This window comes from Gadus chalcogrammus, chromosome 13, assembly GCF_026213295.1.
Source record: "Gadus chalcogrammus isolate NIFS_2021 chromosome 13, NIFS_Gcha_1.0, whole genome shotgun sequence".
Classification (NCBI taxonomy): Eukaryota; Metazoa; Chordata; class Actinopteri; order Gadiformes; family Gadidae; genus Gadus; species Gadus chalcogrammus.
In genome coordinates, this window is record NC_079424.1 from 10,667,497 (window position 1) to 10,801,060 (window position 133,564).

Here is a 133,564-nt window from a genome sequence, read left to right on the forward strand (position 1 = left end):
CAGCCGTCCTCATTTTAGGCAGCTTACGTTCCCGTCTGCCTTTAGTATATCTATCATAATACTCATTTAATATTTTCTTCCCTCCTCGTTACATAATTTGCGGTCCAATCGTTGTGAAACATTTTTCCTGACACAATGTCCGATACATGCCACGCTATAGTCTGTATTGGCAAAATCGGCATTATTGACAGCAGTTTATCTGCAAAATCTGGCCTTGGTGGTTCGATATTAGCTGTTGCATCAGCCCCCCCTTAATGGTGACATCATGGTGCGCTTGCGAGATGATTGGCCAATTAGAAGACTGCTCATGTCCTGTTGGGGATGGTGAACAAGGTAAATTGATTGTTGATTGCTGACACACATGCACTCACATAAACACACATTCTGTGTTACGATCAATCAAAGGGGAAACACAGTGGGATTCAGCCGAAGGCCCATGAATTTATAGGCTTCAACTGAACTGGAAGGAACGCCTGCTGTGGCTTGGGCACTGTCCCACAGCATCTCTATTACACTGAACTATCTACCCTATTTGAATACCACACAAATTCCATGATTTCCTATTTTCCTGTAAACAAATGTGAATGCCACCCACTTGAGGACATGTGTGTGTGTGGTGTGTGTGTGTGTGTGTGTGTGTGTGTGTGTGTGTGTGTGTGTGTGTGTGTGTGTGTGTGTGTGTGTGTGTGTGTGTTTGTGAGTATGTTCACACACATATACACACTAAACTCACTCCCCAACAACTGGACAGGTGGAATACACAAGCACACACATACAATTTGCAACTTCATGGAACGACCCTGAAATAAGAGGTAAGGGATAACTGGCTGATTAAGTGATCCCACCTATGAATATCCACACAACACCACTTCACTCACACACACACACACACACACACTCACACACACACACGCATATACACATACAAACACACACGCCCTGAGGGACGGGGGACAGTAGTCCCCTATAAATAGCCAGGAGGAATGGCGTTGATATGCCTGTGAAGAGAAGTAGAGGGGGGAGTGGAAAAGGGATTAGAAAAGATACAGAGACATATTGCAAGTTGGTCTGTGTGACGTGTGCATGCGTCTAGTGTGCATGTGTGCATGTGTTTGTGTAGTGGCGTGGTTTCCTTGCTTCTGACCAAACTCTTTCTTTGCCACTCCCCTTTCAAGTCTTTGTTGACCAACTCTCTCTTTCTCTCTCTCTCTCGCTCTCTGATTATCTCTCACGCTCAACGTCTCTACATCTTGCCATAAAACAAAGCATGACCTTGAATGTCCTCATAGATATTATCCTGATGTCATTGGTTGCCAGGGGAGGGGCTGATGTTTCAATGCTGCGAACACGTCACAAACACAACACAACATATATAAACACAACACAACACATTCCAGCACACAAAGCACAAAGACATGGCGATCATCTACTCCACGACGGGGCTTGCATCACACCAGGCCCTGACGTGACATTGGACTTGAACATGGTCACCGAAATGTGCGTGTGTCATGGTCCTGATGTCATTCAGCAGCACCTGCTCAGTGACATCACCACAGCACAGGGGTGGAGGAAATGTGAGCAGAGCTGAAACCTATTAGCCAAGCACCAGAGCGCCGGTGAGCAGGGTACTTAGCTCCCCTCTCAAACTGTTTACATGTGTATTATGGGTTAAACAAAAGAAACTGTGTACACCACATCAATTATTATTTCTCCGAATACACGCACTACCATTCCGATGAAAATAAAATAATGTCTCACGATAGTTGGGACAAGGTACGAATCACAGGGCTGTCATTAAAAATATGAATACTGTAGTTCTTAAATAAGACGATAAATGTTTTACTGTAACATTATATTATATAATTATCCAACATGTCAAGAATGATGAAAGAAGCAGCCAAAACAAATTTGTTTAGCATGCCAAAACAAATCAGACAACAGTATTTAAGAGTTATTTAGTTTTAATAAGTAAACCAGTCACACACGTTATATAATATCTTCGTAGACAGGAAATAAGGTAATCTGCCTCCAAGTGTAAAGAGCCTGAACGTAACCAGTGTAATATGTGAGTTCCTATTTTGTTCCTGTTCCTGTTGTGTATCCTGTATCTGTGTGTGCTTTACATGTGTGTGTGCGTGTGTGTGTTTGTGTGAGTGTGTGAGTGTCCCTATGCGTATTTGTTGTGATATATTTGCGCTATATATTATTCCTGAGTACACCTCTTGAACTCTGATACCACCAGCAGACATAAATCGTTCTGTGTCATCAGCGTAAATACGTTGTGGTCTGTGCATATTCCCAGCAAGCCTTCTGGCTACTCTCACCAGCCATTCATACATCCAGTACCACTGCTTCCCTGTAGTGTGTGTGTGTGTGTGTGTGTGTGTGTTTGTGTGTGTGTGTGTGTGTGTGTGTGTGTGTGTGTGAGAGAGAGAGAGACAGAGGTTTATGTGTGTGTGGCACATGTATGATTAATAAATAAAAGTTAAGTCAACCTCAGCCAACGATTAAAGAGGTCTGTAAATCTCTCCCACAATCTCTTCCTTCCTCTCCCTTTCTCTCCTCCCTTTTGTCTCTCCCCGGGCCACACCTTCCCCTGGGGGATGGCGGGATTGTGATCGGAGAAGGGAGGTGGAGCCCCTGGCACAAGCACAGGTGTGCTTGTTTCCTCCCTCACTTCTCTCTCTCTCGCCCTTCTCTCTCTCCCTCACGCTCACATGTAATGATTTCTTTAGCCGGCCACCTGACATGTGGTTGAAAATGCCCACAGCCAATGGAATGCTTCAAACCGGGCCCTGGGTTATTGTTTTTTTGTGCGCTTGCTTCTGAAGAAAAAAACATCACTCTTTTCGAGTAGTTTTGCTTCATACCTATCTTCTTCTTCCGCAGACATCTCAATTTATTCTTTTTTTTCTCTCTCTTTTCTCTATGATCCATTGTCTGCATCCTGTGTGCTCAGCAGAGCGCAGCTGAAATAAGCCAGCGCTTCTTTACATACTGCATTGCATGCAAATGACGCTGTGTACCTTTAAAAGAGTGTAGCCATGGGGCTGAGAGCTGACACAGCCATATTTACTGGCTTTTAATCCACAACTTGCCTTTCACACTCTTTCTTATTCAAACCCCCCCCCCCCCCCCCCCCCCGTCCGTTAACTTGAATTGCCTTTCAAAGGGCCTGTGGTGATGGTCGAGAGGAGCAGGTCCCAGGCCCTGAAGGGGTCAAAGGTCGGTGACAATAGATAATAGATTTCCCACTCTTGGGTCAGCTTTGGTCAAGAAAACAAAAGGCACGGAAGACCTGGAGCGGACAAACTTATCCCACTGTTTGGAGCTGGAAGAGTGACAAGACAGAATGCTGGAGATACGGCAGGGAGACAGAGACAAAACCGTGCATTGTTAGCGTCATCCGTCTCTTTCTCGCTCTCGCTCACCTGCTCACGCACACACACTCCTCTAAACCAGCAAATAAGTTTGTTTCAAACATCTGCTTTTACCAACTGAGGAAAACGCCGAAGCGATTGCCTCAGCCCATCAAACCCTAGTTTTGAGCGAGGGTTTTCGCCTATGAAGCAGAAATCGGTAGTCAGCTGAACTTTCCCTTTTCCCTCTGTAGTTGTTGTCATCACATTAGAGACGCTTTAATTAATAGACCACTTTTAAAAGGGACTGTGTTCACTTGTCCTGACCAACCTCCGCTCGTTTCCTCTTCTCCCCCCATCCTCCCTTCTATCCCTCTACTCTGTTTAATGCGGCCTAACTTCAGCCCTCCCCCCACATGGCCCCCACACTCTCCCCCAATACCATTGATCATGCATGCAGAAAGCCAGCACGCCCCAGACCGGGGCCCTAGCCAGGATAGGCTAGCTGGGTGCAAGGGCCTGTCCTACATACTGTTCCCGTGCTTCGCACCACAGGGCCAGTCACTGCACTCCTGCCCCCTACCTAACCCCCACCCCACCCCACCCCACCCCCCCCACCCCCCCCCCCCCCCCCCCCCCCACCCCCCCCCCACCACCCACCCACCCCCCCCCCCCCACCACAATTAACTCTTTCTGCTTCTGGCTCTCTCTCTATCTCTCTCTCTCTCTCTCTCTCTCTCTCTCGCTCTCTCTCTTTCTCCACACTGGCATGCACCCGAACGCCCCGCGGACGCTTTCTCTCTCTCTCTCTCTCTCTCTCTCTCCCTCTCTCTCTCACAACATACACACCACAGACACACACACACACACACACACACACACACCCACACACACACACACACCACACACACACACAACCACACACAACACAAACCACACACACACTGACACACACACACACACACACACACACACACACACACACACACACACACACACACATACTTGGAGCATCACGTGACACTGGGAATAGAAAACAGAGAAGTGATTTTAACAAGAGTTTGCCGGCGGTGGAAGTGGATGTACAAGGTGTTGAGGCCATGGTGTCTCCTGTGCATACACACAACACACATAAAAAACACAACACACACACACACAGCTTAGAACAACATGTACAGCACACAGATGCTACTGGATGCATTCGATGCAACATCTGGGCACCTCGGTGCAAATCAAACATGTAACACGATAATATAGTGGTGCGGAGGATGTCTTTGTGGGAAGCCCTACTGAACACCATGTTATTATACATCTATACTGATGTCATTGGACACATTTGCTTGCATTGTGTGCTGTTTTTGTTGTTTATGCCCTTGAAGCCTCGATGCGTCATGTCCGATTTCGCTATTGTATTAAAAACTTTCATATTGATGTGGTTATTATTACTATATTTGTATTCTCTTTGACGCAGTTCAGGCCAACCTGACTCAGAACAGCATTGACCACCTTTTGGACCACTGTGACCTTCATACTCTGGTTTTTCTTCTCCATAAGGAACCAGTGAGTGAATATTGACTGTGTGTGAGTGTGTGTATGTGTGTGGGAGGGGGGAAGGGGGGGCTGAGGTGCTGAAAATGCTCAGCTGACCATATTTAGTATTTTTTTTTTGCACGTCTGGAGAAAGTAGCCGATTAAGAGGTAATGCTGCTAATCTTTGTGTCAGCTGGTTGGGATGGACAGTCACGTGGGGGTGGGGGGTGGGTTAGCCCTTCGACCACCTTGGTTCAAACACTGGCGAACCGAAGGTCATCCGTCCAATAGCAAAACGGAGTGGAGAGAGGAGAGGATCATTTGGATGAGTGTGGGTCCCCATGAAATCCTATCCATCCAAACTCGGATGTGTTATCATAAAAAAATGAATATATAAGATTTATATTCTACAATGAACAGGCAGGCTAAATATGGTAGAAGAGAGACGGATGGGGGGCATTAAGGTTTGGTTGAATGAGGTTGTTTGGATGAGGTCATCGGATGGATGATTGTTTAAGGGAATCAATCTGCGTTTGGTCTGCCACATTGTTTGGAATATAAAATAATAAATGCGGGGTTACATCCAGCGTTTGCACCAGAGGTCGTCTGAAGAGGAATACGGCATGCTGCGTCCTCAGTGGCAATATGACCTTGAATATCCCTGACATCTCCTCCTGATCCCTCGCAAAGTACGACTCCATCGCCCGAACTGCATCTCCCGTGTGGCGAACTGAGTGCTTTTAATGTCGGCGCTGTCCAAAAAATGTAAATAAATATGCATTCTGCACAGAGGCGCGCTGTCGTCGCTCGGAAAGACTCGGAAAGCTTTAATGGGCCATGATGTTGCGATCAAGCGATGACGTGCGCGGCGGGGAAACACGCTACATAGTGCGCCGATGGCATGAATAAAGGCAACGTGCTGGGGAAGATGGGAGGTCCGACGCTGGGTAGGCTACGGAAAAAAACGAGGTAGGAGGCGGAGTCCTTCTCTCGACCGTGTGTGTTTGTGTGTGTGTATGTGTGTGTGCGCGCGCGCGTCAGCGCTTGCGTATCTCTCGCTCTCTCCCAGTTCGTCCCTCCCCCTTTTTCGTCGAAACACCCCACCCCCACCCACCCGCCTCGGCCACCCGCCCCTGAGTCTGGAGCAGTGGAGCTCACTGCTTTCCCTCGCCTCTCAGTGCGGGAATACTAGTGAAGCAGAATGGATACGGAAGGGAGTCAAAGCAGCCTGTCCTCCACAGACAACTCCCCCCACGACCCCTGGTAAAGGAGACTCGCCGCCGCCGCTCTGCCTTGCCTATACCCCGGCCTTCTGCTACGAGGGACTTTACCTGCTTGGACTTTTAGTTTGATCCGGAGCTCAGCGGAGCAACGCCGAAACAAAAGACAAGCATGCTTCGGTCTGATGTGCGAGAGCCACTCAACCGTGATATAGCGCTGGCGCTCGCACACTGACGCACGGCAGTGGGTGCTAGTTTGTTTGTTTTGGCTTACGAAAGGCCATATCGCAACTTTTCATTCGTCCTATGGAAAAGCTCTCATTTCCCCCCCCACTAGGGATTATAACGGCCCGGTTGGCCTTGGTGACTTCGCAACATGGCCGATACTATTTACCCCTTACTTTATTGATGCTCTGTTCGCCTGTTATTATTTTAGTCCGTCCGAATCGGTTTTTTCCTCGCTTCTTGTCTGCATGTGCGATCCGTAATGTGCTTCGAAATATAACACCTGGCGTCTTTTTCTTTTATTCAGCAAAATGTTCATCGGGGGACTGAGTTGGCAGACGACACAAGGTGAGATGATGTCCCGCACGTTACTTTAACAAGTATATCTCTGTAGCAGCCCTGGTTCTATTCTATTAGGGCTGCCTATTGCTCGAAATGTTACAAATAATATCTCCTTAAGTTGTTTACGTGTATTAATGGTAATAACTATTGAAGTGCGCCTACACACACTCAAAATTCGATTATTCTAATAATCATATGGATCAACCGCCGACAGACAGTGAGATTCATACAATGTCCTGTCCTGCTTTTCTGTTATTCGATTATCATAGGCGATTCGCACTGTCAAAAGGCATCGGCCTGTACCGTGCGTTTATCCCCGTTGGGGAACTTGGTGTCATCTGGGGATGTTTTCGTGACATCGTTGCACTCAGGCTTCGCTCCATTTAATCCATTCATTTAGTATTCTGAAAACAACGTGATCGCAGTCCGCTGGATGCGTAGAGCCCGCAACCTTTGTTGTGCACGCCACGATTGGCTCCATACATGTTTGTATCGCTGCATGAAACGACGACAGCTTTCATGTGTTCTACAGCTTTGTTTGTGGTACGTTGGCCTTATAGCCTGTTTATGACTGAATACAGAGGGGGATACAAGTACAAACTCACCGCGGTCCGTCCGGCCCCCTCCGCTATGGTCGCCTCGGATATTATATGGTTCAGGATTATACGCTTTATGTTTTTGTTGTTTTTAAATTCTAAAGTATTTTTTTTATTATTATTCCTGCAGAGGGCTTGAAAGAGTACTTCTGTAAATTCGGAGAGGTGAAGGAGTGTATGGTGATGCGGGATCCCGCCACCAAGCGGTCGAGGTGAGAGAGGCGTGCGCCCCGTCGTCCTATCACTGGCGCCCTAGTGTTTATGCTATTTACGTAGCATAACACGATATGTTTCTCGCTTCTTTTTTGTTTTAATGGCTGCTTTTGCTTTGTTTTGTTCAACACAGGGGATTTGGGTTCGTGACGTATGCGGATCAAGCTGGCGTGGATAAAGTGTTGGCCCAGAACAGACACGAGCTCGACTCAAAAACAGTAGGTTTTGTTTCGCACATTACTCACCAAATTGTTTATCATACCTAATTAGCCTGGGTTACTTTTTGGTTTGCCCCCCGCTTCATTTAAAATTGTTGGTTTTTTTTCATTACTTGGCGCATTTCCTGACGTATGGCTTGTAAAAACGTTAGAGCAATCCCCAGGGACGCTGGAAGTGGGGGGGCTGGGGGGGCTGCAGCCCCCCCTGGTGGCGAGAGGCTGAATGTGAAATGCAAAAAACCCCGTGGAAATAAATAAATAAATACATAAATATATCAGACTATTATTATACTATTGTCATTTTACTTGTGACTATAAATGTCACAAGCATGATTTGATTCACAAAAGGCGCACACCTGCTCGTATAGACGGAATGAAACCATCACTGAAGTGATGGTTTCAAACCCCCCCCCCCCCCCCCCCCCCCCCCCCGTCATCGGAACGTTTCTCAGCCCCCCCAACTGTGAATTACTTCCAGCGTCCCTGGCAATCCCTCTCCCTGGCTCATTTCCCGCTCCAAATCCAGGGTCAGGGCGCCAACATGAAAGCGTTCTTTCTTGCTCTTCATTGCCATGGTTACCTGGGGACCTGAATGGGATAGAGGCTTCAGTAAAAAAAAGTCACAGTAGTACTCAGTACTTTCGCTCATGTAGGGTTAGGGTTAGGGGTAAGCTTTGTGGTTTTAGTGGCAGCCCTGTCACTTTACCCTAAAAGGAGGAAGTTTCTAATATATTGCTGCTGTGAAATTGGTAGTAGTTAGAGAATGTTTTTTCTGAACCCTGGCACCACGCCACACAATGCATTCAATGTATCCCAGTCACAGGCCAAAGATAGCCTACCTTTTCTGTAGACAGTTTAGTCAGCCAACAACACAAATGGCTGTTTGATTTGTTTTGAATCTCCTTGAATGGGAGACAGCCCTGCCTTGGTTATGTGGATAGTTCATCCTGTGGGATTGGCTGTGGTTTTAATAATGTTCCCTTCCCCCACCCCTGTTACACACGCACAGACCAGTACCATAGACCTAGCACACTTGTTTCACAGTGAAACGAGTGCTACAGTAAGGGAAGAGAGAGAGATGCAGGTGTGGAGAGGGCTGTCTGGCTGGCGAAGCGGGCCTGTTGCCGGGGGTGACAGCAGCGACTAGGGACAGTTTTGTGACTCCACTCCTCCTATGGGATTTGCGTCTCCATAACAACTTGCCAGCTTTTCTAAAACATAATCGTAACGGTCTCTGTGGCTTGATAGCCGGGCCCCTGATGCCTAACACAATGTTATGCCATGAAGATACTCTCAACTCAGCGGGCGCTGTCTCCCCTTAAGAAACACTAGCCGGTTTGAGTGTTCTGATAAATACAAGCTTCATGCTCCGTAAACCTGGAATTATATATTCTTAGAATTATCAGTATTGTTTTAAGATACATTTTTGGCTCATTTAAAGTGGCAGCAAGGACGTATGTTTTTCCCGTAGAATAAAAAATGCACCAAAACAAAATAGGCTAATTACACTTCTAAAATTAGCATGAGTTCTTCTCGTACTAATATCACAAATAATATTAACGCTGACTTGGTGTGTTTGTGTGTTTCCTTTGGAGCGTGGATGTGAGCTTGTATGAATACTGGCTAGTACGGGTGCAGGGTTTTGAGGGCTCATCTTGCTAGGCCAGCGGCGGGTCTAGGCGTTGCCCTACTATAACCAAATACAGAGAACAACCAAACAGTATTTACCCGAGCAGCACAGCTCTGTGTCTCAGGTCGACGCAACGGCTGTGAGTGTGCGAAAAATAAACGGGGCTTAAGCTCATTCCTTTATAACAATGGGATTGTTTTGGTTTTTGAATGTTCTATTTGTATTTATCGAATGGCAGGCCTTTAATGGGTTATCTCAGAATATTAGCCCACAAAACATAGATTCCAAGATCCTTATCAATCTTCTTTGGTGTTGTTCTCTTATGCATGGAAGTAGGTCGAGTGGAGCGAATTGATTATGTGTGAAACATTAGTATCGTCATTATTATAATTATTCCTATAATCAGTCAATTATTATGTGCCAGTCACCTCAAACTAATGTTCTAAGCTCAATTATGTCCTGATACTTTCAGTTGAAGTATCCTGGCTAGCAGTCAAAGCTAGTCATCCATTGTTGTGTGAGAGCAGGTGCCTTTGTTTGTCTGGCTGAGTCTTTAGTTTCGGATTTAGACCCTCAAGGCAGACACATGGCTAAAGGTTATATTTTACCCCGTTCACACTTTCTTTGGGTAGCAGTGTTATGTTAAAATAGGACAATTAAAGATAAACAGATGATTTCTGATTTCTTTAGCCCAAATTACAAAGCCTCAGCACACTTTCAAAAAGTTATCTCATGAAAAATGCGTCCAGCTTTTCGGCGATTCTGCATTATAAAGTTTAGGCTCCTTGAACAAAAATCCTTGCCTGCAACTCGAACTTCTTTAGTATTAAATCAGTTTTATTATTTTCTTGCTCCGCCTCGCTCTGTAAGACTTCCGGCGTCTGTCCACTTCAATGTCTTTCCTCGTTCTCAATTCTCACGTGTCCTCTTCCCCGATGAAATCTGTCTCCACCTCTCCACTGGTCTCCCTTCGGCCTGCCTCTCACCACAGTTGGAGTAGGATAGCCATTGTTTGATCAACAGGAGATGAGAGGAGGAGGAGGTGGAGGAGGAGAAGAAGGAGAACGAGAGGGACATTCCTGCTCGGAATTAGAGAGAATGTTCTCTGCTTTGAATGGTTTTTATACCCACCCCATGGAGGGTGAGAAAATAACTTAGTAAAAGGATGAGGTGGAGGGGGGGGGGGGGCTCGGTGTGCGAATGAGCACGATAGCAGCGAGGTACATGGTGTTAAAAAGAATAGGGCCAGCATGCATCGCACCATGTGGCAAAATAACTTGTGCCAACAAGCAGGGCTTTGGTAAAGTAGGACCAGTAAAAAAAAGGCTTGAAAATACTGAGGTGGGTTTCATTAATTGAGCTGGGGTAATTGCGGTGGTTAATTGCCGTTAACCCACAACAAATCTGAACACGATTGCAACTGCTTTAGAGTGTATAAAATGTCTGTCAATACGAGCAACACACTAAAGTGTGAGGAAGTCTTTTTGCTAGTTTTCTAGTGTGCTAGTTGTCGTTTTTTTTTGTAAGTGGAGCTCTATTGAAGTTTGGTTGGTAAGAGGTTAGATTTCCTGTCAGGCCAGAATTGATAGCCCCGGGCCAGAGGTGTACTGTTGTTTTGCTCTGGACACAGAAGAGCACAACTGGTATTTGTTTTCCTAGAGAAAAAAATAAAAGGGAAAAAAGGCTTCTCCGTGACCCGCTAAAGGCTAGCGAGGTGAATCTATCTGGTGCTATACGCAATGTGCTGCTACCTGTATTCATGGGGAGAGTGCAGGGCTAGTTCTTGGTGGGAACGGCCACATTACTGTGATGTTAGTGTGTTAGTGCAGTGACAGACTAATAATGGTTGTTGTTGGTGTAGGACACGCTCACTGGTTTGATAAGAAAGCATTCAAAATCTGGCCTAACTAGCGACTACCTTTAGGTTTTTCCCTTTGTATGACCTGTGTGCATTTCGCTTACTAACAAATATGTGTCCGAGGCTTGCGCGATGATGAGGTTCTAAAAAAATCTGTATTTAAAGGAAAAGAGATCCATTTAAAACATGCATCACACAAGTTGCACATGAGCCCATAAATGTGACCCTGTAAGAAGAAAGTGGTGATTCATGACACTTTCAGTAAAGTGAGAAGCAGTGGGCTTCGGTATGCACTCTCTGTTTTTCACACATAAATTAAAACGGCAAAACTGTTGCGTTCTTTCGTTGGTTTGGCTGATGTTTTTTCTGTTATTTTACATAAGTACAAATACAGTCGTATGCCAAACAGTAGTATGTTAGCCTGTTGTTACTGCTTCCTCTACAGTGTAGTCAACAGCATGGTGCTAATATAGCAGCTTATATCTACGGCTACACAGGGAGAGGACATATGTTTGGGGCAGACTCTATGGACCGGACTGGAGCCACGTCAGGCCGCCGGCTCCCAAGCCAAAACCCGTTCATCCGTGCTGGACGCCATTCGTGCTAATGCTAGCTGCTAGGGCTAGCTAGAACTGCCTGAAGATTATCTGTTAATGCTGACATGGGCCAGAAGAGAAAGTATGATGGACAGAGATGGGACTGAGAGACATAGAGTGAAACAGAGAGAGGGAGGGCAAGATCCTGTTCTTTAGCTCTAATTAGTATAGATCTCTAAAGCAACTAATCGGATTGAAGGAACAAACTGGATTGGGCTTTGGAGGTATGGCCACAGTAAGGCTAAGTAAGTCCTATAGGTGGAAGACCAAAAGGACAGACACACACACACACACACACACACACACACACACACACACACACACACACACACACACACACACACACACACACACACACACACACACACACACACACACACACACACACACACACACACACACAGGGTTGGGGGGTGCTCATTAGGGGGGTTGGTGAAATAATTACTGTGCTATTGTTCCGCTGGGCAGAGATTGAACCCATTGGCCCTAGTCCAAGCCAAGTCTACCTCTCTATCTCTCACTCGCTCCCTAATTTGACATTACAACCATTGTTAAAAAGTTTTCAGTTTAAATCGTGTGGTCGTTATATAGTCATAATGCACTGGCCCCAGACTGTTCTGTACGTCCCATTAACTTGTAGTTGGCCATTGTGAGATCCCATGTAGGCCGTATCTTGTGTCGCAGCACAATCTGTCGGAAATCCCATATTCCATGGATACTTATGGTAACTGTATCCTGTAACTTTGTCCCGGGCTGGGTACATACATAGAGGGTGTGTTCGTGTGTGTGTGTGACTATACACTGATGTCACCACTGGATGAGTTATGTACAGTGACTGGGCCTCAGAGATAACACACTGTCGGCTGTCGTGGGGTGTACGGTTGTTTCGTATAAATGTGTCAGGGTTTGTGTTATATGCAGTATTGTGTGTCCGCGTGTTTGTGTGTGCGCGCGTGCGTGTCTGTTTGTGTCCGTGTGTGTGTGTGTGTGTGTGTGTGTGTGGGTGTGAGTGTGTATATCGGGGGAAGGGGATGGGAGGGGGGTGGGCTGAGCGAGCCCCTGGTCCTCTACGGGCCCATCTGTTTTGTCCTCTTTGTCCTGTTAATTAATGAAATCAGAGGGGCTGCCTGCTGGGACAGCCCCACTGCCCCGCTACATGGGACAGGCCCACTTTCTCATACGCACTGCCACGCCGTTTGCACAATGAATAGCCCCACGCTCTCTCTTTTTCACCCATCTCTTCGTCGCTGTGTTTTTCTTTTCCCATTTCTCATTCTCTCTCTCCTGTTCCCTCCCTCTCTCTCTTTCTCTCTTTCTCTCTCTCTCTCTCTCTCTCTCTCTCTCTCTTTTCGCCTCTCTTTTCCCCCCTCACTCTGTCTCTATTTCAGAGGCCTGGTGTGCTTGTGCTTTCCTCCTGTCTCCTTTGCTCTCACTCTCTCTCACTCTCTACCTCTGACTTTCATTGTTCTTTCTCTCTATTTTTGTATTTTTTTAATCTCTATTTAGGACATCTTGTGTTTGTCCATATCTCCCTGTGAATATATATATATTATTTGCTCTTCTCTCTTTTCTCATATTCTGTCCATTCCACCCTCTGCTTTAGCAGAAATGACTTGCACACATATGGCCCGGGCTCACAATGGAAGTGTATTTTTTCTTCCTGCACTTTAAGGGTCGTTGCCTGAACTGAATAACAAGCAGGCCTCATGCCCCTGGCTCCGCTGTCTGAAGCATTTCTGTGTTTTTTTTTCCTGTTTATGTTTATTTTTTTCTGAGTAATTCTTTGACGTAAAGGATATTTTTTTTCTTCTTCTTCTGTCTCTGATTGTCATTTGTTTGTTTCAGTTTGTTGCACTTGTGGACGTGCGGGGCCCCGGGAGGTGACTATGTCGGTTGTAGAATAGTCTAGTGGTTGAATGACCAAACTACTAAAACCGTACCGTAGAATGCACTCAACACCTCTTCACCAACGTGCCGCTAGTTAGCCGGATGCCGTGAAGTCACATGGGTTTGCACTCACTCATAACTCTTTGCCAAATTTATTATTTTTATAAATTACAAAAATAAGCGACTGCTGTACTTCTTTAACTGCTCAGTCGGTTAGTCCGCCAGGAGTCCGATTTGGTTCGACACAGCGTGTCCCAGCATCAAATGTCAAGTGAAATGAAGAGCTATGTCTGAGTGTTGCAAACTGCAAGCTGGCGACGTTATTTCTATGTTTGCTCTGTGACCTCTTGGTTTTTCTCCTCTTCCTGGAGGCTAACCCACCAGTATAGCATGCAGACTCTCTGATAGTCGCCGCTGTAGCTTTAATCAGACGTAGAAACGACATATCGTAGATCTGATTTCCTGCACATATGGGGTGGATTTTTAACAACATTGCATGATCTGGCTGTCCTGCCTTGCCATAGATATCGCCTTCATAGACAGTGTACTACATGACATTTGGGTGTTTTGCAGATTGATAAAGAAGCAGCATTTGCCAAATTAAAGGTGACGTTGATTTTAAATTGTGTTTTGATTCCACATGATGTTGTTTATATCTGGACAAGATGGCGGACACACTTATTTTTCAAGCAAGGTGTTAATGTATCATTTAACTTGGTTCTTGACAAGGGACTCGATTACCCCCCCCCGTTGCGGCAGAATGTGACCATGCTTTGTCAGCTCATGGTCTTGGCCTCATAATCGCTTTACAGTAACTCTGGTCCTGTAGTCCTATTAAAACAGTTAAAACACTGCCGGTGTGCCCTCACCATTAGTCAAGAGCCTATTACTGTCTTAAGTTCCACATTGTCAGTCACTCAAATCGTAAGTCGAGAACTCTTTGCGACAAATTTAGCAACGATAATTAGAAATTCAACTTGAGTTGACTTTTTATGGATCTTTCTTATTATTTTTTTTGCACATCATTATTTGAACAATATGGTATAATAACAGGGTATCTGTGCAGAAGACAAAATTACAATACCCCCCTTTTTTCTGACGATCTAGCTTCCATAACTCACGGGCAATTTCATTGTATTCCTATTTTTTTTTACACTACACAGAAATTATGCCCTGCTAAAGTGATGGGACTTATTTCACCCCAATAGTGTCATGTTCTTTACAATTCAGCGTGCACAGAATGCTTTGTTAGCAGATCACCCTGCTTTGCATTAGTTGTGGGTTGGTGGCGGGGGGCTTTCTTGGGTCCTTGTCACCTTTGTCTGTGTTCAGACCAGCTGGGGGTGACATGGCTGTTCTCGTTGCTGCTCCACTCTGAGGTGCAAAGACCTTCCACAGCCGCCTCCAAGGGCATGGCGACCACTTACCGAGCTCCCTCGCGCACCGCCGCGCACCAACCGGAGAATAAAAAAAAACACAGCTTTATCCAAGGGTTGGATAAAATATTATTTATCACGTCATCATAAAAAAAACGTTTCTTTTTCAAGACATATTTCATTTCAAGTGCGACGGCAGGGGGGTGGGGTTGGGGGGTGTGTGTGGGGGGCTGGAGGGGGGAGGGGGGGGGGGGGCAGGTGGATATCAGTTGTATAGCGTCTGTTGTCATTAATATAGGTGGTAACAATTCTTAGTGCTCTCCATGTTTGAATGGTTCCCCGAGGATATTATGGTAATGTCGCTTTAATAGCCGCGAGTAACCCTTAGTGAGAAAAATGGGCTTTTATCTGACGCACATTAATCAAAGCAGAAACGCCGCGCGGTGCCTCTCCGTGACACACCGCAAGGTCTCGCGTCCTGACGCGAGGCGACCAGTGGGAGTGGGGAATCTCAAGAAATTCTTCACAGATTTCTAAATGCCATACCAGTCGCTGCATATTCACTCGTGTTAAAGGCCAGCTCATTTAAAGCTCATTTTTGCGTTCTAATTTTAACTGTAACCTCGACTTTGGACGACGCGTTCCCAAAAGGGAAAGTATCGACATGGTGAAAATGTGGTTGATCCAAAATGTCGTCAGGCTTTGTGAGCTTTATTATCTCTTTAAATTGCTTTCAGTATCTCGTATCTCTTCAAGACTGTAGGAATGCAAAAAGAGTATTCGAAACAATTTCCTGTATTCGTGGGGTTATATTGATTCAACCGATATCTCCAGAATAAATTAATGAAGTCTAGCTGTTTATCCTGGCGGTTTGAGGTGAGCGTAAACAAGGTGTAGCAGCATATTATTAAAGAAGGAAGAGCCTCTATTGTAGTAGATATATGAGGCCGATGAGGGAGCCTGGCCTAGAATCTTGCCCATCATTTCATTAATCTCCAATAGGTTAACCCCAGCACATTGTGGTTGGCAGAATGGATACCTAATTATATAAATGACGATGAATGATGTACCGTTGTGTAGGGAAGGCCGTTGCACACGGTGCACTAGATCTCTTCAGTAGGCTACATGTGCAAACATGTTCTCATTCAGCTAAAAAGGGTTCAGCGTTTTGCCCAAAGGCACCCGGGACAGGGCAGATGATGCAGATCCCACGCATCCCCATCAGAACGGCAGCCTTGAAACTCGCAACCTGACAGGTGTACCGATCCGTGTTTAAACAACACAAGTACAGACTTTGGGATGTGATACTCCTCATCATAAATCGTGTGTCAAGTCGAATCACACACCCGCCTTGGTCAGATCGAATCAACGACACCTCAGAAACAGGGGTTAAGGCCTTCATCCGTTTCAGCTCCACAAGAAACATCTGTATGCAACACATGAAGAGAAATACAAAGAAATCGAACAATGTGTTGTCCTGTGTTGGAATCGAATCCCCCCCCCCCCCCCCCCCCGCGAACGGTCTCACTGCACGTCTCTCTTTTCCTTTTCAGATCGACCCCAAGGTGGCGTTTCCCCGCCGGGCCCAGCCTAAGGTGAGCGACACAGCCCGGGGTTAACTGGGACAGCCGCCATGGGGGGGGGATTGTGGCCGATGATGTCATAGGTGTCACTCCCCATCACTCAGGGGCCGGTTGACTGGGATTAAACCAGGCACGGGACCAAGGCAGGGCAGCAATCCACTTGTCCACACCGACACTGTGACCCATGCCCTGACCCCACGCCTAAGACTGCCAGCAGCCAACCAAACACACATGCACACACACACACTCTCATATGAACGCAGAAACACACACACACACACTCACATGTGTCCGGAGAAACACACATACGCACACACACACACTTGCGTGTGTGTGCATAAACACAGCCACTCATGTGTCTACACACAGACACACATGCAATCACATATGTAGGCAAAGACATTCACAAACTTCCATTTGTACACACAAACACACACACACACACACATACACTCACGGTCGCCATATGTACGGTAGACATGGGTGCACGTGTGCCACACACACATGCTCACTACTCCATTTATACACTACAGAGAGCGGTGCTAGCATGAGTATTTATTGTTTATTCTGTTATGCACACATATGCACAAGCAGACCAATATATATATTTAGCTTTAAAGTTTTCAGACTCTCGGTATATTTATGTGTCTCCATATAAGACCGGCATGAGTAAACATTTTATTCATGGGCGTTTGTGTTTACACAAACCCGCTCTGCATGTTGCAGCTCCTAAATTGTAAGTACCGGGGTTGAATGCAGCACCTTTGTAGATTAGCTGAATGGCAACAAATACAAGACTCTTTATCGCTAGGATCTCCTGCTTGGCTAATGAGATTAGTGATAATGATGGCCTCTTCTTCTTCTCTGTTGTTAGCTGGTGACCAGGACAAAGAAGGTCTTTGTCGGAGGGCTGTCAGTCAATACCACCATCGAGGATGTGAAGCAATACTTTGACCAGTTCGGAAAGGTAAACCATTCGGAAGACAGTCCGCCCACAGCCTGGCAGTCTCTGCCCTTCTCTGTGACCCTATGCTCCCCACCCCCCCCACCCCCCCCCCCTGCTCTCCAGCCTCATGGCTTTCTGTTTTTAACTCCATTTACTCACATCACACTTAGAATGAGGGAATGTAAGGGGAGAAGGGGTAATGGAAGAACAGGATAGATTTAAAGAAAATCCCTCAGTGCCAGATATTATATTAGGTTGTAAGACTCTGTTTAACCGCTGTTGTTGTTCGATATCCACATTTGAGCATTCAGGATGGTTCTGTTACAGGCTCTTCCTGGTCCAGCTTGGCGGCCATTAAATGAAATTTGTTAAAAGGCAAATACATGCTGAGAAGACAGATTAGTGACTGGGGAACGGATAGGAGGAGGGAGGGAGAGAAAAAAACAGAAATTGAGTAGGGAAAGGAGATGGAGGGGTGTTGTAAGAGAAGAAGCGCCCCCCATAGAGAAGGAGGAGGGGGGCACTCACAGGGGTTGAAGACCAGAGAAAAGCAGGAATGTTAAGATGGAGAAAATAATTAGTACAGAAGTACACAAAAGGAAAGACAAAAAAACTGGCTTTCCAGTTGACCGGCTCGCTGCTGTATTTTACTTGGTGTACTTTGTAATACAAAGATGACATTTACTGGCAAATGATTTTATGTTAAGAAAATGTCACAAAAAATGTATTTGGTGAAAGGGGCTTTCAGTCCTGATGAGGGAAACTTTTCATTTTATAGTTTTAGTTTGGCAGTTGAGGCACTAAAGAGCGATGTTGGTATTGTTGCTCAAATACGAACTAATCTAATGCAACAGCTGCTCCTCAAATACCCCCCACCCCTCCCAAACCCCACCAACCTCAGACGCTCACTCCCTCCCCACACACACACACACAGACACACACACACACACACACACACAAAACCACACACACAAAAACACACACACACACACACACACACACACACACACACACACACACACACACACACACACACACACACACACACACACACACACACACACACACACACACACAGTGCTCTGGTCCCCTCTCAGCTTGTTGCTGTGGTGACCTGCTTTCCCCTATTGTCCTGCTGTAATGCGGTGGTGTTTTTTCTTTCTTTGAAATGGTGTGTGCACGACAAGTGTGTGTGTGTGTATTTGCATGGAAGGAAGCAGTGGCGCCTGGGTGTGTGTGTGTGTGTGTGTGTGCGTCTGTGCGTGCGTGTGATGCGCGCATGAAAAGCGCAACAGGGCCATCGCTGTGGAGGAAGGCTAACACAAACACACATTCATACATGCAAATGCTCTCTACCCCACACACACACTCACACACACACACACACACACACACACACACATGCGCACACACGTCCAGCTGTCTCGCATACTGTCTTGTGTCCTGTTCAACCGTCATGAAAACGAAAAGCACCCCTACTTTAGCTCTCAAATCCAACAGCGTCATCTTCACTATTTTTCCACTCTTCAACCCATTCCGCTCCTAACTTTGGGCCAGTCTCTCTCTCTCTCTCTCTCTCTGTACTAAACGTGTGATATACATATAAAGAGGCAGTCTTGGTCCTATGTGAACTCCATTCACATCACATGCACCCGGGCTGTACGTGTCACAGGCCGCGGCCGTCCCATAGTGCATTCCTGCTAGGCGGGAGGTGGTCCGTGTTTGTTATCGGAGCCGGGGGCCGGAACGTGCAGGTTGGGGATGGAACAGAGAACCAGAATGCCTGTTTGTTTTTCTGGCCGTGGAGCCGCCCAACTAGGGAAAACACTTGCGTTGTGTATCAAAGCGGTGGAAGACTTTGATACGGGACGCTAGAGCTTGGTGGACGTGTATCTCCGTGGACGGGGACGACAGAGCGGGAGAGGGGGGGGGTCGAAAAACAAATCTGGAACCTGTTGGTGTTTTTTATTTATTTTGCGCTTTTCAAGATGTCAGAGTCCCTTGGCCTCTGTGCTTTTCCACCATGCTCCCCCCCCCCCCCCCCCCCCCCTCCGGCTCTCAAAATAAAAACACGTCGAGACTTTCATACGCTTTCAAGAAGCTAACACGAGCTCCATTGAATGGTTAGCTTCCAAAGCAGTCTTTTGAGTATCCAAAAAGAGTACATTTGTGTTCACAAATATATTCCCCTTCTTGCATCTCTCTGGACGACCGAGTATGGTTGAGTTGGTGAACATTAAGGTTGAGAAGCCAGCAGCACAGAGGCCAGAACAGACGGGGGAAAAGTTTGGACTGAGCTCAGCCATGTGAGAGGGCGATTAGGAGGCTCCGATGAACACTTTGTCCGTCGTCCTGTTTATAAAGAAAGATGGACAGACAGAGAGAGGGAGAGAGGGAGAGATAGAGGCTAGGGAACGCCATGAGAGTATGGAAGGAGAGCGGGCGATAATACAGTTCAGGTTGGGGGGCGGGAAAGGGGAAGGGGGTGGACATAAATGCCACCCTTCATCTTAATGTTGCAAACATGTTTGCCTACGGTGGTTAATTACCGTGCTAGCGAGCCCACTCAGCTAGCCGGCCTCCATAATGCCGTGCTTCATCCAAACCCGGACACTAGAATGCTTGATCACGCACTGCAACGGATAGTGGTCCACTGTTATATAGCCACCTTTGAGTCGCCCATAATTTAGTGTTTCTCGGGGGTGACCTCATCGTTTCTTCGCTCTCCAGGTGTGTGCTGAGTCATTAAGACACAGAGCTGCTGATCAGCCAATCCCGGACCCCCATAGCTATCCAATCATATTGTCTTACTGCACGCCAGGCAGTGGACATTGGAGATTGTCCTTTTTTTATTCGCTTTGGCAAGGGCAAGACATGAGTCAAGCTCGGCATCACTGTATATTTTCTGTGCTAGTGAGGATCAAATGTAGCATTAGCACAGTAGGAAATCCAGAGCAGCCAGGACAGGAGTTCTAACACACGAGTAGGAAACGTCTAGAATAGATGTGGCTAATGCTACGGGAGGCTAGCAGAGCTGAAACACTATTCTTATGATAACATATTGCCTCGCAGCTGTCTACTGTTAATTTCCTCAGCTCTCTGCTGTGTCATTGAGTTTGGGGCACTGGAAAGATATATCATCTGTGTGTGTGTGTGTGTGTGTGTGTGTGTGCGTCGGAGGGCGGGGTTAAAAACTGAATGAAGGACAGTTGAAGGAGGAGCCTCCTTGTGTTTATGTGTCGGTGATCGCGCATTTGAATGTTTAAATTGAGAGCGGGTATAGTAAGAGACAGAAGAAGAGGAGGAATAATCTGGACACACACACGCCTGATCACAGAGGACGCGCACGCAGTAATTCAACGTTGACGTTGATGCCTCTTTTCACATGAACTTAAGGTCTGACGTCGGCCTGGCCTTGGCCCTCCAGAAACTCGCATAACAGCAGCTTGTGTTTCAATACGGTTGGCCATTGGAAATAGCCATGTTAGTCATACTCTGTAGAGTTTGATCCAAACTCTGGCCACACCGTCCCGGATAGCAGGTGTTTTTTAAATGTAACACTTTGCTCCCTTCAAACATGATCTGATTACCTTGCATTAATGCCAAGGGTATTTCCACAGCGGCGCAGAAGAGGCTAACTCACTGCTATTGAAGGACGAGGCAGGTTGAGAGAGAGAGAGAGAGAGAGAGAGAGAGAGAGAGAGAGAGAGAGAGAGAGAGAGAGAGAGAGAGAAAGAGACAGAAAGAGAGAAACGTTGCTGTTAGGCTCTTCTTCCGCTTAGAATCTCTGACTCGTTTTTTGTTGAAAGGGTCCAGCAACAGATTTGAGAGTTGGGAATTTTTCTCAGCTAAAATATATTCTTTCCTTCCATACTCTGTGCATGTGCCCAACACATCCCTCTTTGGGGAAAAATACAATTATATTCTTTATGCTTTTTTCCTTTTTGAATCCGATAAAAAAAATATTCACCTTACTTGTTGCGTCTCGTTTTCCCTTGCGGCCTCCCTCTCTTTTCTCAGCCCCCCCCCCCCCATCTATCTATCTGTCTTTCTCTCTTTATTCTCTCTCTCTCCTTTCTCTTTTTGCTCCGTCTCCCCCCTATCGCTGTCTCTTTCTCTTTATTCTCTCTCCGTTCTCTCTCTCTCCTTCTCTCTCCCTTTCTCCCCCCTCGTCCCTCCAACTTTCTCACTCACTCACTCTTGCTATCTTTCCCTTTGTTTATCTGTCATTCGGTTCATGAAAGGGGGGGTGGGGGCGGGGGTGGGGGGTTGGCGGAGGATGGCGGGGGTCCCCAATTGAAATTCTTTGCAGGGTCTCCATGGGAATAGTAAACTTTGTGGAGGGGGGAAAGAAAGACGGCGAGGTCGAACAAATGAAAGGAAGAAAGGGTGAAGCAGGACATGGCTTGTGAAAAGCCTGTGTGTGTATGTGTGTGTGTGTGTGTGTGTGTGTGTGTGTGTGTGTGTGTGTGTGTGTGTGTGTGTGTGTGTGTGTGCAGGATAGAGAGAGTGAGGTAGAGTGAGAGAGGAAGAAAGGAAAAGAGGACACTTTCTCCTCGCACTTATGATCAGGAACATTCGGTTATTCTAATTCACGCTGGTCGATTCTCTACAGCTGCGTTTTCAACCGACGCTTTTCATCGCGCTCTTTCTCTCCTTTCCGCTACGCAACTCTTATGCCTTCTTTATTTTTTTTCCCCTCCTTAGTCACCTGTCCCTCTCCCTCCTTCTTTTGCTCCCTCTCTCTATCCCTCTCTGTCTGTCCCCCTTTCTCTCTCTCTCTCTCTCTCTCTCTCTCTCTCTCTCTCTCTCTCTCTCTCTCTCTCTCTCTCTCTCTCTCTCTCTCTCTCTCTCACCCTCCATCTGTTTCCCCTTTTCCACTCCAAAGCTAAGTAGGGACAATTGAACTCCATGCTGTGTAATGATTGTGTGTGTGCGTGGGTGTGGGGAGGTGGGAGTGTGTGTGTGTGTGGGTGTGTTCTCTTGTGTGGAAGCTCATCTACTCTTTCCTTTGATTTCATAGGTCGATGATGCCATGCTCATGTTTGACAAAACGACCAACAGACACAGAGGTAAGACACACACACACACACACAAACACACACACACACACACACGCTACACAAACACGTTTTTTTTGAAGAATTCCTATTTTCTAAACTTTTGCGAAAGGAGATTTCATGAAGTATAATTTTAAAATCACAATTTTGTGATTTCACAAAACGGTAAAAAAAACAGTTAAAGTGACATGGTGACTGGTGGTTGGTGGTTGAGCAAATTGAGAGGAAGGCACCGCAAAGCTATCATAATTAGTTTCCATTTAGTTGAGCCACTTTTATCTCCCCATGTGGTAGAAGTAGACTAAACTCATACATTAAAAGTCTAAATGATGTGTTCCCCTTTAAGACGATACAAGACGTTGAGACAGGAAGTTAGAGCCCGGGGATTTAACTTTTGTTTGATCTCCTGTGGTTCTCTCATTCTCTCCTCATCTGTGTGTGTGTGTGTGTGCGTGTGTGTGCGTGTGTGTGTGGATATGTGTGAATGTGTGTGTGTGTCAGGAAGGGCTGTGGTTGAGGGGACAAGGGGATTATTAGGGCAGAATTGTAGTCCTCCCTACCAGTTGTTGATCCACTTAGCACCACCATACAGTCCTCAGCCAGCACCATACAGTCCTCTGATGGCACCATACCATCCCTCAGCAAGGTTAATTTGGGATTGAAAGCACACGCTGCACCTCCTACCACCTGTTATCACCTGCTGCTTCTGTTCCGGGACGGAGGAGTCAATAATAAGGCTAATTATAATGCCAGCAAATACTGTGCATGCAACCTTGGGGTTTGAAGACACTTTGGATAAAAGTATCAGACGAATGTCCTAGATAAATGGAAAGGCATGTGTGGGACTGCACCGTGGGGTTGGAGTCCGAGTGTTGGGTGTAACTCGGTTCTTCTTCTCGCTGTTTCCAGGCTTTGGCTTTGTCACTTTCGAGAACGAAGATGTGGTGGAGAAAGTGTGCGAGATCCACTTCCATGACATCAACAACAAAATGGTAAAGAAAAAATACAGCTAACATGCCATATACTCAGTTAATATCCACGGGGCACTATGGTTTTAATATATATTAAGTATTGAACAGTAAATAACTATTAAACCATATTCAAGAAGATACACGTTACAAGTTAAGGAACAACTGTCCGATGAGTCATGGATCTCGACATGAGCTGGCCTCTGTTCGTTGTCTCAGGATGTAGAACCACAATCTGCTTATCTGCCTGTGTCTGAGCCACTTTATGAATGAATGCATGACTCTTAACCATGGCACCGCACCTACCTCCCCAGGTTGAGTGTAAAAAGGCCCAGCCCAAGGAGGTGATGTCTCCGACGGGGTCTGCCAGGGGCCGATCACGGGTCATGCCCTACGGCATGGACGCCTTCATGCTGGGCATCGGCATGCTAGGTAAGAGCGGCGCCTGGGAGCGTTCAGCTAGGAGCAGCTAGGGGCAGCTAGGGGCAGCAGCTGGTTCTCCCTGGCTGAACCGGAGATTAAGCACTGACGCAACGTTAACGGGGGGTACAACGCTTGGTCAGTGGGAATGAGGCAATCCTTTCCCATGGAGGGCCTGAACCCTGCCTTACTTTTTTATGGAGATGGGATTTCTGTTTTGTATCTGTTGGTTGTTTTGGTAGCGGGTTCTTAGAATGGTGGATTGAATTAAAATGTATGCTGGCAATTACATTGCTGCAAAAGGCTGGTGTTTATGATCATGGTGCGCAAAGACACCGAGCATGGACATGTGTTGGGTTCATTGCAGCGTGCGTGGTTTCTTGAATTTGTTGTAACGTCTCAAACAAAACCATTAAAAGCTTAGCGAAGAGATAAAAGAGTTTTTCGATGTTGAAGATGTCAATTCTATTTGAAATCAACCAAATTGCCTTCTTTGGCTTAATTGCACGGTTGCATAACCTGAAAAATCATAACACATAAATCCTGACATCAGGAGAAAGTTAATACTTCATGTCACCAGTAACTAATCAAAAACCCACATTTCATGGTAGCGGAGGTAGTTTTGCTTCTCGGTTCATTGTGCTTTAGCGCCCTCTGGTGGCCGTATTCATTTAGAAAGCTCCTCTAACTCTGGGACGGAGAAGAGAGGGGGACTAAAAAGCTGGGGGTTTGTTCCACTTGACGGTCGGCAGGAAGAGATGTAGTTACATGTGTCTCCCCGTCCACAGGCTACCCAGGGTTCCAGGCTACCACCTACACTAGTCGCAGTTACTCTGGCATCCCGCCAGGTTACACTTATCAGTTCCCTGGTAAGTTCACACCCGGCACGCTTTAACATTCCCACCGCCCCTGAACTCTGCTCTCTACAGCATGCCTGGGGTGTGGCCCGAGTCAACGCGTGCGCTTTGAGCTCCCGTTCTTAAGCGGATATTTGAATATTGAAACATGTGCTGTGGTGGTACACAGAGGAACCATTGCGATCCTCCCTAAGTGGCATCTTTGACAGGCAAATACAGACTAGGCCACATGCAAAATAGTGTATACACACAGACACTCAGCTTACCTCTTACTAGCGGCGTTTATAGAAACATAAACATTCCATTTTTATATTTTTTAAGATTTTTCTGTTGCTCTTTTTGCTGTTTCAATGTCCCCGTGCACCCAACCCCCCCAACACCCCCTCTCCCCTCCCTACAGCCCCCAGTACTAGCTTGTGTCTGTGTACTCCTGTGAGGCCACTTGGTCAATAGACGGTACAGTACAGTGGATGTGTTTGGCTGTAGAATGACCGTGTTTTACAAATTCGCTTCTCTGTCTTTTTTAGAATTCCATTTAGAGAGGACCCCCCTCATGACATCATCCCACCCCCCTGAGCTGACAGGTCAGTACCCCCCCCCCCCCCCCCCCTCCTCCTCCTCCTCCTCCTCCTCCTCCTCCCCCTCCTCCTCCCCTCCTCGACCCCCCCAGGGTACACAGCGTCCCCCAGGACTCGGGTGGTCACCTCGGCGTCAGAGTGACCTTTGATCCGAAGGCTCGCCCTTTTCACTGCCTTGCCTCCGTCGCTTTGCATCTCATTTGAGTAGCTCAGACTATGGAAGGGCTTTTGTGTGAGACTTAGTGCTGGAAACGCAGAATGGATGTGGACTACTATGGTACTACTACTGCTCCTGGTCAAACCCAGTCCCTCTTTCGGTTGACAAAACAAAATGAATAAAGATGAGCTGTGCTTAAGGAAATATCATGATTTAAATGATTGAATTAGGAAATAGTTTGGGGTTAAAAAACTAAAACAATTTGAAAAAATGGTTGTTAGTTTGAATTTCGATGAGAGTATATGTGAGACAGCCACGCTGAAAATGCACTCTTTGAAAGTGCATTTCAAATGCACTTTCACAACAAAATGTAGCTAGGGCCGCTAGCCACACTGCCATCTGGTGGTGACGGCCCGCAACTGCAACCTTCTAGACGGATCTCTTCTAAATGAACATGCAATCATATGTAATAATTGAAGAGTGTGCATCCATACAGATCAACGCTCTTACGCAGTAATGGTCAGTCGAGGAGATGAAATCTAGCAGCAAGAAGGGAAATTGAACACTAGTGTCAGCCTTCTGAGGTTTTCCTCTGAGCAGGCTGTTAAATGGCCTGCAGAGTTTGTGCCGCCTGTCAGACCATAATCTGACAACAGATGTTTGGGCAGATGTGAAATATGAGAAACCCGTCCATCCCTAAAAGCCTGGTATGTGTTTGTATCTTATGTGTCTTTGTATGTAAAGCGATCTTTACTGGTGGACAATTAAACATGAGGTTAATACAATATGCTGATAGCGCGATTGGATTGGCCAGCTTCGTCCTAATGTCTGTCCGCCTGTCCTGTCCCCAATAATGTTGATGTCTGTCCGTCTGTCCTCTCCCCTATAATGTTAATGCTGGTCCATCTGTCCCTCAGCCATTCCTCTGACCGCGTATGGACCAATGGCAGCAGCCGCAGCAGCAGTAGTAAGAGGTATGTAGCTGTGTGTGTGTTCGTGTGTGTGTGTGTGTGTGTGTGACTGTGCTCAGACATAGGTTCACCAGTGCTTGCATTGGAAAGATAGGGTTAGATATATGCAATGGCCATAGTGGTCAAACGTCAAACCTATTTAATATAAGAATAGCAAGGTAATAATTGACGTAGCATACTATTTTAGCTAGTCTTAGTGTATGGTGTGTTTGTATGTTTTTAAGGCTCCACTCCCTCACGTGCAGCAGGCTTCCTAGGCACCAGCAGCCCTGGACCAATGGCTGACCTGTATGCAGCAGCCAATCAGGACTCAGGAGTCAGTAGCTACATGAGCGCTGCTAGCCCCGCCCCAAGCTCGGGGTTTGGCCATGGACTCGGGGTAGGTCATGCACACAAACACATGCGCACGCACACATACACACGCGAGCACACATACGCACGCAGGCAAACACAAGCGCACACGCACACATACACACACACACACACACACACACACACACACACACACACACACACACACACACACACACACACACACACACTCACAAAAACACACCTGCCAGTAAAGAGCCACATTCATACATAACTGAAACATGTACCGGTTACAACAAACAAGCTGGTGTACTTATATTTCTGTGGATGTTGTATCCCTAGGGTCCTATGATTGCTACTGCTTTCACTAATGGCTACCACTGAGAAGGCTCAGGTCACTGAACACAGGATGGGCCCTCCTGGGCTGACGATTGGATCAAACCTGCTGGGTGCCCATCGATGGCACAATTTGATTGCGGTTCACAGGCTCTACCAGAATGCTGGCTCCCTGCGGCCCCACCCACCAAGTGAAGATTTGTTTATTTTGTTTTATTTGTTAAATACTAAACTCTTGTTTAGTCGTACTAATCTCACTCCAACACTCACCACCCCCACCCCTGTCTCTCCTCTTCTTATCTCAACTGTCCTCCTATAGGCTGATTACTAGACAACTCCATTTCTGTTTCCTTTACAGCAGGTTGAAATATGAAAAACTGCGACAAAAAAAAGAATCAAACAAATCTCCGGTCAAAGTTCGTCATTGATTTCATGACGAGTATGGAGAAGATATTTTTTTTTGCTTACTTTATGACATTTTTTAATTATGTTATTTTATTTTCATGTACGGTGTTTTTTTCTCTTTATGAAATATGTTGAATCTGTTACTGACGTGAGAGAAAAAAAGAAAAAAAAAAAGAAATGCTGTTAAATAGGGTTTCATTCGTTTCCAAAAGGAATCAGACCAGTTTCAACTATACCAACGGTCTGGTGCCTCAGGCAAATTCCTTTAAAAAAACACACAAAAAAAGTACTCAAAAAAATAACTAAACTCAAGTGTCACGGGAAACATAAAATAATACTAAAATGTATATTTTGGTAGTCTTTAAAAATCAAACCTTTGTAATATTGTTATTAATATTGACAGTAATAATGATAATCTGTAAGGTATTTTATTCTGTAATTGGTTTCAAAGCAATGTTTTTATGTCTTCCTGTAAGATATTGTAAATATACGCTGGGAGGGAGGGAGGGGGGGGGGGGTACTCTACTGGTTAACACACCATTGACTGGTTGATGGAAGAAGAAAAAAGGTACTAGTAGTAATTTAACTGGACATCATCAACTACTTAGTATGGTCATCTCACTGTTTTATTCAGTATGCATACAGGATGTATACCAGCGTCAAGATGTGCGTTCAGAGGGCCACCGATCGTTGTCTAGAAACACGATGCGATGGACACTTCGAAGGCCGATTTCAAAGAACACACCTAGCATATCCATTATGGAAAATGGAAACATTTTCTTCTTGTTACCATTTTGGAAAATTTACAGACTTTTTGGATGAAGGAAGAAAAAATAACGAAACAGGAAGCAACTATTCATTTTGTAATTAATGCAACACAACGATCGGGTGCAGATCGATTTATGATTATACACTTACTGGAGTGAAAAAAATATTCGACTTTTGAAAAATGCATGGCTATCTCCTTTTAAAAATTCTGTTTGGAAGATGATTGGTCCGAGGACGGAGGAAGACGGCGAAGGCCTAGACGTGCACGATGGGGAGCGAGGGTATGGTCGGGGCGGGGGCGGGATTACGGGGTCTATGGGGTTGACTGGCGCTATTTGGAATGGATTATATATATATACTTATATATATTTTTTTTGCTCAGTTTCCTTCGTAACTTTTTGATTTTGTTTTTTTGTTGCCATTCTCTTATGTGGTGTTATCAACGGTGAAAAACAAATGAAGGACTTTCCTGAAGTGAGTCTAAAAAAAGATACACTGAGGCCATGTTTTTTGTCCTTTTTACTGCGCGATGGAAGGTGCATGAGCTCGTGTCTGCGTGTGTGAGAGACCGAATGTCTGCGCACATTTATTAATGTGTAACATGGAACTACTTTTGGCTGACGAAGGAAACCATTTAGATTTCGCCAGTTTCGGTACTGAAAATATAAGTCCCCCGTTCCATTCTGGTCTTTAAATTCCCCTTTTTCCCATTACACATTTCAAATCAGCATTTCACCGGTGGGGGAGAGACCGTGTTTTAACACACAGGCTTCGATGCTCTCTGCAACCCCACACGTTTTATTGTTTTGTACACACCCAGTGACTAAATGTAACAATGACCAGAGGGATTCTGGAGGAGAAGCCAGACATGGAACAGGGCCTTCCCAGACAGTCCTGCAGAGAGGACTTCTGTCGAGACCACAGCGTCTAGCAGCAAACGACTAGCTGCTGTAACTACAATAATAACATTTATTTTCTTTATTTCCCCCTATGGGATCCATGGGATGAATCTCACGATAGATATCTTCAGCACAATTTCATCGATCACTGCAGATTTGATTAGAAAATTCTAGACAAAGGTCAGACAAAGTACCTCTCTTAAGGCTATCTGGGACAAGACATGAAACTACTACTGCTGGACACCAACACTGTAACTTTTTATCTTACAACAAAGCAATAAGTTATTTTTTACCTTACAAATGATAATAAAACTATTATTGGTGATATGCGATGATGTTGACAATTCTGCGGCATTAAGACTTATTTTCAAAAAAAAAGTAACTATATTTTTCTGTTTTCAAGTCTTGTTCCCCGTGTACAGTAATTTTGAAGCTGTTCTTGTTTGTGTTGACGTCAGGAAAATGGCCTATGTTTTGAGTAGAGCTGAAAACTCTGGCTATGAGCCCTTGAACAACAGTTGACTTAAACTATCATTTGGGGCTGTTTTATACCAAGCTTTATCACAATGTTGTTTTTTTTTCCTCTTTGGAAATTTCGATTTTAAAATTCCTAATAAATTATTCTAAAGCATTGTCTGGTTTGTGTCGTTTTTTGAAAATTATGTTTTTTTCCCCTACACAGATAAAACCATCTTCCAAAACCATAAGCCCAAAAATAACGGACTAAAAATAAAGTGAAAATTATGACCTTAAAGCTGTGCTTTAAAGAGCACATAAGTGTTTTATGTAGAACATTTCATTTTATGCCCTTGACTACCAGCGACCCACAAAAGCTTCTTGTGACACTTTCAGCACTTACATTTTATGGATGTGTCAACATTGATTTAATGCTTTTGATTGTCCTCAGCCTCACCTGAAAGTAAATTTGACCAAAGATATCTGGTATATGAATAATTATGAATGTCTTAACTACTTATCTGCAATGTTTTCTTCTTGTATGACTGAAGTCAGGAGCGTTTGAGGGGATATTCCGATTTTCGTAAGGCGCAAGTGAAGAAACCTGGCAGAGAGGCTGATACTTCACACCTCTCCTGGGAGCGATAGCTTGGACAGGGTCCAACGGGGTCTGGGATCTCTTCCCTTTCCCTGACCACTTGGCTCTGGTTCCTTACCCCCCTGTGGCAGACTATCTTCACACACTGGTCAGGTTATGGAAGAGAGAGCGCCACCAGCACCACAACAGAACGGCTCTCTATGCAACAGAGAGTCAAGAGCGAAGCCTTGCTCGCTTTGGTCCCCCTCACAGGACTCACCCACGGGCCCTTCCCATTTGGAATCGTCTTTCTCTCCTTGTTGAGGATTTTGCTGATTTCTGGTGGCTTGCGGTTCTTTTCCTGCTCTCCTTTCGGGAGTCTTTTTTTTCAGCCCCTAACTCCGATCTTGAACTGTGCTTCCATTGTTGGCCACGATGCCTGGCGGAGTCCTTGGTTCGGATGTGAAGCGCTCCATCAACCTCTTGGACGGTGTTTCAGTGGGAGAGCAGCAGCCCCCGCCTCCGCTCAAAAGCTACCTTTGTTTGACAATTTTCGCCTGCTTCTGTCCAGCATACCCAATCAACCTCTTAGCCCTGGTCTACTCAATCATGGTAAGCACGAACAACGCCATCGCCACGGACCTAGACCTGCATTTGCAGGGCGTGTCATCGGAATATTGGAATAATGTAGAATAATAGACAGTCGAATAATGTCACAATGATTAAATTCTCTGAGAATAAGGCCACCATAATAACAACTGTTGATATCCTGTGGTGTCCCTCAGGACATGGAATGTTGTGTACTACTGAAGGGAGGAACTAAAGCTCTGTCCTCACCACACTGTGCACGCTGTGTGTTTGACATACATAAGGGACTCATGTCTCCTCAGTCAATAGTGTGATGACTAGAGATGGACAGATCGCTTGATCGATTAAAGATGAATCCAGATTTATAGATCTATTGGTAGTCCGACAAATATCAGGTATCGAATAACATATGCCTGTGCTATGGCTCAATTGATTGGCTAGTTGGATACAGACAGACAGTCAGACCTGGTATTGAACAGCGTATCCCTTTGCTGTTGGCACCAGTCCAGGTACAGTTACTATAACGGAGACTATGACGGGTCCCAGCGCCTGGGAAGGAACGCTTTCTTTGTGGCCATCGCCTCCCTCATCATCGGCCTTGTCATCATCGTCGCCATCTGCGGGGTTCATTTCACCAACGTAAGCCATTGCCTCCAGTGGTTTGACATTGAGATACATTTGAATATTATGCAGTGTGCCATTCGCTATATTTCTGTTGGTGAATGTTCACCTGGTACGGGTTGAGATGTGTTTTCCATCTGTTACAGCTTGACTACTAGGGGACAAGGTTTTAAAGAGTGGATGAGAGGAAAGGAGATTCTGCATACAAAGAGAACCTCCGGATGAACTGGTGGCGTGTCAGGGGAGTTCTGCTGAAGGAGGGACATGTGTCAGATACGGAAGTTGTACACCTCACATAAAGAACCAACGGGACAGTAATTGGTTAATAAAGGAAGCGTCGTACAAAGCCGTGAGGAACAATTCTGTGGCACTGTTTTGATGAATTTCATTTCATTACTAATCAGGAATACACAATCCATTTTCTTATTCTTTCACAGTTCATTTTTCCATTTTGCCAAATAATTGTCACATACTTTCACAATTCATTTACAAATTCGAACACAAGAATTGTTCATAATTTTGCTTTTTGCATTGTCGTTTTATGTCTACCCGCCCAACCCATATTGGACTTGTCCAGTATGGTGGTCCCTGGAATGGAGAATCCCTCAGATGTTCCCTTCTCAAAGCCTCTTCCTCCTCCCCCCGGTTGATGTCTTGGGGAAAGAGGACTAAATGTAATATTAGCACTTGAGACTGTAAATCTGATAAACAAACAGCATAAATGAAAACTAGGCTCCCAGAACAGGATTTTTCATCCTACTAATATATAATATAAATCATGTGTCATTTCTAGTCTAGGCAAAATGATGAGGAATGTACTAATCATTGATTGTGTCAATCTCGTCTCTAACTAACCATGGTGCTCCGGCATAATAAAAGTTTTCTATATATTCTGATTAAATTATCGTGTGAGCTGGATAATGGAAATTACATCCATTCAGTGGCAAGAACTGTTTTAACTTTTATATATTCTGAGTGTCTGTAAATGTGACACACATTCATAATAAATGGGCCTGGTCACCGTCTACGACTCCTCCATCGACCTCCAAACAGTGGGATGATGAAATCATGTGTCATAGGGTCCATCAGTGGTTATGCAACAAATCCATATTTTACATTTGTTTTAACTATTCCATATTAACCCAGATGTAATGATATATATGCAACACTTTTAAAGTTTATATTACATTAGCATTTAGGAGCGCTTTTATCCAAAGCAACTTAAAGGGAGACTGCGCAAAGGATAGAATCGAAATTCTTAGCAGTGTCAAAATAATAAAAACTTAGTGTTGCATGAGTTTCTAACAACAACAACCACAACTTTTCTGGACAGAGTTCAGAAAAGCTATTGGAATCATATGTTTTGGTGTGTGCATAATGCACCCGGATACAGAGATGATATATCTGAAGATAGTGTGTCCTCAATGCAGCTGAAGAACTTAGATAGTTGAGATGTTCAATGCAGGGCCATGGTTGGAGTTTTCACGGCCATGGGCTATAGCCCGAGAGGTGCAGGAGTGCGTTCTCCCTAAGGACCTTCCCCATTTTGAGAAGTAATATGTTGCTGCAACACTGGAAGGTGCAGTTCCAGCACCGCACTACAAGGACTGCAAAACTAGGACCCTAGTTTACTGTGACACCTCATAATATGTCTCAACGTCTACCTGTGAGACACATGTTTGTTTTTCCTTGGATACAGATGAGTAACTGAAGTATAATTTATGAAGACGTGATGAAAGACAACAGCATCTTTAACCTAATACCTAAACTTAACCATCTAACCAGATAAATACACCTTTACTAATGTAGACATTTGCATAAACGGCATACTAGGAGTAATGCACTGGCCTTTCTCAACTTCATTAAGGCAAACATCAGGGCCCTAGAACCACAGAGTGCTAGGAGTGCGGTCAAAGGAGAAAAGCAGATTCCTAGAAGTGCGGCCCTGAAACTGCAGCCTCTGGTATTACAGGGATATTCTACTGAGTTTGAGAACAGCCATCTGCTAGGTAGGGAGATGTGGTAGTTTGATATGTCATAGAATAGCCCCTTCTAAATATAGCAGATGGACCCTCGAACAAGACCAAAGACATGTCTTATCAACACTAGGGACATAGATAGGGGCAGGTTTACACACGATATGTGCAGTTGCAAGTAAACAAGAATTTCTTCCAATAAATTCAAACCTCATTATTGAAATGAAGCAATAAACGAATACTAGCGATAATAAAGTAATACATCTGCTGGATGCTTTGTAGGAGGAAACTGTGGTTGTTAGTTTGGCAATGTCATTCTTGCTATTACATATTTATGAGACTTTATCCTACATCCTTCATCATTATCGACTTCATTCCCTTCCTCATCCAACTTTTTCCTTCTTTATCAATGTTTGAAATATTGAAATCTCATCCAGATAGTGGCGCTGTAAGCCACTGGAAGTACATTTTTGCCAAATAAAGAATCAATCATCCTAATTTCTCATTTCATGGCCATCTAAACTAATCCATGCAAAGCCATCCATCATGTAGATTGGTGAATATCCCTGCTAATTTCAATTTCATGGACACATGAAACATGTTGCTATTAAATGAAGGTATCACCGTGACCATGCTGCAGAAATGCTCTATAGTGCCACCACCAGGCCACGTGGGACACAACAATCCCATAATCGATCTTTTGGATATGTGTATTTACAATCATTTATGTCATTCACACTGTATGACATCAATTATTGAAAACACATATTCACAATCTCGATATTGTAGTACTGATGATTGAGATGAACCAGCCATAAACAATTTTTTGGGGTTTAAATGTTAATTAATTGAGGAGATACCAGTTAAACCACATAGGCCTACAGATACTGTGGTCTCTTTACAAATAACATGTCATTGACTTGGCCTGAGAATCTCTTCTTCAGTAGGCCTATAATATTGCAACAACAATACAGTGCAAGTGCTATTCTTTCACTGCTCCGTGTTTAATACCTTTTTGGAATTATCACGGAGGTTTTATTGATTGTTCTCATTTGAACAAAGATCCATTCAATGGATTGGAAATCAACGGATATGGAGCTCACACTAAAAATTGATTTTTGGATTTCGTACCCATGGACCTCCGTGGGGTTTGTGGAGCGGTGCAGCTGCAGAACTGGATTGATTGGACTCGAACTCATGGTCACTATACTAGCCTCGGTGAGGACATCTTGCATTATTCACAAAGATTACTGCGGTAGAGTTGCTCAACACGGAAGCTAAACAAAAAAACACCTTTAAGTTAGATCATCAGATTTTCCTGGGTTCACTCAAATACCCCCTACAGGCCCTTCAGAAATAATCTTGGATAAGCTTTGTGTGGCCTATTTACACAAAAAAGAGTTGGTGGAGTAAGGAATAATAAATAGGACCTTCTGCTCACCCCTAAAGCACGGATGACTACTCCCTCAGTGGGACCACCATGGGAGTGATGGAGTAGCAGCAATGCATCATCAGCAGCAAATACACCTTACTAGTCAGTAGCAGACCGAGCATATCTACTGCAACTGAATATTCGCTTGAATTAACGCTGTGGGAGCCCCATTTCAGCCATTTCGTCTTACTTCTATTTCCAGATGTCCCGGAAAAACTAGGCCTACAAAGTGTGTGTGTGTGTGTGTGTGTGTGTGTGTGTGTGTGTGTGTGTGTGTGGGGGGGGGGGGGCAATCTCAATTAGTCCTTCATTATTCCCTGCTTCCTCATCTCCCCCCTCGTGTTGAACCTCAGAAATAATGAGTTTGACTGCTTCCACTTCACACACTGTCTGGGACACAAGCTGGAAGTAGTAGTAGGCAATTGTCTTGTCTGACAGGTCGTTTTGTTTTGTTCCCTGCAGAAACAACCCCCCCCCCCCCTCCCAGTTCAGCCCAGCTAAGCTCAGCAACTCATCGGCTGCAGCGGTTCTTCCCGTGTAATTACGTTCACGCTGTTGTTCCCTTTCCTCTTCAGTTCGCTTGATATCACCGGTGACATCCTCTAGCACCGCCCCTCTGCTCGTCGTCGCCCCGCTATAGTGGAACTCCCTCATGAACGGCGCGCAGTAACATCTCGTCTTCATCCTCAGCCCCGTGTGTGCGTGTGAATGAGTGTTTGTGTGTTTCTTCTGTTTCTTCTGTACGGTGAGAGGAGAGGAGAGGAGAGGAGAAAGAGAGAGAGAGAGAGAGAGAGAGAGAGAGAGAGAGAGAGAGAGAGAGAGAGAGAGAGAGAGAGAGAGAGAGAGAGAGAGAGAGAGCGAGCTTTGAGCCAGAGGGGGGAAAGTAAGCTATAAAACAACCACTGTTTGGAAAATGAATTGAATACCCAGTGTTATTGTAGATGAAAGTCGAAGGGTTGGATTTTGTTCTTTGGTTCTTGAGCCGCAACTGTGGGCAGAGTCTGTGAGGTAAGTGGGGAACTTTTATTTTGGTATTTGTGTAGTCCTACGCTTGCACGGGAAAAAGCTTCAGTGTAAAAGTATCGGTGGTTGTATTAAGTTTAAACTATTATCGTTATACGCCGTCTGTTTCCACAATGTATGCGTTGACGTGTTGCTGTTGCAGAGCAAAGCTAGGAGTTTGGCATCCAATCTTTGAGCCGTTCCTCGGTGTTGTGCAGCCCGAGTCATCAGAGACGCTGTTATGAGTTTGAGATCTTGATCCTCGGAGGGGGAGACGCCTCGTAATAAATATCCGTGAATATTGTTCCTCATTTGTTCCCTCTGAGGCAAAGACCAATGTTTTTTTTATCGGTCGCACAGTCGCACTACCCGAAAGGTTGAGCTTTATTTCATAGTCACCTCAGATATTCGCTGACCTTATTATTTTTTATGTGCACCTTATTAGTTTTTACCTTTTGTCATCACAGTTAAGTCTGCAGTGTAGCCTGCTCCCTGATACGAATACGTCCATGAAAATAGCACTGCCCAATTGAAATGAGATTCCTTGGAATGTCAGTGTATGTGTTTGAATGTGCACACGCTTGCATCCTTGCACGGCCCTATGTTTGTGCTGCTTATTACTTGTGTTGCAAAGCAATATATTAAATTGTGTTATCCAGCAAGCTGCAAGGGCAGCGGTGTTTGTGTTTACACTTGGGGGCCACGGCTGGGGCCGGTGGTTCTGTTATGACCTTATTGCTCCTGGCAGGAATTAAGAGGAAAAACACGTTTAATACCATGCATCATTGTAGGCAATTATTTATGCATTTTTTTCAGTATTTACATCATAGGTAATCTTCTGCAGTCTTTTTGTAATTTCAGAATCCACAAAAACATCCACAAGCACATCAGGATTCCAGGCCTTCACATTCCTGGATTCAATACACACTACACCTAGATGGCTAAATATTTTACCAAGTTGATCACTCACAGACGTTTCATACTGCCAGGTTTTTTCTGCCGAGTGGATAATCTTTTAATCCCCTCCCAGGTTACCAATAGCTCTACTCAAAAACCTGCAAGGAGACAGCATTTTTTAATGAGTTCCTCCCCTTCATCTACTCCCTTGATAATGATATGTTCACATTTGCTCAAGTTAATGAGTCCAAATCTTAGATCAGGCTGAAAAATGATTTTAAAAACATAACGTTTCATGGTCAGGTTTGATATAAACATTGATTGCACGGTTATACTATTCACATGCAATCAGAACAGGATGTGAACAACATAACTATTCCCTGATTGAGGCTAAAACAGCTTGTATCGGCTCACAGAATTACTAATGTGACAATCATGCTTTGCTGAAGTACGTGCTGCTTTGGTTGAGCAAATCGTCAGCTCAATATGTCGACAAACAAACATAGATATGTTTGTGTTGCAGACAAACCAATATATTCACAAATGCATGCAAAGGCATACAAATATCCATATGCAAAGACAGTGGAATAAAATCTGATTTTGTTTTCCCAAGGCTGTGTGATGTGGGTTGGTCTCCCAGCTGTCATGCATGTTATGATGTCACATGTGTCTGTGGTGATGGCCTCTTGTTCCTCTTTTATGGATGCATTTCTCTTCTAGGATTTCTGTTTCCTTAAGCTCACCACCCATTCACTCGTAATTGAACCTTTCTGCCCTGCAAAGTAGAAGCACACTCATAAATTCATAACTTCATAACAAGTGATAGGCTAGGATGTGGTGAGAGGTGTAACCTCATCTCAATCCCATCTAATGCAGATGGGATATGTGTGAGCAACAAAGCAGCAGAACTACAAGGTTGAAAAGGATTAACGATCACCCGAATCGAAGCCAAACCAAAAAAACAGCCATGGTGACAGCATGTTTCCCACTCATCCCGGTCCCCCCTCCCCTTCCAGCGACACTCAGTGAAGTGACAAATCGATTTGTTGTCGAACTTGAATCAGCATTATCCACCCAACCGAATCAGACTGTTTAATATGTCAGCTTACTTTGGTGTTTCAATTTGGTCAGACTGTGGCAATACAAGTCAGTGGACCGTCCCGTTAGCCCAAAGTAATTATGTATACTGAAATAAGAATTACTCAATAAGGGGTCCGGGCACGTGGGGGGGGGGGGGGGCACAGGGGGGTGGGGTGTTACAGGGTCATTTGCCCCCCCGAGACGTTATGTGAAGGTGTGTATATATATTTATACACATTGCACATACCATTCAACTGAGTTCCCATCTAATCTAGAATAACATTACACTTAAAGAAGCACTTTCACCCAAAATACCTGCAATAAAAGGACCATATACCCGAGATTGTGCCTTGTTTTGTTCTCCTGTCCCATCATTGCACTAAATATTTTATGGAACACACAGAATCGAATTAACTCCCTTGTCAATGTTATTGTTGTTGTTGCAGTCAAGCGTACTCCAAGCTGGATGCTCACAACTGTACCCCCGGCATGGAGTCAGCTGACACCGCCCCAGCGGGACTCTCCGTGGCTGCCCAGGTGGCCATAGCCTGCAACGCGTTTGTGGGCCTCCTGCTGCTGCTCCTCTTCCTTGTCCTCTACCAAGCCTGCAAAGTGCCATCCAACCCAGAGAGGCTGCCCGTGCTGGCTCTGCCTAGCCTGGACAGAGAAGCCCAGCCAGGGCACGAGCACAAATACCTACTGACCTCCTGACTGGAGCGCGATGCCGGCTTCACACCCGCAGGTGTGTCGGCCTTAAGGCGGCCTACATGGTGGAGGAGGGAAGGACAGAGCCAGGAAGGGAAGGGAGCTACTAGGTTGACTGTGTGGAGCCTGGACCGGCAATAATTCTGTTTAAGCTTAGGGTTAGACAATGTCCTTGTCTGACCCAGTCGGCTGTAGACAACAGGAGAGAACCCATGATGTCAGATGAGCTTCTATCCTGTAGCTATTGATCCCTAGTACTAATTTCCTGCATGATGACAACATAAAGGCAGACAAAATGCCGCCTGCTACTTACTACTCAATGCACACAAGCTTCAGAGAGGTGGACATGGATCTGCCGGAGAAAGAAAACCGAGAGGACAAATTGCTCAGTATGCAAATCCTGGCAGTTGGAGTGTTCTATATTTAACCTCTTATTTCATACTTCTGCAAGAAAAGAAAAAGGCCCAGTATAATCCTTCTTCCATGGGTAGGAGCAGTGACTTGGGGCAGCATGACGCGTGCCTGTGTGCGTGTCTACGTGTGTGTCACAGCCACTCATACACAGGGGGTCTGTGGAGCGTAGCGGGTGGGCTGAGGGTGTTACATAAGTACTGAAGAGGCCCGACGGCGAAGCTGTGCGTCCTCTTCAAGCCGACCCGGGTGCTGGCGTCTCATTCTAGCACGGGCTATAATGGACCACTCACACTTCAAGAGTGAAGTGAGCGTGAGGACACGCCCACGTCAGCTGCCGACGTGATGGACGTCACACCGCCCCGACGTTGGTGATGGAAGCTAAGGAGGGTTGGAGGGTATTTTGCAGAAGATGATTGGAACATTTGTTCCATGTTGTGCATTGATTATGTTCAGCTCCTGAATCTCCGCACCGCGCCGCTCACGTATTGGACGCTTAGGAGGTTGTGAAACCAAACAATAATGGCTGTTGTTTATGAGTTGCATCATTAATGATTTTGTCAATTATATGTGTTAAGTACTTAATTGTATGCCAATGATTTGATATGTTTGAGGTACTTAACGGATGCTTGTGATGGCCCTGTCACCCGCTAGGGTTGTTGTCATAATGCTTTAATTATAATTAATGATTCGATCAAAGCACTACTTGATAGATCTGCTCCACCCACACTTGCAGCAATGCAAACTTGATGTTAACAAACTACAATTGTGTAACCTAAGATAACCTCATCGTATCCAATCACACACAGAGTCCAACCAAACAAAGGAAAACCACCCAACATACATTAGCCCCACTCTGTGCCATCTATACTTTTCTTATTATAATTGAAAATGCTCGGATACCCGGTTCTCCCCCGGTTCCCGCTAATGCCTCACGGCCACAGTCATTAGTTCTACCTCCCCCCCCCCCCACCCCGTCTGGGGGAGAACATTTGATTAGCCCTTCCCGCTTCAACTTAAGTTGGGCAGATGAAGTAATGATTCAGAGTTAAGGCGCCCCGACCGCATGAGGGGAACCATCAGAGGAGGTTGAGGACCGAACAGGGCGGACGGCTGATGGAGATGGAGTTACAGCCGCAGATGGAACACAGGGGATCCAGTCGCGCTGAAGGATGACAGGCCATGAAGGGTGGGATGAGCGAGCAGAAGAATAATAGATGGGCAGCTGCGAGTCAAAAGACACTCTATTGTCGGCATATGGACATTTTTCCTTTCCTCAATACTGGGTTTCTTCCCATGACTTATGCGGCCACTGATTTGTTATCGGTCCATTAATGAGAAATGAATTGCTTCAATTTGAGTCCTATGTTTTGTGTTTGCTGTGATGCTCTGCCCACCCAACTCACAATATAGAACTGAACCGATCTAAGCATCAGACATATAAGTGGGATTGTCTGCAGCATGACACTATAATAACTACTGGATTCCACTGCATGGATTTTTCAGTAATATGCATATGAGGCAAATCAGAGAGGGATACGGGAGAGATGATAAATGAACAATACCATTTTTTAATAAATATATTCTTTGCTCCCTTTTCCAAATCTTGTCTTTCTTTCTCTTTTCTTTGGAACACTTTGTTATTGATCCCTTCTTGGGCAACGAGTGGCCTCTCCCATGGGACTCTAGACTGTAATCCTGGTGGTCCTGGGTGGTGCCGGGTGGTCCTGGTTCTAAGCTGAGTTGTAATCTGGCTCCCGCAGCAGACTCAGCAGCTTCTCCATCTTGGCCTCCTCCACTTCTGGACCCTTGGGCACCTCTTGACCCTTCTTCTCCTGCAGACACACACACACACACACACACACACACACACACACACACACACACACACACACACACACACACACACACACACACACACACACACACACACACACACAGACAGACAGACACCAAAACACACACACACACACACACACACACACACACACACACACACACACACACACACACACACACACACACACACACACACACACACACACACACACACACACACAAAAAGACATGTTGAAAACATCGTTATCCTTGGATCATAGTGACGGAAAAAGCAAGATTGTGTGAAGAATGGAGTGTGTTGGTTTTCTCACCAAAGTAGGTCACGTTGTTGAAGGAAGACGTTTTTTTTACCAATTAAAATAATATTAAGATATTAAACAATATGGGCTTTAATAATCTGTGAGTTAAACACGGAACAGTTACACTTTAAAATAGTTGAATAATTAGTAGTATAATTAGTAGTACTTACAATGCAGTCTTTTTTACTTCATCGTTGTCCTGAATGAAGGATAAGTAGAAGAAGTACTTTTCGCTCATTCAGGAAAACTATGAAGCAAAAAGTATTGCATTTGTCTACACCAACACAAATTAAAGCAATAGAGACTGGAAAGCCTTTCTGTGAGTTATGATTCAGCTGTTCACTTGCTTTTTTCGACTGACCTTCGACCCTGGTTGCCCACAGTGACTACGCTACCCACCGTATTAACCACCACCATCATCAGTGGCAACGGAACACATGTTGATGACTCATCAACAACACGACAAAAGCTAAACGTGTCATTTTTTTCGTCATCGCCTCGCTTCGAATTTTATACAAGCCACTCGTGTTAGTCACAACGTGGCTGCGGACTCTCCACCCTGAATCAAACTTTAAATATCATGATAGTCTGGGAAGTTTGGAAACTGCCTTGACATCTTCCATGTTGAGAATGTGTGTTGACTCATTCAGTGCTTATGTTATTTAATGAAATGGCCATACATGGTCTATTCGCAGTCTGTTGGAGCAATTTTGTTTTTTTACTTTTCTTGAGAAAAGTGATTTAGCAATAAAAAGCCCACGTAATAGTAATCCCACATAAACCATGACCAACTACTGTTTCCACAGAAAAATGTCTCTTTCCAAGGTGTCATTGTCCCAAATACACAGATTGGCATTGTTTCCTTCGCGTTTAAAACATGTCTTCCTGTGTCTGAATTGCACATTATTGCCTGTGTATTCACCATAAGCATCCTTAACGCTGTCCCTGTAAGAGGACAGTATAAATCACAGTGTTACCTTGGGTTTCTTGCGGAGGTTTGGCGAGAGCTTGAAGCAGGTGACGTAGCCCCGGTCGTCTCCCACTACGATGATTGGATGGATGGGGTTGAACTCGATGTGTGTGAGCTTGGTCTTCTTCTTGGCCACCACGGGCTGCTGGCAGATGGCTTCGTACTTGTTAATGCTCAGGTCGAAGACATGAACCTGAACCAAACAAGAACCCGCCCGCCATTAAAGATGGATAACAGGAGTGTGTTCGCTGGATGCAATGTTGGCAGGTTTGAGTCAACAGGTTTCTAATAATAATGTCTGCATTTAGGATTGATGTCACACTTCCTAAAATAAAGGAAACCAATTAACAATAAAAGTAAAAAAAAATACCATTGAACACCTGCAGAAAGACTATAAATGATTTAGAGCATTTAAGACTTTTAAAGTGAAACCACTTTTTAATAGTGCTAGCTACCCCATGTTATCTTTCATTGCCTCACCTACCCTCTGTGACTGCTAGAGTATCCTGTCTCTCTTTTGGTTTTACCCTCTGTGAGTGAGATATCTCTCTGTCTCTCCCTCCCTCTGTGCAAGATGAGACTGTCTTGTCTCTCTCTCTGTCTCCCTCCCTCTGTGACAGAGAGACTGTCCTGTCTCTCTCTCTCTGTCTCCCTCTCTGTCTCCCTCCCTCTTTGACAGAGACTGTCCTGTCTCTCTCTCTGTCTCCCTCCCTCTGTGACAGAGACTGTCCTGTCTCTCTCTCTCTGTCTCCCTCTCTGTCTCCCTCCCTCTTTGACAGAGACTGTCCTGTCTCTCTCTCTGTCTCCCTCCCTCTGTGACAGAGACTGTCCTGTCCCTCTCTCTGTCTCCCTCCCTCTGTGACAGAGAGACTGTCCTGTCTCTCTCTCTGTCTCCCTCCCTCTGTGACAGAGAGAGAGACTGTCCTGTCTCTCTCTCTCTGTCTCCCTCCCTCTGTGACAGAGAGACTGTCCTGTCTCTCTCTCTGTCTCCCTCCCTCTGTGACAGAGACTGTCCTGTCTCTCTCTCTGTCTCTCTCTCCCACTGTGAAAGAGAGAGTATCCTGTTCAGCATTAAAGAGAGAGGCAGAGAAGAAAAGAGCACTGGCCTCGGCAGGGATGCGATGCTGACCATCTGGTGCAGAACGCGTGGTTCCACAGTGTGTGCGCGTATGTGTGTGCGTACGTGTCTCTGAATGCGTGTGCGTGTGTGATTTGGCAGTGCAAACAGGGAAGCTTCGCTGTTTCTTCCAGAAGGAACTGGATAAGAGGCATTCTGCTTTCAGTCTACGTATATTCAAGCAATCTGTCTTCAACAAACAAAACCCATATTTAGGTTCTACTTTGACTATCACGTAGGAAGCTGAGCAAAGTGCTCATTCACTTCATCATCAGAGTTCCTGCTAAGTTGTAAACATCGTGGACCAGTCTGCGTATGTTTGGGTATTTGTGTGTGTTAATGTGTTAATGGTACTCTATAGGCAGTACAGTGAGGTCACTGCAGTACTACATTCATTGATGATGGTCATTTAACTATCAGAGATGTGTCAAGGGACAGGGGGTCACTGAGGGTAGTGTGTGTGCATACACTGCTCTGATCCCCTTTTTCAGTTTCATCCCCAGAACATCAGCCATCCAAGTTGAAGCTATCACCCAATCCTCATCTCGATGTGCATGGGCAATTTGACAAACTATTTCAATCATCTCTCATCACACAAAGACACACACTCACTCTCTCACGCAGTGGTGTGTGTGTGTGTGTGTGTGTGTGTGTGTGTGTGTGTGTGTGTGTGTGTGTGTGTGTGTGTGTGTGTGTGTGTGTGTGTGTGTGTGTGTGTGTGTGTGTGTGTGTGTGTGTGTGTGTGCGTGCGTGCGTGCGTGCGTGCGTGCGTGCGTGCGTGCGTGCGTGTGTGTGTGTGTGAAACCACGCAGTGAGGCAGCTGTGCAGACTGGGGCCAATAAAGATCATGAGGAACCTGATGCATGCTGAGTCACCATCATCACCACCAACACAGTGCTGAACCCCACACAGCTACAACAGCAACTTCACTGCAAAAAATGCAGTATTAGGGGGTTCGTCATTGTAGCGTTATGTGTCATATGCCTCTTCATATTTGCATATGCAATAAGGTATGTTAATATTTGCCCTTTTTTCGTGACTGGCTGCACACCTTCAATAATTGAGTGCATACTTAGAATGAGCGTTTACAATGCTTCCACTAGAATTCATGCACAAAGAGGTTGGGGCTAGGGAGAAAGCCTTGTAAGCATTTGTGGTTTTAGTTGAAGGATTTTTATCTCAACCCCTGAGACGTCTTTCAGGAGAAAAGAGACTTGGTGGTTTCATCTCTGAAGACTGTTTGTAATCCGGCTTCAGAAACATCGGAAGACATGAAGATAGGGAGGGAGGGGGGATAGAGATGGATAGAAACAGCGATAGATGGAGGGAGATGGGGAGAGAGAGAGAGAGAGAGAGAGAGAGAGAGAGAGAGAGAGACAGAGAGAGAGAGAGAGAGAGAGAGAGAGAGAGAGAGAGAGAGAGAGAGAGAGAGAAGGGGAGTGGAACAAGCAGTAAGGAATGAACAAGTACCCACACGGATCTCTCAAATCACTGCCATAGGCTTCATTTCCTTCCTGTCATTTTCAATTGGCACACAGGCCAAGGCGAAAAGTCCCTGGACTTTGATGGCGACTGACCGGCGGTGATTACGTCCGTAAAACAGATGGGGACAGCTGGCAGTCGTTCTGACAGAAATACACAAGGACAAACAAGCCAGCGCCCCCTCCAGCACACACACCACTCTTGTTTGGAATCAACATTGTCAGACATGGCTTGCTTACAAAGTGCACCGCTTCCTGAACCCACTCATCTAACCCAAGGCTGTTCTGAAAGATTCGTATTGTACAGCTGAGACAGGTTTACCACGGCTGAGTCAAGCATACTCCTCCATGGGTCTGATGAAAGGAGTCCTGCTCCTTCTGCTACCGCAGTGCTTCCGTCAAAAACGATTCGTTATAGCACAACGAGTTACTTACTAGCACAATGACTTCTAGCACTTCCGCTTCTACTACAGCTGTAACTACTGCCTCAGATACTAGTCTATTTTTAGATACTGGCACAGACTGGGTGGTTTGTAGGTCAAGGTGAAGTTGAGGCATTAGCTGAGTTCTAAAGTTAGAATGAATAATTATTAATATCTTAAGTCTGATGGCAGACGAGTTTAAATGTTGGAGAAGGGGGCGGTTCATTGTTTCCCTTAAAATTTGTTTCGTCCAATCATTTGGTTGGAGGCGGATATCTGTTAGCGCGTAATTGGCTAAAAGCGCAAAACACGGCATGCACTAGTAAACCCTTGCCAGTTGGAAGACAATCTATAACATTTCTATACGACACCACTGTTCAGTTCACCATTGTACCATCTCTGTCTAGACTGGCCACTCTAGAAATACTCTAGAGTGGTATCGCCGTAATGATAAAGGAAACAAATCGTAACTTTCAGGTTTTGGTTTCCGTCCCAGGCTCTTTGTGGTCTCCTCCCAGAAGATCTGATAGAAAATAGTAAGGCCGCTGGATGCCAGATCAGGGAGATATTATAAATGATTGGTGAAGTATGGGAAATATATTGGAGGATGGTTGGAGCTTGAGACTTTTGCAGTAGAAAGGTTTGGGTCAGGGATGTTGAGAATCGATTTCCTTATGGATGGATCTTACCTTGCCATCAGTGGTCACAGCTGCAAAGACCGTTGAGGAGTAAGGAGACCAGGCAACATCTCCAACTGCTGAGTTGAGGTCAAAGGTGAACATGGGAGTCCTGGAGATTAAAAACACACAAGGAGCACATCGTTAGCCTCATAGCATAATTGCCGAAGTCATATTTTAAATCTCATCTTGTATTTAGCAAAAAAAAATCCTAAATCAAATAACTGTCTTAAACAGATAGTGATTATTGAATGTAAAAAGCACCCTGATTAGCTGATGATATAGCCAATGTGGCGAAGTGTATCAGCAGCATCAAGAGAGAAGAGTTAGGTTAGATATCACAATTGGCCAAAATATGACTAAGGCAATTGTGCTATGAGGCGTAAGGACATGGAAGTCTCCTTAAAGCATCAGAACCAAAGCTGAATGAACTGAAGATAAAACGTTCCTGTTCACTGTTTCCCCATGTATCCATATCTCTACACACTGCCATAAACTGCTTGTCTATTGTTCGAAAAGACACAAGAGAAAAACTAACATTGCGTATCAGCCTTTCAGCCTTTCCAATATGGTGCTTTGCAAAGCCCTTCAGTGAGGGAAAATCCGCACCACCAATGGCGAAAGCACTCAGATCAACTTTCCAAGAGATGATCATTTTCTGCTTGGGCGCGCATGCATCTTTTGAAAGCCCATATAAGAGAGAGTGACATATGTGAGAGTAGCTGTATCCAGCTTGCCAGTCTGTTTGGCTGTAAATGGAAGAAATGAAAATCAATCTGCTCAGTCCAGCGAGACTTTAAAACGTGTGGGCGAACATCCCCTGAATCACTGCCTTTTCTGTACTCCACTAAGGGGATTTTCACTCTCTCTTCATTTTGTTCTTTGCCTCCCTTAATCTTTCCTGTATGTGTGGCACACCTTTTGCCTTGGGAATGTGGTCCATCCCCACCATACAAGCTGCGCTATTCAGCCACAGACATCAGAGCCGCCGTGTGGCCAGGCAGACAATACGCAAGCAAGGAAATCTGCACGCTGCAAACTGGTCCTTTGTGCTCGGACCGCCCTGCGATACAAGCCCTGCGAGGAAGATGAATGAGCGGATTTCCTTAAGCGCCTTTGAACCCTGTACTTACAGAGGTTCTTAAAATACTATTCACAGTCGGTGTGTGTGTCTTTGTGCCTTACAGTGAGGTAGAGAAAGGGAACGATAGGGAGAGATATACAAAAAACAAAACAAAAAAAAACTAGAATTCATTACCTCGGGGAAGGATTTAAATCCAAGAATGGAGAAAGTTAGAAATGTCGCCTGTTTATAGAGCTGGCTATCATTATAAAATGTATTATGTTGTTTCTTAATCAATTCCGCCTACCAGTTAAAAGAAATGCAGACTGTTTGGGGATGTTGGGTTTTACTTACAATTTAAAGTGAATTAGTTGGTTAACAAGGTTAAGTTGACATTATACAGTGTGATAGAAGTGCACTGGGAGCCTGACATATACAACAAATTATACATTTGGAAAAACATTTTCTGTGCCTGTACGTCTCCACCCTTGATTGGCTGTTCATCCAATCGGATCAAAGTTATGGAATGTGGAAGTGGATTAGCGTAAACCAAACAATGATGGCATGCATGGGGGTCAACCATGCGATATGATATGATGATCAGACTATAACAGTCCTTCAGTAAATATGCTTTCTGACGAGGGAACAGCACTGGAACAACTTCTCTACAGAACTGGTTATGGGAAGACTATTGACAAATGGTTTAATATTTCATCCTTGTCTGGCCGTGAGGCATGTGCTGTCAAGCGCTGTGAGTGGCCTAAAAGGCTCAATGAAAGCAGTGCACTCCATTAAGCATTTCATACTATTTTACACTCTGATCCATTCAACATCCAACTTTTAGAAAGAAGTGGTGTGCAGGGAATAGCGATTCAATAAATTATATTTACCGACACTATAAATAGAAGCGATCCAACAGTACACATGGCAAGAAATGGCAGCATTTCTTTAGTATCCTGCATATTTTACATAGCTGAGGCACCTCCAAAAACTCTGATGAAAATATATTATGGAGTTATGGTGTTCATGCCTGTGATCCAACTTTTGCACTTCCAAATAGTCTATTATCCAATAGTGGTCCTCACCTGATGGTATGGTCCCAGATCTTGACGGTCCAGTCGGAGCTGCAGGACAAGAACACCTTGGGGTGGAACTGGTTCCACTTGACGGCGTCCACCGCCATGTTGTGGGCCTGGTAGGTCTCCAGGAACTGGCTGGAGTAGGCCTTGGAGCACTGGAGGACACAGAGGTCAGAGCAGCTCAACTAGCAGAAACATCAACTTCATAGGAATAGGAACACAGGGTGTTTGTGTGGGTATGCATGTGTATGCCTGGGTTTGCGTGCGTCTTTGTGTGTGTATGTTGAAAGGGTACTAAAGGTACTGCTCACAAGCTCTTGAATCAAAAGTACTGTATCTGAAAAAAGTGGTTTTGGATATAAGCTGTCTGCCCAATGACCAAATAGTCTAAGCCAGAACACTCATTCATGTGGAAGGGAGAGCTTCCTGTTCACTGCCAGGAAAATGTGTGACCGTGTTGACAAATCTATAAAAAAATATGGTCCCAGATCTAGAAAAGATTTATGTTAAATTATAAAAAATAAATAATACATCACAAGCAGGAAAGAACCAAAGACGAACAACCAGCCTCAGTATAAGCCCTCAGTAGGACATACTGATTTTGCTTCGCCGTTGTCGTGATCTGCCTGTGTTTGGTGCGGAGGCCACGGTGCGACAGGGACAGCAGGTGTTCATTACCGGAGACCCAGACAACAAATCCAGATTTGGCTGGCATTTTTTGAGATTTCTAGTCCGGCCACGGCAGCGGTGGCGGCGCGGCGGTGACGGCTACAGATTTAGATTGAGGAGATAAATCTGCTGAGCTGTCCACAAGCAAATAGCTTTTCAGCCTGCGGGGACAGGTGTTGCTCTCCCAAGCCGCTGACGGACCGGGGATATTAGCCCTGGGGCACTTTGACACTTTCCTTGCGGCGTCTCCTAGCCACCACCAGCTGCTATGGTCCCCAAAGATAACGCCACAAAGCAGCTGGGCGGCCTGACGTACGCACAGAGGCATTGATCTCTCACTGTGTGTATGTCTCTCTCGGTCTGTGTGTGTGTGTGTGTGTGTGTGTGTGTGTGTGTGTGTGTGTGTGTGTGTGTGTGTGTGTGTGTGTGTGTGTGTGTGTGTGTGTGTGTGTCTATGTTTGTATACCTCGACAATTAAGACATGGCTTCCCTTATCTCTTGTAGATGATGTCCAATCATTTAGATATGGCCCTGGGCCATCCAAAGAGCTCTTATCCAGTTAGGTTGAGGTGAGTAATAAACTTATTTTCATGGCTAAAAGCACACAAGGATAAATGTACACCTGCCCCCAGGCAATGGCAGATACATTTTAACATTTGGCCGGTAAAAAGGTCAGGGTTACATATTCATGGTGCATGCTCGTGTACTGGAATATATACAATATATCTTTTTTTATTCTATTATGTAGCTATTTTATGTATAATAACGTTAAGCCCATACCAATAAGGCACTGGCGACTTTCTAAAGTGACTTTAACGATCCACAGTAAAATATGAATTTGTCTCTATTGAGAATATAAAGAGCAGAGTGTGATCGAAGAGAGAGAGAGAGAGAGTGGGATCGAATAGAGTGAGAAAGTGAGAGAGAGAGAGAGAGAGAGAGAGAGAGAGAGAGAGAGAGAGAGAGAGAGAGAGAGAGAGAGAGAGAGAGACACACACACACACACACAATCACAAAACACACACACTCATATGGGTGGCATTGTGTGCCCCCCTGTGTGCAAGCCCAGCAAAGCTTCTTCTGCACTTCACTGCACACAAAATGAGCTTCCATTTTTCAAAAGCACACTGCGGGAAGACAGCAGAAAGTTTTTGCGATGATCCCGATCTCCTTTAGGGGTAGTGCGCGAGGGACAACTTAATTTGAGGCTAACCCTCTGATGGCTGAGGCAGCAACATTGTGAAAAATAGTTTAGACAAACTGTGGACTCGACAAAACCTAATGCCATTACTATGGTGCTTCAGCATACTTTGAGACTAGGAGCTATGGAATATGAGAAATAAACAAGGATAGCTACCTCATCCTAAAAGGCCATGGCAGAATAGCAAGAAGGGATTTAAGATAGTTGGCAGTATTGTGCTTTTGGTGCCCTTGCCTAGCATCACAGCACATTGTTACTAATCCTCTCCTAGGGATGAGAGAAGCCTGGCGGCCACTCACCTTGTGGATTTTCCCTTCCTCAGTACCGACCAAGAAAAGAAAGTCAATCTTCGGATGGAAGTCAAAGGAGGTACCGCACGCTGTGAAACACATGTTAAACACATTGTTGACTTACATACAGATTGGAATTGATTGCCAGTAGGGCAATATCTGTCTTGTACAGAGTGTGGTGTGAAGCTGGCACATGTTGGTTCCACTAACACCCAAGGCGATACTCAGCTGTTGTTTGCCACATGGGTGGGTAACATATGGCACACAGCATAATGTCTAATCAATAACAGTAAGCCACATGCCACTCAAATGTGGATATTGTTTTTGGGACCATTGATTTTTGTATTCTTATGAGGTTTCCTTTCTTAACCACATCATTATGCGTGAGGAAAAGAATGTAAAACGAAAATGTGTGCTTACCAGCACTGAGGTAGATTACCTTCCTCTAACGGGACCGCCCGGAGCGGTTTATTCCACTTATACCACTGTTACCAAAAACAATATCTATTAGGCGCCTTCATCTATAATGTTATTGGTTTTTTATCGCCCTAATCAGCTGAAATTAAAATATACCTCCGCGGGGGAGTCATCATGTTTTTTTCATTTTGCGACATCTGGTCGATAGTTGTATTTCACAGTTTATTTATTTATTTGTATATGTATAAAGTCGTTTTATGAAAAGCTTCGGAAAAGAAAGAAGCTTAGGAAAAGCTTCTTTAGCCAATATAGTTATAAAAATAATAAAGGTCAAAGAAAAGAGGATACCCCTCTGTTGTTGGAACATTTCTAGCAGTATATTAAATACTTGAGTTCCCATTCCGTACCTATTTTCTACCAGCAAAGCTCTAGCATATAGAGTGCTTACACAACAGATTAGTGCCACTATCTGATGGAGCATCGGGCATGCTTACGCCACTAGCCTCTCCACCTCTGGCTGCTATCTAATTGCCATTGATGGATCGTGTTCCAGATATTAATGTGGTTTCAGTGTTGGCCTGGGATGCCTCCTTTACTTGGAATAATAACAATAATAGGAGACTCTTTCCTGGAATAAACTGAGTTGTATTAGTTTTCACTTCGTTCCCACTTCGTCCCATTTAAGACCTTTAACCATAGTAATCCATAAGTTGTAATGCGGGCCAAAACTAGGAAGCACTAAAGAAGTCTGCGCCGTTGGAGTCAATATGGAGGGCGTCCGAGGTGTGAATTTACCCACGCTCGGCTGCTCCACCACTTCAAGGCACTCGGGAAGGGCCCCCTCCAAGGAGAGCTTAATGACGTCGCTGAACACCAGCTCGTTCTGCAGGCACATGGACACATCTCAACCCGTGCTCAAACACACACACACACACACACGCCGGTAAGCAACACACCTTCTTGATGATCACTGATCAGAAGGTGCGACAGATGAAGTCGCATGAGACAAGTCAAAGCAGATGGACGTGTGCGCCTGGTTAACCTTGATCAGGGTCCAGGACACCACTCGTCCATCGGATGAAATGGAGTAGAAGTTGTGGTTGTTGTCCATGTCGTCGTTCTGCCAGCGTACCTGTTGGGAAACAACAACAGACAACAAACTATTTAAATCATGAAAGATGATCGCTTGGTGATCTGTCAATGAATATCTGATAGCTGTGAGTATTTTTTTCTAATTCTTTCTCTCTTTATATGTCAACTTTTATTCAATGTTGGCCATCGTCCTTTAAGTAGGTGCCAATGCTTTGTCTGTCTAATCATGCAGCACATCTGGTAAATCATTGACAATTTTTCGCATTTTGAATCGGTACAGCATAAAACCAAAATGTAACAGAAGAAAGCCCTTCAGTAAAATTAGGGACGTTTATAGATGATAGATGACATGTTCATAGATGGCTGTCAACAAGCAAAAAAAAACAACGCTTCAGATGTCTATATTTTATAAGGATGTTTACGCTGGCAGTTTTCAACAGCATACTGCATAAGATTGACTATGAATGAATCATTCCGGGCGGTGGGTGGTATGTAAATTGTGTGAGAAATGACAGTGATGTCAGCAAGCTTAAACAACACCATCAATCTCCTGCAATCTGGTTAACACACACACAAACAGACAGACAGAACCACACATACACGTGCCTACACACAAAAACACAGACACACACAGACACACACACACACACACACACACACACACACACACACACACACACACACACACACACACACACACACACACACACACACACACACGACATGCTCACACACACACCCACACATACACACACTATACAGAGGATCCTCCCTTCTCCTCACCTGCCAGACAGGGTCAATCATGCTCACACAAATATACACACACAGACACAGACACAGACACACACACACACACACACACACACACACACACACACACACACACACACACACACAGACACAGACACACACACACACACACACACACACACACACACACACACACACACACACACACACACACACATGACATGCTCACACACACACCCACACATACACACACTATACAGAGGATCCTCCCTTCTCCTCACCTGCCAGACAGGGTCAGTGTGTTTTCCCGCCTTGGCGGTGCTCTTGAACGCGGGCTGGGCTGCTCCTCCCTCCTCCGCCTTCAGGTCGAAGACGGCGACGCAGCCGTCGTAGAAGCCCACCGCCACCAGGTGAGACAGGCGGTCGTGGATGTGGAGGCACATGATGCCGCTGCTGGTGGGATAGACGAACTCGGGGCAGGTAGAGTTCTTCAGGGTGTAGAGCAGGAGCATGCCGTGCCCCTGCTTACTGAAGTCGTCTGGTGGGAGGGAGGATAGAGGAGAGAGGAAAGAGGAGAGAGGACAGAGGAGAGAGGAGAGAGGAGAGAGGAGAGGGGAGAGGGGAGAGGGGAGAGGGGACAGGGGAGAGAGGAGAGGAAAGAGGAGAGGAGAGAGGAGAGGGGAGAGAAGAGTGGAGAGGGTACAGAGGACAGAGGAGAGAGGAGAGGGGAGAGGAGAGAGGAGAGAGGACAGGGGCGAGAGGAGAGGAGAGAGGAGAGAGAAGAGAGGAGAGAGGAGAGAGGGGAGAGGAGAGAGGAGAGAGGAGAGGGGAGAAGGGAGAGAGGAGAGAGAAGAGCGGACACAGGCAAGAGGAAAGAGGAGTGAGGACAGAGGAGAGGAGAGAGGAGTGAGGAGAGAGAAGAGAGGAGGGAGAAGAAGTGTGACCAGGAAAATATAATATAATATACAGAGACAGGTGAGCAGATGATGATGATCATGATGATTATTATTATTATTAGTAGTAGTAGTAGTATTATAATTATGGTATTCCATGTGGGTCAAAACTGTGTTGCAGTTGCAAAGAATTAGAAACATTTGCCCCCAGAAACAAGATGTCTGACCCTGAATGTAACTCACATGATCCCATTCCTACTGCAAACAGGTCCTGGTAACTCTTGTTCCTATTGACCACAAGCCTCCCATTAATGACTGTGAATCAATTATCTGACTTGTTCAACTAGGTGCAGTTGTATAAATCATGAGAACTGACCAGCAGAGGGCAGTAACAGAGAGCCTTTTTGCTTTGTCATACTGGAACTTCCACAGAGGAAGAAGGGTTCCCTCCTGCTCTCTGAATTCATCAGAGGCATCCTCAAAATACTTGAAGTCTGAAACGGATAAGAAGGACAAAGATGAATTGAAAACAAATGAAAGAAAGACATGAGACAAAAAAAATTATAGAAAATATATGCATTCTGCTTGATGAATGACAGCAAAAGGATACCTTTTGCTAGGGCTGGGCGATTAATCGAATTTCGATCTCGATTTGGATTTTAGCGTCAAACGATCACAAAACTAATATAATCAAGTTTTTGATATCTTTATGTGTACATATATTTTATTAAATGTTTTTATAGAAACTGCAGAACAGCTGGATACATATCTGTTTTTCAAAGTCAAATATAATCGTTTGAATAATCGTGATTCGAAATTGACCAAAATAATCGTGATTATGATTTTTCCCATAATCGAGCAGTCCTACCTTGTGCAATGTCATCAAAAGTGTTTTGGTTGACCATCCGTTCAAAGATCTTGACCACTTTTACCACCTTCGTGACATCATCACTCTATGGAGAGTATGTTTTTTTAATAAAGGTTAAAAGAAAAATCTATTTTACATTATAAAATGCACAATATCAAACAAAAAATCCCTTTCCACAACAGTATGTTCTGCATTCCGAAGAAAATCCAGGTGGACCCACCATGAGACACAGCAGATGATTTACCTGAGTCTCAGTGACCATCTTATTCTTCTTCAGTTTGTCCTCCTCTTTTTTAGCTGAAAAGGTTTTCTGTTTGTCCTTGTTTTTCTCTTGCTTCTCCAACTCTTCCAGGTATGCATCGTATATCACCCACTACACACAGGTTAAAAGACACCCTTTAATGCCTCGTAATTAACTCATACAACCTTGTCCATAGAGGTACGGAATTTGGAAGAAAAACAGGCAAACTACTTCACATGAGTGGACGTTATGTTTTATAACCGTTACCTGATTGGCCGTAGCGGAGAAGTTACATCGCGGAGGTGGTTCCGTCTGGCAACTTCTTTCCTATTGGTGATTGATAAAAAGATTGGTGAATAGAACATCGGGTCATTTAAATGTTTATAGAGGAATATTAAAGCTTTGCATAATCCTATACATGTGACGACTTGTGATCACTTTAAGGAGCAAGACAGCCTACTAGGGACAGGAAAGTACTGTATGTGGTAATAGGGCGTGGGTTTGACTCCGAGCCTAAGGGTCTGGGGTCAAACCCCAATGCCCAACCGTTCACCTGAAGAGGCTGCTTTACGCGAACAGCTTATCATGACATGTATCTCAAATGAAGAGATTGTTTATCTATGACACAATTCTCATTTATAAATACATGCTGTCATGTAAGCTTTCTGTTGTGAGTGTGCCACTATTGGGGTTACACCGTTTCTTACCCTCAGAGGGTTGTTCAGGGTCTGGGACGCCCGCTCGCTGAAGTTGAACTGGTTAGTGACCTTCTGCTCCTTCTTGCCTATCTGGGCTTCTACGCTGTCAGGCCTCTCCTCCTCTCCCAACACCTCTGCTTCTTCTGCGTCCTCCGCAGCCGCGGCGTCTACCTGGGTTAACACACATGGAAGATCTCAGACAGTGGCACACAGACCGTTCCTTATCTTCCTTCCATTAAATGGTTAAATAATTATCTTTGAATCAAAGTGTCGATGTTTGATGCCGTCGGTTTGGAAACCCCAGTTAATATTCTGCTTGCATTGTATTCTAATTTGAATATACCCTCAAATTGTGGGTAACATTTAGGTGAGTTAATAAAGTTGGGGTTCAAAACTCACAATTTCCGAAGTCTCCTCGATTACGGGATTCTCTGGGATCTCCTCGTCCGGCTCTGCTTCAGCCTCGGCTGCAGGTTTCTCTGGAAACAATTTAAATGTCCTTTGTTTGAAAGTATTGAAGCAGTTTCGTTTATTTATTTGTATGATTGGTATGTTTTAGGACTGGATGTGTCTTTGCAAAAGGACAATAGTGTCACTCTGTGGCTAGAATCTTGTATTACACCAGAAAACCAAACAGTATTTGGTAAGCGCTGGTTTTAGTAAATGTTGGCAGAGCAGAAACTCCAACTGAATGCAACATGTTACAAAAATTAAATATAAATAAAATATGATTTTCAATTATAAATACATAAAAATTTAACAATTAAGATTTTCCTATTCCGTTTGTATAATTGTGTAGATAGCCTACTCAGTAAGCATAGGCGGACAGCAATGGCTCCTAGAGTATAAAACATGAATGAAACCAATCCCAGTGTTTACCGTCTGTCTGGTCCTGTCTGGCCCTCTGTCGTCGGGCCTCTTCAGAGTCAACATGTATTAGGTTGCCCTCCAGGACGAAGTGAACTGCCATCTGATCCACACTACTGATGGGCTTGTACGAGCGCTCCTACATTAACAAAACAAGCCACAAATGTAGGAATAGAGAACTAATAGAGATTCGTGGTCAAAAAAAAAAATATTATTAATTATAATTATTATAATGTTGAATTTCTTTAAGGTATAGTCAGAGTTACAGGATATATCAACAGTCATTTTTTATAAAAGCAAATGCTAGCCTTATATGAATTGTTTTCAAAGCCAAGGTGGAAAGAATTGTGTTCCTTACTGAGACAGTAAGGAAGAGTAAGAGGAATCAACGTGTAACTTAGCTTAAGCACTACTGTTGTAATACATATCTAATTTCATATCTTGCCTCATTATAAATGTTGAAGCCTATATGAAGCCTCAGAGGTCGTTACCTTGAAGCTGTATCGCGCGATGTTCTGAGGTGCATGAGGGTTATTTGCAGTCAAGATCTTAGTGAATTCCTCTTTCAGCTCCTATTCCAGCCATGTTGGAAAAACGTAGGACATTAAGAATGAAGAATAAGACAAAGTGAAAAGGATTGGGAAATAATTTAAAAGAAGTAGCCACAACACTTTCAGCACTTGTTTATAGAATGACTAACCGATTAACAAGTAACAATGTACATTTTAGTGTGAACAAGTGTCCTTGTAAATAAATATTGAATACAATTAAATTAATAAATGTTCAGTTGCAATCAATCCACCGGAAAAATATAACAAATATTTTAAAATAAATAAATTATACTTTGAATAAATTAAGAGGGTTGTTTGTTCATTTTTATGAAAAATCAGTCAACATCCCCTGGGAAACTTGTCCTCACCTCCTCAGTGAGCTCCAGCTGGTCTGGGGGCTTAATCAAAGCTTTTCCTTGGGCCCACTCGTCCCATCCATCCCCCTGATCCACCCCTTCCTCTTCATCCTGTCAAATGAAGAAGAGTTTCACCGATGAGTGTGGGAACATAGGTTTTCTCTGTAAGTCGGTGTCCTTGACCTTGCAGACATTTAGCAGTCTAGAAGTAGAGCTCGAAATATGATGGCTCAGTTACTTTGTTGTGACTCACCTTTTTCTTGCTGGCAGGTTTAGCAACCTTTAGGCCTGCACCTGGGGGCTTTTGCAATTGGACAAAATGATGTTACACGAATAGGGAATAGAACAATGTTTGTTTAAATATATATATATATCCATCATTTTTTTTCCACATCTTTTATTCAGTCCACAACGGTTAGCAACGTTTTTTATTTATTTATTGACCGTAACTTACCTTCTTGGACTTCACAGTTGTTGGCACGGGCATGGCGTTGAATTATAAAGAAACAATTATGCTTCGGCCTATCAATACTGCATACAAATACTGGGAAGAAAAAGTTTCGAGGGGATTCACTTCGAAAGTATCGGCGAGCTCTTCTCCAGCAGAGTGTGTACAACCGTAACCATGTCGACCAGCTTCATGGCGCGCTCCTCTGACCACGGGACGCCTGGAACGGGATCCTCTAAATTAGCGTTACTGGCGATAGAGAGGGCGGGATTTTCAGGTCCATAGGCTTAGGGCAGGGGTTCAGGACGAGATGCAAGAGAGGAAGAGTTCTGATCGAGGGATCCTCCTTTTCGTGCCATGTTTCGTATATTGCTCTATCAATTGCTCTTCAGAGCTCCATATTTATTTTACCTTGTCGTTGTTATTCTTGTCGCGTCCCCATCTTTCTCGCTCCGGGGCTGTTAACTGGCGTAAACAATTCATAGGAAGTTAAGTACCGGAAATTGCATTGTGATATACGGGAATAACGCTACAACACAGGATCCTCTCTCAGCCTAACTAAAACATGACGCAGTACCACTATGCAGTGGCACCTGAATTTAGTATTTCTTCCATACTGTAGTACTTCTAAATTTATGGATGAATGAATAAGTAATTTTTTTTCGTGTCGTTTTCATAGACCACTATTTAATACATGGCAATTATTCCCTAAAAACACGTAGTACAACAATTCCCGTGAATGTACACACAATAATTACAGACTCAAAGGAAATTTGTTATTCCACACTCAAGCCAAACGCATTTGCCTGAATTTATTAACATAATCATGCCCTTTGTTGTCCTCCCTCCGCTCCACCGCTGCTATTTCTCTAGAATATGATATCCTCTGTGATTGGACACATCTATATTCCTATAACCCGGAAGTTGGGCGGTGCTGCTGTTGAGCTGTCGAGTCACCTCTGCCAGATTGGAGGAAAACAAACTGCCTGGTATAATGCAAAATAACGGGAGATCCTGCATATCAAATCAAAACCAGGGCGTGTAGAAACCTTGTTTATAAAACCGGTCTAACTTTATCAGCAGTCCTTCGCGAAAATGATGGAAGAAATTGACCGGTTCCAAGTGCCTCCTGTCAACGGAGAGACGCAGCCTCTGGTGAGCAGACTAGACGTTTCCATCACATTATTTTCTCAGATTCTGTACGTGCAAAGTGTATCGTTAATGGGTTGTCTTGTGTACTCCTGGTGCTTTATAGGATATATGAGAGAACGTCGAAAGCATTATGCCCGTACTATACAATTAAATCAGCAATGTTAAACGGCTACGGGCTGATATATGTTGCTATAATAATGATGACGTTTGACTAAATGATTCACCTGCTCAAAGAAGTACGAGGAGTATAGCTGTACTATCAGATCTTCTATTTGTCCATCTGCAATTCTAGCGGCTTTTTCTCTAGTTGGTTTCTGTCCCAGCCGAGACTGCGGACTATTGCCTTCGCGGTTGACCAGAGCATAGGCCTAGTACTATTTGAGCATGGTCATGTTAAATACGCTACATTTATTTTCACCGAAACTTAAGATGTACGATACAAAATTGTCAATACATCCTTTGGTATTTAACCTCATCATCTAAGTGACTACGGGTCAGTTGTATGTATAGGCCTATCCGGCCAGGCCCAGTTATCCAGCCTTCGTCTCAAACAGCTGTCCCTCTCACAATGTTGGCCCAGTCGGAGGTGCTCATTGCTTATCATCATGTCCATGCCTGTTTAGTACACGCTAGAGAGGCTTGTTGAGGCAGGTGAAAGCAGGAAAAAACTTTCCTTTTATTATGCTGGAGCATCTGCTAATCTGATTAGTTTCCTCCACTGGGTTCTCTAATGTGATCTTTGGTAGAGATGAGTCAATCCTGAATTATTGAGGTTGACACTCAAAACATTGATTAACAGTATTGGTAGAATCCAACCATTACAAATCCTCTTTCCATATTATGATGTTAGCGTTCTTGAAATGTGGAACGCTTTTGTGTTTTCTTTCACTTCCAATTAAATATTATCACTCTGACTCTAGATTGGCCAGGTGTAATCTGACAAGCCCTCTGTACTGACATAAATCTGTCTGCAATTCTATTTGACTGAGGAAGTGGGCATGCATCAACGGTGGATAATCCTATTTAATGTCAAGGAAACAGATAATGGAACAAGTTTATGTTTGCATGTTAGTTCATGGAGATGTGTCATATTATGATGGCCTTACTGTATAATTTGGACCCCTTTCCCTATTGTGCATTAAATCAAAGTCATATACACAAGCACGGTGATGTACATGCAATGATAAAGGGCATGTCAAGCACGCTTTCAAGCATGTCCTGAGAAACAAGACACACTTATCTCTTTTTGCTAGTGCCTGAGTGTTCACGTGTCTGTCTCCACGCATTCATTCACGCATGTATGAGTATAGTGTTATTGGAACACGACCCAGTCGAGTGTAATATCCTTGTGAGGTCACCTTAAACTGATTGGCATTTACTGAGTTTGTGTGACATTGTTATAGCCTTTATATCGTAGCTCCCGTGCCATTGTCATTCCTATTCACAACACTTTGTTTTCTTATGGTCCCCTGATGATCACCTAATACTAATCTCCATTGGCCAAAAGGAAGCAGTGATGTGTAATCCAACCAATCGGCTGCTGTCCACCACTGCGTCAGCAGCATAGTGCCTCTTCATCATCGTAGGCCGTAAAACAGCCCACCACACCGGCTGATAAAAATGGACTTAGAAGGAGAGGCCACTTCCTCATTCATTGTGTTCGTGTAGTACACACACACACACACACACACACACACACACACACACACACACACACACACACACACACACACACACACACACACACACACACACACACACACACACACACACACACACACCTGTGTTATTACTATTTATTTCAATATGGCCAAGTGCTTAAGACTGAATATGTGCATGAATGTTTCTGAAGGTCAGAGCTGATTGTACACGCGCAATCAGTGTTTTTTGTATTAGATACTTAGCATCACCAGGCGCTCACCCAAGTATCCGGATCAAGGCCTCATGTGTGTACTTTTTAAACCAAAGGGTCAACATGTGTATATTATATATTGATCAACAACTTGGTACATTATTATTGTTATCAGGTTTAGCAAAACCAGCTGCAGCAGCGGATGAGTTATTGAAGACTGGGCAGTTCTCAAGGCCAGCTAAAATGCGTGCCCATCTTCCCATAACATTTCTTTATGTTTAAATTTGAAATATATATTGAGTAATATATTACTTAAATTTGAGCACAGGGCACCCTGTTTTCATGGGTCCCAATAGCCTATCACTTACCCACCAACAGTTCCAGGAATAGACTCTATTTCTTTTGATATTTCCCGTTAATGGAAGCCGGCGGATCCCTCGTTGATGACCTCATTGATGCTAAATCCCCTTTTCATCATTCACTGCGGACCCTGATAAAAGCCTCCAATGGGGGTTGTTTTCCAAACAGACCAAACCTCCATCCTCCTACAGTGAAAGCTGATGTGAAAACCCGGCAGGAAGGAGAGCGATTGCGCAGCAGCGTATCATAATGATCCAGGGGACGTGGCTGCTATCTGTCACCAGTGCCATGAAAGGCTTCATGTCTGCAGGGGAGACTCCTTCAACGAGGACCCCTGACTCCCGCACCATGCCTTCTCCAGCGCCTTCATTTGAGACCGATAGGGCTGCATTCTGTTTCCTCTGCAGCTCACATTTGTTTTTTCAGCCAGCGGATGGCCCGTGACCACCAGATGATTCTATTATTCACCTGATATGGCCACCCCGCGGATTACAGTAAACAACTTTACGGCTCGTTGAGTAGCAGCGGCTCCTATAGGGAAACAGGATCTTCAGTCAGCGCTGAAATATGGATTGAAATGATTGGCGGCTGATAACTCTGATTGTTACGTGATCATTATGTTCAATCTTCTCTCTTGGTGTCGGTCGTGATGCCACAGGCATGATGATAACACCTTTTTGCAGGAGGCGACCGTTGAAATGAATGTGTGAGAGGAAATTTGATTGAAAAATTCTCGTCCTATAGTCATTGCTTGATACGTTAATTTTAGTTAGGCCCCATGTGATTGGATTACTTATTTGGTATATCACATCATTCTGTCTGATGTTTGGAGCGAAACTGAATTAGGCCCATATTTCCCTATAGTTAATCCTTCTAACATTTAGCTTCTACAGATTAATGAGATTGCCATGAAAAAATAATCTGTTGATAACAAACAATGCATCTCTGTAGCTATCAGTCTAATTTGTGCAGTCTGGATGTTTTCTGTATAAATGAATGGCTCATGTTTGAGCTGGGACATCATGCCCGTGTCATGGAGTGTCTTTGTTGCTCCTTCTCTTTTGTGAGGCGGCGCCTGGCAGCCTTTTCCCCATGTGTCCCTGTGGAGTCCTCCCCGTATGCAACAAGAGCGGGCCTGTGGGCTAAACATAATGCCGGCCTCTGTTGGTGGAGCTAGCCAAGGCCCAGGCCAGTGAAGCCCCAGCCCCGGCTCTCTGTACGTCAGGAAACCTCCCCTCCAACAGTTACAGAACTCCCCTCTGTTCTCCCACGACCTCGCCTCTCTGTGTTGTCCCCGACGGTGAGAGGCTAGAGAACCCCCTCTGTAGGCTCTCTGGATCTGCCTACCCCTGGCATCCACGGTAGCACATTGGCTAGCTACAACCCCTTCTGGGGAGTGGGCTGTAGCAGGCCTCGGTAAATGCTGCCGAGGGATGCTCTATTCTGGGTTGAATATGGTTCAACCGTGCTTAGAGCACAGGTTGGAAAGGCCATTGCCATTATTACAACTAAGGAAGTAAATTAAAATTTATCCAATGAAATGTAATATCATCAATGAATTTATTATATCTACAAGTTATACTGTCGTATGGCTTGCGTTAAACAAAATCCTATTTTGTTAAAGCTGTTGAGAATTCCTGTAACAATATTATTTCTTTCAGGACCCTGCAGCATCTTCCACCTCCGAGGCCGACTCTGATACCAGGGAGGGAGAGACGGTGGCCATGAACTACAAGCCTTCGCCCCTGCAAGTTCAAATAGGTACTACAGCAACCACAAGGCAATCAAGGCATCAATAAATCATACCATCATGTCATAGCAAGGTTAGGGTCGGAGTTGGTCCCTTTTCAGAAAGTCACAGTCGGTAATGTGGTTTTAAAATCATATGTTGTACATTGTATTCCATCAAGTCATTTATTAAGAATAAGTGTTATGGTAAATGCCTTATATTTAATGCTGAATACATTACGTCACATCTGCTTTCTGGAAATCAGTAGGTCCATTTGACTATAAAAAGCAACAAACGCATATAACTAAAACAGATGTATTCAATTAATTTCGACCCGTGTGCTTGTGAAGTCTGCCATCTTGAGTGGCTTGATCAATAATGAGTTGTTTAGCTCAGTTTTAGCCAGTGCTCACTCTCTGCTAGCCTGCTAGATTAAAACACCCAGAGTGGCCAGGTTGGAGTTAAGTTATTGTTTAATAGACAGACTCAAAAGTTTTCCTCACCTCTCTTTAGTCCCCTTTATATCTTGGCCTGGACAGGATTAAGTCATGTCAGCAATAAGTGGCATTAATGTAAAGGATGGTGGCCTGCCACATTGGGTAGACATTACAGTAGAGAATACTGGGGTAAACTGATTTGCATTGATGGTCTTACAACATGGCTTTCATGCAGCGCAACACATACAGAATATATCGAGTTTTCAGGATACTGGGCAGGATAGTGTCATTGTAAGGATGTCTTGTTTTACAGCTGTAATGTACTGGGTGTGATCCCGTTGGACGCAGCCTACTAGTAGGCATCCTTGAGCAAGCTGCCTAACCTTACCTGATCTTTAATGACTAGCAACCCGCTCCAGCTAAAAGCATCTGCAAAATAAATAGAAAGCGAGACTAACTATTGTGAGACAAAAATAAGGAACGGGTAGAGTAGTGCTGGTGCTCTTAGCGTGCACTCACACTAGGCCATCTGGCCGTGGCCGTTGGCCGTTTTCACACTTAGATGACCATTTCAAACCGTGCTCAACTGGCCCCATTGTTCTCTGGCCTGCACTCACACTAGGCCACCTGGCCGTGGCCGTTGGCCGTCGCAATTGTGGCCTGGCCACGGTAGACTCTTGTACATACGTCATCACGTCGTAACACGTCATCACCAAGCGTCCGCTGCATGGACCATAATAAAGTCATTGATTCGCGGATTCTCCCAAATACATCGGAATTCTTGTGGGTCTTCTCCAACTGTGCCTGAATAGCATTGTCTGCCCAAATGGCTAACAGACACTCGACTTCTATTTGGGACCAACGTGAACCAACAGTTTAACCGCTTGACACCATGTTTACCGTTTAATGGGAAAGAAGGCCCGTCGCCTTTATTATGCACATGGTCGTCGCATGGACTATACGTCATCCAGCTCAGGTTGCGTAGCCGTGCGTTTGCGCGTGTCTGCTCATTAGCATCTTTACCGTGGAGGCCCGTACCGTAGCAGCACACCTCTCCCAAGTGGCCAAGTTGGCCTGGCCTGGCCACACTGGCCACACTCACACTGGCAGATTTGAGCACGGTTAGGTGTGAAAACGGCCACGGCCAGATGGCCTAGTGTGAGTGCACCCTTAGACGTCACGTGATATTAACCGGTGATGTCATATCCTGTGGTTGCTCAGAGAAACAGAGGGATCTGGCCAGGAAGGGATCCGTGAAGAATGGCACGGTGGGAAGTCCTGTGAACCAGCAGCCCAAGAAGAACGCCAGGACAAGGTAATAACCAAGCCTACTGTATAAACCACCTCAAGGCTAATGTACAGCAACTCCAGATAAAGTTTGAGGAAATTCAAATGCATAAGTGGTAGGACATCAGAGGCCCTCATTATTTTCTGCTAACGCACCTCGGAAGCTGTCTCCTTCCTGATGTAATAACCCCAAACACGCACCACGATTCTTCATAAGGCTCAGGATTTGTGAGAGTAAACAATAATCGCGATTCTATTGTGGGAGTCGGCTGTACTGTTGGCCTGCAGTCTCTCCTGGATTAGTGGGGATGCGAAGGGCGGCCGCAACCATTGGTCTCATAGAAAGGAAATGAGCTGCTCCCACAGCCCAGGGTTCAGCAGACTAATGCCAATTTCCTGTGTGAGTCACAGAAAAGTGTTTCCCTTTAGATAGTTATGGAGCCGGTCTGTGTTTATTTGCTTGACATTTAATTTCATCCACCATTGTGAAATGATTCCTCTAAATCAATGTGCATTCTGGCTGTCATTGTTCTCTTTTGGGTTTTCTTTTCTCTCCCTCGCCTTAGACTGGTGGTTCCAAACAAAGGCTACTCGTCCTTAGACCAGAGTCCAGACGAGAAACCCCTGGTGGCCCTGGACACTGACAGGTAAGTGCTTGTCCTGTTTGTCCTCCTCACAGAGTATGACTGTACTAAATATGGTCACTATCATGCCATAGCAGATTCTGATGTTTTAAAAAGGGAACATCAAGTCAAGCATATCCGTTGAAGCTCTGTAGTGTAACTTCAAACATAACGTCTTTTAACATGGCTAAGGGGCAGTGTTTGTGTGGAACAGGACAGGTACTCCTCTAGAAATGACAAGTCCTCTGATTAACACGGGAGATGATTGGATTTGGGACAGCTAATCATCTCTGAGACCTTTTTCCCCATGGGTTTGGTCCTGACCCACCGTGACTGTGCTTCTGGCACGTCTTAGCCCCGGAGTATCGCACTGATCAGGGCACCTCGCTGCCTCGCTCGTCTGGAATAAGCCCCTTGCTGAACCAGCAGGAGATTACATCACTTTGTATTGCATCACACACTGGCATGCGTGGTGATTCACGGTGGCACAATGGCGTTTTTTATACTCACTCGATTCAATTACGCTGTTCATACTGGCACATGATCAGTCGGGGTAGGTGATCCGGATTGACGCCATGCAATTTAGCGAGCCGTGTTTGCTTGGTGTTGTTGGTGTATTATGCAGGCGGTTGAGCTACAAATGGCTGTTGTGTTTAGTTTATGCGCGTGTCTTATTCAATCTCCTTGAATACTACCAGTCTCCTCTGTCAAAAATGCTGTTTAATGAAGCCATAAATGAATCATTGAAAAATTATTCATTCAAAATGCTTCGCTGATTAAATATTTAACAGGAAGCTATCAAAATAATGAATTTGGGGAATTCTATGTATTCATAATGTTGATATATAATTAACAACGCTATTCGTTCCTACTTCCTCAGTGACGACGACTTTGACATGTCCAGATACTCGTCATCGGGATACTCCTCAGCCGAGGTGAGATGTCTGAGGGACCAGGTATCTATAAACACACTATAGTCTATAATACCACCACCCTGCCCAACCACACCACCACCATCACCTCCATCACCTCGTCCCATACCCACGCCAGGTAACCCCCTCCTGGCCACGGTCAGGCCCGACACGCCCCTAAGCGGTCCATGTATGGAGCTAGTCCTGTGGTAGGCCTGCCAGCGTACCACCTTTTGCTTGCTTCCCTTTATTTGGTGTTCATTGTAGATCGTACGCATTGTTCTCCATTAAGCATCCTTTTTGTTGTAATGCATGCTTTTCTAAATTGTTTTTTTTTAAAGGGCAACTAAAGGGTAAGTGACAGTCGTAACTTTTATTTAGACTAAAACCGACTTCTTGTGTTCCATGAGAGAGAGTGTGAGGGGTCAAACGTTGTCAAAACAAATGTCATACTCGCTTAAGCTACGCTGCGCCGCTAATTGAAAACTTCCGCTCTGGGAAAGGGTTTTTACTTCCCCCGTTTATCAACATTATCGATTTAAGACAAGTGATGGGTGATGCCCAAACCGTCCATTTTCATTTTGAAGCGATTTCGGGGTGAACTTACCCTTTAACACAAACATGATTAAGAAACTGTCGAGCCCACTGAATAAAAGTGCAGCGCGAGCACGCGACGCAAACCTTCCCCTGACATTCTTTGTTTTGTCTTTGTTTGTGTTTGTTTGTTTGGTCCGGTGTTGCTGCGCGTGCAGCAGATCAACCAGGACCTGAACATCCAGCTGCTGAAGGACGGCTACCGGCTGGACGAGATCCCCGACGACGAGGACCTGGACCTCATCCCTCCCAAGGCCGTGAACCCCACCTGCTACTGCTGCCAGTCGGCCCCGTCCACGGCCTGTCAGATCCAGTAGCAAGCGCCACCCCCCCAGAACCCCCACCCTATACCCTACCCCCTACACTCTACACCCACCGCCCCCCCCCACCCAACCACCACCCACCACACACCCACCATGCTGAAGTCAGTTAACCACCCGGGTGGCGCCAATGGCCGGTTACTTTGGAGAAGAGGAAGAGCTGGCCTTTGGTGAGATAGTTAGTGAAGCTTCAAAAGAAAAAGAATATAGTCTCAAGAAAAAGGGGTTGAATTGTATATTAGCTCTGAGCTATCCGAACGCACGCTCCTCCTATGGTAGGATCTGTGCGTCTTGCTCTCCCGGGGTGTGTATTCAGAGAGGACTTTGAAACTGAAAAATTATCCTCTTTTTTTTTTTTTTTTTCTTCTCTTCGTTTTCCTCCTTTAATGAACTTTGGAAGGGCAAAGGGGCCAGACATTGTTGAAAATAGAATGAGAAGATGTGGAATCAGCCAGACCACTGTGGCATTGCACCAGACATTCACTCGGCGCCTAGTGATGATGACACGCGTCACGTGTGGTTTTAAATTGTCTCCGAAGGAAAGGCGGCGGCCATTGGTGTCGTTTTTTTCCCCCTCCTTTCTTGGTTCGCCCTTCCCATCACTTTGTGTTGTCTTCCTGTTTATGAATGATTATAGGTCATGCGTGTGTGTGTGTGTGTGTGAGAGATTGTACAGGAACTGTAAAAACAACAATGCTAATGCTTATAACTACACCTGTTAATGGAGTTGTTGAATCGCCAACAGTTGAGTAACGTAGCTAAAAACAGTCTGCTGTTATAGTGAGGTCATAACTACTTAAATAGGTCCAATTCTGAGTCGATTTTAACTTTAAGTATTTTACCAAGAACAAAAAAAAACAAGGAAGACGCATAAGACAGTTTTGCATGTTGCTCGTGGCGTTGTGTACAGCCCATGCAGATGTTTATCAGCCTCTAGCTACATGAACAGACTTTAGTGCCAAGTACTTATGATATTGGTCGCACTTTCATACATCCATATAGTATTACCTTCACTTTGCTGCAATATCCATAGATTGAAAAGAAAGAACTTGATGCTAATTAGAATTAATGGCAGAATACGCAAGTTCACTTAATTTATTCACTCGTCTTTTACTTGGAGGGCAAGGCTTTCATAATACTCTAATACCAAAATGGAGACAATTTTTCTTTGGGCAGAGTATTGGCAATTTCAAAATAAGCAAGGGGCTTAGCTATCTGCTGTTTGCCAGAATCCATGTGCGCAGAAGAAAATTAAATATAGCCCATTTTGTTTGCCTCGTAATGTTACGAGTTATGCTGGCTGTCCCCCGAACCCAGATAACAAAATGGTGTTATGTTAGGAGAAAAAATGGGGCATGCTATGTGACCCTCGCAGGAATGAACTCAGACATGCAGCTGTCAATGTAACCCTGATATCCTTCTGAATGAAACTGAAGGAAGGAGAGAGAGCAAGAGATTGTTGTATTGCTGGTGTCCTTACTGAGATAGCTACCAACACGGGGCACTTCCCTCTTCATTTATTACATAATATCAATAGTTTACTACTTTCCTTTTGTATTTTTTAGTATTTTTGTGTTGGTATGTTTCCACATTTGCACATCACCTTTTTGACCATGTGTTCCGGTCAACGGATTCATAAACACTGTCCATTATCTGTCAGTTATAATAATGGAAAAAAACTGTACGCGTATGTAGCACCCCAAACCCCAAGGTATGGTCAATGCTTAGTTTTCCAGTTGAACTCATGAATAACCATGTATGAAAGGGACATGGTTCAGTGTTTTAAAAGACTGGAGGGCATGCTCGATGGCAATGTTTACTGTAAACCGTCAGTTGTCCGCTATGATTTCCAATAGAAGCGTTTAATATATATATATTTTTTGTTGACTACACTGAGACTTTGACATGCTGGTTGTTTTTATTTTGTTGTATGTGCCATCGCATTTTTGTTTTGTTGCTGAGTACGCACTGTTGTTTGGAAGTCCCTAAGTATTCGATTCCTAATCAGGTGGTTTGAAACATCCAATAGCCGGGTTCTGCTCTCATTCTAGACATGGCGAAGTCCTGGCTGGTGGGCCACTGTGACTAGAAAAATCATATTCATGATGGAGTAAGTTCATTTCTTTTCAATTCGCTGCTCTTAAAATGTGTTGTGTATTTGTGTATATGGGACCATTGCTGATTTCTGTAACCTAGATCAGAGGACGTGCATTGGAATAGAGCGTTTCGATCCTGGTATTGATGTGGAATCAAACCATATTATGGACATTGTTTATTTTACCCTTAGTTTTCAAACTGCACTCATTTCATATGGCTATTAATTGAAATGTTACAAATGAGTATTTAGAACTTTGGATATTTGTCCCCCTCACCAAAATGAACAAGAATTCTCCCTCAAATTTGTTCCACATCTACACTGTTCCTCTTACAAAGTTTACAATCCTAATGTTTTGCCTGGAACATTGTGGATGCTTTGACCAGGCAAAACAGTAAAGTTGTTTTGCTTGATTATCAATGTGTTCTGAATTGGGCACATTTTACCAATGGCGTTCTCGTTGATCATCTCCGCTCAGCAAAGTTTGCCCATAGGCCCGTACCTACAGGACTCAACATAGCAGTTATTTAAAAAATCTGATGTTCACATCTAGGTGCTACCTATGCTTGTATGAATTAACCAACTGCAACTAAATCCCAATTTAATTCAATGGGAAAGACTACCGTACTATGACAGTACATCGCAAGGCAGCCTTTAGCTTGGGCAAGCACACTACCGTTCAGGAGCGACCATCTTGTGTTATTGTAATCGTCATGCCAACTCAAAGATACACTACTTTCAGCCATTGGTGTGCAAACTGTTGTGTGGTGTTGCTCACTGTTTACTTAAGTAGCTCCTGCCTTAAGTGATGCATTGTAACGGAGGGATATTTTATCAGCAGTCGTACATGTTTTATTTATTTTAAGTATGGGAAACGATTCATTTTAACATAGAGATGCTTTTAATTTGCCAGATGCTTATTGTTATGATTGTATAGACAAATGTGAACTGATTCCATTTGGTATTTAACAGTGTTAATGTTCGGTGTACTGTAACATATCGAAAAATAAATATCAAATATCTGGAGTCTTGGAATTCCCTCACTTTTATTTATAAGGTAGTATTCTGGACTTGTTTGCTGTGTATTGAATGAATAGTTATTAGAGTTACCACTCTCTTTCCGTCATAGTTTTCATATGTTAGTACTGCTAGATGGTAAGATGAGTTTGTCATACAATGTCATAAGAGTAGTTGCAACTTTATCCTCCCGAGTACTGAGCAATCTCTGAGGGTCGGGGGGAGGGGGGATTACCTGCAGAACAGAATGTGTGACATCACAAGAAAGGCCCAAGCTCTGTGTGTGTGTGTGTGTGTGTGTGTGTGTGTGTGTGTGTGTGTGTGTGTGTGTGTGTGTGTGTGTGTGTGTGTGTGTGTGTGTGTGTGTGTGTGTGTGTGTGTGTGTGTGTGTGTGTGTGTGTGTGTGTAATCTACATGTATATGGCTGAGACTGAGGAAGAGGGGGGGTGGGAGAGAGGTGTGATTAGCCTGGCCTGATCCCCTCAGAGCAGATGGTAGACTGTGGCTTACCTCGCTGTCCCAGGACTTTGGTGATGCGTCGCCCAAGGTAGTAATGTTGAGAAGGAACAAAGTTAAAATAAGAGACCCTGAGGAATCATATCTACCAGCAGGATGGGTGAGTCTCCATTTTATGCTGTTTGGTGTTGTGGCGATGATTTGAAGATGAAGGGCACAAAGATGGCTATACCCTGTAGAGGACATCCAGGCAGATGACATGAGGCCGTGTGATAGATGCTACACGCCTTCATAGCATTGTATTGACACGATCCAAGATACCGTGGTGGATTTTCGTAAGGTCTCTGGTCCTTTAACACTAATATTGAAATATAAAAAGTTAAATGTTAGGACAATACTCAATCCATGGGTTTTATGAAACAAAACTACATCCATATATATGTGTTTGATCTTCTGCATCCATCCGTGCATAACGACACACTAGGATCCAGGCAGGACTCTGGAGTCACGATGACCGGACGATGGAGGCTGTCCTTGGCTCTGCTGCTGCTCTGCGTGCAGTCGTCCCTACCCTCAGTCCTGACCGCCGCGTCGTCCTACCAGTTCACAGCCTACAGGATGCAGCAGTACCACCTGGGCCAGCAGAAGCATGGTAAGGCTCCTGCAGTGAAGAGCCAGGACGGTGGATGGTGTCAGCTCCATCAAACAAACAGAAAATAAAAAGGATATAGTATTGTTTGGACATATGTCCCTGTAATTGGTACCATCAGAGTCAGCGTTCAAATGTGCTAAAGGAAAGTGAAGCAATAAATGTTGGAGATTCACCAAATGGTTTTGTCATTGTTATCTTCAACTGTGATCTTCGTCCTCTCTGGCTTTGAAGGATAAATGATGATCAATGATCGTTTTAGCACCAAAGGGGTGGAGAGCTTTTTGCTATCCACCCTTTAAAGGCATAGAAACAAAGAGCATTATTATTGAATTGAAAAGAAACTAATTATTCTGCTTTCCTGTAAATTTGGATAAATGTCCTTTTATATTAATAAGTCTTCTCCTCACCTCTTCCACCTACCCGCTCTCAGGCTGTCGTGGGGCCATCGTGGTCGCAGAGGCCCGCTCGGCGGATGAACCGGTGCTGACCAGGCGCTGCGTCGTCATGAAGGTCTCGGACCTGACCACTGAGAAATACCTGGAGGCCCAGCGACAGAACGCTGCCGCCATCTTCATCCTGCTGCCCCAGAACACCTCCAACCTTCCGCTCGACACGGTGCAGGTGAGGACCCTGACTACATTAAAGGGCGCTCCACAACCTACTTCAGAGCACCTCTGCTACTGTTAACCCGCCATTCTAGTGGTTTCATCAAATTAATATTAAGGTAGAAATGTATAGCATCTGTTTATCCTAATTTGATTGTTCGATAGCATTGATATTTATTGCTCCGTGCATTCAATTTCAATATGTTAAGAAGCATAGAGTGAGGGAAGATGAAATACATATGTTTGTAGCCAACAGCTTGTTAATACCGTGCCCGGATCATTTGATCTGTTGTACTCCATCAGTCCTTCATGGTGAGTGAGAGCGAGGTGTTGCAGAGAGAGACCCTCATTCCTGTGTACGTGGTGCCTGAGGACGACCAGCTGCTCTGCATGTATGAAGAAGTCAAACAGGCCGCAGCCAGCCGAGCCTCCTCCATCTTCGTCCGAGGTGAGCGGGACCATTGGACGACTGATGATGGGTGACTGGTAGATGGATGGCTGGGGAATTGAATGAATTGATGGTAAATGGATCGATGGATGAATGGAGGTATGTACAAATGGAGGGATGGTTGATTCAAATGTTAATATGACAAGCTTGAATTGATTTCCTTAGGTTTAAATGGATCAACTGACAAAGTGTATTATCATTACAAAAGCACAATACCCTCCATATTTAAAAGACAGAGACAGATGAGATAAACACAAACACAAACCCTAATGAGATGGGTGCAGTCCGTGTGTGCCACTGACACGATGCTCTGTGTGGTCGCCAGTCCTACGCAGCATGGTCACCGCCATGGGCTTTCAGATCCTGGTGGGCTCCAACAGCCCCATCAAGCCCATCACCGACAACACCTTAGTCACGCTGGAGGTGAGCGAAGAGCCCATTACTCCCAACACAATGAGGGACGATCCAGGTGAAACGCCTTCCAAGCATCCGTTGCTTTGTTTTGTGGTTTCAGGGTGTTCTTCCCGGAGCTGGGCTGGATCTGCCCACCATCATCATCACCGCCCACTATGACTCCTACGGGCTTGCACCTGTGAGTCAATCAGCAGCCAAGCGGCACAAGTTTTTGTTATGAGCCGATTCGGCATTACATCATGTGCCGAAGAATCTGAATGTCACGTTCTCTACCACGTTGGAGGGCACAATATAAATCGATTGAGCAACAATTGATTTTATGATGAATGATTTAAGGAAAAACACATGTGTCGGCATTCATGTGGATCGAACAGCGATCCTTGTTTAGTTGCTTGTGTATGAATACATCGGTCTGTATGTGAATGCATACAGTGGCTGGCCCATGGAGCCGACTCAAATGGCAGTGGAGTGACCATTCTGTTGGAGCTGGCCCGGCTCTTCCAGAGGCTGTACAGCAACGCAAGCACCAGACCCCAGTAAGATACAAGGGAATTAGAAATGTGTTATGGTGCGATTATATTTTAATCCAACTCCACTGCATTCAGTGAAACACAATGGAAAACACAACACAACAGTTAAAAGATGATTTGGTTCATTTGTGAACATAATGTTTAATGGGGGAAAAACACATTTTCCTGTTAAGCTACTTTAATTGCATTGGCAATGGGTTTCATTAATGCAGTCATTTGTTGTATTTCTAGGTATAATTTGATGTTCTCCTTGACTGGAGGAGGCAAGTACAACTTTCTGGGAACCAAAAAGTGGATTGAGGAGAATCTGGACCATGCTGGTAAAACTTATCTATTTCCTTCATACAGAACTGACCAGAGATCCATAGATTATACTTCTTGTGTACTGTAGTTCTGCCCCTTATGCATTGTAGTGTGTCAGACATATGTAAGGTAAGCTACATTTACAATCAATCATTTGAATAAAGGCCTCCACACCTCCAGGCTCAAGCAGAAAGCGCCAGTGTCTAGCACATCCGCTTCCATCCGCTTGCCAATGTTAATCAATGCGCGTAGGCCTTAAGACCTAGTACACACAGATTGAAATCCAACACACTGATCACACTCATGACTTGACTGACGACATGTTTCCGTCCAATCAGAGTCCAGCCTACTGCATGACAACGTGGCCTTCGTGCTGTGTTTGGACACCCTGGCCAACAGCGATGCGCTCTACATGCACGTGTCCCGCACTCCTAGACCAGACTCTCCCATGCATTCTTTCATCCAACATCTGGAGGAGGTAACATCCCTACGGTCACGTAGTTTCACCAATGAGTGATCTCTCACTGCCCAACGGTCACCGGCATCTGTCTCTGTGTGTGTGTGTGTGTATAGGTGGTGTCTTCCAGGTTTCCCTGGGTAGGACTGGAGATGGTCCATAAGAAGATCAACCTGGTGGAGTCGACAGTAGCCTGGGAGCACGAGCGCTACTCCCTGCGCAGAATCCCAGGGTTCACTCTGTCTCACCTGGAAGACCCCAAGTCGGAGCTGCGAGGGTCCATACTAGATACCATGTGAGTGCCGATTGAACACACTGATTGTTCAGGCTTGTTTACCTTTGGAGAGGCCACACTAGATGAGCGTGACTCTGGTTGTGTTGGTGACGGATGAATTCTGACTGACAGGTCACAGGTGGACTTCAGGAAACTGAAACGCAACGGGGTTATTATTGCAGAATCCCTGGCCAGGTTCATGTTTAATCTCTCAGACAAGGTGAGATCTTACCAACATGCAGACATTCATGCAGACATGCACACAACCATAGAACTGCAAGCACACACACACTCACTCACACACACACACGCACACGCACACGCACACACACACTTTCACTCATACACTAAGTGCTACTTCTTGGAAATGTGCAGTGTTCTTGATTATATACAAGCTACAACTCTCACTGTCGTCATCTAGGGTACACCAAAAGAAGTGCAAGTGTTCAAGGGTCACATGGTGAGGACTCTTTTACTTCCCTCTAGTATTGCTTTACTGCTGTTAAATGTTGTTTGTGTACAATTATTGAAGGGGGTCTTTAGGTTACATTCTATGAATGAATTCCATTTTCGTTAGATGCCTTCACACTGTCTAAGCCATTTTTTAAATACCTACGTCCTGTGTACAAACAATATTGAATACAGAGTTACAAGGGCTTCATTCAAATATATGCTTTGAAAGACGTGTTCAAATTTATTGTTAGCGATTTATATTTTTAATCACTGGGTTATTTAATTTGGTAAACAAATTCATAAAAGTAGTGAAACAGACTATCCGCGAATACTTGAAGGTTAATTGTTGGGTCTGCATCCACCTGCAGGACTTCCAGGACAGCCGTCTGTCCAGCCTCATGTCCATCCTGACGTCTGTCCCGCGGGCCACCCAGCTGCTGGACAAGGAGCCCAGACAAATGCTGCTGGTCAACTCTCTGGAGCACGAGTTCAGGCGATACCTGCTGCAAGTCCACAGGCACACCTTCCGGCAGGACAAAAGGTTCTGTCTGTCTGTCTGTCCGTCCGTCCGTCCGTGTGTGTGTGGGTGTTTACGTGTACGTGGGTGTTTACTTGTACGTGTTTGTGTGTGTGTGTGTTTACGTGTACGTGGGTGTTTACGTGTACGTGTGTGTGTGTGTGTGTGTGTGTGTGTGTTTGGGCACTCAAACATACATGTGCACGCACATCAACACATTATTTTATATAGACCTATGCTATTTAATCAAAATTTAATAATATAGTAATACAATTACAATATTTAATGTTAACTAATGTCTTTCTTACAGGGATCCTGAAATGACCTTTTTCGACCAAATGAATCAGCCAGTGATGATGTACAGGTAAAATAACACACTGTCCGTACTCTAAAGGCTGAATCTACACGAATAAATACACAGTACACTGTCCTAGGGGTGAATATATACAAATGAATACATACCGTCCAAACTGTAATTGGTGAGCCTAAACATATGAATGCATACCGTCCTTACTGTAAGGCATGAACCTGAACAAATCCTCCCATTTTCTTCAACCAGAGTGAAACCAGCGGCCTTTGACCTCTTCCTGGGGGGATGCATTGCGGCCTACCTGGGGATAGTGTACTATGCCATCCAGGTGTGCCTACTTTTGCTTCTGTTGCTTAGATTGATTAAATCAAACCATATTGTCTGGTTAATTCTGTTTTTTGCTTGTGCAGATGCCAAAATCAACAAAATAGACACTTAAAGCAAACAGATCAAACCCCATTGTCTTGTTAATTGGCTAGCTCATTAATTAGTTAGCTGTTCAAGCATACGCATTTTCTAGTGGCATCTGCTGGTGCTGATGCCAAAATCACTAACAGATCATGTGCATGTGTGTTTGTGCATTTCTCCTACAGAATTTTGGCTACCTCTACACAAAACTCAAGTCTGTATTAAAAACCAAGCATGCTTGATGTTGGTTGGATGAGTGTTGGTCTTTGAGTTCTGGGACTGTGACCAGCGCTTTGAAGTCTGAGGAAACGGCCTGCTTCTGTCCCTGTTGGGCTCAGCTGGTCTACCTAATGAGGAGACCATGAAAGGGAACCCGAGTTAATATACATCCTATGTAATGCATACATCCTATGTAAATTACAATTTGAATGAGAAAAATAATTTGAATTTGAATCAAAGACTCCAGAATACGATCTTTGTACTTGTTTTACATTGTATGGTCTTTTACTATTTTACATTAAACAATGAATGCATCTTTAGAAACTGTTCAATTGATTGTCACGTGTATTAAGAAAAGGGAAATTAAAACCGGTAAGAATGAAAACTCAGAATAACATGTAAAATCAAAGCGACCAACGCAATAGGTCACAGCGATCTTATATCCTCCCTCACACCCCTTCTTATCATCTGACTTACGCTGTGCGGTTGCTATCGCCCGCCTTGGCCCGCCCTCCCTCCTACTGTACATCTGTTGCCTTGGACCTGACTGGAGTTTGGCTGTTAAACATGCCAGCGAGCCACTGTAGGGGGACAAACAGCCTGGTGCTGTCACAGAGACCCTGGGGGGGGGAAATGGACGCAAGAGACATGAAGCTTGGTGAATTATTGATGGACTGGAGCCACGTTCACCGTGAATATGTGAGATGGCCCTGGTTGTGTGTGTGTGTGTGTGTGTGTGTGTGTGTGTGTGTGTGTGTGTGTGTGTGCGGATGGAACGATTGCTTTGCTGTGATAAGATTGATTACGTATTAAGTGCTAGATGGCCAAGGGGACTGAGGAAGGGGTGCTGGTGTGTGTTTTAAAGGGGCCGTGCAGAAGGCTTGATAAGACCTGGATGGGAGAGCGCGCTGAGCGGCTCTGTAATGGATAGTGAACCTGCATCGGTCCCTGCAGGGGAGGCCCCCGGCTCAATCAACTGGACTGGGGGGAGGTTAGCATGTGGGCGCTCAGGTAGCAGGGAGGGATGTTCTGGTTCAACCGACTCCTCTCAGTGCCACCAAGACCACATACCGACCAGCTGCTGATTAAATCAAAAGATTTTTGGATAAAACCACATATTTGCGATAAAAAACCCGCTATTGGCAATGTGTAGATCAGTAGTTTTAATGATGAATTTATTATACACCAGTGATATTCTGCATGGGAAACAAAACACAATCCAGAAACTACTTTTAGTGGATACAAACAGAACCCATCACAACAACAGCATAGAGGCAGAGGTTGACAGGTGAGACTTGAAACAGGAGGGGCTAGCAGGTGACCAGAGAGGAGAGAGAGAGCGGGGAGTGAGCGGGGGGGGGTTGCCACTGACCTTCGAGTGTCAAAGTTAAAGCAGATCGTGGAGCAGACGTGGACGGTTGGTTCTCCAGGGAACGGTGAGAAAAGATGAGTCCTCAGCACCTCATCAGCACATACTCAGAGCAGTTTGTCCCCCCCGGCGGAGGGAAGCCGGCTGTACCTCGGCCGTCGTCCCCTAGCCGTAGGAACAACCCCCACCCAAGGCCGGTAAGAACACAGCCGAATGGCTTCTTAGGACTTATATAATACAAGGTCTGCAGTTGTTGTTTTCTTTACCATTTTTATTTTTTATTTTAAATATTTAACAATTTGACATACCGGAGACAATTACATTTTTATAAAAAGTGTATATATATTTTTAAATCATCGAAACAGTCATATATATCAATTACTTTTTATAGGAAAATGCATGTGTTTAAATAAAGGCAGTCAGTGAACTGACCCAATTAGGTCACCTTTTGTTATTGTTTCAGCCTATCACGTTGCTGTTGGTCTGTAAACAAGAGCCGATCCTCTCGTAGTAATTGGCCGGTGACCGCTAACTGGGTTGAGCTGTACAGGGTGAAAGCTGTGTTGCATCCATTATTCACTACTTCCTCTCTGACTATTTTCCTTCCTGCAATGGGTCAAACAGCCTGAACCACAACTAGTGTAAATACTAACAGAAAAGATAGCAGCTCACGGTCTTTGAAGAGGACCTCCAATATGCCATTTGTTATATATTTCAGTAAATAATATAGGCCTACGGAGAAATGTGAAACGTTGATGTTACAAAAGAAGGGACACATTCTGTTTAATGAATTTTAAACAGCCTACATTATTATTATTATTATTATTATTATTATTATTATTACTGCTAGTAGTAGTAGTAATGAATGGCGATTATTATTATACCACAATTGCTCTTTTAATTATCTTTGATGTTCTCTGTTATCCTTTTCCCTCTCGTTCATCAAGGACTTCCTGGTCCCTCTGCCACTGCTCTCCAGCTCGAGGTCACCAAGGGCATCAGTAAACGTTGTTCCTTTCGTGGGCCGACCCTTATTCCCTCCAGTCAGATACCTGTCCTTTCAAGGTACCTCCACTATAACTTCATTTTATTATCGCAATTGCTCCTATATCTGCATTAATTTTACGTCACCATTAATAACCACCTACCAAAAGTAGTAATTTTGGCAGATGTAAAGTAATATGCAATTATAGCATGTTCTAAATCAAAATGATCTAAAGTCACAAGTTAATATCCTTATAAATGGCTCTATAGAAATGTGGCTTCTGTATGACTTGTACGACTCTTGCTTCTGTCTCAGAGACCAAACCTGACATCGGTCAAACTCGCAAATTACCACGCATATCTTTCATCGGTTCATCAGCAACTCTGCCCTCTGCTGGTGGATTTCAGAAAATTCAGTCGACAGCTGCTGGAATAGACAAGCAAGCGTACACAAGCATCATAAGGTATAAATAAAGAATCTGCGGCATCATGTCTACCAGGTTTTATTTTGGGGTAGATTGCTGTGCTGTATGGTTGTGAATGCATTTAGAAAAGTATCTGTAAATATGTGCCAGAGATTATTTTTCATTATTTATCGAAGTCAGAAGGCCAGAAGTGCAAACATTTCAAGGGTCAAAGAGTTATGGATAGAATAGGATAGGGTATAGGTTAAAGGATAGATACATGCATCATTTTGAACCCTTATATTCGATTCACACTGATGTAACCTACATTGTTTGCATCATGTTATCTCACGAGGTATCCTAAAGTAAATCATTTACTCTCTTGGTAGAGGTAACCCTAACAATCATTGTTTCTGACAGGCAAATGTCAGCCTCCAACTCCCAGAGGAGGCTGCAATCTACCAACTCTCCTGCGGCACAACATAATCACAAACCACAACCATACTGGCGCTCCAACACGCTGGATTCATGGTAATAAAAATTACTAATAACTTTACAGTCATGACAAGTGACCATTTGTTGTATTCTTTTTTCAAATGTTTTTATTTTAACAGTGCTGGATACAGCTGCTTCAATGTAGTCAAGCCCTTCCAGGCCGGGCACTTCATCATTCACCCCGAGTTTGTATCGGAGAACCTACGCCCTGCGAACTTCAGGAATATCAAAAACAAATGTCATTAGATATTCTAGCTGTATAAAAGTATGGTTGTCTAATAAACCCTATGATTTTGTGCGTGGATATTTTAAATTTATATTTATCTATATAGAGATTAATCTGTCAGACCCTATGCTGCCACACCCTTTCCAACTTCCCTTGCAAAAGGCATAGATTCCTTTGTCTCAAAATAAAAGTCTGAAACAATACCAACTTTAAAAAAAGTACTTAATTTAACCCGATCGTGGTCGATTAATATTTAGAGTGTGGTCTCCTTCTGGAATATTTATGTTGTTCTCAAAACAGATGAGCTAATGAACTACATTTCCCATCGTCGTGCGTCTTAAATTGAAGTGGCTATTTTGTGAGTCGGTGGGCGTGCACGAGGCGCGCCAGCACAGCAGAGCATTCTTGGGGGCGGCCAGTTCTCGGAACTGTGCCAGAAGACTTCTGCGACTGCGAGAGAGGAGCTCACTGGGTAAGCATGGTCTTGAAAAGTACAATTAAATCTAAACTAGCTAATAACAGCTTATCAAATTAAAATAATATGTTTTTCCCCGAGCCTACGTGTAGCATGGACATTCACTTAATGCCATAAGTCAATGCATTTAGACGCCTTTTTTTGTGTATGGAGAAAGAACAGTGTTCAACACTTTGGGACTGTGCACACATGATTTAGCCCAACGATTTGTTAGCGCTTCAATGTTTATCGAGATGTGATTGTGAATACCCTGCTACTATTCTCCTATAGTATATACCATAAGCCATTCTCCAACACTTCGTTAATAGCAAAGCCATTACGATTTTAAAATACAAAAACATCCTCAGGATCTGGTTGTGTCATCAAGTTTTGTGTACCATGGAGCAATAACTCGTGCTTATATTTTACTACTGTACTATTTCTGTATCCTAGATTCACTGTTGCAACATGTAGGCCTGTATGGACCCTTATACACATGCCCGTACGTTTGGAGCTTCTGGTCATATTCCCATGTCTGTTTTATGTCATATCAGCAATTCTCTGTTTGTTTTGTGCGTCTCTGAATAGTTAAAGTATCAGCAGTAATGCCAATAATCTTTCCCTGAGATCTAGAAGGACTAAATATGCCCATATGGGTGCTTTTTCCCCTCATAAAGCTCAAAATCACATACAACGTATGGATTACATTAGATTGTATTTTAAGTTACATCCAGTCTTATATAGGCCTAGGCTTCCTAAAAAAGGGAAGTAATTCACATTTTAAAATGCAATGTAAATATAACCCTGCAATATAAGCCAGGCAGCGATGGAAAACAGACATTTTACTGATAAAGTTTACTTTATCACTCCTAACCTGTGATGCGCAAAGTCAATACAGAGGCTGGTTGAACACAGAATTAGTTCATTAGTTTGCTAATTAACAGTGAACATCCTTTAATATCGACCCCTGTGGCTTTGGAAAGATCAAGGGGGGGGGGGGGCAGATTTAAATTTATTCTCCTCCCCTGCATCGTTTCTTATCCACTTTGTTAACGGCAATAACCAAATGAACATCGGCCATGAAGTTTAGTTCTCTATCCTTACTAATAGGATGAGGTCTAGTTTCTTAGTACAGTATATGTCTTCAGTGACTTGACTACGTGCTGTAGAGGGTCTTTCTTGTATAGTAGTTTTTATTGTGTAGTATATTTGCTGTAGAACTCTTTTGGATATTTGTAGGAGTTTAAAGGCTTTCCCCATGTGTGGTACATGTCTGTTTGATGGAGTATGCAGGTTTGTGTGCTGTGTACACTCCGCTCCCTCTTCAACCTTGGGTCTAAGGTCTAGCACTTTCTCTGTTACCTCACTCCACTTCCCTACATACAAATGAGCCTTGCAGTTCAATACAACCACTATATTACAATGCCTGCAGTGAAGTATCCTTTCTTCCCTCAGCTAGACAACTGCTTTGCTTTGCTTTTAAATTTGTTGTTTTTTTAAAGCAAAAACAAATTTTGGATGTCTGTTTGCTAAAATGCTTCCAGGAGTGTTTAAAGATCATTAAAGCAAAGAAAAAATAGATGTTATTGTCAAGTGAAGCTTGGAATAGCATTGAGCAGCCAATTCTGTCTGTGCCCATAGACTGCTAATGTCTTGGGTATTCATAATGCTGTTTGAAGTGAATACTATTGTGTTCTTGAGTTGTTGCTTTGGTGTTCATATTAAAAACAAATGTGCTTTAAATGTTGGGTGAACATTAGGGCTTCCTTGAAGCAGCACGCCACCAATAACAATTTCATTAGACACCAATAATCCAAATCTTTATTCAGACAACTGATTGGAATAGGACAATTAGGCTGAGCACAACAGAGAAACATTAGCACTTAATTGCCATCATGTTTTGTTTTTTTATGCTTATCTTTTCTCTTCTCTCTCTCCCCCTGTCCCTGTCCCTCTCTCCCTTTCTCAAATACTATGGACAGGTAAGCAATTAAATAACGTTGATGTCAGCACCAAACAAAAGACAAACTACAAATCCCACACCGTCAAACCTCAAAGCCATGTCGGTGTCAAGCAAATCTGAGCTGTAGAACAACATCTTCTGGAAACCACTGAGGACCAGAAAACATGTATCAGGTGGTACCTGGAGGAGCCGGGGGCACCATCACCGATGTGATCCCTAAGCAGAAGCTCACCAAGGACTCTCGGCCTCTGGTGGGTGCCGGGATCATCGGCTTGGTGCTGGTGATATCAGCAGTGACTGCGTGGTGCTACTACATCGCTTCGCTCCGCAAAGCTGAGCTGCTTAAGACTCAGCTGCTGGACCTGAACAAAGATGGGTACATCATCCGAAACCAACAAGGGTCCATTGTCTTCAGAATGGATTTCAGGTTTGTGGGATTGATCAGTTGTGTGGTTATGATTGTTTAATGCCTATAACCCATAATATGGAGTTGATGCAGTTGATCCGTTTTATTGATTCCATATTAACACAGTATTATCACTGTATAGTCATTTAAGTTGTAATCCTTGATTGACAGACAAAATGTTCCAGGTGAAGTTTCTTCCTGCTTTGGCTCAAAGTGTCGCCCTAATGGCTTAATCTATCATTTGTGTCAGTATTTCTAATGATTCCTACGTGTCTTGCAGGTCAGGCACTCTGGATTTAGATTCTTGCTCTAAGGAGGGCGAGATGCTGAGCTGCGACCGCACCACCGACCGGAAGCTGAACTTCTTCATCGAGACCGTGCGTCCCAAGGATACGGTCCAGTGCTACCGCGTGCGCTGGGAGGAACTGGCCCCTGACATTCCCGTTGAACATGCCATGACCTACAAATTTGCACACTGGTACGGTGGTGCATTGTCTGCCATTCAACACTGGCCCATAGCCCTTTCTGGTCAACAGTCTCCCAAGCCATTTGTCACCAGTGATATCATCTCCCACCGGGATGAATTTGGTGGGATTTTAGAGAGTTACTGGTTGTCGTCCAACGCCACGGCCATCAAAATCAATAACTCTGTGCCCTTTCACCTGGGTTGGAACGATACAGAGAGGACCATGTACTTCCAGGCGCGGTACCACGACACTCCCTTCAAGCCGAACCCAGGTGAGGAACCCTGTGCTGAACTCAGCTACAGAGTGTGTGTGGGTCTGGACGTGACCTCCATGCATAAGTACATGGTGCGCCGGTATTTTAACAAACCAAACAAAGTGCCGGCCAAAGCCATGTTCCGCCATCCGCTCTGGTCCACCTGGGCGCTGCATAAGACTGACGTAGACCAAGAGAAGCTTTTGGCTTACGCTGCAAACATCCGCAAGTATGGCTTCAACTGCAGTCACCTGGAGCTGGACGACCGCTACACCAGTCGCTACGGGGAGTTCCAGTTCGACCCGGTCAAGTTTCCCAACGCCTCAGCCATGTTCCAAAAGCTGAAAACGGATAAGTTCCTGGTGTCCCTGTGGACTCACCCCTTTGTGAACTATGATTCTGCCACATTCCACACCTGTGTGGAGAGAGGGCTGTTAGTCATGGAGCCCACGGGCGGACTGCCGGCCTTGGTCCGCTGGTGGAATGGGATTGGAGGCATTTTAGACTTCACAAATCAAGAAGCCCGGGATTGGTTTGCCTCCCATTTGCGTGCATTGCGCTCAAAGTATGGGATCTCGTCTTTCAAATTTGACGCCGGTGAGACTAATTATCTCCCCTGGAAGTTCAGCACCAGAAATCACATTCGGGACCCCAGCACTTTCACCAGACGCTACACCGAGATGGCAATCCCCTACAACGACCGGGCCGAGCTGCGTAGCGGATACCAATCCCAGAACATATCATGCTTTTTCAGGCCCATCGACAGGGACTCAGTGTGGGGTTACGAAATGGGACTGAAATCTCTCATCCCCACGGTCCTCACTATCAGCATCCTCGGCTATCAGTTCATTCTGCCAGACATGATTGGCGGCAACGCCTACCGGAACCGCACCGATGGCAACGGCGTGCTGCCCGACCGAGAGCTCTACATCCGCTGGCTGGAGCTGTCGGCATTCATGCCCTCAATGCAGTTCTCCATTCCCCCCTGGGAGTACGACAACGAGGTGGTGGAGATCGCTCGTAAGTACACGGCCCTCCACGAGAGCCTGGTGGCGCCCCGGGTCCTTGAGCTGGCGGGGGAGGTGCTGGACACCGGGGACCCCATCATACGGCCCTTGTGGTGGATCGCCACGGGGGACGAGACAGCCTATAAGATTGACTCTCAGTTCCTGATTGGGGATGACCTCATGGTGGCTCCGGTGCTGGAGCAGGGGAAGCAGGAAAGGGATATCTACCTCCCCGCCGGCCGCTGGCGGAGCTACAAGGGAGAAAGGTTTGATATCAAGGAGCCGCTGCATCTCACCGACTATCCCGTGGACCTGGATGAAATTGCTTACTTTCTCTGGGTTTAGCTTATGGAGACTGGCAGGGTCTTGGGGGAATAAGATTAGCTAATGCTCTGTCTGGCTGTGGAGACAAGATTAATCTGCTTTTCTGTTACCCTGGGATATTGAATGTTCGATTAAGTCATTGAATATTTGTGGACAATTTTTAATTCTTAATTGATGCATGGACAGCCTTCTGTCACAGGTGACACCTTAATGGAATTTTTCTAACTTCCCTATTGACAATAACACATGTGGATATCTTAAGTGACCTCTCTGAATTACAACATTCTTTGAATGTCAATGTTTGTGAATTAATAAGGGAATTGTTTTTGTGTGTTCGGTGAAGATATCAACCTGTTGGCTTTTCTTTTGTTGTTATAGGGATTTGCTGTGGAAATTATTCTACCCTAAAGTAAGGGAGACTGAGAATTTTTCTAGGCAGTGTACCATTTAATATATGGTTCTGCAAAAAAGTGACCAATTAATACACAGCATTCTCAGAAGGTCTGACTAATAACTTTTGAACTAACATTTTCGACAGCTAACATTGAGTGGCCCAGCCACCTGTGTGGTGCGTGAACCCATGTGGTGCTTGTTTTAGGGATGCTTGGTATGTCCTTGTATGGTCCTTGTGTTGCTGCTGTGTGTTGGAGATGTCTAGGAATTGAGGTGTATAAACTAGGGATGAGTCGGTCGCGACCGATTCGTTCACAACAAACGAACCCGAAGGTGAACGACAAGAACTGGTTCCCCAAAACAAGAGAACTGGTTCTTTGATTATTTATTTTTTTAACATAAAACAAAAGACAACTGTGAGATTCCCTGTCAAATGACGTAATCTGACGTAACGAATGAATCGTTATAGTGAACTGAACTGAAAGAACTGATTCCCGGAAAAGAATCATTTTGCCCATCCCTAGTATAAACTGTAGAACAGAGGCAGACATTCAGCAGAATGGTGTCGCGAGACAAATGAAAAGCAAGCCGCAATGAATTGTATTGAATTAGATTGAATATGAGCAAACGTTAAATACATTTCTAAGAATATCGTTATTTATATAAACATACAAATTATTCTAACAGAATAAAGTCTGTTGTATGATTCAAAGTGCTGAATTGAATTCAAATGTATTTAACATATTCACCCAGTCTCAATAAAAAACAATTGTTATCCTCTTTTATTATAGCCCTAGTTTGAATATAGTTTGAATAGACACACAGTTGTGTTTTGTTGCATGAATACTTAAAGAAGGGAAAATGTAAACTGTGAAAGATGACATAAGACATTTTAATGTTTGTTTTTATTTTGACTTCATCTTTTGTAAATGTCATCCATTCAAATATTACTGAAATCAATGTCTTTAATGTCTAAGGCAGGTATAATTAAATGAGAACTGAATTTTTCTAGGTCCCTCCAGGTCGATTTTTGAGGACTACAAAACTTAAATCAGAAATTCTCAGTTTAACTGAATATCTTATTTCTCTTCCTAGTTCTCTGTTGTATCTTGTTGATGAAGCGTCAACACTTAACCGGTCAAGTCTTATATTTAAACTTCCATGCACTTATCTTGTTGGAGAATTGTTTGATAGTTATGAAGATTGTGCAAATATGTGCACAGATTTTGTTATGATGTTCTCAGGAAACTTCCATGGTACCCTCAGGCTTTGCAGTGTTTTCAGTGTGTCTACAGTCTAACTGTTATTCTTAATAATTATTAAGTTATATCATTAGTGTGATATCATCTTGAACTTAAAGGTAGTAAGAATGATTTCAAGTACAAATATATCGCAAAAATACTAATTGTCTCCCTTAAGATAATTCTCATCATGTATCCTTTACTTATATTTGACTGATTTAGAAACGAGTTTCAGTGTATTTGTATTCCAAGAAAAGTATTTCTCCAGCGGTTTAGATCTGTCTAACAGCTTGGTTAAGCATCAGCTTATCACGTCATCTGCAGTGCTCTTCTCTCTGTGCCTTTGTGGTTACCACTTATTTATAGCTGTTGTTTCTCAGTTACTCTAGGCTGTGGCAAATGTCCAAGACTATTAATGTCTCTAGCAGCCTTGCTTCATGACAGGATTCAGTGTCTGTATCATTGACTAAGTCTGTCTTAGCTCTGGCTTTTAACTTGCATGATGGGTTATTCTCCTTGTCTTAACTTTTTTTTTCTTTTCCTCTGACACTATTTGTCTATCACATTTTTCTCTATATTCAGGTATAGTGACTCTTGACATTTAATGTCAATCTTTGTTGCCTACACTAATAATAAAAAAAGAAAAAAAATTCAAGATGGGATTGTCCTTCATTTACTTAGTGATTGAACACGACTACTTATTCTAAAGCGTATCGTTTATCAGAATGAGCAGTCTTATATTTATTTTTATGATGGCCTTTAGTTTTAGTTCAATTAAAACCATTTGCTTTGACATTCAGAAATAACAATATAACATCTAGCCTATTTTTTAAAGCAGTGCATGCATCCAAGGGCATTTATATATTAAACAACAACGATAAGCAAGCTGGTAATCGTATCTTATGAGTCTGCAAGTGTGCGTTGATCGATTCACAAGAGAAATTAAATGACTTTTTTGGACTAGCGAAACTGTGATGGGGGCCCCTGCTCATTATGGCTGTAACGACGGGCGATGAGACCACCGCAGTGGAGTTACCTGCAGGCAGCACTCTCCACAGATCGATACATCATCTGGCCATTCATAAGGCCAGAAGGGACAGGGAGCATAAAAGCTCATTGGACGACGAGTATCGTTTGATTCTCGGTCCAGTAGTCCAATCATTTGGCCTACAACACTAACCTAGACTTTTATTTTGAATTCACATTTATTACAATTTAATGCACACACGTTTAGTTATTGTTTAAAATGCTAGGGTCACCACACGCGTTTGTGTGTAGTTTCGCACATGCGGGCCTGTGTGTGTGTGTGTGTGTGTGTGTGTGTGTGTGTGTGTGTGTGTGTGTGTGTGTGTGTGTTTGTGTTTGTGTTTGTTTGATTCTCGTTAAATCTGTCCACGGTTTTCCTCATCTGGAGGATACTTTGTAGAACTACTTTAGTTTGTCTGCAAATGTCTCATCCTTCTTCCAAATTGATCTGGAGTCATTGCTTGTGCGGGGGAGGCCTATATGTATTGATTAGCTGTCTCTGTGCTGCAAGAAATCAATGCTATTTGTTGGTTTGCGCTCTAAAATTACCCTGTTTGGTTCAGCTGCTGTTTTCATAGACAGGGGGAATTTATTTATACAGAAGTTAGAAGAGTTTGCCAGACAAGAAGGGAATTTACAAATTAAATTCCGAATAAAAGCAGCACATAGGCTTTTGCGAAGACAGCTGTAGGCCTTCGAAGAAAATTCCATCTGTATATATTATATAGAGTTACATAATTTGTATTGGATGTTATGTTATAATGTGTACAATGAAATAATCAACAACTTATTATTAAAGCCTATGGACAGAAGCAGCCTATTTTGTAAATGTCCAGAGTACCTATCCAGATTTATGATTGATTGAGTTAAACCATAGGAAAGTTATGACACTTAAGAGTCATATCACAGCTTCACTAGCCCTTTGGTAGACGATTAAAATGGGTCTAATAAAAGATAAATAGTCATAGCTGAACTAAGTGAAGCGTAACAAGTTGTGTAGTACCGCAGACTTCCAGAAGAGTGCAGTGTAGCTCCAGAAATGAATCACTCAACCTCCCGCAAAATCGAGATGAGAGGTGGACACACACACACACACACACACAGACACACACACAGACACAGACACAGACACAGACACACACACACACACACACACACACACACACACACACACACTAAACAAGAGTAAAACCTGGCAGATCACAGCCCTCCCCACCTGTACGCCCACCTGTGTCTCCATCTGCAGAGGAGATATAGCAGTTGTTCTGGTTGGAGGCCAACATGTCTCAAGTAGCCCCCCCCCACAGGCTGCATCTATAACCTGTCTGTCCGGCTGTCTAGCTATTTGTCTGTCTGGCTGTCTGTCTGTCTGTTTGTATTGCCACTCTTTCCTACAGTATATTATTTCATTATTTCCGAAGGGAAAGAACCGAAAGGGGGAGGTAAAATAATAGATTGTTTAATAATTTGAAATGGAAACATGCATTATAAAGGCCTTTGCTGCTTTCACAAAATAAAACTCATTCTCAAATGTACAATATTCTTAATTATCAAATTAATCATTCTCATTCATGCCTTCTAAATTCATAATCATTGTCTGAGATTCCAATAAAAGGTTCACCAGATGAAAAAAAAAAAGATCAGTATCATCTTCAACCTACTGCATGAATCAAAAAAGTATAAAGCGGAATAAGTGGAAAACCAGCGGGCCACAGGGCCCTGTTTGTGTCAGAGAAGCCTTCTCGACTCAGGCTGTGGAGACTTTAGAATGTCATTCAGTGTGCTGGACCACATGGGAAATAAGAGACCTGTGACTATCTCGTGTGAAGTGAGAATCTTTATCCTTAACCTGAGGTGTTTGCTGCGTCGTCTAGGATGACCTCGCATCTGCCGAGGCTGCGGCCCGTCTGGCGCGGGGGGGGGGGGGGGGGGGGGGGATGGGGGGAGAGAGGGTGTCCGTCCCCGCTAACGTTACAAATGAACCTGACACTTTCGGAGAGCGCTCCCACATCTGTTGTATTTTCACCCTCTCCCTCTGCTGCTGTAGACTGGCACTCATCTACCTAGCCTCTCAAATGATTCACAGACATAGCCCGGGGAGAGAGAGAGAGGGGGAGAGAGAGACATAGAGAGATGGACAGGCCGATGAGAGAGAAAGGGAGAGAGAGAGAGGCTTGACTGGCAAACCAGTTTTGTTTTCGGTTTGGCTTAACTTTTGAATATTTTCGTTTTTTTGTTTTGATTGTACTCGACTTGGTGTAGATTTTTGTGTGAAGAATTCTCTTCATGTGAAAAAGCAATGATTTGTATTAAGAGAGAGAGAGAGAGAGAGAGAGAGAGAGAGAGAGAGAGAGAGAGAGAGAGAGAGAGAGAGAGAGAGAGAGAGAGAGAGAGAGAGAGAGAGAGAGATTATTTTTATAGTCCCTTTTGACGGCATTACGAAATTCATGAATTGTGGTTGTGCCGCACATTAATAAATCCATACTTACATGGGACATGACCTCATAGTTCAAACCAAAGAGGGCATGGTATATGCACTGGAGTTTGGGCGCAGGTCCCTGCTCCTTTGGTTCAGTCCGCCGTCTACGAAGGTGGACCGAAAATCTCAGGGCTTGGAAGGAACGGCTGCATAATTGAAACATTGCGTTGCTGCAGCGGCGGCAAACAGCAGCAGCGGCTCACAAGGCCGGCGTGATTGATACCGTTTTGGAACACTCCTGTCCTACCAGTGCTCCAGGGGTTTTACCTGGGGATGCACCCATAGTGGGGAGGGGGAGACGGGGAGAGGGCAAGGTGCTTAGGTGGCTCATCTGGGTTTCGGGAGAAAATTGGTGCCATCCATCAAGCGACGCATTTAACCAACGCCAACGCCCGGGCCGGGGCCAAGGAAGGATTCGCATCTCAGACTGAACTGGCAAACGTGCGAGGTGAAGGCAGTTGTGAGAGTGGTGGAAAGGCTGGGGTCGGGGGTGGTGATGGTGGCGCGAGGGTGAGGTCTATCAATCAACCAGTCAGCTCCTTTATTTAACAAGCAAGGGGGTCCGCTCACCCCATGGGCCACACTCCATATTGTGGCTGGTTGGGCTCGCCGTTCCTTCTCGTGGAAGATGGAGGAGTCGAAGAAGAAGATGAGGAAGGGAGGGAGTGAGGGTGGGAGGGAAGAGAAGGATGAAGGGAGGAAGGTTCCAGGGACATGAAGGCATGATGGGGAAGGGAGGGAGGAGGGGAGACACTGTGTGTGTGTGTGTGTGTGTGTGTGTGTGTGTGTGTGTGTGTGTGTGTGTGTGTGTGTGTGTGTGTGTGTGTGTGTGTGTGTGTGTGTGTGTGTGTGGTTGTGTTGCGGGGAGGCGTGCCGTGAGAGTTTGGCCCGTGTCCCCTGGCGTGCCGGTGCTGCTTCATCTTCCCGGTGCAGAGGCCTGGAACTGCCTCTTGATGGGATTCTCAGCCCCGTGGCCCCCGTGCCCCCCCCCCCCCCCCCCCCCCCCCGCCGTCCATCTGGAGGGCTGCCGGGCGGCGCAGCAGAGAGCCAGCCACTCAACCTCGCCGCGGCCATAAAGACGAGCGCCCGTAGGCGGCCCGCTGCCACTGATCTGAGGCTGCGCTTCTGTTTGGGGGCCGGCAGGACCAGCAGTCAGCGGGCACACGGCGCTGTCAGGGGCTGGGAGGGGGGAGGTGGGGGGCTAGGTGGTTGGAAGGTGGGGGGAGGGTGAAGGGCTGGTGGTGGTGTGTGTGTGTGTGTGTGTGTGTGTGTGTGTGGGAGGGGAGCAGGGGGTGATCTCAGAGCCACTGTGTGTTGCTCCGTGGAAGACAGGACGCACTCTGTTTGTGTTTGCGTGTGTGTGTGTGTCTGTGTGTATTTGTGTGTGTTTGTGTGTGTGTGTTTGTGTGTGTGTGTCTGCTGCCGGGCTGCCCCCCTGTTCAACCGTTCACTCCTTTTAGACCTCACAGGACCGGAAAGACTTTTCACTTTGTGGCCGCATTCATGGGATGGAGAGAGCTTTGTGTGTGGGTGTGTGGGTGTGGGTGTTTGTGTACTTTAGGTGTGTTTCTATGTGGGCCTTTCAGATTTGTGAAAAGTTTGTCTCAAAAGGTTACGCTATGTCACAGCTGTAGGGTTGCCAACTATCAGAAATTAAAATAAGGGACGCTCACCACGGGCCCGACTCCTGTGGGGCGGGGCACCCGCAGCAGTGGTATGTTTTATTTTGTGCTGGTGTTTTTAGTAAAGGGTTGATCAAGAAAGGAATTAGTCATACTTAAAGCTTGAAATGCTTTATTATCACATAACATTCTCTTATAAAGTGGTCAATTAAATCTTGAATGAAATCTCTTTGTGTGGCTTGTGCAGCAATGAACTTTTAAAATATAAACTAAATAAACGGAGAACTTCATGTTACTTTTTAAGTGCATAACTATAGGGACTCTCTTTGAACATTTTTACAAAAAAAAAACAGTACAAATAAACAACAAAAACACTTACAAACTTATGTAAAAAAAGAAAGTGCAAAACATTACTCCTCCCCTCAAAACTGTTACTTCTTTTTCCAGGTGTACTTCTTGTTACTCCTTGCAGCACTGAGTAACTCTTTGTCTTTCAAAGCGCTGTTGTAAAACTCTGAACAGGACTGCTCAAAGTTGAGAGTGATCAGCAGCTCACTTCTCATGAGCTCTGTGGAGCACCTATTCCTGCAGTCACTCCATTTGTTGGCCATTCTGGAGAAGATCCTTTCCACACATCCAGTGGATGCTGGGATGCTCAGGATGTGTCTGGTGATAGACAGCATGTTTGGCAGGTCAGCTACTCGAAAGAGAGCCACCAACCTGGCAGCCACACCTTTGGACTTCCATTCATCTTCAGCATCTTCTTTGAGCTTCTTCAGAATGGGTTTTGCTGTGGAGCATTCATCATAAAGTTCATCCATGTTGACTTTATGGATGACGTTGAGCTTGGTGGTCACCCTCTCAATGTCAGTAAAGGTCATGGTGCCATGGTGCAGAGAGAGAGGTTGCAGTGAGAACAACCAGTAGTCTTCCGAAAAGTTGAACCATTTCTCAACATATGAGAGTGCTGTGTTGAGGAATACAGTAAAATCTGCCCTTGCCATGTCAGCATCAAGTGGACGGAGACGCTGCAGCTTCAATTTAGTTAAGTAGCCATAGAACTGTTAATCTCGTCTCTGTGTGAGCTTTTGCTTGAAGTTTTCCATGATGGAATATAACTCAACACAGGTGGTTTCATCACTCTCCAGCTTCTTTACAACTTCCTCAAAGAGAGAGAGGATATTATTGCAGAAAAGAAGGTAAACCTCCACAATGTCTCCATCTTCCTCAGTTGAGTCCTCACTGAAATTGAACAATGCTCGAAGTTGTTTGGGACACTCCTCCCCCCAGGCTGATGAAGTACGATTTCAGTGCAATCCAGGTTTGCATTAGCCGGGTGATGGCTGGATCAAGGGAGAGCCACCTGGTTGTGACATGTCGCAGAATTTCCTGGAACGCAACATCACAAAACCTACAAAACTCTTTGAGTGATTCTCTTCGTTTGGCAGATGTGGAAAAGAAGGCATAGACCTTCAGCACAACATTTTCCACATCTACAGTGAGCTGGTCAAGAGCATGCTTCACTGTGTTGTGCACAATATGGGCATGGCAGTTTCCTTGCAGCAGATCTTTTTATTACTTCTTCCAGTTGGTGAAGACAGAGTCTTGAATTCCATAATTCACATTTGTGTTGTCTGCAGTGCACTAAATGCTGTCACATGATCCAACGATAAGCCAAATTTGTCAAGCGACTGCTCAATGAGAGCTACAATCCCAGCAGCGGACTCATCTGCATTTTCAATGAAATCCAGCATTTTGTTGGTGACCCCGCATTCTGGACTGAAGTATTGAACAGCAAGGGGGAACATCTTCCTGTTGCCTTTATTTGATGCATCTGTCTGAATGGAAAATGGGAGGGGTTTATCTGATGTTAGGGCCTTGAGAACATCAGCCACTGCCTTTGGAGCAAGGACATCTTTAATCACTGCCTCTGCCTTTGTTCTCCCTATACATTTTTTTTACAATTTTTGAATCCAGGAGAACCTTTTGATTCAGTTTATGTGCACAGTCAACACTGTTGTAGCTGAGGTTGTGTCTGACTGTGTGGTACACCTGTGTCACCTCAGCTGCGGTAATATAGAGAGGAAGAGTGGGATGACATTGTTGATTAAATTGAACATTTGTCTGCTCCCTGTCTTATGACTTGAAAAGAAGTCAGGTCATCCAAACAGTTAAACCACACTAATAATATAATTGATGTAATGATCACTGAACACTGCATTCCTCAAAAATATAAAAATTGTGACACAGAATACACAGAAAGCTCTACAAACATTTTTAATCTAGGAAATGTATGTATATTAAAGAATAAAGGTTTTCTTTTAACAAATGTATTTTTTTATTTATTAACTGTTAATCCATTAGTATGATTTGTTCTTTAAATGGCCATATATAATATTTATATACTTCTGTATATTAAATAAATGGTCGTTCATTTGACTTTTAAAACTCAACATCCTAAACAATCAATCAAACCACAACAGTTTACTAAAATAGGCTCTGCCCATGCACTGCGATGTTCTGGCAAAAGCACAACCAGATAGGAAATCAATCACAACATAATGTCCCATACCGTATCAACCTCAGGAGATGATTGGGGTATGAAGAACTGTGACACTGACGCTTGGGTCTTCTGTGATCTTTCGTGTCTGCAGTGTTGCTCTCCTGTTGCATGCTGTCTGATGTCAGACAGCCCACCGTGCGCCACTGAAAACACTCGTCGACATATTTTACAACTTGCCTTGTAAACATCTCCATTGACGCTGTCCAGCCAAGGATGTGCGTCTTCCCACTCACGTCCGTACTTCTGCAAGCGTTTACGCTTTTGAGGACGTGGTGGAGTACCGGGTGTAGCGGGCATTTTTAAAAGGCGCGGGTTTTGTGAGCAGCGCCGGTGTGTGGTGTCTGTCGCTAGGCAACCGCGACCACCACACGCATGCGCAGACACACAGATGACCGGAGCGGGTCTTGCGTAGATCCCGCCGCGACAATTTTGCTGACCGTAGTATTCCCTGTGTTTTGTTTTGATCATTATTGTTAGATTTAGTATTTGTGTGTGTGACAGACATGTGTATTGGACATTTATGGAAATACGGAACAAATTGCGTCCCGTATTGGTTCAATACGGGACGCAACATTTAATTGCCAAATAAGGGACGATTCCGTATTTTACGGGACGGTTGGCAACCCTACACAGCTGGCCTGGTATGGAATAGTATGTAAGGCTGCTGTATATAAAATACAAGGGAGCCGTGTAAAGTAATGTAAACATCTTATATTCCTTTTACTACAGACATACTTTAATATTTATAACAACTCCACACATGAATTAGCCCTTCATGTTGTATGAGGTTTTGTTTATACTGCAATAACAAACGAAGGAAACCGATCATCTGGGATCATCTCAGTCCAATTTAAACCCACAAGGCGCTGAGTGTAGTGAGGACAATGATACGTGTTACAGCCTCTCCGAAATCAAGCTCACGCGAGCAAACAAAGTCATCATTAGCGGCCTGTTATGTTGACCATAATTTATTCCCAACAGAGCGAAACGCTTCAGTACAGGTGCACGTGGTGCCCGATGTGCAATGAAAGCCATGTGATTATACACTGACACGCGCGGACCAGCGCTCAACCCGAAACGCCTGATAAGACTTGCGTGGGGGAGGAGGGGGAGGGGGAGGGGGGGGGGGGGGGGAGAAGTTGCATGCGAAAGTTGAGATGAGGATTTTTTTTTTACATTTCAGATTTTTCTTCTTCGGTGGGGCTTACACCAGCGTCATTAGCATATCTCCCGTCTCCCGTTGACTGTAAATTGTGCGGATGTAGCCGTGCGTTGGGCAGAGGTGCTGGGCAGACGGGGCTGACTGTATAAATAAACAGAGCCTGTCTGAGGGCAACGCAGTGGCCCCCACCTGCCAGCCATCAATCAATATTACAGCGGCCAATGGCAGACCAATCGCCCTTTTATAGGCCTATGAAATGATCAAACATCTGCTCATAACGGTGCCTCATACTCATGTGCATTATACATATCATGTCTCATAACCCCGCGTGCAATCGCGCTACATGTGGAAAACAACAAAAAAAAAAGATTTTCTTTTGCATGTGACGTCTTTAATCGGAAAAGCACCGATCCAATCGCTGTTGTTTACTTGAGCGCTTGTTAGTAAACGCTTTTCCCGCCATGATCTCTTGGAAGGCAGGAACAGCCAGTAACACAAACAAGAGCACAGCAGGTGTCTCAGGGCTCAACAAACAATCTGGATCAATAGGGTTAAGAAAAAGGGAATTAATTTCTGATTAGACCCCGCTGTTCCTCTTGTTGCTTCGCCCATAACGGCGCACAAACAAACACACAGACACACACACACATGCACGCTCACGCACGCTCACAAGTGCAGACGCGCACACACACGTATTTAACAGAGTCGGCGAGGCCTCGGTGAGACAGCATGCTCATTGAAAACACTCTCTTTTTTCGCTTCGACTACATGGGCGTGCACACGCAAACATACCAGAACTTCAGGCCCTGATAACTCTCTGACAGTACGGGTGGACAAAAGCTTTAGAAAGCTTTGTCCGTGGGGAGCGGGAATGAATCCAAGTGTTCCAAGGTTAATGGTGGAGCGAAACAAAATGGATTCCATGCCAGCAGCACGTTGACAGGTGATTTGACATGAGCGAAGGTGGGCCATCAATCTATCGCTGACCCCCCCTCCCCCCTGATTCCCCAACCCCCCCTGCCCTGCCCTGCCCTGGCCTACCCAGCCCAGGCAGCTAGGGGTGCAAGGTGGCATGTCACCCCTGACCCAGACGGCTCTCTAGATGGCCCACCTGCTGTCTGCCATAAGCTCCCTTCATGCCGTAGAAGACTCCCAGGCCCCTCCATGCTTGGCTGGAATCATTGGCTCAAACTGTGATTGGAAAATAGTGAACTGTGGCAGGTGAGGGTGAGATAGCGAGGGTTTATTTTTTTGCCGATTTCATTACATTTATCGAATTATTTTCTTCTTCCGCAAAGCCATTTTTTTATTATCTTGAAATGGCTTCAACATTTATGGTGAAAATAGTTAGGGCGATGCATCATTTTGTGTTTGCATGCATACCATTTGAAGTGTGTGTTTATGTGTGTGTGTGTGTTTGTAGGCATGTTTGTACATCTTTATGGAATTAATTTTGAGGCTTTGCATGTGTGTGTGTGTGTGTGTGTATATATGCATACACATCCATGCATACATGCATGAGTGGTGGTTGCACGTAAGTGTGTTAATGTGTGTGCATACACTCTCCCTTTTTAACTGTGCCCTAGGGGATGGAGGGTGGTGATGGTTTGGGGGGGGGGGGGGGGGGGGGAGGGAGGCGCTCTGTGTTTCGTGGTTAAACCTGACAAATCGGACCTGATAAATTCTCTGTCACAAATCCCCTGGAGCGGCCACGCTTGTAGGCACAAAAGCAAACATTTCCTTTTCTGATCGCGGCGGCAAATCCCTTTCAACGTCCCCACCTACAGACCACCCTCCTCCCTGGTCCTCTCTGAACCCGGCTCCACCACCACCAGCCAGCCATTTGTCACAAAGTAATTATAGAATTATCGATTGGCAAGCAATTAACACCTTTTTCTCTTCCCCCAGCCCTTCCTCCCTGCTCCACCCCCACCCCCCCCCACCACACACAACCCCCACCCCCACCACCCGCTCCACCCACAACCCCCATCTTTTAATTTGAAGACAGAGTGAGAGAGAATAAGCAGGGGGAGGTGGTGCTGGTGGTGGTGATGGTGGTGGTGGTGGTGGTGGTGGTGTTGGTGGTGGTGTTCGGGGGGGGGGGGGGAGTGGGGTGGAGGAGATGAGGAAGGAAGGAAGGATGTGGTGCTGGTGCTTGGGAGGGTGTGGGGGGTGGAGGGGTGGAGGGGTGGAGGGGTAGGGGGGGTGGAAGTAACACATTTAATCCCGCTGGCATTTCCCAGCGCTACTCAAATTAATAGGGCGTCAGGGATAAAAAAAAAAAAAAAAAAGCGTTTCACTTTTTCCTCCCTTTTTCCTCCCCCCCTCGCTTCTTTCTTCTCTTGTCTCGCCTACTGATCTATCTTCTAACGACAGCAAGCTGCTTAGAGTATAAAGATGCACACTCCATTCTGCCAGGGACTGATGTCACAGTGTTGAGTGCTAAGCACACACACGCGCGCACGCACACACACACACACACACACACACACACACACACGCACAGACACACGCACAGACACACGGCGAGTTACTGTTTTACAGGTGAACCATTGTAATACCGATGTATGGCGCATCATGCTTTCGATTTACAATCCACCCCCCCTGCTCATCCAATACGGGTCGACGACATGTGATACGGCCATGTTGTTGTGATCGGGCTCCGGGAAAAAGATAACAACCCCTTAATGTCTGTGGGATAACAACACTCGGGTGGGTCGGGGTCCAAGTCGTAATTGCTCTGGCAGGCCTTAGCTCGACTTCTTCCTTCTCCGTGTCTCCGCTGAGCTTCCAGCTGCCACCCGGTGGTTGTGGTCCAGATGGACGTGCAGAGGTACGCTACGAGAACCTCCGGCTGGCAGCTGTCGGAGTCACCATGGATGTCATGGAACATCACTTTGGTAACATATGGACAAAGACAGGGACAGGGGACTGGATTCTCCTTCTGGCAATTTGGATAAGGTCTCTTCTCCTGCACCAGCTTTGTTCTCTCACCCTCTGGTTCTCTTGCTTCTCTCGGGTTATCTCTCTCTTTCTCTCTGGCTCTCTGTCTCTTTCTCCCTCTCTCATTAGGTGAGTGCTGCAAGCAGCTCTTATTTTTCCTGACTGTTTTCCCGCCTTCCTTGACTCTCTTTTTAAACCAGCTGAAACACGTTACCCTGATTAGAGTACAAGGCTACAAGGAGCTCATATCAACATTCCTACTAATGCCACATGGACACATTGCATCACTCAACCCAAACAGTCCAGACGACTTCATAATGGGAACATTGCCATCTCAGGTCTCGAGGATCTTTCATTTGGTGCTAAGATAAGTGAGTTTAATGTGGACTTTCAAACTGTACATCAGAACCTAAAGTGGGTCGCTAGTCTGCGTGCACTGTGTTCCCAGACAGTGAAAGTACCAATAAATATTAATGAGCCTGCACCCCGGATAAGAGACCAGATTTCTCATTTGGGTGCTGGGCTTGGAAATCCAGGCTACATCACTAAGGTGGAGGACTTAACTTTCCTCAGGTCTCTGAAGTCGAAAGCAGAGCAACTCTCTCTCTCTCTCTCTCTCTCTCTCTCTCTCTCTCTCTCTCTCTCTCTCTCTCTCTCTCTCTCTCTCTCTCTCTCTCTCTCTCTCTCTCTCTCTCTCTCTCTCTCTCTCTCTCTCTCTCTCTCTCTCTCTCTCTCTCTCTCTCTCTCTCTCTCTCTCTCTCTCTCTCTCTCTCTCTATATATATATATATATATAAACACTATAGGCCCTCTGCTCCGGGCCTTTCAAATCCATTTTAAGAAGGTCTTGCAGCCGTAGAGGAACTGTCCTCTTTTGCTGTGGTGTAGTGTTAATCAATAATCTCACTGGGGACGTTATTCAAACACATATGAAGCAGGGGTCCGTCCTGGAAGACACAGGGATATTGACCTGTTTATTTTTCCCTGCCCTGAGGCCCGTCTGATTTTCTCAAAGACAGGGGCACCCAGGAGGTAGGAGACATCCATGTTGTGGCCCCATAGTCTTGTTTGTTTGTCCAGATTCCATTTGCGGCTGAATGGAGCAGTCCTGCTTGGCTTTAGTAAGCATTTCGTTGCAGAATGCCTACTTTTGATTGCCATTGGTTTCCATCATGTGGATGACATTAAAACAATAGATCTACCAACAAAAATACCACCATTCAGTTTGTCCTCATGTGAACAAGGTGTAAAAAATACAACACTACAAACTTGTAGATAAGTACCATGATGGTGGCTTTTGTCACACGCATTCATCATACCATCTACCATGATGGTTGCAGTCCATTACCATCAGAAATGCACTTTTATACTAAATACCTTTCTGCATGTCACACCACTGATGTTCTTCTCCGTTATCTAGTCGACTCTTTTTTTATCCAAATTGACTTTCATGTCATTAAGGAAAGCAGAACCGTGAGACGGTTGCTACCCACCAATACCCTTGTAGTATCATTCTGTGGCGTGTGATTCATTACTGGCTCCAACAGGTACACGGGCCGACCCATCGACGTCCTTATTGTTTATTGGACAGTGACACAGCCCCGACCCAGGGGAAGCGCGCTCAACAGTGATTAGGCGAATCGTGTGCGAGAGATAAGCATCGACGTTGATGCCAGATTAGGCTGTCACTTTATACCGCGTTGCCCTCCCTTTTGAAACTACTCCGTGATTTATCAGCGGCAGTAAAAAAAAAGAAGGGAATTTCGGGTTCCATGTCTGGGGTCAAATATATCATTCTCTCGTTGGAATCGTCCTAATGAGGAACGGATTACTGTCTCGTATATAACCGAGGGGGCTGGGCGGGGGGGGGGGGGAATAGCAACAGTTTGGTCCTGGAGCAGGTTCATAATTGAGCTGTGGGGGCGGGTGGGTGGGTAATGGGTACCGGGGGTCTTGCTGGTGGACAGAAGGGAGGGCCTCAGCTGTGGTCTTGTTCCCAGTAGGGCGAGAACCTCGGAGCGAGAGGTGGACACCCCTCACCGGTCGGTGGTCCCGCCCCTACACTCCTCTTCCAGGGCCTTATTTTCCACATGATTAGCCCACCACCTGTTCCCCGGCTGGCCCTTGGCCCCTTGGCTCTTCGCGACACCCAGCCTCTTAGCACGGGGAGGTTTTAAAAAAGGAGGAAACCCCATTATTTGCGATGGTTGTACAATCAATATGTTCTTTATATATTTGTATTTGTTACATTTATGTTTTTATCATTTCAAAAATAGCCACTCTCAAAAGCTTGCATTTTGATTATTGACATTACCTTGTTTGTGGTAATTGGGAAAATCCTTTGCCTTACTCCATTGTGATTGAGGTTTGGCTCGTTACTTAGTGGCCACTGCATTTTATACAGTAGAATGCAGTATTTGTGTCCATACAACAAACAGATCATTTCACAAACAGTACTTGGGCTTCTCTCCATGGCATGAAGCAAAGCGTACTCGCTGTAGTTCTTTTAGGCATCAATGGAAGGCACTGTTTGCTACGGAATATGTTGCTTTGAGACTTTGGCTGCTTCTACTTCTGAGTTCAACTGATCCTGATTAAAGGGATTTACATTACATGGTTCGTTTTGTCTGAAAGTTATTAATTAACCTCATTAAACGTAGTTCTATGTAAAATAGTTAATCCTATACACGACCACTAGACCCTATAAAGATGTCCTTTGGAATGTCAGTATAGCACGGTAGCCTATATGATCACACCGTGGAGAAAAGAAAAGGCAAGAGGCATTAATAGAAATGTTCCCTCCATCTAAATGTGTCTAACGCCATCACCTTTACCCCCCACATCATTCCTTGCAGTTCACCTGCGACGGCTCGGAAAGCCGGAGCACATTAAAGAAGGGATTCACGCAGAAGTGCCCCCCCGTCCCTCCGATTATCCACCTGTTTGAACCTGTTGTAAGATCCAGGGTGACGTGCTGCGACACATGGCGCTCCCCTCTCCCCGCCTCCCCTCTCCCCTCTCCCCCCTCCCGCCGCCGCCTCTGCTGCTAATACATTTATACTGGGTTAGAGGGGAGGCGATTGGTCTTGACCCATACTGCCCCCCCCCCCCCCCCCCCCCTCCCAACAGCTCTGGCCATCTGTGTCGATGGAGTTCAGTGACAAAAGAGAGTAAGCGAGGAGCAGCGGAGGTCACACTAGCTCACAGGGGGGGGGGGGGGGGGGGGGAGAGAGAGCCGTGTTGTACTAAATAAATAAGTAAAGTTCTTCATCCCAGAGATGAGTGGTCATTGGGTGCGTTGTATCAGAGGCTGTGAAGGACAATGACCGACCCGTGTCTGTGTTTATATACAGTGGTCTGCGCAGGGTATTCCGACTCTCCAATTCCGACTCTTGATCAAAACACTGGCACTTCTGTAAGGTTCATTAAGTGGAAGGCAATCACTCGAGGTTTCTGCACTCATTTGCCATTAAAAACAGAACAAATTAGGCAGCAAAGTAGCTAGGCAAAGAAATAGTCAAGAATAACCCATGTAACCATTTCTGCAAGCGATTCGGCGACATAGCAATTAAAAGTGGAGATATATTTACAGTCTCCAAAAACCAAGCGGATATGATGGAGAACGGGTCATTTGCCAAGCTTCACTTGGCAGTTCGGCAAAAGCCACATAAACACATTCTATTAATTCTCATGTCCGAATTTAACCACAAATGGAGAAGTTGCACAGTAAAAATGTACAAGAAGAGAGAGCAAAGAGATTAAGCGAGAGAGAGATAGAGAGAGAGGGGGAGAGAGAAGAACGAGAGACTAGAGAGAATCTAGAGAGAGAGAGAGAGAGAGGGGAGCAAGGAGTGAAGTTTTCCAAGTCTTTGTCCCTCCTCAATTTGCATGCCTAATGAAGCTGAGCGGAGTTAATAGTGGGTGTAATGACATCTGACTGGCTGGGCTGCGGGCTGCCGAGGCGGGATGGGGCCCTGAATGGCCAGCCGCAGAGCGTGATGGCCCACCGTACATAGGGAGACGCTGGAGGGGGGTGTGTGGGTTCAGCCCGGTGGAGGCGGAGAACTGATGCTTGCTGTTAACTGGACTTTACTATAAACACTGTTGTGTTATGAGCTACATTCAAGCAGATGTATTCACATCCACTCGGAGATGAATGTAATGTTCGAGAAACAGGGACTATGTTGTAGCACAGGGAGGACAAAATGGGGCATTTCAAACACAAAAAACACCCTGGGAATTATATGAATAATAACAACAAGAGTGACATTCGTGCCACAAACTGAAATGACCCCAACGACCTTTAACTCCCACTTAATGAGTATTTTGAAAAATTACTTTCATTAAGTTTCGTCGTCTGTATATTCCTGCAACCTTTGGTGGGCAATTTCTCCCTCCACGTTGTAACTTCCCAGTGGTAGCCACACTGTTCTGTTTGTCAGACATCATCATACAGATACAGTGAATTGTAACTGAGAGATTGTGTTGTTCCTCCCAGGAAGGATGGCTGTGTTTTTAAATGTAAGGCAATTATGCAATAAATATTCCTTATGGTCAATTGTACCGTTGCACTCTAATTGGATTCCAGAAGTAAAGGTGGACCAATCTGACTCATTCTCTATTACGGCCAATAAGTTCCATTTCCTACATGATATTTTTGCTTTGAATTGCCCAAAGCAATTTAAACCGTACCTTAGTTTTGAGCGACTGCCAATGTGAAAACCTAATTTGAGAACAGGGGCTGAATCAATAGACTATAAGACTTGGTACAAACTACAAAAAGTACACAATACTACATAAAAATGTCGGTTAGGTTTAAAAGGTATATGATAGATGAAAAGACCTGGAAATAATGTGTGATTTGGCATATTAGACAAAAATCCACAGCTGCGCGCATCTCTTTTTTCATAGCATCTTCAAGTTGATGTTTTCTCCTGTGTTTTTGGCACATCTCAGATAAAACTCAAGTTGGCACCATCAGCTTCACTGGCGGCTGTGCCAATACTTCTGACGCACGCACGCACGCTCACACACACAAACAAGCACACACACAAGCACACATCCTGATGGCCACAGATGCATTGGTGACCAGCCCCTCTCTCTCCTCCAGGTGTTGCTTTATAGCGGTTTCACTTTGAGCCTGACTCCATCTGCCACACGCAGCACGGGAAAAAAGAAAGCCTGCTTCTGCTGTTGACACACACACACACACACACACACACACACACACACACACACGCACCCACGCACACATGTGTACATGCATGTGCACGCACACACACACACACACACACACACACACACACACACACACACACACACACACACACACACACACACACACACACACACACACACACACACACACACACACACACACACACACACACACACAGGAATACTGTACAAAGAAACATTTATAATGTCCTTGATCACTACAGTGCACCCAATATCTTCTTTCTTATTAAAATGATGTTCCTTAATAAATTGTTTTTCTTTATGGTTGATAGATTTACATCATCCACTAGTATATTCTCAGTAATTGCCTCTTTCTACCTCATATCATGTGATGCCTTTCTTAACTCATTTTGATTTCAATACTATAGAAAGTAAAGTACAACCAGCTACTTTTATGTTCATTTTTCATGCAGGATATTTTTCATGTCGCCTTTTCTTTCCATAAATCCTGATGCCTTACTACAATTATTCATACCGTTGGACTATAGGCCTTGCAGAGAGGGCACACCCAACCAATTCAATATTATCTAAGAATATTGGTCAATCCTGGTCTGCTAGTTTCATCCCTAAGAATCAGGGACATAACCTTCTAACTTTTACAGCGCTTCTTTTTGAAATATCTACATTATGTAGCATATTTATCTACACCTTTGGAAGTAGTATAAACCTCTTCTTCTGTTAAATCTCACAAGGTTGTTACTTTCCTGTTTCCGGGCTCGATGAGATGAAATATTACTTTTTCCAGGGATTAATCAAGGTCCCCATTAAAGTGTCAGGTGGGAGCTAGCATACAATGGCCCTGCCCGTAAGATTCCAGGGTATTTGCCTCTATAAAAGAGGCAGGGCTCAACAAGCCATTGTGAGCATTTCCAAGTACCATACATTCACGTGTAAAGCAGCAGGTGACCAGAGGTGAAAGGTCTGTTGCAAAAAGAAGAGGTATTCTGATAAATGAATGATTTGTGGATATTAATATGCTTTCTGTCCATAGTGTTATGTGACATGGCAACAAGGCCCATGGACCAATGTTAAATGGTAAAATGGGAACACTGGTGGGTTTTCAAGGTTGTTTTCCAATGACCATTGTAACTTTTTGTCATTCTTTGGATTTCAGATTCAAGCACAAATTATTGTCGTTGTTCATGGTTAATTAATGTACCCTTATTCCAAAGTGTTAGGATGGAACTGCATCCATTGACCGCTGAATTCCTTGAAAAGTGATTTCCTTTTCTGACAAAAACGTTTGAAACTAGATATCATTAATATCATTAATAATATATAAGTACTACGCTACCATGAGTATTTTTTGGAAATTTAGAGCATCCAGTCAACACCTGACAATCATGTTTTTTTTTGTATAAAATCAACAATTAATTATGGAAGCAAGTAGTGTACACAATTCTCACACTATTACAGCCTTCTGCCTTCCTGGAACGCATTGAAGCACTTGGTCGCTTCTCTCGAATCTAAAGCCATAAAACGCGCCAAACGCCTACTGTCTTCCAGTGAGCACTTCCAGTGATTGATATTCTGTGTAATCTGTCTCTATCACAATACACAGCACTCAAACTGTATTTGATGTGCATTCTGTCGATATGAAATCAACAAAAATGGCTTTACGGAAGTCCAATTTGAAAAAGCATTTGGCTTGAATATGTATTTAACTTCATCAGCTTTTGACATGAAGCATGTAGTAACCAGTTAATCAATGTTTCCCATCTATTGTCTTTTGCTGCCAGTGTTCAGCATGGTGTGGAGGACACAAAACAGTCGGTGCACTCTGAAGTGCTAATGATTTATCTGATTAGAAGGTTTGGTTCAAGCGGACAAAAAACGTTCAAGTTAGGTTTAGCTATTAGGTTTAGCTTAATAACCTAATACCTCAACTTCACCATCTCTAATTAATTAAAATTTGTTAATTTTATGATCTCATGGTGCTATGTGTTAAAGATATTTGTGATGGGTGTGAGGTGTCACATTTGAACTGCTTTACACAGAGTGGCGTTATACTATAAGTGTGTGAATCCAATTATTATATCAAAATGAATCACTGCCTCGACGGAGCTCCCCACACTCATACACTGTGGTGTCATACTATAGTATAGGTGTACGAGATGCTTAACCTTTTCTCGGACCCGGCCATCAACATCACCTGTTGCACCGACAGAGCTCGTATACTAAAAGGCACGTTGGCATCAGTGGAAAGTTATCAAACTGTTTGGCAGAGACTGGCAAAAACATAGGATGATACTCCTGTTTTCTCTAAATAGTGGTCTTATTTAGCCCCAAGGTTTTTTTTTCTTTCATAATAATAGTTGTGTCCTTGTTTTCAAAACGGCATAATGTTGCTGAATTTAATGTAAAAATCGGATCAAACTGAATTGCACTATTGTTCATTAACTTGATGTTGAATGTTTCCCTAAAATGAATCCACTTTTAACTTGAGCAGTCTTTTGAGAGTCTTCAGAGTTGTGTGTCTTTCTGAAGGAGAATCGGCTGAGATTCTGCACGTCCAGGGGATTGGTGGGGTTGATTCAAGTATTTGTCCCTATGGTGCCTGAGCAGATTAACTTCACCAACCTGTAACCAAGTTATTATTTACATGACAAATAATTACTATCAAGTATTGGGTAACCTATTGCAACAGGTTTTTGCCCATGATTCGTAAAGTGCCTTCTAGCGTGCAATTAAACACCCTGGTTAAATACGGCAAAGACCCCATCCCCAACTGCTGGAAAACATCTTACGGGGAAACACTAAGGCCTAAGTTTCTGCACACAAGTAAACCGGTATTGGCTTGTTTAATGATTATCATCTTAATCCTGATAAATCGGGGCCCGGCTGAACACGATAACTCAGTTTGCACGCATAGCTGTACCTGAGATCCCAGGCACAGGCCTCCGCTTAGAAAAGCATTGTTTATGCCCCCCGATCCTTCATCCCCCCTGCAGGTAATACAATAGTGTGAGATGCAGACACTGGCATTAGATTAGTGTCTAAGAGTGGAGGGTGGGGTTTTCCACAACCACAACACTTGAATTTTAAACCGGTTCTATTTATATAACATTACAATCTTCAGCAGGCCTAGATACGCACAGAGCCATGCAGTCAGAAGAGCAATGTGTGTCCTTGTTTGCTGCATGTTTGATAATCTAATGAGAGGTTAAAACGTATTTAATCAGTGCCTTTGCAAGAGTTTTTAATAAATAAAGTTTAATAAAAGTTTAACACATCTGGATGTTGGGACCCCTACAAAAGGCGCACATGATTAATGTCTTTCTTGTAATTAGATGTAAGATATTTGAAATAGAAACATTTGCATGAATCGCCGGCAGCTTAATATCTTATTCTAACATCTTATTACTTTTATAACCAGCTTTATATTATATATAAGCTGACAAGTTTATAGATTCATTCATTTCATGATTATCTGCATGTCCAGAAAAAAATACTTGTGGTTCCCTTCTCTCCTGGTGCTGCTATAGCTTAGTGTGGGGTTGGCAGGGCACAACTGATACTCAATTATATAATATAATATAATATAATATGATTATTTGTTTTTTTCTGTTAATATCGGATGACGGCTATTTCTTTCAGCTCCAACCTCAATATCAAGAAAATCGTCGCTAATTTATTCTGGCGTTTACAGTCATAACATTATTTCGACAGATATTATACACATCGGCAGACATTTGTGAAGAAGCACTTGTAAATTGAGGCAACAGAGGCTCTCAGACACATTTTCACATTTCCGCCATATAAAGGGAAATAGTCTAGACCCAACTTCAGCAAAAAATGTCTCAGTAAATGCTGACGAGTAGGCCAAATTATGTTTAAACAATAACATCAAACAATGTGATTGGACACATTGAAATATGAAGCCATTTAAATAACACAATAGGATAATTTGCATTGTAAAAGCCATAAATTGCTTTGGCATGCATTCAGCATTATTTTCATTTCTTATATAAAAAAACGTTACTCAAGTTTAACATAATAAGATGAGATTATATTTGCCCTGCAACATGTTTCACTATGTCAACAAAATATTATAAATAACCATTGCACCATCCGTTAAGTATTTGAGCAAATAGTTCCTAATGTGTTTAAACACAAAACCCTTCAGCTCTTTTCCCCTGAAGAGCCGTTCCCTTCATGGACATAAATAAAGTTCTGCCAGGAATCGTTCATGTCATAGAAGTAACCATTTATTGCATAAAATGGTAATACAATTTATTTTGGCGGAATGGTTCCAGTCTTTTCTGGTGCTCCCTGCTGTAGGATTTAAAGCATGCCATACAGAGGGCAGATACTGAATACCAACAGCATACAAACATATGACAGCAGGGAGCACTATACAATCCCCCATGGGGTACACATCCGATATCTCATCCCATAGGTGACATACCATACAGAGCAGAACTAAAGCGACACTCTGCTCAGCACACTTAGCTTTGCAGTGTCTGTGTTTGAGATGGAAGGTCTTAAATGTACCGCCTATGTACCTCTGATGACACAAGACTTGAGTGACTCGCCAGAACTAGTTACGCCCATACGTGAGTTGTAGAGGATAGAGTTACATTCATAATACCAGGACTGGTTGGCTTGGCATGTAACATTCGGCAGTGGTTTGCCTCGACCTTGGACATATTTTATAATTAAGGCATGCTTGCGACCGCCTCCTGGGACTGTCTTTCTGGCCTGTCCCTCACACACACACACGCACACAGAAGTCCCTGTGCACAGTGGGCCCTTGAGTTCAGTCTAGTCACACACAAATGAGAAGTGCTCTCCATATCTTTTTCATAAAAATACATATTTATACGAAGAAAATATAAATAAATATTTGTATATTTTTCATATAAATATGTATTTTCATGTCCCAATGAGGATGAAATGTATCTGATTATGCAAAATAAAAAAGTGAATAAATTATAAAACAGCACCCAGATCATGCAATTTCAAATGTTGAGCAGGTTTCAACAAGGTTTGGCGTTGTAAATTGTTGAGAGCAGATGTTATTTATTTTATTTTATTTATTTATATAGCACTTTTTTATGCTGTTAAATCAAGGGATTCGCAGGTTTGTTAACTCCTTGTATTCAATATTACAAGCAGATGTTTTTATAGTGGTGAACATGACAATATCACTGTTGCTGATTAGCTCCAGTTAATGTTGTGTCAGGCACTGACACAACACTATTAGTTTTTTATTGATCTTGGATTAATTTGTAATAATTTATAAAGTAATTTATAAAGATATACAGTATTTCCCCTAATAATGCGTTGTCTTTGAATGGACAAATAAGAAAACCATTTCCCAAATATTGAAAGCATTGAATTAAATCAAATTGAATTCAAGCTGACTTTAGGAATTCATTTGAGAGAGTACTCCCATAGCTCCTCATCTACCATCTATCTGAACTAGGGAGCCTTGTGTTAGCGGTTAAAAATAGCCTGTTTTGAAGATAGTGTGACGCAGTATGATAGATTGTCTGTGGTCTTCGCCTCCTCTCCACTGATACAGTATTATATGATCCCTCCGTTGGGTTGAATTTGACTCTGAACGCAGATGCCCTCAGCTGCCCTCCGTTGCATACAACAACAGAGAACAGGGAGTTTCTATAGATAGTACAAGTGCGTAAATACCACGGGATACACTGTGTGGATTTCACATCGTAGCCCACACGTTCATACACGCACACACATCCCAACACACACATTACACACAGACACACACAAACAATACAGATACACACAATACTGAGACAGACACACACACGTGCACACACACACACACACACACACTGTACACACACACACACACACACACACAATAAAGATACACACAATACTGAGACACAAACACACGCACCCACACACGCACACACACACAAACACACACTAAAAATGCACACGCACACACCATCATGGGGAGATGAATAGTTTGCTGTCACTCGGAAGGCTCTTCAGAGGGCTAGTGCCCTGCATGAGGAAAGTGCCAGTCATTAACGTGTGGTAGTGGGGTGAGTGTGTGTGTGTGTGTGTGTGTGTGGGGGGGGGGGGGGGGAGGATGAGCGTATGGGGAGGGCTGGGCAAGGATGAAAAATGAGTTCATTTACAGGCGAGTCCTGTGAGCCGCGTAACATCAGCAGCCTCCCACCCTCCCGCCCCGCCCCTCTCCACACCTCCACCACCACCGGCCTCTCTTCCTTCAATCACCCCTGGAGGACCTGCTGGGCAGGGGGGGGGGGGGGGGGGGGGTGGGGGGTGGCTGCTGGGGAGTTACTCAGCACATTTTTCTCCCCTGGAAAATGTGGCCTCTGCCTGAGAGATAAAGGATATGTAGGGGGGAGGCGTGGGAAGGAGAGCAGGTCTCAGGTTGGCAGCAGGATGTGGGAGGATGTGATGGGGGGAGGAGTGTAGAAATGAGGGGAACATCAACGCAGGTGAAGGCTGAGATGACATCTCTCTCTCTCTGTCTGTCAGTCTCTCTCTGTCTCATATACATCTTTGTGCTGCAACAAACCGTTGTATCAAATAACCAATGAGACGATGAGCTAACAGACAGGAGCTGGCGAGGCGATTTCTTTGTTCATCATATATATAGTACTCAAAAGTTGAGAAAACTAAAAAATCTGCTTGCATCATATTGCCTTGATAATTTACGTTTTCTCAACTTTTTTTTCACGTTGACACTGTATTCCAACTCTGTACCGCTTATTCATCCAATCAAAAACTGGTATTTCCTCTAATATTCGTTTTCATTATATTCGTGTTCAACCAACACCCGATCGCCACTGGGTTAAATCTCCAAAGGTCTGAGCGAGGTGAACGTTTCACTTTCTTTCACTTGATATGTGTTTCGAGTCAACCAATCATGTTGCAGGATCTGGAAGCGCGTGATTTGTGAAGATAAACTCGGTCAGCCCTAGGGAAATGAGTGAAAGTGTCTTCAAAGATTTTCAACATGGTGGCAGCCTGGCCACTGTAGAAATACGCTCATCAAAATCCCCTCCCGAAAGCTTCATCAACAAGCGCAAATTTCTTCGGTAGAGTATCTCCGTAACGAAACAGGAAACAAGGCGTAACTCGGCCCATTCAGTTTCCTGTTCCCGGCCCAATCTCTGCGCCATCTTCCCCCCGAGGCTCTGCTAAGACAAAGTAGATAGACAAGTAAGTAACGTGTACCTGAATCTGTTGTACCTGGATTTGGAGACAAACCTCTCTGGAGTATTGCGTTGGGCGGACAAGTTGGAGGCACCGTGAGAGACTCACAGTGAAAACGTAATCACTGGATCTTCTGAGCTTAGAATGCAGTGCGGTGCAGTTGTGTGTTCTTCTATGTGTGGCGATGTTTCTCTGTAATTTAATTTCATACATCATAAAAGCCACTTTGAGACGTAGTCGGCCTTGGGGCCGCGTATAAAGCCATGAATAAAATTCAGAGCCGTTTTCTCCTTTCTCCTCGTCCACAACGAGTGCATGATTCACCCCGCCCAGTTGGAGGAGTCGAAGCTGCCGGAGCCCTGATTCATTTGGAGCCCGGCCATCTCGGCTACGGCACCCACTAGCACCTACACGCATACACAAGCATAAATACTCATCCATGCATCTATGCATCCACGCACGCATGCACACGGATGTACACACACGGACATAAGCGTAGACGTACACGAACGTTCACACGCAATCCCTTGCAATCCCTTGGTTATGCACACAGCGAATACAAACACAGGTACACAGACACACACGGGAAACACACATAGACACACACAAACACACACAGGTGCAGGCACATGCACAGAAAGATAAACACAGTAAAAGAAAGAGAAAGGCAAAGTAAGAGTCATACAGAGAAGGAGAAACTCATAGTGTGCCGAACAAAGACTGAATGATCAAGCTGTGATTCCCTGGATGGAGACTGCATTTCCACACAAAAAAACATTCACTGACAGTTACTGAACACGAACGTAGGATCCCGTTTCCTTCCCCCGCCACTGACTTAGCTGGGATTTTCATACAGTTTTCATGAAATACATTGAAAAACCTTACGAAATACTTTCAGTAGATCGAAAACTTCCATGTACTGGAAAACTCTTCAACTTCTTGGTTGAGGAGCGTGTTACACAAGACATGTTTGTTGGTTATTTTAAATTAATCAGGATGTGACCTGTTGTTCAGCTAATGATACCCATGCTTTTCAAACAATGGTTTTAAGTGAAACATTGATTTTCATAATCACCTTGCTATTTCCAATGATTTTCTGTTTTCGTTGTCCAAAAGCCAATACTTTTCTTTCCCAGAAACAAGCCAACCTATGTTTATGAGTGAATCCCTCCCCTGGGCTCAGTCATCATGGATGCTGTTGATTTCCTCCAGCGCTGTTTAATTCTTGCTTTCCAATTGGAAGTACACATTAAAAGGTAATGGGCAAGGAAGCTATCGACTATATGATAAATAACACGTGTAAAACTACAGATCGCCTTTTGATTTTCATTTACCCTTCTCATTACTCCCGTGCCTGTTCTCTCCACCTTTTCTTATGGTGCACCACCTCATGCAAACACCCCCCCAACCCATCCCCCCCCCCCCCCCCCCCCCCTCCCCCTCCCCCTCCCAGCCGCCTTAGCGTTGACAAACAATCTCCCCGACACCCAGCATCCAGACTGGGAGTCTTTTCTGCTGGCGACTTCATGGAGTCGTAACTCAGCCCATTTATTTGTGAGCATCCTTCCCTCCCCTCCACCTCTTCTATTTATCTTCTTCCTCATCACATCCACCAGTGTATTTTAATTCATGGTTAGGGCTATGGACGGCGTGGCTCTGGTGGTGGTACTCCTCACCCCCCGTGTGGCGAGGCTGTGCTTGGGCAGCGTTGGGCCGTGCAGCTGTGCCTCTCTCTCCGCCGTACTGCTGGGCTGGGGCTCCTCCCTCCCCGCCTGCCTGCAGCCGGAGCTCTGTCAGCCAGAGGAGCCGGTGGGGAAACGCTGGGATAAATGATTATTTATGATCTGCCACCTCCCATCCTCTCAGCCATCCCCAGGCCCCATTCATTACTGCAGCCGCCTGCCACTGGCGCCGCAACAACCTGCTGCCACGGGGACTGGTGCACGTGCACACACACGCACACGCACATATAAACACACACACAGATATAAACTCACAAACACACATAAACACATACACAAATCCATGAACACATACACAAATACAAACACACACATATAAACACATTCACAAATACAAACGTACACACAAATACAATCACACACGCACAAGTACATACACGCTCATGCACACACGCATGCAATCGTGCGATCACACACACACACATACACACACACGAGTGAAACAACAACAACATCAACATAAACACACACACGTGTGTACACATACATGTGTAAACACGCACAAAAAAATAAATGAGCACACAAACAAACGGATGAATAAAAAAAGTTTGTGCCCACTACTTTTCAACATGATACCCACACCGCCACCATCATGTGAGGATATCAACACACAACTTGCGCGAGGGACACTGAACCAAACCGTATGTCTTAACTAATATACCGGCCCTTCAGGAACACACATCACTGCCATGAAAATCCTTTCTCTACGCCGTTCAGCCTGCCAGTGTAAGTGGCACGCATCTGACAGGCCGTCTGCGCAGTTTGTCGGTCCTCGCTCTGTGCATCACGCCTGTTTTTTCCCCACTGTGCCAAACTTCCAGCAGCTGGACCTCATAAATCCCTTGAAGAAACCAAGAAAGCTCAAGGTAGCTTAAATAATTGATCGCACCGAGCACACAGCCTCACAGACTTGTCTGATATACAACAAAATCGCAATAACATAGAAACCACGGTATGTCTCACTGTGCTTTGTTTTTTTTATGCCAGTCCATGTGTGTGTGTGTGTGTGTGTTTGTATAGTGTGTAGGTGTGTGTCTGTGTTTCATTCTCCTTTCTTTGTGGAGTTTTTTCCTTCTCTTCTAAAACAATAAGCAGAAGAATTGGGAGCTACAAATGTGGAAGAAGGATACGCTTGAATGCACATTCACATAAAACAAACAAGCGTACTCTCCCGCTTTACTCCCTTTCACACACACACACACACACACACACACACACACACACACACACACACACACACACACACACACACACACACACACACACACACACACACACACACACACACACACACACACACACACACACACACACACACAGACGCTCAAAGACATCTCATCATACCAATCTAGATGGCCGAGGGACGGTCCAGTTCCTGAGAGGACCCCCGGCCTGTCAGGGTGTAAGGGTCTGACCACCAGTGTAAAAACGGAGGCTATTTCATGTTATTAAAGCCCCGCGTGACACCTTATCTAGGAGGACCTGAGTTAAAGGCCACTTTAAATGCCAAATACATCACACACACCAAGAACTTGGTAAGAAAATGTATAGATATAAGTCCCTGGGCAGGAGGGATGCGTTCCAGCCAGGCCATTTAGCTTAAAACACACGGGCGTGCGCTGGACGCGGAAGTCGTCCGCTGGGCATTGGAGACGGCGGCCGCGTTCGCCCGTACGTCCAAGTCCCCGCGGATAACTCACACTAACTGTCCACACCTCGCCATTAAACAGAGGAGGGGGAGAGACGGAGGGTGATGAGTATTGAGTAGGGAAGTGGGGAAGATGAATCAATATATCGGATGGTAATACGTAGAAGTAGGGTTGGGGGTTGGGGTGGCTGGGGGGAGAAGATGGCTTCAAAGTGGTGCTCCATTAGGGGGGCCATCAACACAGTGTTCCCCGGGAGGAGAGATTAGGCAGCACACTTATAGTTCTGTCGATGGATGTGCGCTCCCTGCCCCAGGTTCCCACCCAGTGCCCGTTCTCCGGTTCTCTCACCGTGGAACCAGAGAGGGAGCCCAGAACCCAGTTCAGCGTTATTTCAAAGTCGGTGTTTAGTGATATGCAGGTGGGACTGTGTTTGGTGCTTTCTTAACACTTTGATCAAAATTTGCCAGACACTTTTATCCAAAGCGGTTTAGTGTGAATCCAGACACAGGTAATTAAGGAGCAGGGAGGTGGGGTTAGAGGTCTTTTCTCATGGCTGACCACAGGTAAGGTGTTGACATGGTGGAATCAAACCCATAACCTTTCAGCTAGGAGTCTAACAAGCCTAGGGTGCATAGGCTATCGTGTTCTGGGGTACTTTTTTTACTTTACTATTCTTTTGTGCGGTAAAACAATGAGGACTTACAGCCGGAAGCCTTAGGCCTACGCACGTTGCACTCAAAGGCAGGATGGCACCAGCTCGTTTTCTCCTCCACATGAGACATGTTGCTGTTGTTTTTTGAAATGCCGGAGCACAGGAAATGACAGGAAGTTACGGTTGGTTGAAGATATCACGGAAGGGGAATTACACATGACACCCCAACGTCAAAACAAATGATGGCGAGCATAACAGCCTTTGCATATCGAACGAGCTGCAGTACCTGTCCTTTGTCAGTAAGACACCAACACCAACTTTCTTATTTGCTCAGTCTTTTTGTTGAAAAACCTGGATCGTTTGCAGAAAAATAGTCTTAATTATCATTCGGCACGTCAATAATTCTACACAGACTCCCTCTGGCACCACATCTTTCATATAGCCCCACCCCCTCATCCTTTCTCTCAATTTTTCCCCCACTTTTGCCTCTCATTCTCTCTTTCTGCATATCAACACAGCCAGGTCCCTTGGCAACGATGCTGAGCTGCTATGTTACCCCCCCCCCCCCCACACACACACACACCCCCCACCGCCACCAGCACCCCCTATTTCCACCACACACAGGCCAGCCCTGTCCCATTACAATGACAATGAGAGATAAGAATATTTATTACATTGGCGCACCACCACTCCCGGGTTTCTTCCTCTCACCACAACATCTCCCGGGGGGTGGTGGTGGGATGGGGGGGAGGGGGGGAGGGGCGGAGCTCTGCACGATCCCGCTCAAAAAGACCCCGTTCAGCGAACAGAAGGGAACGAAACAAACGCCACTGTCTCCAACCCTGGCCTTGATGTGTTTTTCTCCCCCACCCTTCATCAGCGCAATGAAAGGACGGTGGTGGGCATGGGGGCGTCTCATCTCGCTCCCCTTCCTTCGCCTTCTCCCCCGCACACTCACATCTCTCCACACGGCCTCCCTCCCTCCCCTTCATTTTTAATTTACATCTTTTATTCCGACTCATTTTTTGAAAAACAGAAGGCGAGTTGGCTGAGAGGGAGGGAGGGAGAGGAGAGGAGGGAGGGAGAGAAAGACAGAAAGGGAAGGAGGGGATGGACGCAAATGAACGCGGGAAGCGGGCCTTGTGATAACTGCCGCGCAGAATGGACATCTCCCTTGTTTATTGCGCTTTTGAAATTCAATCCATTGTCTGGGACAGGAAGTGATAAAGGGAGTGGAAGCACAGACGCTCTTATCGTGAAGGCTCAGAGAAAGCAACTTTTTTTTCCCTTCCTTGCTTCTTTTTATTCCTCCAGATGCCTTCGTTTGTTGTGTGCGGAAGGAGGCGGGGGGGGGTGGGTGGTGGGTTGTGGGGAGGGACGTTTGTTGTCTGAGGGGTACGTCTGTTGGGTGCCCACCGTCACGTCCACAATAATGGCTTCAGAGAAATGCATTCCATTCAGCTGATTATCCCGACCCGGCTATGCCACTTAATGTTGTGCTGCAGCCATGTGTGAAGTCATCACATTCATAGACGGCGCTTCCCACAATTGAGATTGGTCACACTTGTCTCATAGGATTTCTGCTCGTGGTGTCATATTTAAGGAATGGAAATGCGCCTTTTTGTTCTCCTGGATAATGTCCGTGTAGAAGTGTCTGTGAGAATTGTGGGGCCCATATTGTCGATGACACTGAGAGACCCAGGACTTGTACGGGGTTGAATTGAACAATGGATTAATAGAAATCAGCAATACATACCGTGTTATGGGAACCAAGGTTAAGCTGGTGCATCCGTCGGCATGACAAAAAACGCTAGGCTGATCACTTGCTGGTGGACCTTAAAGCACCTACATACGACCAGACTTTGAGAGCTGTGGGACCGCTGCAATGCAAGCATTACACCGCTGTCTGTTCTGTGATCGGGTATATCGAAGTTGCTGTGGGTTTCACACTGCATGACTGTTGATATGCGAAAGGGTCTGGAAATTAGAGAGAGGCTGAGGATCCTCTCAGGTCTCCAAATCCCCGGAAATACGTGAGAAGTGACGCTTCCGAAACTATTCGTTTGCAAGAAGCCAGAGTTCCGAGTCGTTTGTGCTTTTATTTGCAGAGAAACAAGGGAAAAAAATAATACTATATGGCGGCGCGAATGACTGGGTTGCGGCACGCAGGAGGGAATATTTGTTCGACATAGAGGTAAATCAGTTATTCTATAATAAAAACGTAGGCAGCTGTCTGTCCGTGATGTAGGATTTTAGAATCCTCCCCACCATTCCCTCTCGCCCAGGACGCATACTATATTCCGATATTCTGGGCCAAGGGGGTCACTCATGACCTCTGCCCTGTTGAGCCCGAGCAACGAAAGGGCCTTATTTGAGACAGCTACGAATCTAGGTTTGGTCACAGGTGTCGGCTTCATTTTGGAAAAGCACGCTCCCTTTACCATTCGCACGCCAGGTTCTTCCGACGAATCCAGTGGAAGCCTTCTGAGTACGACATTGTCAAACTCAAGATGATCCTACGTCTGTTGACTGACGGAGGTAGTGGGCATGTAGGGTAACCCTACATGCCCACTACCTCCGTCAGTCAACGGACGTGGGAAGGCGTGGCTGACTGATGGGGGAGTAGTCTTTGCAGAGGCATCCGTCAGCCAATCAAATCGCTTCGCCGGGTTCTTCCCGCTACTTCCTGCTTGTTGCGATGCAAGATGACCTGCTTTCCCGCTTTCCAGTATCGTCAGAGCCTGAGTCGCGTCACAGTGCTTAAATTTGCATACGTGATCTGATTGGATGACGGATCCGTCGCTGCCGAAAAAGTTTAACATTTTTCAACTTTTTGACTGAGCCGAAGGCTCCAACGGAACGGACGGATCCACAATGCATTGCGCGTCCGTCCCCATTCAAAGTCAATGGGGATCAGTCAACGGACGGAGGTAGTGGGCACGGGGCGTAACTGTCTACTGACAGGGTGCTGAAATGGGCTCCGTAGGAGAGGGCGACGCAGGAATGATGCAGGAAAATGGGGTTATAAAGCGTTAAAATATCTCCCCATCAACAGAATAGCCTACGAAAAGATTAGACTGCAATAATATGAATGCTAAAGATATTAAAACACAATTGATTAGGCCTAGGCTGACATTAGTCCTTGTCCTGAACACACTACTAAATTTTTTCAAGGCATTTTCCCCCCTGAAATAATTACAAAAATAGCTTGTGTGACAACTACATTTATCTTAATGTGCAGCAAAGAGCCGCATGACTTACGTAGAGTAGGCTATGTCTTCTGTCATTGATCAATATATCATTTTAACCACGAAGGTTGAATTAAAATCAGAGTGGACACACCAAGTGCAGCTCGAAAGCGACCTCCCACACAAGAGCAATGGAATCATTTGATTGTAGCCTATTGTATGCCTTGTGACGTGGCGTTTGATCAGCACATTTCGGCTCCGCATGTATTTTTGGAATTTAAAATTGGTTCAATAAATTATGTTGTCGACTTCTAACACGTCTCCATCTTTGCTGTTTAAATCTAACGGTAATCTATATGAGTAACATATCGGAGGTAACCACAGATTTTGGTTGCGAAATGGCTCAAGCTGGGCATTGGTGCTATAGAGGCGGCAATTGACGCGCGTAAAATGCGCACCGCGGCGCAGGTGTGTGGTGGGCTTAAGAGAGAAGGATAGATAGACAGAGAAGGAGAGAGAGCCAGAGAGAGGGAGAAGGAGAAAGAGACACAGATAGAGAGACAGATGTCACAGATCTTTTGGCCAAGAAATGAGAGTTGAGGAAGAAGAAATGTGACCGAGGTCACCGCGGGCAAGAATAATCAAAGAACTCCAGTAGGGGGCGCCAGGACTTTAAAATCACAAGAAGCGCAAAGAGTGACCGTTCTGTTGGTGAGAAATATGTGAAGTGTTCGCTGAATAGTCCTGCATGTTAATTAACGTTTACAATTGAATTTCCCTCACCGAGAATGTTCACAAATCCGCTCACAATATGTTGACAGGACACCGAAACAGCCTGCCCTGGCCATCATATCCCTTCTTTTCCGGGTAGGCTATACTAGGTTATTTCACCACACCAAAAGGAGGCAGCAAATCAGAGCTAAACATATCTATCTGTGTTTCATTTCCAAATGGTAAGAGAGCAACACAAAACAGGTTTATAATATTTGGATGTTTTATTTTCTTTAAATCAAGCAGGTTATATTTCATTAGTTTTTACACAATCTGATATTTGGAGCCATTTGCAAATATGCTCATAAATTACATGATTTGTAATCCTGAACGAAAAAAATCATAAAAGAATGAGGTGGTTAATGATCAATATTGGGATCAACAGTGATCACCCTACTAATGTAGGCATTACATATGCAGGCAGAAAAAGAAAAGTTCCCTTTAAGGTCTCATGTGAAACACCACAGGTCTGAAATACTCAGGAACACATGAAAATGGCACAAAAATGAATTTCACTCCAACCTTTTGCTAAAGAGACGTTGACAGGCCCACAGAGCGCCTGGAGCTCACGGGACAACAATCACATTCTGCTTCATGAAGAGGTCAGATTATCGTCAGACCATAGACATTACATGTAAGGACACTGAACATTTGGCCGGATTACACATAGAAATGCAATCCAAAACCAAATGGGTAAAGATAAAGCCTGTTTATTGATTCGGCAAACAAAGGTTCAAATATCCTCCAAAGCACTTCAAGCCCTCAAAGAATGAAACTCAAAACGTAGATGAGGTAAAAGAAGAAACTTCTAAATTAAAGTGGAGCGACCCAGGGACAAGTCTGGTTTGGGTTCAAGATTATGGATGGTTAACTTTACGTAACGTGTTTGGACAAGCAAGTTTAGGTTTTAGGCAAGCGACTTCAGGTAATAGGCAAGCGACTTCAGTCAAGCGATTTCAGGTATTAGGCAAGCGACTTCAGGTATTAGGCAAGCGAGTACGGGCAAGCGAGTCAAGCTAAGCGAGTTTAGGTTTTATGCAAACGAGTTTAGGTTTTATGCAAGCGAGTTTAGCCAAGCGAGTACAGGCAAGCTAGTCAAGCTAAGCGGGTTAGGTTTTATGCAAGCGACTTCAGGTATTAGGCAAGCGAGTACAGGCAAGCGAGTCAAGCTAAGCGAGTTCAGGTATTAGGCAAGCGAGTTTAGGCAAGCGAGTTTAGGCAAGCGAGTTTAGGCAAGCGAGTTTAGGCAAGCGAGTTTAGGCAAGCGAGTTTAGGCAAGCGAGTTTAGGCAAGCGAGTTCAGGCAAGCGAGTTCAGGCAAGCGAGTTCAGGCAAGCGAGTTCAGGCAAGCGAGTTCAGGTATTAGGCAAGCAACGCGAGTTTAGCCAAGCAAGTTCAGGTTTTATGCAAGCGAGTTTAGGTTTTATGCAAGCGAGTTTAGACAAGCGAGTTTAGGCAAGCAAGTTTAGGTAAGAGAGTCAAGTTACTTTAGGCCTCACTTTATTTGCGGTTAAATTGCGGCATTAGGTTTAGAAAGAAGGTTAAGATCCAGGCTCAGGTTTGCTTCCAGGCTCGTCCCTCTAGCCGCTCCCTATAAAGAGGATTCCCAGCTACCGTGTTAAAATACAACAGCTGGGATTACAGATATGGAGTACAGAAATAAATAACAAAGATTGAGTCAAACGTTCTTCCCCCAAAATGTGGTGCAACATAATGGAGAAAATAATTACTTTCTCTCCATTGAGAGACGTTGGGTCTCTGCACCATGACACCCAGCTGCCGCACATCTGGTCTCCCTTTAAGTCACCTGAAGGAGAGGTCAACTTTATTGAACCTAAGGGGAATGGATCACAAGAAAAGGTAAGAATAAATCAAAGCTAAACATAGAAAGGCTGAAAACAAGCATTGTCCAACATGGGGTTCGGCGATATTTTGAAAGAGCTTACCTTCCATGGATGAGGAGCTGGTTGGTCTAATCACAAGCCGCCTTCGGACCTCCACCGCCGGATCCCCCAGCCGTCCTCCACCGCCGGGACCGTCTCCTCCAGGACCTCCACCGGGCCAACCGCCTGGACCTCCGCAACGTCGCCTCATTTCTTCTGAAATGAGACACACGTTCTATTTGCAACCCGGACATTCCTCCCCGTTCATGATTCACTGGAGAAGAGTTTAGCTTTACTGGATGAGGAGCCGCCACCGCCGGGCCCTCCAGGGAGCCGCCGCCGCCGGGCCCTCCAGGACGCCGCCGGGCCCTCCAGGACGCCGCCACCGCCATCGGGCCCTCCAGGACGCCGCCACCGCCGCCGGGCCCTCCAGGACGCCGCCACCGCCGCCGGGCCCTCCAGGACGCCGCCGCCGGACCCTCCAGGACGCCGCCGCCGGGCCCTCCAGGACGCCGCCGCCGGGCCCTCCAGGACGCCGCCGCCGGGCCCTCCAGGACGCCGCCGCCGGGCCCTCCAGGCTGACCGCCGCCAGGTGGACGCCACCGCCGGGACCTCCAGGTTGGTCTCCACCACCGCCTCCAGGCCCTCCAGGTTGGACCCAACCGCCGCCTCCAGGCCCACCGACTCCAGGACCTCCAGGTTGGCCTCCACCTCCAGGCCCGCCGTTGCCTCCAGGACCTCGGCCGTCTCCAGGCCTTCCAGGTTGGCCGCCTCCAGGCCCTTCTGAAATGTGAGACACAAGTTCCAGTTGCACACTGGAACATTTCTCCCCTTTCATCATGGATGCACTGAAGAAGATGAGGACTTTACTGGATGAGGAGCCGCCACCTGGCCCTCCATGCCTCCCCTTCCAGGTTGGACGCCTCCAGGACCTCCAGGCCACCGCCGCCTCCAGGCTGGCCTCTCCCTCCAGGCTGGCCTCTCCCTCCAGGCTGGCCTCTCCCTCCAGGACCTCCGCCTCAGTCCTTCTGAAAGGCGAATGACACGTTCCATTTGCACACTGCACATTTCTCCCCGTACATGATGCAGATAATCAACTCCTCCTCTGCTTTAGCTCCCACAGATCTCACTGATGCCCTACTGTGCAGTCTTGAGTGAGGTATTATTTAACCCAACAGCCAGCCACACACACCTAGCCTACATCCTGGAGCTGGTCCTAGTGGCTGAGAATGCATCTGACATTTTTCAGAACACCTCAGAGTTGCTGTGGCTGCATGTCAGTTTTAATTCTAAACAATTCACCTGGCCTAGAAAAAATGTGCAGCTGTGTGTCTCACCGTTCTGCATCCGTTGGGCTGCATGGCTCCCGGCCTTCCCTCCACCTGCAGCGAGCGCCTCCAGACGACCGCCATGGACCTCACGGCGAGCACCTCCAGACGACCGCCACGGACCTCCAGATGAGCACCTCCAGACGACCGCCTCCATCACCTCTACTGAAACAAGACAAAATCTATTTAAACAGTGGAGATTTTTTCTCCTCGCTCACTCAGATGTCAATAGCTTATCTTCTCCCATTCTGTGCGTTCTTGAGAAGTATCAATTCCTATAAACTCCCAAACCCAGCCACACACACATCTAATCTTCATAAGGACACTAGTCCTAGTGGCTGAGAACGCTTGGCTAACAAGCCAATCACAACCAATGACTGAATTCCAGTTTTATTCTGAACCGTTTGACCACGCCAAGGAGGAGTTTATAGGATGTGCAGTTCCACGGCTCACCCGTCTGTTCCTGTAGGACTGAACGGCTCCTGGCCACCATCCACCTGCAGCTCCCATCTCCAGACCCGCTCTGTTGAAGCCTCTGGGAGTACAATCCGCTCCTGAACAAAAACAAACCACTGTTCATAAATCATTTGGTACTCTGCAATCCTTGGAAATATTATGAAGCATGAGCTCGAATATAGAAAATGTTCAAATCCTGTATAATGATTAATTGTTGTACAAATGTGTATAGTTCTATTGATTACTTTTTTACGTCTACAACACATTTAATGAATAGTGGGAAACTACATAAGAAAAGTAAATGAATGCGGTTTTAACGCGGTTATATTAGTAAAGCAAGTCTTACCCAAAAAGTCAATAAATGGTGACCACATTTTATTATTAACTATTTAGTGCTTCACTAAATTCCTATAGCAAGTGGAAACGTTACTCTCCTTCATTGGTGATGTTCATGTTCCTCGATATCTTCCAATGGACTCGTTGTGAAATCCTTCTGGATCCTCTGCGTTGAAGTGCGTTGTTCAATTTCCAAGGGGCGTGTCTAAACGGCGCGACCTAAAATGGGTCGATGCTATGCTATTGGATAGGCCTCGACTAATCATAGCATTGGAACGGGTGATGCAGAAATACATATTCCTCAAAATCTTTAAGAGTAGTAGTCGTTCGTTCTTTTAGTGAGCATAGTCTTTAGTTCACTAACTTCCATCTTTGTTGTTGAAACACCTCTACATGTTGCGTATATCCAACCTCACATTAGATAGCCTAAAGGGTTGCTATTGCTCGATCTATTTCGTACCGGGCAGAAAACGTTATATAACGGAGGGACGCCTGACCGCATCTTTGAAGAGCAAATTATATATGAAGTCCGTCTAGTTCCGAAGCTATTGGTGAAATACGCAAAACGAATATTGAAATGTTAATTTTGGCATTTAATTTGCATCTACATTTTGCCAGTGAAGGAGTTTAGGTTTGCCAATCCGAGGTCTAACAGGCAGTAAACATGTTCATTAAAATACAAATGCAAAGTCCACAGAACATACGCGAATAAAAACCACTTTGCACCACCAGCGGTCAACAGCAGCAGCAAGTGTATTGAAAGTAGAAAAGTAGTAAAGAGAAGAATATAATTGGGAGAGTGGTGTGCAAGTCAGACACCGCATCTAACCCAGGACCACCTTGCAGATCACAAGCCGCAAACCTTCTACCAGACCAACCAAACACACATCAACAGGTCCCCAGTCAGTAGGGTCAGTCAGTCAGACAGGTTTCCACAGAAGGGCTCAGTGGGGTTATGGGTTGAGCAAAAACAGAACCCTTTCTTCCTTCCACAAGTTTCCATCCTGGATTTTTCGGACATGCTTCAAGTTATCCGTGGATTCCTGAGGGCAGTGAAGTATCTGCAGAAGGTGACGTCCAGGTCCAGCGGTCTGCCGCATTGACCACGAGATCTTTAACCGAATGGGACCGCCTCTGTTTGTAGTAGGCCTACAACAGTTTGTGTTCAACAGCGTGGAGGTCCTGTAGTTTCCATCAGTTGCTGCAGTTCTTCCATGCTGCTTCCACAGTGAGCAGAGGACACTTCCCAGTGTGGTGGTCGGTGCTGTAGCGGTCCGCAGGTTAGTTAGTCAGTCGATCCCATAGATAAACCACTCAACACAAACTACCACTTCCATCAGCAAATCCACATTAACCTCCAGCGGTAAAACATGTACAATAGAGGAGCGAGAACAGACGACAGGAGGAGATGGGGAGAGTGTAACATGTGCAGTGCTCATGAAGGAAGTACCCCGCGTTACTCACTGCGTGGGTCTCGGTGGCGGGGGGTCCACGTCGGTGGCCACGATGTCCGGATTGTTCAGCCCACGCAATCCAACGCAAAATAAACGATTAACATCCGACACGGTGGGGGCCCTTTATGAGGAGAGGCGGGGGAGACGCAGCTGAAACAAATTAAGAACTAGTGACCAGAAGAACGTGATTGGTTGTGAGCGAGAAGCTCGAGACGAGAGACGGCAAAGGGCATGGCCTGCGTATTGGTTAGAGCAAATAACGTCTGGTGTAATCCATTTGTATGGTACGCCGGTACGTGCTAGTGGTAAACTGCCAATCTCCCAGCTTTCTTGCGGCATTTGCGGAGGCACGTCCCCTTTTGGTCGTCGAAGCTTTCCAGTTTCTCATGTACGCATTTGCGCTTTTTCATGGGCGGCGACGCTAGGGAATAGAACCGTGGCGTGAAGGATAGTGGAGGTGGAGCCCAAGGGGTCATCCCTATGTTCCCCGGGTCCAATGTTCCCCGCTCGGGGAACATAGGTCCTATGTTCCCCGATTTTCCCAAAAAGGGTCCTATGTTACCCTCATACATACCGGGGACGGGGAGCATAGGACCCTTTTTGGGAAAAGCGGGGAACATAGGACCCTTTTCTGGGAAAAGGGTCCTGTGTTCCCCGCAATCTATCAATCTTTAAAAATATTTAAACTTTGACGCGACATTCGCGTGATGACAGCCAATCGGCGTTCAACAGCGTGGCCACTGAGTGACATGTGTAACGTACTATTATATAACACCTCTACATGTTGCGTATATCCAACCTCACATCGAAATAAACAAGTCATCTGAATCTGGGTAAGAGGGGTAAACACATATTTACAGACATGTTAGCGTTTGTTGCATTCTTACATTTGTATTATTATTATTATAGTTTGAATTGGATCAGACCAGACCAGGCTGATGCAACAATTTGCAATATTTTGTTGGCCCTCCATGTCATTCATATACACGCCACATAGGACTTGCACGTAGCCAGTAGCTCACTGAGCAAATTAGTGCTCAGCACTGAGACTCTGAGATTTTCCAACAGTGCATAGCAAAACATCACAGGGTTTTCTGTTTATACATACCAATTGTCCTGCGACTATGTGCAAATGAATGAGCCGAGAGTCCACACCCCGTCCCCACTCCCATAATTGACCAAGCATGGTTCTAAGAGTGCCCATAATTACCTGGATTCAGAAACTGAACGTTTGTTGCATTCATTTTGAATACCAAAGGAAAGTATAAAAAATGCGAAAGTGTTGAAAAAGTAGATTGTGCCATTTACAATAGGAAAACTCCTGCTACCTTCTTGTGAGACTGAACCAACAGAACCAAAGAGCCACGACCTCTTCATATGGCTCACCTATAGCGTTCACCACAGTGGTACGCCGACCTCACATTCCTTACTCTGAGTGGAAACCTGAATACGCATACTTCTGCTGCCATTCCTCTGCGCACCCTTGTTTATTCATCTGACCCCAGATCTGTCTTCTATCCAGCTCCATTATTATCATCGTCCCACCTCGTCCTTAATCACCAAGCTCACAGATACATTTGAAGCACGACATGACCTGGAGTTCGTTGTTGTTATAAAATATTTATTATATATATATATGTATTCATGAAGTGATATAGGCCCACTCAGTATAGTAAAGAAATGTTTTGTTTAATAATAACAACAAACAATTAGCATTCAGAATTCAAAATGCACCCCACATTTCATCAGATGAAGCAGACAAGAAGTTCAATATTTTTCTGTGGATTCTATATAACATAAAATTAAGCCAAAAATATGCAATGCAATGCAAACAGAGCAAGCACTAATGTGAAGGAATCTCTTCAATTGAATTGAATTGACGTTTTAAGGTGGTTATATTCCGGAAAACCCTTTGTCAAACAGCACACACACTACTGTGATAGTAAAATCAGGCTCAAAGCTTTGGGTGACATTGAAATCTGCCTCTGCTAGAAGTAGTGAGTTTCTCTCTACTCTCTGTGAATTCCCTAGCAGCTTTCAATACGTTTCATACAATCATAGACACGCAGAGAATTACAAAAGAAACAAAAGTTTGTAGTATTCCCAACATAAAACCAAAATATCCTCCAATTTCTTTCTTAATGTTTCTCTGCTGTTCCAACATCTCATTTGACTGCGACCATTTGAAGTTATTGTGATAAAAGAGTACATATAAATAAAGTAGACTCCACACATTACTTCAAGCACTTTCCTTCAGAGAGGAACCGGCAGAACAATAGATTGGACTGCCCCCACTCCCCTACCACTCTGTCGACTGGAAACCTGCTGTTCCCTCTCTGTCTGCTGTGGGGCTCTGTCGTACAGCAAATCACATCACAAGCTCTCTCTCTCCTACTCATTCTCTCTCTCTCTCTCTCTCTCTCTCTCTCCTACTCATTCTCTCTCTCTCTCTCTCTCTCTCTCTCTCTCTCTCTCTCTCTCTCTCTCTCTCTCTCCCTCTCTCTCTCTCCTACTCATTCTCTCTCTCTCTCTCTCTCTCTCTCTCTCTCTCTCTCTCTCTCTATCTATCTCTCTTACTCATTCTTTCTCTCTCTCTCTCTCTCTCTCTCTCTCGCGCACTCTCTCTCTCTCTATCACTCCCTCTCTCTATCTTTCTATATGTCTGTCAACCGCTCTCTGCTTCTTCTTCTTCATCCTCTTTCATCCCAACACACCATCTCTGTCGTGATCCGTCTTCTGTTCTGGACCGTGAGAGGAAACGCCGTCTCTTGCTCCTTGCTCCCCCAATAGCCGCGTTTGGCATTTCATACTTTACGCTGCTCTTCTTTGATCAAAATCACTCAGACCACTCTGTGAATTATCACAAGGGATTATTTTGATTCACGGTGACGGCTGTAAATCACCCCTAAACAATGTCGTTTTTGGGAGAGTTTTCAACCTCCAAAATAATTAATTCATATGCTGCCGTGATGGTCCTGTTGTTAAATTTTAGTGGACGAATGATGTCACAGACTTGACAGGTACGTTAATGGCGTATTAGGATGGGAGATTCATAGCAAAAAAAAATCCCAGCATGCCCTTCACCCGGCACCAAGGTGTTCCGATTGTGAACCACGGCACCATAGCGAATAGGATAGTGTTCAGGAGACTTAAGTATTAATTACCTTAATAACTACAAAGGATTGTGTCTCTGTCGGGTCAGCCTATCGTGTTGCAGCGGCCGTTGGAATTAGCGCAGGGGCCTCTTGCTAATCCCCTGCTTATTCTCCACAACATCAACTCCGACGCATCAGAGGAACACGGCCCATCCCGGCATTAATTACATAAAGTTCAGTGGTGTGGATGCGTGGGGAAGGCCATTTGTTTTCCCGGCGACGTTAGCGGTGAAACACATTAATCAGTGCGTGTGCGTAGTGTAATAAACACGTACGTACAGGGCCGGCAGGTCTCACGTGGGGGACCCCCAGGTTTCAAGGTTGTTGCCATCCACTCAACAAAGAAGGCTGTGGTGAATACACAGAACATGAGACATGCAGGGGTGGTGGCCTGTTTGCATTCAGAAACACACAAACGTCCAGGCGAGGCAGGACACAAGCACACACAAACACAGTTGCTTATACACACACATATACACAAATGTTCACACACACACACACTCACACACAAGCACGGACACACACAGGATTAATCTGCTAAGATGCACAACCTCTTTTCCCAAAGGTACAGTTGGGAAACACAAACGGACAAAATTGCATGCACACATAGATGAACGTGCAAAAGAGGTGTTCAACCATCCAGAAACACACACACACACACACACACACACACACACACACACACACACACACACACACACACACACACACGTACACACACGTACACACACACACGCACACACACACACACACACACACACACACACACACACACACACACACACACACACACACACACACACACACACACACACACACACACACAAATACCCGCCCGCCCATAAACGCACACACACTGAGATCTAATTAAAACCATTGTTGTAAATAGATCTGATTCCATTTCAGTGTGGTTATCGCTCCTTCATGGATAAGTAATGAGCTGGTGCGTTGAGAAAGAGGGAAAACTTCCCGTTCCACCGCTCTCGGTCAGGGGACCCAGGCTGTGCCACACAAGGACTCCCACCCAGTTATCCATGGTGAACAAAATGTATATTTATGCCATATCGCATTTAAATATTGGTTGAATCGTAGGTTTCAGTGGAGAATTGATCAGGGCTGAAGGAAAGCCCATCGTTGATCGCCAAACGCTCCCTCTCTCTTTCACTATTCATGTCACCGTTCCTGTAGCAATTAGGCCATGCGTGCCAAGAAGAAAATGGATGATTATGGGAACAACAGAGTCAAAGGGAAGACACAAAAGAATAGAGAAAGCGAGGAAGAGACAGTGTGTGTGTGTGTGTGTGTGTGTGAGTGTGTGTGAAAGCGAGCCAGAGAGAGTCCCATTAAGGCAAAGGACTTTTTTGTCTTTGGCCTCAGCCACCTCTGGAATGGGCCGTGCCAAGATTGATTGCAATGAATTTTCCGCCAAACCAACGACAGCCGAGTAACTGGGAAAATAAGAAAATAAAGCAAGTCAACCCCCTCTCGTCTGTCTGTCGTTCGGTCCATCTGTCTTTCTGTCTTTGTCTATCATTAACATGTCTGTATGGGTGTCTTTCTGTCTACAGGTTTGTCTGTCAATCAGTCTGTCTACCTCTGTGTCTGTCCTCCTTCTGTCTACCTGTCTCTCTTTCCATCTGTCTTTCTGGCCGACTGTTTGACGTCCATCTCCCTGTCCTGCTGTCACTCTGTCCATCTACATCTCTGTTCATCGGTCTCTATGTCTATCCTTCTCTTTGTCCATCTTTCTCTCTCTCCCTCTATATCTCTCTCCAGCTGTCTCTCTGTCCGTCTATATTTCTGTCCACCTGTCTCTCAGTACATCTGGTTCCTTGTCAGTCCGTCTCTCTGTCCATCTGGCTGTATGTCCATCCATATCACTTTCCATCTGTCTTCATGTCCATCCCTCTGTCTGTAAGAGGAGATAAAGACCTGAAGGGACACTCTCTCCTGCTAGCGTATCTTCCTCCCTGCCTGTCCAAGCACCTGGGCCGCTCTGATCAGAGCCTTGTCGGCGCCTTGTCCTAATCCCTGTGTCTGCGCCAGGTCTTAGCCGGATCGCTGGCGCTCCAATCAGGAGAGCTGCAGTCGTACACGTGGGGGAATGCACCCTCACTTTTTGGAATGCACACATGCGTGTGTGCGCTCACTCACTCACATACAGACATGAGGAAATCACAACAAGTAGTGACCATGACGGCCTTGTGATGAAGGGAGGGGGCGGGGGTTCTGAAGCCAAGACACGTTAAGGGGTATACCAGCACACATGCACCCACAGATGCACGCACACACACACACAGGAGAATCAGCTGCATTTGTTCCAAGCGCTTATCCTCAATAGCGGAAACAGCTTCCTATTGATCATAAACTTAAACCAAATCACTCAAGTAAAGCACCAATTTTGAATTGATATGCAATCACAGTTACAGTCTCAAAGGACTTCTCAGGTTATATTTTCTGACAAAATGACATAATGAATACAATAATATGGAGAATAAGAATAATAAAGGATCTTCACAATGTACATTTACATTGTTTTGAGCAATGATATTGCATTATGCTTCATGCCTGGGGTTTGAGTCTAAAATTATGTGTGTGTGTTTGTGTGTGTGTGTGTGTGTGTGTGTGTGTGTGTGTGTGTGTGTGTGTGTGTGTGTGTGAGTGTGTGTGTGTGTGTGTGTGTGTGTGTGTGTGTGTGTGTGTGTGTGTGTGTGTGTGTGTGTGTGTGTGTGTGTGTGTGTGTGTGTGTGTGTGTGCGCGCATGTGTATTCGTTTTCGTGGAACCACTATGTCGCCACCTGTTGGTGGCGATGGTTGGTTCTGACAGTATGGTTCCGTGAGTTTTGGTGCGTCCGGCAGCCGGGTAAAACTTTGGCGCTGTGGCTTCCTGATCCCCGAGAGACTTCCCCATGTTAATAAAGGAGAGCTCCAGCAGAGCACCACTGCTTTAACCCAATGTTTTATGTATGAGGCAGAAGGAGAACGCCACTAAAAAGGAGGGATCATCTACGCACACATAAGCGCCAGAATCCAATCTCAACTCCATTAGCGCCGGACAAATCCTATACAGCGAGAGGGTCTCTCCATGTGTTTCCATGAGGGAGCTCAGAAAGCCATTATGGAAATGAAAGGGGACAAATCAGATGATATAGATCACCGCACAACGTAGGAAATAAAATTCCCAGTGGAGTGTACTTTGTAGTGTCGGGCTCAACAAAAAAAAGAAGGGGATGAATGATGCCTTCTGAGAATCTTCGACAGCATAGATGGAATTTAACTCATTGCAGTGCTATTCATCTCGCCAAACATCTGGCTAACACATGGATACATTTGATTCTTGGTTGAGGTCACAAGATCAGCACTATGAACAAAGAGGCCTCCCTCTTGCTAATTTCTTTGAGTAGGAAACGGTTTCATTGCAGTTACTCAAAGTACTGCAACCCCTGGTCAAAAATGGTACACCGCTACAATGTACCTTAAATCAAAAAGTACCACCTTGTCAAAAATAACTTAACCACAAGATACTTTCTGTCGAAAAAGTAAAAGTTGAAAAGTTGTTATCCACAATACCCCTGAATACCCATTACAAAATAGTTCTTCTCTAAAAGTATTTAACAATGATGCAACCCTTCTCCCATGCACTTGCAGAACCTTTTGAAAAAGGGGTCTATATCCAAACATTGCTGTTATTTTACAGAAAATCACAGCATGAGTTTACGTGTGTGAGAGAGCACTGCTCCCTCTTGGTATCAGCTGACCGGCTTGAGTGTTTGTGATTGTTTAATATAACATCTAACCAGGTGAACAGTTGAAAGTAGAGCCGTTTTTTGTCCTGTGTCCTTTCAAATATAAAACATTCCTCCACTTTACTGGTCTCCAATTTCTCGGAATCAATTCATGCCCTTCCCCGCAAGTTTTCTTCTCTGTTGTCTCGATAAACTTTATAAACCAAGTGGAATCTATTTAGCTTGTTGGCCAGCGATCAAGCTACTGAGCTGACTGCATAGGCCAACTGCCTTTTATATGTATTTGAACTGGTTGGCCTCAAAGAAACATTTATTATACTGGAGTGAACAAGTGAAATAGGATATTTCTCTTTCGAATACCAGCACAAAAACTGAAACATTTAGTACTTGGTAAAAATCCAAAGCGGCTACTCGAAAAATACACTCGAAAGAGCAGAGTACTAGCAACTGATACAGCTTCCACGGATTAAATGCAATGTTAACTGGCTTTCTGATCACGCTCCGGCGCCCCTTTATCTCTGCAGGGCGAACAACTCATTCTAAAGTACGCTGGAAGTCACAACTATCTTAGAGGTTACTGAGGAAGCGTTATTTTTCTCCAACATTTTCCAATGCCTTCGCAGCCCCCCTCAGAGTATGCTGCTCTATCACTGTAGATACACGTCCTTACAAACAATCTCCACCATGCTAATTGAGGTAATTAAAGGGGTGGGGATGAGGGGGGGGGGGGGGGGGGGGGGGGGGGGGGTCGGCATCCAGGTGCAGGTGGCTGAGCATTATTCATACCCCCCCCCCCCTCGTTGCCCTTGGAGATAACCCTCTCGATCCTCCCCATCCCACTCACAGTGACACACCCAGGCAAAGTTTGCCTGGTTTTCCTTTGTTCGGATAAGGACGCACGAGGTGCTTAGTTTCCTCGATGGTGCTGTTGTTGGTGTGATTTGTAATGGCAGGGAAACCACGTGGAGCACTCGGCTTGCTTAGAATTGTCTGCCGGTAATTCACGGTGTGTGTTTTGTTGGGACATTTACGAGAAGAGAAGTCAAAACAAATGCTCCTCCATCCACTCTTCCCGCCATGTCCTCTGTGCAACTCCCGAACAACTTAATATGTGCACGGGCACACCCACACACACAAAGACACACACACACACACAAACATAAACACAAGCACACACACACACACACACCACACACACACACACACACACACTATCAAACACCGACACCTACACACACACACATGCAAATGCACACACACGCACACACGCACACACACCGACACGACAGCAACATAAACACAAGCACACACATACATACACACAGACAAACGCACACACACACACACACACACACACACACACACACACCCACACACACACACACATTATTACACACCAACACCCACACACATACACACACACACACACACACACACACACACACACACACACACACACACACACACACACACACACACACACACACACACACACACACACACACACACACACACACACACATACACACACACACACACACACACACACACACACACACACACACACACACACATACACACAATGTCTTCCAAATTACGAAGACTTTTAGGAAATGCAAATACTCGCTTGCTAAATGTCAGTGCTAGGTGGCGACGGAGACGGGGGTGTGACATCATCAGCACGGGCCTTGTTTATGTCAGACAGTGATTAGATTAATACTCATTAGAGAATATTTGTGTCTACCCCCTTCCTGTCCCTCCTGGGCACCGCGGCAACAGGAACCATGGCAATTAAAAACGGTAAGCTGTCATCCTCCATCATTGTGTAGGCCATTTTAGATGCCTCGCAAGACACACATGCACACACACACACACACACACACACACACACACACACACACACACACACACACACACACACACACACACACACACACACACACACACACACACACACACACACACAGGCACAGATCGTATGCACGGAGACGCACACACACACACACACACACACACACACACACACACACACACACACACACACACACACACACACACACACACACTGAACACAATGAAGCCTGGGGATGAATCCATACGTACGGGAACTGATACAAATATACTTCCCTGGAGTTGAGCATGATTTTATGTCTACTCTAGTAGTCATGAATAGTGGATTTCTCTTTTGTTATTCCTTATTAACGCTTTCTTTTTCTTAATTTCGTTAAAATAATAGTAAGTACGATTTGTTCCTGGTGCCAAGTGGCTACCTCCTGCATTGCTTTCTAACAAAACCCAACATCATTACTACCCTCGTAAAATCACCTGGTAGTCCGATTCGAAAAAACCAGCACTAGAACCATCATCACGCTATTCCGAAGTCCTTACTTCAACACGATTAAATCAAAGTTCTACCTCTGTCTATATGGTGCCACATGGCATGCAGGGGACTGTGTATACAATCTATAAATAGATCCTCCTGCGCTATATGTATGTGTGTGTGTGTGTGTGTGTGTATGTGTGTGGGAGATTCTCATTACGTCTTGTTTTACACTCGCGGAGATGCTTGTTAAAAATAATGATCTGATGACTGCGATAATTAGGGGCCTGCAAAGTCACCCCGACTAAGTCCACTCTCATCATTATAATTGAATATTTCCAAGTCACGTTTTGAATCATTTGGACTGGGTTTTGGTGCTCCATTAAGCTATGGGTTTTGATCATTAGGATAAAAGGTGCTTAACATTTTTTCCTCAGAGTGCTCGGGCCTAAAGGGACAAACTTCAGAGGTTCCGTCGCTCAAACACAGTCGATGGAAGACGCGGGTGCTGGGTCTGAAAAAAGGAGTCTTTAATTATGGCTGCTGTGAGTCCCCCCCCCCCCCCCCCCCCCCCCATCCGCTTCCTTCAGCCCCGGATCAGGAGGGACAGCGCCCATGTAGTCAGCAGCGTGTGCGCATTTGAAACTGCTCGTGGCTGGTGTTATTTCCTGAGCGCATGTAAATAAATAAAATGAAATACAATTGTGTTTTATATTAGCCTCTCTCTCTCTCTCTCTCTCTCTCTCTCTCTCTCTCTCTCTCTCTCTCTCTCTCTCTCTCTCTCTTTCTGTCTCACACATACACACACATGCACACTTTCTTACTCTCTTTCCCTCTCTCACACACACACTAGCCTCTCTCTCTCTCTCTCTCTCTCTCTCTCTCTCTCTCTCTCTCCTCTCTCTCTCTCTCTCCTCTCTCTCTCCTCTCT

General features: G+C 44.9%; 6 protein-coding genes and 1 long non-coding RNA gene across 14 annotated transcripts; 5 read left to right on the plus strand and 2 right to left on the minus strand.

The window, feature by feature from the left end:
* The first annotated feature begins 6,027 nt into the window (after positions 1-6,027).
* Positions 6,028-28,151, plus strand: LOC130401646 (RNA-binding protein Musashi homolog 1-like). 3 transcript variants are annotated; one of them, XM_056605553.1, is made up of 14 exons: positions 6,028-6,152; positions 6,642-6,682; positions 7,403-7,484; positions 7,619-7,703; positions 16,604-16,645; positions 17,508-17,600; positions 22,603-22,651; positions 23,549-23,631; positions 23,922-24,039; positions 24,816-24,896; positions 25,412-25,468; positions 26,537-26,593; positions 26,815-26,969; positions 27,245-28,151. In XM_056605553.1, exons 1-14 carry the CDS (start codon positions 6,091-6,093, stop codon positions 27,284-27,286), a joined length of 1,047 nt encoding a protein of 348 aa, XP_056461528.1. In that variant the 5' UTR covers positions 6,028-6,090; the 3' UTR covers positions 27,287-28,151. The 3 variants fall into 3 exon arrangements, with proteins under 3 accessions (XP_056461528.1, XP_056461529.1, XP_056461530.1); XM_056605554.1 differs by having other exon boundaries at positions 26,836-26,969; XM_056605555.1 differs by having other exon boundaries at positions 26,839-26,969.
* A 2,324-nt stretch (positions 28,152-30,475) lies between these two features.
* Positions 30,476-32,736, plus strand: LOC130401647 (transmembrane protein 233). 2 transcript variants are annotated; one of them, XR_008903862.1, is made up of 4 exons: positions 30,476-30,955; positions 31,436-31,570; positions 31,699-31,901; positions 32,130-32,736. XR_008903862.1 is itself a non-coding variant. In XM_056605556.1 (3 exons), the coding sequence occupies exons 1-3, from the start codon at positions 30,779-30,781 to the stop codon at positions 31,708-31,710; spliced, it is 324 nt and encodes a 107-aa protein (XP_056461531.1). In that variant the 5' UTR covers positions 30,476-30,778; the 3' UTR covers positions 31,711-32,730. The 2 variants fall into 2 exon arrangements, 1 of the variants encoding a protein (XP_056461531.1); XM_056605556.1 differs by having other exon boundaries at positions 31,699-32,730.
* Positions 32,737-40,508: 7,772 nt separating this feature from the next.
* Positions 40,509-57,837, minus strand: dnai1.2 (dynein, axonemal, intermediate chain 1, paralog 2). Of its 3 annotated transcripts, XM_056605550.1 has the most exons (21): positions 57,755-57,837; positions 57,350-57,563; positions 57,149-57,196; positions 56,908-57,006; positions 56,480-56,560; positions 56,001-56,127; positions 55,521-55,600; positions 55,131-55,292; positions 54,691-54,750; positions 54,427-54,555; positions 54,183-54,267; positions 53,691-53,808; positions 53,558-53,601; positions 52,703-52,959; positions 51,622-51,711; positions 51,375-51,462; positions 50,172-50,251; positions 48,009-48,157; positions 45,873-45,972; positions 42,171-42,356; positions 40,509-40,890 (listed from the first exon to the last, which is right to left on the minus strand). In XM_056605550.1, exons 2-21 carry the CDS (start codon positions 57,380-57,382, stop codon positions 40,789-40,791), a joined length of 2,118 nt encoding a protein of 705 aa, XP_056461525.1. In that variant the 5' UTR covers positions 57,383-57,563; positions 57,755-57,837; the 3' UTR covers positions 40,509-40,788. The 3 variants fall into 3 exon arrangements, with proteins under 3 accessions (XP_056461525.1, XP_056461524.1, XP_056461527.1); XM_056605549.1 differs by having other exon boundaries at positions 57,350-57,784; XM_056605552.1 differs by lacking the exon at positions 40,509-40,890 and having other exon boundaries at positions 42,267-42,356; positions 51,379-51,462; positions 57,350-57,784.
* Positions 57,838-58,278: 441 nt separating this feature from the next.
* fam219aa (family with sequence similarity 219 member Aa) lies at positions 58,279-66,626 on the plus strand. 3 transcript variants are annotated; one of them, XM_056606764.1, is made up of 6 exons: positions 58,279-58,498; positions 62,369-62,468; positions 64,095-64,188; positions 64,727-64,807; positions 65,664-65,739; positions 66,447-66,626. In XM_056606764.1, exons 1-6 carry the CDS (start codon positions 58,439-58,441, stop codon positions 66,603-66,605), a joined length of 570 nt encoding a protein of 189 aa, XP_056462739.1. In that variant the 5' UTR covers positions 58,279-58,438; the 3' UTR covers positions 66,606-66,626. The 3 variants fall into 3 exon arrangements, with proteins under 3 accessions (XP_056462739.1, XP_056462740.1, XP_056462742.1); XM_056606765.1 differs by having other exon boundaries at positions 65,664-65,718; XM_056606767.1 differs by having other exon boundaries at positions 65,664-65,718; positions 66,450-66,626.
* A 112-nt stretch (positions 66,627-66,738) lies between these two features.
* Positions 66,739-76,194, plus strand: zgc:109965 (Nicalin-1-like). Its single transcript, XM_056606527.1, has 16 exons — positions 66,739-66,778; positions 70,661-70,828; positions 71,259-71,449; positions 71,737-71,881; positions 72,207-72,304; positions 72,396-72,473; positions 72,728-72,831; positions 73,057-73,145; positions 73,467-73,606; positions 73,702-73,880; positions 73,992-74,079; positions 74,281-74,319; positions 74,681-74,853; positions 75,140-75,193; positions 75,389-75,467; positions 75,733-76,194. Exons 1-16 carry the CDS (start codon positions 66,739-66,741, stop codon positions 75,787-75,789), a joined length of 1,722 nt encoding a protein of 573 aa, XP_056462502.1. The 3' UTR covers positions 75,790-76,194.
* A 2,241-nt stretch (positions 76,195-78,435) lies between these two features.
* On the plus strand, positions 78,436-86,378 carry myorg (myogenesis regulating glycosidase (putative)). Its single transcript, XM_056606432.1, has 5 exons — positions 78,436-78,583; positions 78,944-79,054; positions 79,138-79,716; positions 81,681-82,088; positions 82,348-86,378. Exons 4-5 carry the CDS (start codon positions 81,826-81,828, stop codon positions 84,137-84,139), a joined length of 2,055 nt encoding a protein of 684 aa, XP_056462407.1. The 5' UTR covers positions 78,436-78,583; positions 78,944-79,054; positions 79,138-79,716; positions 81,681-81,825; the 3' UTR covers positions 84,140-86,378.
* Positions 86,379-118,168: 31,790 nt separating this feature from the next.
* LOC130402398 (uncharacterized) lies at positions 118,169-120,211 on the minus strand. Its single transcript, XR_008903928.1, has 3 exons — positions 120,135-120,211; positions 119,902-120,054; positions 118,169-119,789 (listed from the first exon to the last, which is right to left on the minus strand). It is a non-coding gene; the product is annotated as an uncharacterized LOC130402398 (long non-coding RNA).
* Positions 120,212-133,564: the final 13,353 nt, after the last annotated feature.

Coding starts and splice junctions, on each gene's coding strand:
- LOC130401646 (XM_056605553.1), top strand. CDS start 6,091: ATGGATACGGAAGGGAGTCAAAGCAGCCTGTCCTCCACAGACAACTCC. Junction 16,646..17,507: donor CCCGCCGGGCCCAGCCTAAG/GTGAGCGACACA, acceptor CTCTGTTGTTAG/CTGGTGACCAGGACAAAGAA. Junction 26,970..27,244: donor GGTTTGGCCATGGACTCGGG/GTAGGTCATGCA, acceptor TTGTATCCCTAG/GGTCCTATGATTGCTACTGC.
- fam219aa (XM_056606764.1), top strand. CDS start 58,439: ATGATGGAAGAAATTGACCGGTTCCAAGTGCCTCCTGTCAACGGAGAG. Junction 58,499..62,368: donor ACGGAGAGACGCAGCCTCTG/GTGAGCAGACTA, acceptor TATTTCTTTCAG/GACCCTGCAGCATCTTCCAC. Junction 64,189..64,726: donor AAGAAGAACGCCAGGACAAG/GTAATAACCAAG, acceptor CCCTCGCCTTAG/ACTGGTGGTTCCAAACAAAG.
- zgc:109965 (XM_056606527.1), top strand. CDS start 66,739: ATGGCCGGTTACTTTGGAGAAGAGGAAGAGCTGGCCTTTG. Junction 66,779..70,660: donor AGAGGAAGAGCTGGCCTTTG/GTGAGATAGTTA, acceptor ACGACACACTAG/GATCCAGGCAGGACTCTGGA. Junction 72,474..72,727: donor ACTCCTACGGGCTTGCACCT/GTGAGTCAATCA, acceptor GAATGCATACAG/TGGCTGGCCCATGGAGCCGA.
- LOC130401647 (XM_056605556.1), top strand. CDS start 30,779: ATGCCTGGCGGAGTCCTTGGTTCGGATGTGAAGCGCTCCATCAACCTC. Junction 30,956..31,435: donor CCCTGGTCTACTCAATCATG/GTAAGCACGAAC, acceptor TGTTGGCACCAG/TCCAGGTACAGTTACTATAA.
- myorg (XM_056606432.1), top strand. CDS start 81,826: ATGTATCAGGTGGTACCTGGAGGAGCCGGGGGCACCATCACCGATGTG. Junction 82,089..82,347: donor GTCTTCAGAATGGATTTCAG/GTTTGTGGGATT, acceptor CGTGTCTTGCAG/GTCAGGCACTCTGGATTTAG.
- dnai1.2 (XM_056605550.1), bottom strand. CDS start 57,382: ATGCCCGTGCCAACAACTGTGAAGTCCAAGAAG. Junction 56,561..56,907: donor AGCTGGAGCTCACTGAGGAG/GTGAGGACAAGT, acceptor TGGCTGGAATAG/GAGCTGAAAGAGGAATTCAC. Junction 45,973..48,008: donor ATCTGGGACCATACCATCAG/GTGAGGACCACT, acceptor TTTAATCTCCAG/GACTCCCATGTTCACCTTTG.